Consider the following 122,503-nt stretch of genomic DNA (forward strand, 5'->3'; position numbering starts at 1 on the left):
CAAGGTGAATCTCCCGTAGGATATAATCTGCATCTGTTGGTCCCACGCATTTCAGCAATGGGGCTGAGAAGGACTTTTTCAGAAGTTCCCCCCTGAAGACAATGAACCTAGAGTTGGTTCTCTTCATCTTGGAGGCCAAAGCTTTATCTTCGGGAGTTTCTCCCCGAAGCTTGAAAGCTAGGATGGGGTCCATCCAACTAGGCTCTGGGTCAGCGCAGCACACTTCAGGTGCTTCGTCGACACTTCTCTCTCGACGCACTTCTACATATACAGATCTGTTCAGCTCGGTAAGAGATGAACTGGCAAGTTTGGAGAGTGCATCGGCTTGAGTATTCTGACCCCTTGGGATCAGCTGAACCTCAAAAGTTTTCAGCTCTGCAATGACTGATTTGATCTTGGCAAGATAAGCTATCATGGAGGGCTCTTTGGCCTCGTAGCTGCCACTGATCTGATATGCAACTAGCTGAGAGTCTGTTTTTAGGCAGACATGATCGGCTTCCAGGGAGATGCACAATTCTAGGCCGACGATTGCTGCCTCATACTCGGCTTCATTGTTCGAGGCCTTAAAAGAAAACTTTAGTGCATACTCAAAGGATTTGCCTTCGGGAGAAGTTATAACTACTCCTGCCCCCAAACCGTTTTCGGTGGAAGATCCATCCGTAAGCACGGTCCAGACTTTCTTTTCACTGTCTAGCGCTTCTTGGTATGAGCATTCGGCCAAGAAATCCGCTAGAGCTTGAGCCTTAATGGCAGCCCTCGGACGGTAGTTGATGCTGAATTCGGTGAGCTCAAAAGCCCACTTGGCTAGCCTACCAGATTTTTCAACCTTGCCAAGAACTTTTTCCAATGGCTGATCAGTTAAGACCACTATCTGATGGCAATCAAAATAGGGCCTCAGCTTCCGAGCAGCTACTACTACCGCGAAAGCAACTTTCTCGAGTAGAGGATAGCGAGTCTCGGCATCCGTCAGTGTATGACTGACGAAGTAGATCGGTTGCTGACTTTTACTTTCTTCCTTCAGCAATACTGCGCTGATGGTGGCTGGGCTAACGGCCACATATAGGTACAAAGTTTCTTCTTCAGCTGGGCTAGCCAGCGTTGGGAGTTGAGCCAGATGCTCCCGAAGCTGTTTAAAGGCGTCTTTTTGCTCTTCCTCCCAAACGAGCTCTTTTGTTTTCGGGAGTTTCAGGGCTTTGAAGAAAGGTAACCCCTTATCCGAAGCTCTGGAAATGAACCTCGAGAGGGCTGCCATTCTTCCGGTGAGCCGCTGAACATCCCGCTTCGTTTTCGGCTCAGGAAGGTCGAGCGCCGCTTTGACTTTAGAGGGATTGGCATCAATCCCCCTTTTGCTGACTATGAACCCAAGGAATTTCCCTGACTTCACGCTGAAGACACACTTCTTCGGATTCAGCTTCATTTGATGCTTTCTCAAGGTGGCGAAAGTTTCAGCCAGGTCATTTACATGGTCCTCTGGTTTTTTGCTTTTGACGATCGAATCGTCAACATAGACTTCCATGTTTCGGCCCTTTTGATCGGCGAAAACTTGATCCACCAGCCTTTGATAGGTTGCCCCCGCATTTTTCAATCCGAAGGGCATCATTTTGTAATTGTACACCCCAGCGTTCGTGACGAATGCTGTCTTTGCTCGATCGTCGGGGTGCATAAAGATTTGATGATACCCCGAGAATGCGTCCATGAAACTAAGCAAGGCATGGCCACTTGTCGAATCGACTAGCTGATCGATCCTCGACAAGGGATAGAAATCCTTTGGACAAGCCTTATTTAGGTCCGTGAAGTCAACGCACATCCTCCAGGTACCATTGGGCTTCTGAACCATCACCACATTTGCCAGCCATTCTGGATATTGGCAAGGTTCGATGAATCCTGCCTCCAACAATTTTTTGACCTCGGCTGCGATGTCTCGGTTCTTATTGGCGGAGTAATTCCGCTTCTTTTGCTTAACTGGTCGACACGTCGGGTCAACATTAAGCTTATGGGAGATGAGGTCTGAACTTATCCCGGGCATATCAGCTGTCGAGAAAGCAAACACATCTCTGTTGTCCCGAAGGAGCTGAATAAGTTCACAACGGGTGTTCGGATCAAGGTCCATCCCGATTGTTACACATTTCTCAACGTCTCCTTCGGCCAACTCAACTATTTCAGTCTGTTGGTCCATGTCCATTGCTGATGGACTGGACTCTTCATAATCTGGCCTGTTGCCAATGTCGGCAGGTGTCCCAGTCTTTTTGTTCTTCGGCTGGCTCTCTGAGTCTTGCGGCTCAGCTGAAGAGCTAGCCTTTTCCCTTTCGGGCCCTTTACCTCTGGGTACAGATCCTTGGGCCGAAGCACTTAGGCCTTTCGGCTTTTTTGTGCTCGGCTCTCTTTCTTTTTCTTTCTCCTCCTCATCCTTGTCATCTGGGCGACTATTGGATGGTTTGAGGTAGTTGCACCTTCGGGCGTCCTTTTGGTTGCCCTGTATCCTTTCGGGGAAGCCGGCGTCTGAGACGTAAATCATCAGCTGATGATAAGTTGAGACGACCCCTTGGATCTCATGAATTATGGGTCTCCCCAAAATCACGTTGTACACTGAAGGAGCGTCAATTACCAAAAATTCAATCATGACGTTCCTGGCTGCCTCATCGCAGCCGATGGTGACAGGAAGTGTCACCTTCCCATCTGGATAAGTTGAAGCCCCGTTGAACCCGGATACCGGGTAGGGTACCGGCGTAAGATGCTTGGGCTTCAGCTTGATTTGATTGTAGGCCTTTCGGAACAGAATGTTTGCTCCGCTGCCACCGTCAATAAGGACCTTACTGACGTCGTGGTTGGCCACCGTGGCGATGATCACCAACGGATCCTCGTGAGGGAACGCTATCCCCTGGCAGTCGGCGGCTGTGAACGTCATGTTCGGCACCGGCGACTGGGGAGATTGAATGTCAGCGTTATTCACCTGGTGAGTCAAAGCTCTAAGGTGTCACTTGTGCTCCCTCCGAGAGTATATTCCTCCCGAGATAACATTGATCGGAGGGAATTTCCCCTCCGGCTTTTTACTGTTCTTCCGGGGGAAGTCGAGGTCTTGCCGAGAGTCCTTTGCTGACTTCTCGGATTCTTTTTTCTCGCGGTGATCCGCGATGTATTTTTTCAAGTATCCCTTCCGGACCATGTCCTCTATCTGGTCCTTCAGTTGGATACACTCCTCAGTGTTGTGTCCCGAAGACTCGTGGAACTCGCACCACTGATTTTTATTTTTTCGCTGATACCACTCTGGGAGTGGTCTCGGCTTTCGGTAACTCTGCTCCTCCTTCGTCACGCTGTAAATTTTGGCGCGTGGAAGAGAGAGCGGAGTGTAGGACTCGTATCTGCATGTGTATGAGGCAAATCTTTCCTTCTTTGGGTCGCTGGCCAAAGATTGCTCCGAGGCCTTTGACTTTCCCTTTGCCTTATGGCCTTGGCCTTCAGACAAGGGTATTTGTCTTTGTTTCCCTCCCCCAAATTGAGGTTGGGTTTTCGCTTTGTTCCATTCTTCGGCTCGGATGAACTTGTCCGAGGCATTCAGAGCTTCCTCCAAGGTCTGCGGGGTATGCATGACCATGAAATCTAGGAACTTTCCGGGCTGAAGGCCATTCTGCATTGCAAAAACGGCTAGCCCCTGGTCCAGCTGAGAGACGCTGGATGACTCGTTACTGAAACGGGTCAGATAGTCTCGGAGGCTTTCGGTTTCCCCCTGTTGTAGACTCATGAGCTCTGCAGTAGTCTTCTCTCGGCGGTTTGCCGTGGAAAACTTGCTCCTGAACTTGGAGGACAGATCATCCCACCCTGTTATGGAGCCTTGCCTTACTCCCTTGGAGATCCACGCTTGCGCGACCCCCTTGAGAGTGGTTGGGAAATATTTGCACCAAGTCGCTTCGGATCTGGGGCAAAGATGCATATGAGTCTCATACGAGGCCACGTGATCCTTCGGATCCGAGGTCCCGTCATATGTGATGTGCGACGGTATTTTAACCGTGGGTACGCGCTCTTCCAGTATCCATTGCTCGAATGGTGAACTGGCGGGTAGCATAACGGCCTTGCCCTTGTTCCTGGCCGAAGGGACCGCGCTCCGCCCTCTTAGAGAGGTAGGAGTGGTTTTCTTCCCTGGCTGGGAAGTCTGGGCCTCGGCTGCAGGGAACGAGAGGCGACTGCGCACGCTCGGTTCCTTGCCGCCGAGTCGGTCAAGGACGCTTCGGCAAACAGTCTCAGGTTCTCGGTGAGTAGATTCTGGCCGAGAAGCTGAGCTGCTGCTCTTATGCGTTTCTGGTCTTGAGGATGAGGATCCTTTTAAAAATTGAGGGTTCTTTTTCCTCTCTTTTTCATTTTTCCAGGAATCCTCTTCCCACTCTTCCAGTTCCCGAAAGGAAGGAAGCTTCCCACCATCATGGTCTAACTTCCTCCGCTGATGCTGGGTATGCGGAGGAGTTCGATCACGAGGTGGTGGCATATTTTGTGCCCTCATCGCCTCCATGAGCACTGCCAGTGCTCTTGCCACCTCTTCCGAGCTGGGCCCCGTCAAAGGGGTCCTCGGCCGAGTATGGGAATGAGGGCGCACAGCCGATGGTTGGCTTTGGGGCACTGAATGTGTCCTATGATCGGACTCACCCCTGCTAGACCGAGAGTGACTCGGCCTATAATGAGAGTCACGAATTACGGGAGAAAGGGAATCCTCCTTGTATGATCCTCCCCCCGAGCTGGCACCCTTGGGAGAGTTCCGGTCCGGCGAGGGTGATGGTGTGGGGGTTTTAGGCTTTTCGCCCGCTCTTTGACGGAGGCTTTTGCTCTTGCGGTTCTTAGCCATTGATACTAAGATAATTGCAAGATGATCTTGGTTAGAAATTTGGCTTAAAGATTTTTGAAAGTCCTCCCCACAGACGGCGCCAAATTGTTTCGGGTGAAAACAATGGGACCTTGCCGAAGGTCCGCTGAAACGGAGAAGACTGGATTCGGTCCAAGTTATGTTGGGCCGAAGGTTTCCTGCACAGTAAACACCCGTAAACTAGCCTCGGGGGTGTTGCCGAGGAAGGCCCCTCCGATGCTAAAGTCAGTACAATGTGTAGAAAGAGAACACTATGCAAGAGAATTAGTTGCTTGAGGCTTTGCTTGAATATATGAGAATGTATGGGAATCTATGAGAATATGTGAATCTGTGAATCAATATCTGAATGTATGAATATTGATGGCTTTTATACCTCTTCATACATGAAGAGGTTGGGCCTTAGCCCAATTGGCTTGCTTTGAGGGCTGACCTTTGACTTTAGCACAATTGGAGAGTTGAACCTTGACCTTGGGCTTTTAATTGGATCATTTAATGCCTAGGCTCAATTGGACTAAATTGGACCCAAACATGTAGTATTAAAAAAAATTCTATTGATACATAGTAAAAAAAATTCTATTTTGATACGTAGTATAAAATAGAACATAGTCACCGTGGAATCTAATAATACAAGTATATAATACTCTCAGCTATGTTCAATTGATTGCTACTATTAATTAATTAATTAACTAACTAACCCTCCAGATTTGTTGTGATGTTGTCATCAAAAAGTCAAGATTAGAAGAGTTTGCTTATTATATACTTGTAGTTTGTTTCTAACTAAATACTGCTAACAGCGTAATAGAATTATTGTTTCTCTTTTATGTCCTCTACCGAATATGAGTTGTGCTCTTTGTCGATTAATCATTAAATAATATTCGAGTCATTTCCATCATATTGGCCATGCCTCTTTTCAAACAAAACAAAATAAAATACACGGAGTAAACCATAAGGAGTATTTTTTTTTTCTTTTTTTTTTTATAATTTTTTCTAACCCGTAAGATAAAATTAAAATCAAGGTCATGAAATCATATGTTTACACAAGGTTGTGATGTCCCCAACTATTTTAGGTGTAAAGAGAGCTACAGGGTTTGATATTTAATTATAAGTACCACCTCTTAAAACTTAATCAATTAACCTAATTAGTCATCTACATGTCCCTATCTGTTTGGCCTTTGAACAAATAATTTTATATATAGTTTATATATGTATAAGTATATAATTGTTTTTAACTAGCAATTGGCCTCTCCAAAATGGCTAGCAACTTCTTGGGTATTTTCATGACTCATACCTCCTCCTTGTTTGTTAGCGTCACATGGGTCACTACTCACTAGTTACAGGGCAACATTGTAGCCTAAGGGGTGCCCGGCTCATGGGCTACCACCTATATGACAATGACATGCATAATAATGCGCCATTGAAAAACCAAGTAGTCTTTGAATGAAGTAAACCTTGGGGTCTATTGTTTTTGGGCCACAGAACACAATAGTGCAATAAGATTTTCAACATGGGACTCACTAATACAAACTCATGCACAAGTACACAATATAGTTAGGGATGTCTTGTGCATCTTTGTACATAAGTAGGATCCTAGAATTGTATGAGATATCCGAAAACTTGTTCATATGAGCTTGTATCCGTTTTGTATAGAAGTTTCTAGGGCATGTGTAAAATATATGATTGACCATTCAATAAGGTGAATCGGTCCCTCTATCAGATGGTGCGACCAGATGATACCTAACTCTGATACCAATTTGTTATAACGAATAAGAGATAACAGAAATGATGGAAGCCCGAAAGACTACAAATCAAAGCGCAAAGCGAGATCCATCATAAAACCAATTGGCAATAGGAGTAGCCCACTTGGGTAGTAAACTGAAAATATTTTGATTGTTTTTTCAATGTGGGACAAACATTACTCACACTTACATTTATGTATTCATTAGTTATATCCAATCTCTATCGTATTTTCTATATGGGGTCATTGATTAGGTAAGGTTGTGAATTTTTTTTTTCTGTTTTACAATCAAATAAGCAAAATAATACGGGAGATACAAACTAGTTGCCTTTCTTGCTGTAGGGCAAGGATATGGGTCTCTGCTACTTTACATCTCATTACTTATTTAATTAAAAAACAGTTAAAATTTATGATGTACGTCTTTATTTGCCCCACCACTTGTTTTATTTCTCTCTTCGCGTTGTATCCATTATCAATAAATTCGACAAAAAGTCACAAGAAAAAATACCATGAGGGTTTGAACCTAGGACCAAGAGAATAACCCTCACAATACAAGCCCAACCACCAAACCAAACTTATCTTTGATATATAATATATACAAGTATTATTTTTTTATTATAGCTTTTTTAAAAATATTTATAAAAAAAACTTATTTTTTTTGGAATTGGGGGGGCAGCTGTCCCCCCTGAGCCACTGATCAAAGCTTAAAGCATTCAAGGTCCCATTCAGCTCTTCCATGTCCTCTCACACTCCTAGCTCCGTCTTCTTAAATTTATTTCCGGGTCTGATGTGTCTCCCTTGAGCAGTTGAGCCCATCTTTTCTTCCATAGACAAAGCTGGTGATAAAATTGAGTCCGGTGTTGCTATTTTGTTCTTAAAAATAGCATTGTTTCTTGTGAGCCAAATGCTCCAAAGAATGCTAACGAAATTCATGATCGTATCTCTTGTGTATCATCATAGGAGAAGAGATAAGTGAGGAAGTTGGAGAGCCAGTGTTCTTTGTTAAGGGACAAACGAATTCAACCAACAAATAGGTGGTTTTTTGATATGATGGGTTCACAAATTAAAATTTGAACACGTGAATATTTTGTTACAATGACTCTTGATACGTACCATGAAAAACTGATGATTAGAGTATTAAATATAAGATGTCTATTGTTGGATTCATTTCAATTGTATACTTTTTGTATGTCAATGTATAAGTACCGTATTCCGTATTAATGATGAAAAATGAAAATTTTAGGTGTAAGTTGATAGGGGCTCTAGCGCCAATTTAAAATCCTTTGCTAGGGCCTAGAACAGTACTATATATAAGAATCGGTACTGAACATCCCCCTATACGTGGTAAAGAATTCAAATGCGCCAACGGTCAGGACATACGGGCCAAGGGACAGTCTCAGGTAGATAGTTTCTATGGGGCGTTGGCCTCCCACCTGGTCAGGAGAAAAGACACAGAAATATGATTTGGGGGTCTATTTTCTCTGACTTGCCTCGGTGCTTATAAAAGTGTTAGTTAAACTATTATAATTTAAGTAACAGATGGAAGCTAAGCTAAGTATAAAAAGCCTAAGCCTTAGATATCTTAATCACCAAACCTCTGCTATCAACCACACATAAAGAATTAACAATCCTAATTGATCATTAAGCTTACTATTCATAGCCAAAGTACAACAAACTGATCGATCATTCGTTGTTACTCAAATAGACAAACATATATTACACAAAACTAGTCAAAACAAAGTATAACAAGAACTTTTTTTTTTTTTTTTTTGACAATAGCAAATAACACAAACAATTATTATTACACTCTATGCTTAACTAAAGTGCTTGCTTGATTATTCTTAACAAACAATTGAAGCAAAGCCACCAATTTGTCATGAGAAGGGGTGTTTCCTTGTACCACAGGCAAGTTCATAAGTGCACTCACCCATGAATAAATGAGAGGATGTTTTTCTTGGTCTAATACCGTCTTGCTGAGCACTTCTTCTTGAGCTTTGTATGCGCCGAATATTGCTATCAGTTGAATGTCTAGAAGTCCTAGGCATTCTTGCTTGATTGAAGATGCATCTTTTGGGAAGAAATTGATCATTTCTTTCTCCATTAATGTCATGTATTCATGCAATTCACTAAGGGCCTTTTCACGTGCTTCTTCATTGCATATGAACAGATTTCTTAGACTTTCCAGCATCTACAAAATATCAAATGTTGATATGTGATTTATAATTTTGTAAGATCACGGTAGAATTTTTACGCAAACTTTAACAATTATTTAAATGACTTGCTATATTATTCAAATATAGTCCCAAATATAGTGGTATGATACTAAGACTGGTAACACTAACACATACCTGGTTATGCAGGTAATTGGCCCAAAATCGAACCATAGCTCGTTCATACGGGTCAACAGGCAGAAGCCTCGGGGCATGATTTGGCCATGCCTCGTCGATGTACTCTAGTATGACGAGAGATTCAGCAAGAGGCTTACCATTGTGAACAAGAACGGGAACCTTTTTATGTACCGGGTTGTACTCAAGCAAGGCCTGACTTTTATTTTGGAGATCCTCTTCAACATACTCATAAGAGATGCCTTTAATTTTAAGGCTAATTCCACCCTTTTTGAGAATGTACTAGCCCACATTCCATATACCTTTACTTGGTTTTCTCCCTCCATTTTTGTCCTTTTTTCTTAGTAAAATGTGTTTTTTCTGAGCTTAACAATGGGAATTAATGGTTTTTTTTTTTTTTTTTTTTTTTTTTTTTTTGTTGTTGTTGTTGTTGTGTCAACGACCATAATCACACCTAGTATTTGATTCGGTATATATTATAGTATATCCTTTAACCAACCATTAAATTAAACCATAAGTCATGTTCATCGTATCATGTAATCAATGACCTCATGAGCTTGATTATCCAATTTTCTTTTTCATCTATATATCTATCCATTTTTGTCCCTTTTTCTTAGTAAAATGTGTTTTTTCTGACCTTAACAACGGGATTTTTTTTTTTTTTTTTTTTTTTTTTTTTTTTTTTTTTTTTTTTTTTTTGTCAACGACCATAATCACACCTAGTATTTGATTCGGTATATATTATAGTAAATCCTTTAACTAACCATTAAATTAAACCATAAGTCATGTTCATCGTATCATGTAACCAATGACCTCATGAGCTTGATTATCCAATCTTCTTTTTAATCATCTATCTATCTATTATATAAAGAGAAAGGAGCTCTTGGTTGATAAATTTTGCTTTTCCCAAAATACCCTTTTACATGTTAAAAAATACAATTTTTTATCCCACAATTTAAAATTAAGTGTAATAAAAAAAAATCTATCCCATCGTAGCTACCCACAAAAATAAACTATTATTAAAAAAAATTGTCGTTTCATAACTACCCACAATAAAATAAAAGATATTAAATCATTTATTTATCATTAAAAAAAAAGACAAACTGCCCACAAATTAAACCATGTTTAAATTTGTTAACTGTACATTTTTTTTTTATTTTTTTTTAAAAAATTAATAGCCACAATGTACGTTCTACGTATTTTGTTAAAAAATTATAACAAATGTACATCTAGCAATTAAAAAATAATAATAATACCCTAAATGTACCACGTTCTTCTCTATTTCAAAAAAAAAAAAAAAAAAAAAAAAAAAAAAAAAACAAAAAACATTGTACATATCTATCTATCTATATATTACAAGTAGGTGTTTACTCCAATTTTTAATTAAAATCTTTTATGCAAAAAAATTCAACTACCATATTTTAAGGTTTTTTTTTTTTTTTTTTTGACAAGAGCAAATGCATTCATAAAATCAGAGTTTACAACCTACAGGATAAGAACTATAACTTAAAATATGGCTTTTATTAATTAAGCCGTTACAACAACTTTTGAGGCTACAAACGAAAATAAACTACCATATTTTAAGGTTAAAGGTACAAGATGTCTAATTCAATGCTCTATTTTATGTATTTACATCCATATGCTCGAAAGTGAAATGTGAAAGCTTGCCTTATCCCAAAAAAAATTCTACAATATAATATCCATGCATGGTGTAAATTCTTGAAAAATATTGAAAATGTTATAAAATAAGGAAAAAAAATATGAGAGATTAAGAGAGAATACATCAGTTTTATTATTCCATAGAATGTGGATATATATACATACAATATAACTAGGGTTTGCTTAGATAACAATAAACCCTAAATCTAGAATATTCCGGAATGATACAGGGAGGATAATGGATATCCACAAATATTTCATAACACTCCCCCTTGGATGTCCATTATCGAAGAGTGTGCCTCATTAAAACCTTATTAGGAAAAACCCTGTGGGATAAAAAAAAAACCTAATGAAGGAAAAAGAGTACAACATTCTTCGTAATACGCTCGAGATGCTGCCTCATTAAAAACCTTACCAGGAAAACCCAATGTGGGACAAAACCATGGTCAAGGGAAAAAGAGTGCAGCGCGTATTTTCTCCCCCTGATGAATACATAACCTGAGATCTTCTAGTGCCGCAACCATGAATCCAATATATATGGATATCTTCTAATATGTAGTAAAATATCATTCATTGGTCTTCGATCCTCCTAAACTGAAATTGCATCTTCAAGTCTTCAAGTGAACATGTGAAGTGTCTTCATTTCACCATACATGTATTTATCTCTACATCATTCCAAACCTCTGTTTGAATAAAGTTATTTTAAAAGTTAAACTTATGCGGTTAGGCCTTCTTCTGGAGGTCGTGAATAATAGAAATCGATGATCATTATTTGATCAAACATTCATTAATAATAATTTGATGACAAAACTTGATATTATTAATGTCGTTCTTCAATCTCATCTGAATTATAATATAACACATGTAATTAGATACGCTAATCATGGTTCTTCTGGACCATAAGAAAACATTCTCACGCATAAGTATTCCATTGATATTCCTTAGACGTTTCATAATTGACACGATAGCTCTCTTGCAAATACAAAAGCAAATCTCACTAACTTTCATATGCTCAAACTTCAGGTTGAGAAGTCAATGATGTAGTCACATAGACTTTTCAAGAGTTTGATAATAATTGCAATATTCAAGATATAAAATTTGTAGGGCTATAAATACGTTGCATATACGTTCTTCGGGAACTTCTCTTACATGATTCATAAATAATATTAGATCAACGTCATATTTAATTTCATCATATTATAAGCCCGTTGGAATATAAATATGTCTTTCTAATTTTCCATCAAAGTTGTAAATATGCCTTACTATACTTTGAATGAACATGCACATACACCACAAATATTGTATAGAAACTAATGCATGCAATATGAGATATATAAAACATGATAACATATTAAGCAAAATATACAATAAGTAATGCATCTAACAACTACTAACATATGTAATGAACAATCCGTTAACCTATGAATTATGCATATAAACATGCATAGGACTCAAAATAATGCAAGACACTGTACAGTGTGGATTTAAAAATCCATATTACATTGGACTTCTAGTCCATGATAAACTTTTGATCATTATCATTATGTCGACATCAAAATGGACATATATATTTCAGATCCCTTATTCACTAGTCCATTCTATCATACATATGCATATTATTTATCGGTTCCCTTGTATACCGGTATCATAATATTCCTTTAACGTACATTTCGCATGCTATTTTACTATGATATCTAAATACTTTTCTTATTGGTACCATCATAACTTTCTTACATCATAGGCAATCTATTGTAATAATTCAGATATCTATACCACTTTTAGGGTATTTCATACTCTATGGTATTTATATATTATTACGCTATTAGTGTTAACTGCACTATCTTGCCATATATCATATCCATTAAAGATATTTTTATTTTGGAACCGATCATACAACTTACACTTCAGGTGTAGTGATTCAAGTATAATTGGCAAGATTTTATCTCAATGTATACACATAATATGACCAAAAAAGTATCTTCAACGCTATGCAACATGAGTCATAACTAAATACAAATCAAATCATAAATGTGCAACATATCTTGATAATATATAGACAAAAGTTGGCATATAACTTTTCAAACTACCTTATCGGGATCATCAATTATATTTTCCGATTTTTCCAACTTTTGCTAATTCTTCTCCCCCTAAGTTGGTAAAATATCTCATTTATAGGGGCGTCTAATTCTATACCAACTTAGTATATAAATTAAAATTCTTTTCATCGGGAGGATCACAATCAAAATAATTATCTCAGAAGATTTGTATTAAACAAGTTTTATCTCTTCTAGAGAACAATTTCAATGAAGAATCATTTCTTCATTAACTTTACACTGCATGTGTATTTATTGTTACACTTTCTATAATATGTTCTCTTCTGGAGATCAATGTCAATGGGGAGACATGTGTCGTGCAGTTGTACGTTTTTCTTTCTTTTCCAACTTCTTATGTGCTGACATATAATATCCCCAATCAAAAGAATTATTATACAAATATAAACTTGATTGTAATTCTACTAGGTGATGATCTTCTAGATCACTAGAAACCTTGATAGTATGATACTAATTAAATATTCAGAATTTTCTCATACAACTTGTATTTGGTGAGCTTTTGGTCACCAACATGTGATAACATATAAGTTATTCTGGTGAACTTCTAGTCACCTATTATTCGTATGAAAATTTATTCAGAACGAATATATTATCTCTTGAAATTTTCTTCAACACAAATTATTGAAAATCAGAATCCAAATATAGTTCAATCTCAATGTTATGTCTTGCCATTCAATTCACTTCATATATCTAACATTGAGAGAGTGTCAGCACATTATCAAATGAAACTTCAGGTTTCTATAACGGGTATTTATTGAACCCGGATGGCCTAATTTAATTATCACATCCAATCATTTATCTAAATTTATATTACGGTTAGTTTTCCAGGTGATCACTTTATGAGACATAATATGATGTGATATTAGAACACCAAAATGTGTTTCTTTATATAATTGGCAAGACAATCAACTAATACTTGATCCAAAATTTTATACTCTGCTAGAGCTTTGACTATAATCTTGATACATGCTAAGCTTGTTGGATAATTCTATACTCTTCTATAGTACTCTATATAATCATGGTACATATCCATTTTACTAAATTTAATCTCTTATAAAGGTCTATCAAAACGTATTACTTCCTCAAATTTACTATTGTCAATAATTGCTCTTTTCCTGTTTGAATATTCTTATCTTTGGAATCTATTGGGCTCGGCTACGGATACCACGCTTCAGGCGTGCTTTAGGTTCATTAGCAACTTATAAAGGTATATAGCTAATGACATCTATTCATATCCATCTTCAGGATGGTATCATTTTGAAATATATTAATTAACATGTGACCACTTTTATTAATTAAAACATTAATATTTAAGTTAATGTATGTACCAAACTGACCATCAATATATTTTATTATTTATGTGCAAGGATTACATAAAATAATGATATAAATACTATCTCCCCCTAATCCTTGCATGTGGGGGCATTAAATTAATCCAACTACCTTTAAATCTCTTGCACCTTTTAAGTCACAAATTCTTTTATCAATGTATGTATAGCAAAGTAAAATAATTCTTATAAGACTCATATTCGTTCCTCTTGCCCAATTATATGAACCTTTATACTAAAAATTCTCAAATTAATATTCTAATAGAATTAAAGGAACTAAAATAAGATTCACTAAACCAAATAACTTAAATTAATAAATGACTGATAATAATAATAATGAAATATCCGAAACATAAAAATATCCAAAAACAAATGTCCCATAAAGCATAAAATCACAGTACTACGATAAAATTCTAAAATAAATGCAAGCTAATTAATAGTGTTTATTCGCCAATGTATCATAATTTATTCAATTATTTTCTTCAGAATTAGGAAAGAAATCAGCTGCTTCCAGGTGAGTTTTATCACCGTAATCAAAATCACCTTCGCCATCCTCATACACCAAATTTGTTTCTACTTTCTTTCCTTTCTGTTTAATTGATTGTTGATAAAGGTCTACTAGATGTTTTGGTGTGCGACACACACGAGACCAATGGCCTTTTCCTCCACAACGGTAGCATATGTTTTCATATTTATCCTTCTCATTCTTATTTCCATCTTTATTGTCCCACTTCTGGTGAGAGTATGAGTTTCTAAAATGACCACCTCGACCACGATCATGTCCACGTCCGCGGCCGCGACCACGACCTCGTCCACGACCTCGACCACGACTGATGGCGTGATCTCTAGCCTTTTCTCTTTCCCACTATGGGATGTCGCATTCGCTTCAGGGAATGGAGTAGAGCCAGTTGGGCGTGATTCATGATTTTTCATTAATAGTTCATTATTTTGCTCGGCCACAAGGAGACAAGATATCAATTCAGAATATTTTGTAAAACCCTTTTCACGGTATTGTGTCTGCAGGACAACATTGTTTGCATGAAAAGTAGAGTATGTTTTTTCTAACATTTCTGCATCCGTGATTTTCTCTCCACATAATTTCAATTGTGATGTAATTCTAAACATGGCTGAGTTGTATTCACTCACAGACTTAAAGTCTTGTAATCTTAAATGTAACCAGTCATAACGAGCCTTTGGTAATATCACAGTTTTCTGGTGGTCATACCTGTCCTTTAAATTACTCCAAAGGACTTGTGGGTCTTTCATAGTCAAGTATTCAGTCTTAAGGCCTTCATGAAGGTGATGGCGAAGGAATATCATATCTTTAGCCTTATCTTGGCTTGTTGCAGTATTGTTTTCTTTAATAGTATCACCAAGTCCCTTTGCATCTAAGTGTATTTCAGCATCTAACACCCAAGACAGATAGTTGTTTCCAGTAAAATCAAGAGCAACAAATTTGAGTTTTGCAAGGTTTGACATGATTCACTGATATATAAAACAATATTATAAATTAGGAACTAAGATGGTATAATAAATATATATACTCCAAGTTTCAATTAAGATAACTAATTTCAAGTAAGTAATGTTTCGGGGTTTTCTGATGTCCTGCGGGAGAGTTACAATTCCGAGACTGGAACCGGACGCCTGTACCTGCAAAACAAACGGATGCTCCGGATGATCGGAGATCCGCCTCCGACGGTCAAGTTAGTACTTGATTAAGGAGTAATTAATGCGGAAATTAAAGTGATTGGGTCTCTCTAGGTGAGAGTGTTTAATGTGCGTAATCCCCCTTAATGAGGATTAAGGGAGGTATTTATAACCTTGGGAAACGTGACAATCCTAGGTTTAGGTTAACCTTGGGCTGATTGGGCTCCCCTCGGAAGTTGGGCCTGGGTGGCCGGTTTCTCCATTAGGCATGGGGTACGCCACGTGTCATGACATAATAGGTCCAGGGTGGACGAATAAGCGTGTGCCACGTGGAAAGCCCTGACAGTTCCAACTGGGGGACACTTGGCAGGACCTGATTGGCCCACGTGGCGCATTCCGATTGGTGGGAGCAAAATCCCCTAATCATTTGCCCCTCACAGGTGGCACGTGACTGGTCACGTGTTACCTGTGACAGGTGTTGCACTGTAACAGGCGACGGCCTGCTACAGGTGTCACTCGGCGAAAGGCCGAGAGATTCTCCCGCCCAAATTTTGAATTTTGGAAGTGACCCTTCGCCTTCTCACTTCGCCTATATAAGGGAGTGTTGACTTTAGTCATTTTCACACTTGAGAACTTTTTGAGAGAACATTCGGACCCCTGAACTTGCTCTGACACTTTGGACCCTTTCTGCCTACCGCCTGCTCTGACAAGCCGACTGCAAAGGATTTTCAGAACTCCATCAACGTCACTCGTTCAGGTAACCGTCGGTTCTCTTACTCTTAATTTTCTCTTTATTTTATTCTTTTTTGAAATGGCACCACGGAAGCACACGTCACGACCTAGGTTAGTGATCAGCCGGTCACCGGGGACGGCTGAATCTAGGACTAGGAGTGTCGCCTGCCCTTTTCCGGACCCATCTTTGCCCTTCATACAAAGTCCGACTGTCTCTGTGTCTATGCAGAACATGATGGCCAGAACAAAAAGAACTGCTAGGATTTCGAACTCAGACGGCTCCTCCCACAGGGTGCCGATTAGTGAAACATCTGACCAGGCGCCAGATGTGGAAGTGAACCAGAGCGGCTTGAAAGCCGACAGTTCTGAGGGAGGAGTCAAAGTGACCCTTTCCAATTTTACAGTTGACAAGTCTACATTCTCTCCTGCTCCTTTTAAAGGAGAGGAGGCGGGCCCCTCTAGGAGAGGGGAGGAGTCGTCCTCTTCGGACTCGTCAGAGGACGAATCCGAGTCTAGCTCTTCTGGCCATGCTTCTCTGGACACAGAAGAGAAAAATAGTCGCCTACAAGAGGCGAGGCTTTCTCACGCAGTTGAGAAGGGGGACAATTGGGCGGAGCCATCCGCCTCTTACCGAGAGCAAAATACCCCCTACTACTGCACTGTCCCTCGGGGCCGGATCACGGCCATGCAAGAGAAAGTGGGGAGATTTATTGCAAACCACACAATGGGCCCCGGATTTTTAGTGTTCGTGCCGGATCCAGAAGACACAGTCGTCTGGCCGGCTGGTACTAGCTATGATGGCGCCTGCTTTGGCTGCTACGAGGCGGCAATCAAGGCTGGGCTGCGCTTCCCACTACATCCGGCTGTTCAGCGGATCTTGGATGGGTATGAGTTGGGGTTATGGCAGTTAGCCCCGAACTCCTAGGTCAACGTACTCGGCTATGTGGCCGAGTGCGAACTGCACGGGGTGGAGCCAAACTTCGAGGCTTTCGCCCACATGAATTACCTCAGTCGGACCCCTAAGGCAGGCGGTACCGGCTGGTATCAATTGACAAGCCACAGAGGCTACCTCATGACAAGAGGTAAAGCAAACAAGTGGAAGGACTGGCGAAGCACCTTCCTTATCATTGAGAGTTCAGACACAGAGCTGAACAAGCGCTTCAACAGGTGGAATAGGAATCCGCCTCTTCTTGCAGGCGGCCGCAGCATGCCGCCTGTTCCCTCCAAAGCTAAGAAAGAGATCCTAGATAAAGGACTCTTTAAAGTAGAGTCTAGGGTTGACTCTACTTCAGGGGTACGAGAGCAAGTACCCCTGCACTGCGTCCCGAGCTTCAAATGGCTCTACGACGAGTACATTTTGGCCGCATGTGGCCTCAGCAGTCGGTGCTCAAGAGGTAGCCGGCCTGTCGAATACTCTGTTTTTCCATGCAATACTGTTATGACTTTTTATTAACTTTGCTATTTGTTTTTGCAGCGGACGCCATGAGCAAAATTACCGCCTCCAAGACTGCGGCGGCCATGTTGCGGGCCTCCATCATGCAACAGTCTTCAACCGACTCCCCCAACAAGGGGGCACCCTTGGTGAGCTTCGAACCTTTCACTCTCTTTTTGGAGTTGGGTTTATGCATATACTGACCGAGTGTTTTTTTTTTTTTTTTTTTTTTTTAGACGGGCGCTCCTAGAGCTTCTTCTTCCCAACAGTCGGACTCCAAGACCCGGAGGACGACTGTTGCGAGCTCTCCTGGTTCTGCCAGGAAACATGCGGCGGCTGAGAAACAGCCGACCACTCCTTCTAAAACTCCAATTGGGCCGCCTAGAAGTATGAAGCTGTCTTTGTGAATTTAGACTTGCTCCCTTCTTTACTAGGTCTAACTCGTTTGTTTATGGTTGATGCATCCGGCCCTCAGGAGCCTGACTTGGTCGAGGTGGCCAAGTCTATGATCAAGGTCGTTCCTCCAGCTGAAAGGGAGGCGGTCAGGGGTGTCGACACCCTTGACCTATACGGGATTGCAGGGGTCCTTGCTGAGGTATACTTAGCATATTTTTGAGTATTTGAATTCCAGGACGCCTGTTTTTTGTTTGGAAACTGACGCCTGTTCCCTTTTTACTTAGGCCCTGCTCCGAGTGAACGGCCTCCGTAAGCCGCTTGACAGGAAGAACAAAGAGGTAAAGGCTGCAAAATCTATGGCCGCCTCTGAATGTGATAAGGCAATGTTTCAAATTGCCCAAAATGAGGTTCTAAAAATTGACATTCTTTATTATCAGGCGCAGGCTGCTTCTGCCATCCGGGCTCAGTTAGAGGCGGCCCAGAAGAGAAATAGCGAGCTGGAGGCGACCATCAACAATCTCAAGGCCGAGCTGAGACCTCTTCGCCAAAAGATGTCCTCATACGACACCTTGGAGAAATCCTTGGCGCACGTTAAGGAACTCCTGGTGACCCAGGAGAAGAGTCTTACTTAGGAACTCTCGGAAAAGGCCGAGCAAGAAAAGAAAGAGCTGGTCCGGGAGATGATGGAAGACTCTACTCAAATCCAGCGCATGACCTGGGGCTGCCTCTTCCCCAATGCCGATTATTCCTCCTGGGAAAAAACGTACCGCCAGTGTTCTGATAGATATAATCAAGAGATCCTGGCGGCTGCTGAGGACGAGGCGTTGGAGGAGGAGGAGCCGGTAGTGGCACTTGTGCCGCTTGGGGGTAATGCATCGAAGAAGGATGCAGCTGAAGCCGAGTCCAACAAAAAGAGTGCTGACCAGGCGGCAGCTGCTAATATTGAAGATCTGCCCCCTTCTTAAGCTTTATGTCTTCTTTTCACGGCCTGCGTGCCGTTTGTTTCTATTTACCCGGCCAGGGGGCCGGGGTTCTGAATATTTGGCCGGTCTTTAATGACCGGCTTCTTTTTATGCCAAAATATTTCATTTTTGTTTTGCTTCAAATTTGTTTAAGTATCGAATATTCTGATATCCAATTGCACACTATACCGACTGTTTTGCATGGCCGATAGTTGCGGACAGGTACGAGATAGTTAGTCACGCCACCTATGCCCCTGGATGACTGGTTGTCTATTTCCAGGCTAAGCAATCAGTCGGCCACTTTAAAGAATGTATTTCCTTCAACCAAGTAGGAAGGTGGTTTCCTACCTGCCTTTGTTTTTTAAGCTAGAGACTCTAGTCGGTCCAGGTCGACTGTTCCTCACCTCTTTTAATCTAGTGTGAACAGGCACTGTATGAACACCTTTTTAGCTTCATAGTAAAATTTTTTAAGGAGTGACCATGGAAACATAATTGTTACCTAGTCACCAAGTGACTAAGTAGTAGAGGTATCAAGCGGTGGGTACCGGTTGTTCCCCTTTATTCGCCAATGTTTGTTGGCTATTAACTCATAAGATACCAACTGTTCTTATCCCAAGTAGTTCAGTCGGTCGGTTGACACGGATGGTTACTGCGAACACTTGTTTGACCTGATTAGTCAGTTAAGTGAGAGGTATCCTTGTCCGGGAAATGACTACGTGGTTGTCTTGGTTAGACAGTCGTATAGGTGCCGTGTAATGATTTTATAGAACAATGTTCCACCCAAAAGGGAGCTGCTCTCTGCGACGAATTTCATCCGGATGGATGTCGTCGGACGCCTGCTATAATGTTGGGACAGGTCGAATTGAATTTATATTTGGATCAGTTGGCTTGGCTCCTGGTCTGATCATTTTAGCCATGAGCCTTTGATAGTTCTTGGTGAACTGTGTTCTGGGAGAGTAACTGGTTGTGTGGAACAAGCGGCGTGCCACTCTTAAGTAAAAATTAAACATGGAGAGTAGCCGACTGTTTGTCAGTAGGCATGCCCCTCTTAGGTAAAAAATGAAAATTAAACATGGAGAGTAGCCGACTGTTTGTCAGTAGGCATGCCCCTCTTAGTACAGAATTGAATGAAACATCAAACTTTTATTAAGTAGCCCTCGACTATTTACATCATTCAAAAGAAATATTTCTTAATATTATCTACATTCCAGGTTCGAGGCAACGCTTGGCCGTTGGGTGTTTCTAGACGGTAGGTACCGTCCCTGACCTCTTCATAGATTCGGTAGGGTCCTTCCCAGTTGGGAGTTAGTTTGCCAGACTCATTAGCCCTACCAACTGCTTCCATTTTTCTAAGTACAAAGTCCCCCACTTTGAGTGGACGCCTGTGTACTTTTTTGTTGTATGATCTAGTCATTCTCAAGCGGTAAATTTCATGGCGCAAGACAGCATTGCCCCTCCTTTCTGGGAGTCAGTCTAATGCCAGGCGCATGGCTTCCCAGTTTGCCTCTTCGTCATATAGCATTACTCGAAGAGTCGGCTCGTAGTGTTCTATTGGAAGAACAGCTTCCGCACCATAAGTTAGGAGGAATGGAGTTTCTCCAGTCGCCTCTTTTTCAGTCGTCCTAACGGCCAAGAGGACATGTGGCAATTCATCCGCCCGTAGGCCGCCTGCTCGTTCAATCTTTTTCTTGAGACCGTCTGAGATGATTTTATTAAAAGCTTCTACCTGGTCGTTTGCTTGTGGACGGCCGACTGATGCAAAGTAGTGTGCAATTCCTTGGTCACCCAACCAGCTTTTGAGAACAGGCGTCTCAAATTGGGACCATTATCAAAGACCATAGACATGGGAACCCCGAACCGAGTGATGACATTTTTCCAGATGAATGAAATTACATCCTTCGTCTTGATTCCCTTTACAGCCTCCGCCTCCACCCATTTAGTGAAGTAGTCGACTGCAACAAGTATGTACCTCCTTCCGCCTGTAGCAGGTGTATAGGGACCCAGAATATCCATGCCCCACTTAGCAAACGGTAGTGGGCTATGAATGGTAGTGAGTTCAGTAGCCGGACGGTGAATTAGTTTGCCAAACCTTTGGCACTTGTCACATTTTTTCACCATCTCCATTGCATCTGCTTCTAAAGTAGGCCAAAAGTAGCCCTGCCGCCTTGCCCGTTGAGCAAGCGTCCTACCGCCTATATGGGAAGCACAGTAACCAGAGTCAAGATCGTCTAGTATCTCTCGCCCCTTTTCTGGAGTAACACACTTTAAGTAGGGTTGAAGGTACCCTCTTTTGTAAAGTTCTCCCTTTATCATCAGAAAACTGGCTGCCCGTTTTTTCAACGCTGCCGCCTGGTGATGATCATCCGGCAGGGTACCGTCTGTCAGATATGCCCTGATTGGATCCATCCAGGTTGAGCTTCTGTCTAGGATTCCAATAGGGTCTTCCTCGATGCTTCTCTTCTCCATTACTTCCCAAAAAACAGTTCGAGGAGTATCACAAGAGGCGGACGATGCTAATTTTGAAAGTGCATCCGCCTGGTTGTTTTCTGATCTCGGCACTTGAGTCAGATGGAAATCTTCAAGGGAACCGACTGCCTGTCGTACCGCCTGTAAATACTTGATCATGGCCGGATGGGTTGCTTCGTATTCGCCATTATACTGACTCACTATCAATTGTGAATCGAAAAAGGCGTTTATCTTTCGTGCCCCTGCCGCCTTGCACATGCGGATTCCGGCTAGTAAAGCTTCATATTCTGCCTCATTGTTTGAAGCCTGAAAACTGAAGCGTAGAGCATATTCGTACCTGTCGCCTTCTGGCGACTGACATATAACGCCTGCTCCACAACCATTTGAAGTAGAGTTTCCGTCCACATATACCTTCCAGACTTGGTCTGGATCTCGAGAATCAGGGGGACGAGTCATCTCAACAATAAAGTCAGCAAAGGCTTGCCCCTTCACTGCTTTTCTAGGCCCGAAAGTAACTTCGAGACTCTGTATTTCTATCGCCCATTTGATCATCCGGCCTGACAACTCCATGCTGGTCAGTGGCCGCTTGATAGGTTGATCTGTATACACGACGACTGCATGTGCCAAAAAGTAGGGCTTCAATTTTTTAACAGCCATGAAGAGTGCAAGACCAAATTTCTCCACTAAGGGATACCTCAACTCGGCATTTTTCAATACATGACTGACAAAGAAGACCGGGAGCTGACAGCCGTCTCTTTCAGCAAGAAGAACAGCGCTTAACGCATGATCAGAGACGGCCAGGTACATGTAGAGTTCTTCTTTGGGCAAAGGGCTGACCAGCCTTTGCAAGGAATGCAAGTGAACTTTCAATTTCTGGAAGGCCGCCTCAGCATCCGGCCCCCATTCAAACCTTGCCTTCTTCTTAATGGCCTGGAAGAAGTATAAGCATTTGTCGCCTGATCGGCTTAGAAATCTTCCCAAGGCCGCCAGACAACCTGTTAACTTCTGAACCTCTCGGACGGTACGAGGCGACTGCATGTCGATGACCGCCTGCACCTTCTCAGGGTTCGCCTCTATTCCTCTCTGATTGATAAGGAATCCGAGAAATTTCCCAGACTCAACTCCAAATACACATTTCTTGGGATTGAGCATGACATGGTGCCGCCTGAGTGTGGCGAAAGTTTCTCGGAGGTCCGACAGATGATCTGTCTGAAGCTTAGACTTGACAATCATATCATCAATGTATGCCTCGACGTTTCTCCCGATTTGGTCAAAGAACACAGTGTTTATCATTCGCTGGAAGGTGGCCGGGGCATTCTTAAGACCGAACGGCATAACCGTGTAACAGTACAACCCTTGATCAGTGACGAAGGCCGTCTTCTCCTGATATTTCTTCCATAAAGGAATTTGATGGAAACCAGAGTAGGCGTCCATAAAGCTCATTAAAGCATGGCCGGCTGTTAAGTCGACCAGGTTATCAATTTTAGGCAGAGGGTAACTGTCTTTGGGGCACGCCTTGTTTAAGTCTGTGTAGTCTACACACATTCGCCAGGTGCCATTCGGCTTTTTAACAAGCACCACATTTGCAACCCAGTCTGGGAAGTGACATTGCCGAATGAACCCTCCATCAAGTAGTTTTTTGACTTCGGCGGCTGCCGCCTGACTTCTTTCTTCGCCATGGTTCCGCTTTTTCTGCCTTACCGGCTTCTTTTTCGGATCCACAGCCAGTTTATGTACCGCCAGGTCAGGACTAATGCCTGGCATTTCGTGGAATTCGAATGCAAAGATGTCCTTGTATTCTTTCAATAGTTTGTGCAAATCGTCACCCAGGACTTTCAGAGCAGTCGTCCCAACTTTGACTGTTCGGTCAGGACGTGAGTCGTCTAAGATCAGGTCCGTATGCTCACCAGCCGGCTGAGGGCGGAATTCGTCCGACCGCTCTTCGGCCAATGTTTGCTATTTTCTATCTTTTCTTGCGGCCCCCGTCTGGGCTGCCTTTCTCTTCTTGCCGCCTGCTTCTTGAACAGGCGCACTCTCCTTGACATTGTCAAGGTCTGTTTTTCCACCACTTGATCCAGCGGTCATAACAGTGGGCTTGATATCCGAGAGATAGCACTCTCGGGCCATCCTCTGATCTCCCCTTAGGGACCCGACTGTTCCATTATCCCTCTCAAACTTGAGCAACATAAGAGATGGGATTATAACAGCCTTGGAATTATTCAGGGTTGGTCGTCCCAGAATCATGTTGTAGGCCGAGAGTTCTTCTACTACCAGGAACCGGACTACCATGTGTCGTCCCTCCCCTTTTTCACCCAGGCGGATGGGTAAATCCACTCGTCCCACCGGGTGGACGACTCCTCCTCCAAACCCTACTAAAGGGTGGGATGCCGGATGTATGCAATCAGTCTGATATTTTAATTTTGACAGACATTTGCTACTGATAAGATCTGAGGAGCTTCCAGTATCTATAAGGATTCGGCCAACTTTCTGGTTGGCCACTTTACACTCAATAACGATAGGGTCGTCATGCGGCCCCCTTACCCCTCCTAGATCTTCTTCAGTGATGACAATCTCAGGAAATGAATATTTGGAGGGCCGTTCTTGGTGAACGGAATTTACATCTAGCCGCCTGATATTGTCTTTGTTGCCCCTAATAGTGGGACCGCCTCCTGCGAAGCCGCCTGCAATGGTGTAGACGACTGCATCATCTGTATTAGAGCTGTCGGCCTGTTGACTCTTTTTGGCCGACTGCTTTTTCGAGGAAGTGTTCCCCGTAGATTTCTTGACATAAGTGTCAAGATCGCCCTGCTCAGCCAGGCGGTCCAGATACCGCATGAGACTGATGCATTCGTTGGTTTGATGACCAACATCTTTATGGTAATCACAGAATTTTTCTTGGTTCCGGTTGCTTGCAGAACCCTTCATGGGGACCGGCTTCTCAATTGAGATTCGTCCCTTGATTTCCTTTAGGGTAGCTTGGCTATCCTTGTTAAACGCATACTTTGGGGAGTATGGTTTAAATTCTTTTTCTTCTTCTGGGCCGGCTGTTTAGAGGAATCAGCCGCCCAGACCTCTTTTCTTTTCTTCTCATCTTTGTTCGACAACTGTTTCTGTCGCCCTTCTTTTTTGTCGAACCTTTTCCCGTCCGACTGTTTTGTACTACAAAGATCAGTCGCCTGTATATAGGCTTCCGCTTCAATCAAGGCCTCTTGAAGAGTCGCCACCCTCTTTCGGACCAAAGATCCGTCTTTGAGGCCTCTGAAAAAGTCAGTATAGGCTACCTCATCCGGTAACCCTTGAATCTGTATTCTCATCAGGTTAAACCGCCTGATGTAAGAACGAAGCCCCTCCTTCTCGCCCTGCTGAATCGTTCCTAAATCAAGAGTCGTCTTCTTCGCAGGTATGTTCATGGCAAAGTTGGAGGTGAATAAGTAAGCAAGCGTCCTGAAATTATTCACACAACCAGTTGGCAGGTTGCCGAACCATTGTTGTGCGATTCCTTTGAGAGTCGCTGGGAAACACTTGCACCAAGTGGGATCATCCAACCCTTGAAGGTACATCAGGTTGGTGAATGCCATCAAATGGTCTTCTGGGTTAGTAGTGCCGTCATAGGCGCCTACTAATACATTTTTCACTTTAGCCGGCTGAGCGGCTTCAGCAATTTCCTTGGAGAAGGCCGACGGCTGTTCCCCAAGTCTAAGCAACCGTAGCTGCCAGTCCATAGGTTGGACATTCTTTGCTGCATGCCCACCAAACAGAGGTGGCTGCAAAAAATATTGTTGTTGCGGTACAAATGTTAAGTTTGGTACTACCTGGTCACTATGAAAGCCGGACTGACAGGAGGTACCGCCTGACTGACTCTCATGATGCGACTGAGTATGCCTCATCGAGGTATTGCGCAGACTGTCTTGGAAGTTTGAAGTAGAGGCCGACTCTGACAATCGGTCATTCTTCTTCTGTTCTAGCAATAACCGAGCATCTGTGTATGTTTTCTTCGACCCGTCCGCCTGAATATGACGAACAGGTTTCCTCTTTCCTGGAGTAGGAAAGCGGTACTTTGTGAAATCAAGGGCGGGCGGCTCCCACTTCCTAGAGTTAGGATGAGGGGTCGCCTCTCGCCCTTGAAATGGCTTCCTCTTCCCTGAAGTGGAAGGTTTCTTAGCCGACTGCTCCTTGGCCAGAGCAGGCTTCTTGTTGAGCAACTCTTGAATCTCTCCCTTGAAGCCCCTCATGAAGGTCATGAGTTCGTTTCTTGTAATGGGAGCAGACCCATCAGCCGGCTGCTGCTGAACAGGCGGTGCGTCGGCTGGATCACTGGGTCCAGTTTGAAGATGTTCCCGTTCCCTCCTTTCGGTATGACGGGTGCGTCGAGCCCTTAGGGTCCCGTCTGAAGTTGTGTGAGCTTCAACTTCAAATTCATTCTCAGTATCGTGGTCCAACTGAACTTGAGGGTCGTCTAGGGGACGCCTCTCTTCAGGAGTCGGTACAGACGTGGATGCCATCTCAGAAGTACTCTCCCCACAGACGGCGCCAAAATGTTTCGGGGTTTTCTGATGTCCTGTGGGAGAGTTACAATTCCGAGACTGGAACCGGACGCCTGTACCTACAAAACAAACGGATGCTCCGGATGATCGGAGATTCTCCTCCGACGGTCAAGTTAGTACTTGATTAAGGAGTAATTAATGCGGAAATTAAAATGATTGGGTCTCTCTAGGTGAGAGTGTTTAATGTGCGTAATCCCCCTTAATGAGGATTAAGGGAGGTATTTATAACCTTGGGAAACGTGCCAATCCTAGGTTTAGGTTAACCTTGGGCTGATTGGGCTCCCCTCGGAAGTTGGGCCTGGGTGGCCGGTTTCTCCATTAGGCATGGGGTATGCCACGTATCATGACATAATAGGTCCAGGGTGGACGAATAAGCGTGTGCCACGTGGCAAGCCCTGACAGTTCCAACTGGGGACACTTGGCAGGACCTGATTGGCCCACGTGGCGCATTCCGATTGGTGGGAGCAAAATACCCTAATCAAGTAATTATAACAAGATTTGCGTATTGAACTTTGAGAAGGTTATTGTTCATGAGACCATAATTAAGTCTACTAATCAATTATCATAACAAAACATGAACCTTAATTTACCATAATAAACACAAACCTTAAAAAAAAAAACAAAAACGTTATTTTGGGACAAGTAAGTTGTGGAAATACGTATGTAATCGGATTATAAAAAGTAATGTATCAATAAGGTCTTTGCACGCAATGATTGATTCAAAGCATTTCAATGACAAGCTTGCTTATTAATTAATACACTGTAAAGATACATCCACTTCTCAAAAAATTCTATAAAAAAAATTTTTGTTAACCGTATTATTCTCGATAATGTATAAAAACTCCCAATAAAACATACAATATTTTCTCATTACTAATATCCCGCAAATATTAGACCGATCAATCCAAAAGAAGCAGTAACAATCAACAAAGAAAACGATCAAAAACCCCAAAATCATCAAACCAATTGAATGGATTAAACAGGATCCCGATCCCAATCACAAATTATGCAAGACGATTAACGCAAAACCAGCGACATAGGATAAGCGAAGAAAGACGAAAGCAGAAGACGAAGCAAATTACAGAGCATTAATGATTAAAACTTCTTGGATATAATAAATTCTTGGATGAGTACCATATTATAACAAAAAAAAAATTAATGATCAAAACTTCGTTATCAATTCTTTACAAATATTCCACCTCAGATAAACTATAATCAATCAACCACTCGTTTCTTAGCTCGAATTTCCGGACTAAAACTAACACAATATGCCAAGAACAACACTTCACTCTAGTTGAACAATTAAAATAACGATTTCACACATGAAACAACAACAATTAAAGAGCAACTAGCAACATTAAGTGGGTGTTAAAATCAAAAGGGCAACATCATAAATTTAAAACAAACAAATTAAACAGCACAGAGAATGGGTAATGCTAGAAATTGCTTAAAATCAAAACTTAATATTGTCGAACTCTGACCTCAGATAAACCCAGAAACTAATCGATTGAGCACAGAGAACGGAGCATGGAGGCCACGACCTGATTACGCGTCACGCCGTCACGGACTGCGGGACTGTTAATCTATGAGTGAAAGTGAGTTAGGGTGTCGAAGGAGAGGAGAGTTGTTTTGGAGTTTGGGTAGTTTTGAGAAGCAGTAATGCTCTTGATCATATGAATCAATAATATTGTTTCAGATCCAAGAGCAATGGTGCTGATAACGTGTTATAAAATAAGGAAAAAAAATATGAGAGATTAAGAGAGAATAGATCAGTTTTATTATTCCATAGAATGTGGATATATATACATACAATATAACTAGGGTTTGCTTAGATAACAATAAACCCTAGATCTAGAATATTCCGGAATGATACAGGGAGGATAATGGATATCCACAAATATTTCATAACAGAAAATAATTTAATAGGTGTTTTATTCTACATTTCTACTTATTTTCTTCCTATTTTATACTAACTTATGGGTTTGTTATTTATAATTCTATGTAAATATGATTTTTGAAAAAGTATATAGTTATAATATTATGAGTAAAATAATAAAATTCTTATACAGTACAACGCGTAGCGTGTGCCTTTTAGCTTGTCAAGGTAAAGTCACAACCTATCTATATACATTAAAACTCAATGGAAAGACATGAGTCTGAATTGTTAGCATTAATATTTGAACTCATGACCACATACTCATTATACTTTAACGTCAACCACTACTCTAATGACCCATCATATATATGTCTATAATGTTCTGTAAAAAAGTGTTAATCATATTCGTGAACTTGAAGATAACATTTAATTGAAGAACGAAGTAAACTAATAATTAAATGTTAGGATACTTAGATATTGGATAATATATCTTGATGTTTAATAACATATTTTAAGTGATACAAGTACTAAAGTAAATGTAACTAATATAATCTATATTTATATTTCATCACATAATTTTCATTATAAAAGTTCATGTTCAATATACATATTATAACCCATGGGCATTGCCCGGGCCAAAAATTAGTTTTTATTTATTTTTTAAATTGAAGGTAAGAAGAGTTGTGTAATCGGGTTAAAACCCGACCCTACAGTGGGTAAACTCAGCCCGAATTATCTAGCCCTAAATTTCTCTTCTTTCCAGGATCAAAACACAATTTTCATTAATCAATGCTCTCACTTTCTTCTTCTGTTGATTTCGAGTTTATGACGAAGAGGTTACATCAACTTTCAAAACTAAATTTTCACTTCCCACCAATTAATGTTTTCCCTCTTTCTAAGTATTTGATTGGTGAAAATTTTAGCTGTATAATAGCTTAAGGTATATGGTAATTTTTTTTTTTTTTTTTTTGAAGAAAAGGTATATGGTATATGATATACGAAGATTTATGAAAACAAAAGGGACTTTTGGGTATGTTAAGCATATGAATATTATTTTATTAGTGCCAGACCTGCGAGTTAAATATGATACGGAATAACCCATGTAATAGCATCAAGAGTTGGTCTAAGGCGCCAGTTTCAGGTACTGGTCCGAAAGGGCATGGGTTCCAATCCCATTCCTGACAATATTGTTTATTTTTCCAGTTCCTATAATATGATTTGTGAACAATTTGCCAAAAGGCCCAAAACACACCATCAATCATCAAGGGGTATATGTGTGTGTGCGCACGAGGTGGGTGGGTGGTGGCGAGAGGGGAGGGGTATTGCTGGTTTTTCCAGTTCCTACAATATGATTAGTGAACCATTTGCCAGAAGGCCCAAAACACACCATCAATCATCAAGGAGTACGTGTGTGTGTGCTCGGGGTGGGTAGGTGGTGCCGTGGTGGCGAGAGGGGAGGGGGGGGGGGAGTGTTCGGTGTGACCGTGTGAGAGTAATGGTTTATCCTGGCTTTCTGCATTCCTTGTGATCATTCCCCACTCCTCACTCTCCAACTACATGTTTCTCGGTTTCTTGACAATTCTACTCTCATAATCTGCAATTAGCTCTGACAACACAAGCAATTAAGGATTCTGGGAATTCATGATTCCTCAACATTTTCATACGTGCACACCTGGGGTTGAGTGAGCATTTCTGAATATCAGAGGGTCATGCATGAAAATAATTAGATGTGAGATGAAGTATGTTCCTAAATGAGATTGTTATAGCCTGTATTGCCTGTGGCATGTGGCATATTTTCGTTATTTATTTATACTCAACTTAGAAACCGATTGATGCCTAAGATAGTCTTTGAGTCAGCTCCTGTATATTTGTTCAATTTATTCAGCAATAGCAAAGGTCCAAAATCAGATTTTTCTTCAACGAGCAGTCAAACATCTTCTTTTCAGCAGCGTGTTTTCATTATTTATGCAGACCTACAAATAAATGAAGAATGTCAGTCTTACAGCTCATGTACCTGCACAGAAATGTATAGAAGACCTAATGAACTTTTGTACACTTAAATTTCCTTGGAAAAAAAAAAAATAATAATAAAAAAAAAAAATTATCAGTTTTTTAGCACCTGAAGATAAAGTGCCTTATTCGAAACTCGAAAGGAAGTCAGTTGCACCAGCTCAAAGTTAAAAAATTTATTTGAAACGAAACCAAATAGCTACTGAACAGATATTGATCAACTGTGCTAAATTATAAGTTAAGTACATGACAACCTTCAGTGCGACAGCAGCAATCATATTACTATTTACAAGCACTAAAGCTCCCATTAAGACTCTAAAACCCGACACCGGAAAAGCTCATCATTAACTCCCACACCTAAAATTTCTAATCCAAATGGCTTAATCTAATAACAGAAAATTATCGCGTCCCTCGATTACATAAAATATTATTTTGTCAGATTCAATTATTGGGATCAAGATTACCAATAAAACACAAAACGATCCCAGTTAAACTTGGTTGAACGTGACTACTGGTTCATGTTTAGACTGACAACCAAAGTGCATTAAAGATGTTACTCTGAGTGTAGATGAGTAGATCAACAGATGAATAAACGCAATTATCCGTTCTCAACTTTAAACGATAACTTCCCATTACAGCTCACACAACATACAAAAATCAAGCCATACATAATTAAAGAGCTCCTACCAAAAACAAACAAAACAAAACCACACACTACAATATAACAGCATACAAACAGTCTCCAATTCACAGCAACATCCGATTTTCAGATGCCTACATAATTGGTACACAGATAATTTCTTTGACAACAAAGCAATAAACACAGAATGAGCAGTTTTTGAGTTAATTCGTCTCATACTCTCATGTAGGATGCAAAATTGGAGCTTATAGAATTATGTTATCCCCACTTCTTTTGGTGCCAGGAAATCAGGAATTAGCAATACAGTACAATAATTAGTTTGAGAGAAGAAAGGTAATTCAAGGCTTATGTATAAAGGGATATGCAAATGTGCTTTCTGCTCTAATACCGCTACTTTGTACTTCAGAAGAGGTCTTATATGGACAAGGAGTGTTGAATTGACCACCTTATATTTTGATGATTGACTTACATAAAACAAACTTTGACTAACGACGTTTATGAGTCTTGGTTAATACAGAAGATTCAAGTTTGAAGTAATATGTTCCGGAGTAGGAACAACAAAGTTTGGAAGACTTGATGATGAATGCAAGCTTTCAAGATGTCCTCACAACTCTATATTCTTAGTTACTCAATGTACGAGATTAAGAAACAAAAGTGTTGGAAGGAATTAAGAAGAAACTCGAAGTTCCTGAAGGAACCTGAAGTTCCTGAAGGAACTTGACGAATGACTCAGAAAGTTTTAAACGAAAGTTTTAAAACGGTTTTCAAAAACCCTTAATTTAAGGAAGTGATAAAAATCAGTTTTGAAAAAGATTTAAAAAGATTTTATAAATAAATAAATAATTCAATAATTTAAAAAGATAAGTCTTAAATTAATTAATTATTTATGTTTTAATTAATAAATAAATAATTATCTTTTTTTAATAAATAATAATTATCTTTTGAATAAGTCTTTAACTGATTTTTAACTTGGTAAATATTGGCTGCTTAAATTAAGGAGCATGTTGAATTTAGGAGTCAAGCTAGGGAAATCATGTTCCTAAATTTCCTCTGCCTACATCCCAACTTCTCAGTCAAAGAGAACGTGGGATTAAGGGGGAAGTGGGAACTTGATGGAAGCTTGGTTTAACTCCTTATAAAAATAGATCAACGTGGCTTTTTGAAAGTGTGGAAAAACAATCTTAAGTATTCTGAGCATAGAGTTTCAAAGTGTTTAAAAGAGATGTTCCTTCCATCCTTAGTCTCTTAAGTTCTTTAGGAAATACTTGTAATCATTGTGTAATTGGGTTTGGGTTGTGAGAGTTGTAAAGTGTGAGACTTGAGAGAGTTGTTTACACTGTACAAGTGATTCGGAGTAGAATCACAAAGTGTGAGAAACTGTGATTAAGGGCACAGTTGGGTAACTTGAGTTCCTCACGGAACTTGAGTCTAGGCAACGTATTAGTGATTGTAAATCATTTTTATATAGTGAATTTATTCATTGCCTATCTCAGTGTCTTTTCTCTTAGTAGTAGATTTAATTCCGCAAAATTTACCATAGTCTACATACACTACAATTCACCCCCCCTCTTGTAGTATACATTGTTCTATCAATTGGTATCAGAGCAAGGAACTCGGAAAAGCAGGAAGTCCTGTCGAGTCAAGTTCCTGGAGGAACAATGTCTAAGGACGAGAGACTAGCTGAAGGTTATTCTACACAAAGACCTCCACTCTTCAATGGGAAGCACTACGCCTATTGGAAAACAAGGATGGAGATGTTCATACAGTCCGGGAATTATCAAGTCTGGCGAGCTATCGAAGTAGGAGATTACGAGGTAACAAAGACCAATGCAGAAAACGAGGTAATTCCTAAACCTATTTCTGAATACGATAGAAGCGACTTTGAAAAGAAGGAGATTAATGCTACTGCTAAAAAACTCCTAGTTTGGGGATTAGGACCAGATGAGCATACCCGAGTCATGGGATGCAAAACTGCTAAAGAAATTTGGGATTTGCTAGAAATAACCCACGAAGGAACTCATGAAGTAAAACGTTCTAAAATAGATATACTGCTTTCAAAATATGAACGTTTTGAAATGGGTTCAAAAGAAACTATTCAAGAAATGTTTACTCGTTTTAAAAATATTACTAATGAATTAGTTTCTCTTGGTAGAGTTATTCCTATGGATGAACAGGTACGCAAAATTCTAAGGAGTCTTCCTGAAGATGAACGGTAGAGATCCAAAGTGGCAGCTTTGCAGGAATCAAAGGACTTTACAACTTTCAACCTTGAACAAATTGCAGGTTCCTTAATAACTCATGAGCTTCACCTATCAAACAAAAGCCAAGAAAGTTCAAAGAGCCGAGGAATTGCTCTAAAGGTTGTCCAACCAAGTGAAGAGGATTCCGAATCTGGAGAGGAAGAAGCTGCCATGCTAGTCAGGAAGCTAAAAAAGTTGTACCGCAACAAAAGGTTTGGTGACCAAAAGAAAAGGAATTTCAAGAAAAACCAATATTCCAAGGAAACTGGAGGATGCCACAAATGTGGGAACACAGATCACTTCATCAAGGAATGCCCTCTCTGGAATCAGAAAAAGGAAAAGGCAAAATGAAGGAGCACGGAAAATCTAATACTCCAAACTTTTCAAAATCTGATTACAGGAAAGCCATGATAGCTGCGTGGGGAGACACAAGTTCCGAGGATGAATAAGAATCCACGGAAGAAGAGACGGCAAACCTGTGTTTGCAGTGAGTCTGCTAAAAAGTCAGAGGAGGTAAATCTCGAACCTAAATTTCTGAAATCCCTGTCAAAAGACAAATTAATTTCTTTGCTCATAGAAACTTTGGATGAATATAAAGAAATATGTCTTAAACTTGGACAAAATGAAAAAGCTCTAGAAATCTATAAGGATCATATGAAAATATTTGAATAGTTCAAGAACAGATGTTCAGGGAAGATTCTTTGATTTGCTAGATAGAAACTCTATGCTAAAGGAAACATTGGAAAGAGTCAAAAATGAAAATATCATGTTAAATGTTGAATTGACTCAGTATAAATTGTTATGCACTAACATTGATTCTAATAATGCTCTTCAATTGCCTTTAGTAACCTTTAATGATGATCTTGAAAATTTGAAAAAAGAATTGCAGGTTACTAAAGACAAAAATGAATCCCTTGAAAAGGATTTAGAAAGAGCTAGAAACAACAAAAGTGCAATCCACATGGGAGTTCCAAAGTGGATATCTGAAGCTCAAACCAGAAGGACAGAGGGTTTGGGTTTCAACCACAAAAAGAAGAACAGTGGTAAAAAGAAAAAGTACGTGGAACTCCCTAGTGAGACTGTGTGTTCCTTCTGTGGCAAGTCAGGACACAAAGACACTGAATGTAAAAGGAAGGAACTCAAGTCTGCTAAAAACATGAACTATGTATGGCAAAAGAAAGTTGAGTCTACTGTGTCAACGCAAGAACCCATGAAAGATGGGGTTCCTGAATCTAACCCTTAGTTTCTTTTGCAGGTCGTAGTGAGGGGGAACAACCAATGGTACCTCGATAGTGGTTGTTCCAAGCACATGACAGGAGATAAATCAAGATTTCTCTCACTGACGGCCTATACAGGAGGAACAGTGACCTTTGGTGATAACAAGAAAGGCAGCATTGTTGCCGTAGGAAAAGTTGGAAGGTCAAGTTCCCAAGCTATTGATAATGTTTTTTTAGTCGAGGGCCTCAAACACAGCTTATTAAGCATATCACAATTTTGTGATAAAGGAAACTCTGTAAGTTTTGATTCTGAAAAATGTAGCATCATTCAGAATGACACTGGGAAAGTTTTGCTGGAAGGAACTCGGAAAGGAAACACTTATACAGTGAATCTCAATACAGTTCCGAGGAACAACTTAACTTGCCTCAGTGTCATTGAGGATGATCCTTTACTGTGGCATAAACGTTTTGGTCATGCAAGTTTCTCTTTGATTGATAAGTTAAGAACAAGGAACTTGGTAGAGGGACTTCCTTCAATCAAGTTCCTATGTGACAAAATTTGTGACGCTTGTGTGAAAGGAAAGCACGTCAGGACATCCTTTAAATCCAAGAAGATGGTGAGTTCCACGAAACCTTAGAGTTAATTCATATGGATTTATGTGGTCCTATGAGAATTCAAAGTAGAAGTGGAAAGAAGTACGTCTTAGTAATTGTTGATGATTATTCTAGATTTACATGGGTTATTTTTATGTCTAGTAAGGATGAGACTTTTGACGAGTTTGTTACATTTTCCAGGAGAATTCAAAAGTCCACAGGTCATCAACTGATACACCTTAGATCCGATCATGGCACTGAATTTGAGAATTTTAAATTTGATGACTTATGCAGGGAACAAGGCTTAAGTCATAATTTCTCAGCTCCAAGAACTCCACAGCAAAATGGAGTTGTGGAAAGGAAGAACAGAACCTTAGAAGACATGGCTCGAACCATGTTAATAGCCAGCGATCTTCCAAGGAACTTCAAGCCGTGAATACAGCCTGTTATATTATAAATCGTGTCATGCTAAGGCCTATATTAATTAAGACACCCTATGAACTGATGAAAGGCAGAAAACCGAACATATCTCATCTTAGAGCATTCGGTTGTAAATGTTTTGTGCATAATAATGGTAAAAGAAACATAGGGAAATTTGATGAAAGAAGTGATGAAGCCGTATTTCTTGGATATGCTACTAACAGTAAAGCGTATAGAGTTTACAATAAACGTACTATGTGTGTTGAGGAAAGTGTGCATGTTATATTTGATGAAACTAATCCACTTCCATGTACACAGGAACATGAGGACTATGACTTTGAAATTGGTCTAGTACGTTCTCAAGAACAAGAAGAAGATGCAATAATTCCAAATAAGCAGCCAACTCGAGTAAATGAAAATCATGAAAATCCGGAGAAGGAACTCGACATACTGACTGAAGTTCCTTCGACAGAACAGTCTCAGATTGAAGAACCTGCCGAGGAACCAATAACACAAGAGGAAATCACTGAAGAAGAAGCAACTGGCTCAGAAAATCAGAATAGTCGAGTTACTATCCAAACCTTCCAGCCCAAACCTTGGAAGCACCAAAAGTCACACCCACTGGACAAAATTATCAGTGACTTATGCAAAGGAACTCAGACTAGATCGCAAATGAGGAACTTCTGTGCCTTCAATGCTTTTCTATCTACTTTGGAACCTCGCAACCATAAAGAAGCCTTAGAAGACCCTGACTGGATTATAGCCATGCAAGAGGAACTTAATGAATTCAAAAGAAATCAGGTATGGCATCTTGAACCTAAGCCACTAGATAAAAAGGTCATAGGTTTAAAATGGGTCTTTCGAAACAAACTTGATGAATATGGTACAATTGTAAGAAATAAGGCTAGGTTGGTTGTAAAGGGATATAACCAACAGGAAGGTATTGATTTTGAGGAAACATTTGCCCCTGTTGCTAGACTTGAGGCTATTAGAATTTTAATATCTTTTGCTGCTTTTATGGGTTTTAAACTGTATCAGATGGACATAAAGTGTGCGTTTTTGAATGGTTTATTAAAAGAAACAGTTTACGTCGATCAACCCCCTGGATTCGAGAATCCAAACTTTCCAAACCATGTTTTTAAACTTGATAAGGCTCTCTACGGGCTAAAACAGGCTCCAAGAGCATGGTACGAAAGATTGTCCAAGTTCCTTTTGGAAAATGATTTTAAACGAGGAAAAATTGATAAAACTTTGTTTTTAAAATCTAAAGGAACTCATCTCTTAGTTGTGCAGATCTATGTTGATGATATTATATTTGGTGCAACTAACGAATCTTTGTGCAAGTACTTTGCTGACTTGATGTGCAGTGAGTTCCAAATGAGCATGATGGGGGAACTCAATTTCTTTTTAGGACTGCAGATCAAACAAACAGAATTAGGAATATTTATACATCAGCAAAAATATGTCAAAAAGTATAACCTTGACAGCGCAAAGACTAACCACACTCCTATGGAAACTAACTCTAGGTTAGACGAAGATCCCTCTTGTGTACAGAGGTTCCAATCAAACCCCAAAGAATCGCATCTAACAGCCGTCAAGAGAATACTGAGATATCTCAAAGGAACTGACGACTTGAGTTTATTCTACCCAAGAAGTGACACATATGATCTTACTGGATTTGCCGATGCCGACTATGCTGGGGATTTGGTGAATAGAAAAAGTACATCAGGTATGGTCCAATTCCTAGGATCTTGTTTAGTTTCTTGGAGTTCCAAGAAACAGAATACAGTTGCTCTATCCACAGCAGAAGCAGAATACGTAGCAGCTGCTCCATGTTGCTCACAACTGTGGTGGATAAAACAACAATTACGTGATTTTGGCATAGTTCTTGAATGTGTTCCAATATACTGTGATAATACAAGTGCTATTTGCATATCAAAAGATCCAGTACATCATTCACGTGTAAAGCATATTCATGTTAGGCATCATTTTCTAAAAGACAATGTGGAAAAAGGCTCTATTAAACTAGAATTTGTACAAACTGAATATCAAATTGCTGACATTCTAACAAAGCCTTTGAGTAGAGAAAAATTCGAAAAGATGCGATTGGAACTCGGAATGATAAAGCTGAATTGAGCAGTTCTTCTTAGAACCCCAAGGTATGTCTTAGTGAAACGACTGAGCATTGCTATATATAACCTTGGTGTGAAAAACATAATCTCGAATCTTGCAATGAAAGAGTGTGTAATTCTAATGAGTATGTGATCATGTGATTATGTTGATGAAGAAGACAAATTAAGCCATATTATTTTCCAAGTTCCTTCTTGTAAAGCTCTGTACATGTTAACCAGTATTTTACTTTGAAGTAACTTACTGGAAGTTTTTTTTCTTTCGTAATTTTTATTTTTTAAAATTTTATTTTTATCTTTTTAATTTTTTTTGTTATCTTATAATTTTAAAAACAACAAAAAGATTTTTTTTCTCAATTAGATTCTATCTTATTTTTAATTTTATCTTTAATTTTTATTATTGTAAGTAAATCACAAAATCCTTTATCTTACCCCACTAAACTTTCAACCATCATTCATCTCTGACTTGAAGAAGGAGAAGTATCAGACTTGCTACATCTAAACCCAGAACCCTGCGATCTGAGCCTGTTATTGTTGAGTTGGATGATGATTCAACCAAAGTTTCTGAAGGAACTTCCATCCAAGTTCCTTAGGGTCCCTCCTCATCTGTTCCAGAAGAAACTCCATCACCACCTCCAATTCCATCCCCTGCTCACCAAACCACACCTTCTCCACCTGCTTCACAGCCTCGTACTTCTGGTCTCGGCTTCAGTGCTTTTAGCTCTGGTCCAAGTTTCTTGCAAATCCAGGAGGAACTTAAGCTTTTGTCCACTACACTTACACAGAGTATAACTAACCTTTCTTCTAAAGTGGATAACCTGGCTACTAAAGTTGAGGGGCTGCAAACTCAGATGCTTTCTCTGGAAGATAAAGTAAATGCTCATATGGACTCCTCGGCTCAGGAACTCAAAGCTAAAGTGAAGCAAAGTTGTTACAAGACCATTCTCGATGCGATCAAGGATGTTACCTTACCATGAAGCTGCTACCATTTCCTAGCCCTTTGCAAAACAAACCTACCCCACTCTTTCTTGTGATTTATCAAACAATGATATTGTCCTTCAATTTTATTTTGTTTGGCTTGTTTTGAACACTTTATTTTGTTTTATTTCGGTTTGTATTAAACTGGCTAAGTTTGTCTTTGAATTTGATGTTTTCATTTTGGTTGCATATGAACTGTGCGCGCATGCTTAATCGTTCATGAATTCAGATTTACTACTCCCTCCGTAGTTTAGTACTATATATAGCATGCTCTTTCTATCATTTTGATAATGTCAAAAGGGGGAAGAGAAGAACAAACTCAGAAAGCTGGACTCAAACCGATTCCCTTCAAGTCTTCATCATTTAAGTAAAGGTATAAATTTCACAATTTATTAATTTCATGAATGATGCAGACTTCTTTATCCTTAGTTTATTTTATTGCTTTAAATAATTTAATTGTTTTATTTAAGTATTGGTTACTCTGATTGCTTGGATGTTTGTTTTGTTTAACCGAGTTTGTTTTTGTTTGTCATCATCAAAAAGGGGGAATATTGTTGAATTGACTACCTTAATATTTTGATGATTGACTTACATAAAACAAACTCTGACTAATGATGTTTATGAGTCTTGGTTGAACATAAAGATTCAGGTACACAAATACATGTTCCGGAGTGTTGGAAGGAATTAAGAAGAAACTCGAAGTGTTGGAAGGAATTAAGAAGAAACTCGAAGTTCCTGAAGGAACTTGACGAATGACTCAGAAAGTTTTAAACGAAATTTTTAAAACGGTTTTCAAAAACCCTTAATTTAAGGAAGTGATAAAAATCAGTTTTGAAAAAGATTTAAAAAGATTTTATAAATAAATAAATAATTCATTAATTTAAAAAGATAAGTTTTAAATTAATTAATTATTTATGTTTTAATTAATAAATAAATAATTATCTTTTTTTAATAAATAATAATTATCTTTTGAATAAGTCTTTAACTGATTTTTAACTTGGTAAATATTGGCTGCTTAAATTAAGGAGCACGTTGAATTTAGGAGTCAAGCTAGGGAAATCATGTTCCTAAATTTCCTCTGCCTACATCCCAACTTCTCAGTCAAAGAGAACGTGGGATTAAGGGGGAAGTGGGAACTTGATGGAAGCTTGGTTTAACTCCTTATAAAAATAGATCAACGTGGCTTTTTGAAAGTGTGGAAAAACAATCTTAAGTATTCTGAGCATAGAGTTTCAAAGTGTTTAAAAGAGATGTTCCTTCCATCCTTAGTCTCTTAAGTTCTTTAGGAAATACTTGTAATCATTGTGTAATTGGGTTTGGGTTGTGAGAGTTGTAAAGTGTGAGACTTGAGAGAGTTGTTTACACTGTACAAGTGATTCGGAGTAGAATCACAAAGTGTGAGAAACTGTGATTAAGGGCACAGTTGGGTAACTTGAGTTCCTCACGGAACTTGAGTCTAGGCAACGTATTAGTGATTGTAAATCATTTTTATATAGTGAATTTATTCATTGCCTATCTCAGTGTCTTTTCTCTTAGTAGTAGATTTAATTCCGCAAAATTTACCATAATCTACATACACTACAATTCACCCCCCTCTTGTAGTATACATTGTTCTATCAAGGAGATATAATTCCAGCTGGGCTAAGGGAACTTTGTAAAGCTCTGGTGTGCTACTCCTGCAGTTGATAACTCTAGACTGTTTACATAGATCAAACAGAGTAGATTGTCACCCTATAGGCCTATAAGAAGAAAGTCGCTCTAGCTGTCATTGTAGCTGCGGTGTATCAAGTATGATTATATCGAAAGGATAGAAAAGGCTTAGTGGGATGTGAAGGTTATTATGACTGACTAGTTGTAGAGGAATTAATGAATATTGTCAAGAGCAAAAACAGAGGCATCATGGAGAGAAAGGATACAGAGGATTAGAGGAATGCTATACAAAAGATAGCTCGCCCCCCCCCCCTCTCTCCTGATAAAAAAAATAAAAAAATAAAAATAAAAAAACTCATCAATGTATACTACATTATTTTTCTTTGCTTAGATTGGTATATGGTTCTTCTATATGGACCTATCTGTGTGCTGTAACCTAGTTTCAATTGATCTCAATTACCTGTTTGAACATATCTTTTATTCTTCTAGCCAAGTGGCTTACAATGTTGTTTGACGAGCCTGTACGTGGTGGTTCTTTTGTTTAGAATAGTCTTATTACAGACTTAATGTAGGATAAGAAAACATATCCACAAAAAAAAAAAGGTTGCATTGGATGGATGTGATATGTAGTTCATAGTCCTTAAAACACACAAGTGTACATGACTTGCCAAATTGCAGTGCATCGAGGTTGAACTATGAGACTTTGCTGCATATTGAATAAAAAAAGGTAATAGCAATAAAAATAAGACTTACCAGAGTCTATGAGACTTGGCATCAATGAATATGCCATTTTCAGCTGGATGATCTCTCTGCTAGGCCACTGCGAGGGTAGGCTCAGGAGTAAGTGTTATATACCATTTTATTTAGCCAACATATTGCAAGCAAATAATCTTACCATATTCCATGTCCGTTACCTTGCAGATATGGAACTCTGACAGTAAAGCAACCTTCATTTGGCCCAAGTAATTTTGCTTGAACATTTTTATCTCTTTGATATTAGAATCTTCCCTTTTTATTAGGCTCCATTTGGTTTGATGTAAAAGTGTAAAACATTTTCAATGAAAAATTCATGGGAAACATATTTTCAAGAAAACCACATTTGCAAGATAATTTTCCTTTGTTTGGTTCTTACAAGAAAAGTTAAAGAGAAATTAAAAATAGGAGTGGAAATGTGGAGATAGATGAGAGGAAAGTAAAAAGGAGATAAGGAGAAGGGAGGAAAATGTGATTTCCCTTGTTTTGTAAAGGAAAATGTTTTCCAGCATTATGGATGCAAATTTCCACCATTGGGAATATTATTTCCACCCCTTCACAAACCAATCAAAGGAAAATGGGAAATAATGGAAAAATCATTTTCCATGAAAACATTTTACATCAAACCAACGGGGCCTAAGTGCAGCAAAAATGCTTGGAGCACACAGATTGTACCTTACACTTCTCATCTTTTCCAATCGAAGTCACCTCTTCACATATGTTCCCATTCTAATCTGACACCATTAGCTACAGAAGCATCCCAATTCTCAAGAGAACGCTTTCTACAAAGTGAAGACAAAATCAAGTAATGCAGTCATGGCTGGTATATGCATTCAAAAAATCCATGACAATCAATGCACACAAAAGAACATCATCTCAAATAAACAAGCAATAGTCCAAAATTAAAGCAAAAAGAAATTGATTCTAATACTGTCCCAACAATAGAATGTTCCAGCGCTGACGGTGTACAAATGCAGACCTTCTCCCTATACACATATCTTTCATCAGCTACAATTTAATCACTATGTCCAATTATCAAGATTCCAGGAAACTGGTATACATAAGTAGGGAGCTAAGGACTTATAGATCCCCTGAAGTAACTTCCAAATTTGTATTGGTTGCTATATATAATTCTACCAAAGAAAAGACAGAAGGACTGGAAGTGAACAACCTTTGCATCCAACTATATCAGGTAGGCCCAATCAGTAAGTTTTTGTCTCTGGTGCCAGTAAATAATGAATTGGATCACTATATACAGCATTAGTGATTACAAATTTACAATCATGTACCAGATTCTTGAAAATAATGTTATAGAGGTGTCCTCATGAGAAGAGACGTTCTAAGGATCCAAATATCTTGCATTAGGAAAAAATGATAACAGAATATAAAGGTGGGAAGCCAGGAGCTATGTAAATTAACAATTTTAACAATATGAAACTAGTCAGATACCTATTGTCCCATGTAAATACCATTATTCTAAGTTTGGGCTATGTCATAATAATGTATATACTAGTATACTACCCTTTCAAATAGAAATCATTTTTTTTAATTCCTTTATGCCATCATTTCTTTTAGGCGTCATATAAGTGACTTAATTTGGAAAGGTGACAAATAGACAAATCAGTATTATTTTTTCCACATAGAAAAACTGACAGGTCATTCAACCGGGACAAAACTTCGTAAAAATTAAGATGTTTAAAATTACATACCTCATTGATTTGGAATTGTACTGAAGTCAAGCCTTTGTATGTGGTATTGGAAAAATTGGAGACAAGAATAAGAAACCAAGAAAAGGATCACCAGCTAAGTTCAACTGAAGCGATACAGAAACCAGAACAGTGAGTCACACAAGGCTCCACCCAGGTTCCTTGCTTAACCTAGTTCTTTTCATTAGATTTCTAATATCTTCCACCTCATCCCATTGCCCAATATCAGCACACATGTTTGATAATGATACATAAGCCCCATAATTAGATGGCTGCAATTCAATAACCTTTTTGGCTGCTAGCCTTCCAATATCAACATCGCCATGTAGTTTGCAGGCAGCCAACAGTGTTGCCCAAATCAGGGCATCAGGTTTTATTGGCATGCTATGAATAAAACTTTCAGCTTCCTTTAGTCTTCCAGAGCGACCAAGAAGATCAACCATGCATGAATAATGACGAAGGTGAGGTTCAATCCCATAGTCTTTGGACATAGAGCTCAGATGAGAATAACCCTCTTCCACCAAACCAGCATGACTACAAGCAGATAAAACTCCAACAAATGTCACAGCATCAGGTTCCAAGCCCTCACGTGTCATAGCTTCATAAAGTTTTAAGGCCTCTGTAGATCTTCCTTGTTGTGCATAGCTTACTATCATAGTTGTCCAGCTAATCAAGTCGGGTTTTATTATCTGGTCAAAAGCTTTACGACAATCATTGACAACTCCACATTTTGAGTACATTGTAATTAGTGAACTACCAACAGAAACATCAGACTCCAAGCCTATTTTTAAAATGAGGGCATGCAACTGAATCCCAATGTCGGTCATTTTTAAAAGAGCATCAGACCCAAGAATAGATGAAATCGTATATGAGTCAGCTTGGAGATTAGCTACAAGCATTCCATGGAGAACAGACAATGCTTCTTGAATGTCTCCGGCTTGGGCATACCCTGAAACTAAAACAGAGCACATAACTTGATCTTTTTGAGGAATCATGTCAAACACCCTCCTTGCTAAATCTTGAGCGCCACATTTTGAATACATATTTACAAGCGCACCTCCAATGAAGCTCTCTCTGCTAAGACCTGCACGGAAAACGTAGCCATGAACTTCCTTACCAATTAAAGGAGTAACAAGGGAGGAGCAAGCAGTCAGAACTCCCATGAAAGTCACTTGATCTGGCTTGCTCCCTGCTAACAGCATCTCTCTGAACAACTGGATGGCTTTATGAGGATATCCATGCTCAGCAAAACCAGAAATCATTGAAGCCCATGAAACGATGTCTCTATCAGGAAGCTGTAGGAAAACTTCATAAGATTCAAGCAAACGACCACATTTTGAGTACATGGTAAAGAGTGAGCTACCTACGCAAAGATCAAATACCAATCCACTTTTAAGCATGTAGGAATGAATCTGCCTCCCTGTGTATAGACAGTCTATGATGCTCAACATACTACCAATGGCAAAGTTGTCTGGTTTAGAACCATTCAACAACATTCTGCAAAATAAGTTTATTGCTTCCTCGATTTTCTTATTTTGAACAAAAGAAGATATCATAACATTCCACAAACATTCATCATCACAGTTATCCTGCTCTAGATACAGCAATTCAGATAAATGTACTTCTCCAGCTTTGGAATATGTACTGATCATAGAAGCGATCACAGCTGAATCAGCAGCCAAACCAGATTTAATTATCCATGAGTGCATTTGCATAGCTACATCTACCACGTATGACTTGGCACATGCACTGAGTATGCTAGTGATAGTATATTTGTTCACCTCAACACCAACTTTTCTCATTTCCCCAAATAACTTAATAGCAGAAACGACATCACCTTTTTGCACATAGCCAGAAATCATAGCTGTCCACGAGACTACATTTTGAACAGGCATTCTGAAGAAGTTTTTAATAGCCTCATCCATAAGTCCACATTTTGAATATAAATCACTAATGCCAGTTCCTACAAACACGTCTTGCCCTGCACCATGTTTAATCACCAAAGCATGAATATTCTTCCCCATATCATCATTTTCAAGTGCATTACAAGCACCTAAAGCACCAGAGAATGTAATATTATTAGGAATTACAGCAAACCAACGCATTTGATGAAAGAGCTTTATAGCCCTTCCATGATCCCCACTTTTCACAGCCCCATTTATCATGTTATTCCAACAAACCACATTCTGTTCATAAGGCCAATCATCAAACAACCGAAGTGCATCATCAAAACGACTATTCTTCGAAAAGAGTTCAATCATTCCAGAACGAACATACCCATTAGAAAAATACCCATCTTTCAGAGTCAATGCATAAACCATTTTACCATACAACAAAGACCCTAAGCCACTACAAGCAGAAATAACACTCCCATAAGTATACTCATTGCTCCCATTACCCATCGACCTCATACGACAGAAATATCTCCAAGCATAATCATAAAATAAATCATTATTACAGCCCGAAATCATAACATTCCAGGAGATAAAATTTGGGCTAGGCATTTCATCAAACAGTTGGAATGCATCATCAATAGCAGAGAGTCTCATATACCAATTAAGCAAAGAATTTGAAAGAAACATATCTGAATGTAAAAAAGCTGATTTTATTAAATGGGTATGTAAAATTCTTACATCCCAGATTGTATTCATCTTTGATTTGCCCCATGAAGCAAAAATCTGATAAGGGTCGATATAATTTCTGGGAAAAACATCAAAATTTGCAGAAAAATTTGATGGGTTTTCAAATGCAGCTATAGAGGTAATAAATTTGGCAGAAAAAATTCGTGTTTTGGGTTTTTTGGAAATTTGACGAAGGAGGGAATTCATGGTTAAAGCAACCTGTGCTCATATTTTCAATTCTTCATAGTGTTCATAAATCATAATCATAAAATAAACTTGATTTTTGTAGTTATTTGGTAAAAATAATAAATTTTGACTATTAAGGCATCATAGTCAGGATGGCCGAGTTGGTCTAAGGCGCCAGTTTCAGGTACTGGTCCGAAAGGGCATGGGTTCGAATCCCATTCCTGACAATATAATGATATTTTAATTTTAGTTTTAAAAATTGTCTAAATTATTTTCCTAAGTAACTCATCGAATTGTCATTTTTTTTTCCATATAAATAAATACCAAAGTAAAATGAAAGAGTTATGTAGAGCATTATACATGCAATTTAAACACCAATACCTTACACCTCGCTCCTTTCCTCCTTCGATCACTCATCACTTACAAAATAGAGATATTTTTCATAGTACCATCTAAAGAACTAGTGTTGTTTTATTGTAAAAGGTGCACATAATATACTAATATTTGAATATTCAACTCAACTATACAAATAGTAGGAATGTAATTTAATTTCTCTAAAAGTTTGGAAGGGAAACTTCAAACTCTAGAAAGCTCACTACAACATAAACACCATTGTTGTGGTAATTACAATAATTACATGATAAATTACAATAATTACAAGATCTGATTATCACCAAGAAAAACACAGTACCCTGATGTAGAACGGCGAGTGTCCGGACACCCACCTCAATCGGCATCCGTGTATGAAATGATAGAAGAAACGGATGACTTATACAAATGCAAACCAAATTCAGGCGTACCTTGGATGCAACGAAATATGCATTTTAACGCATCCATGTGCTCTACACAGGGGGCGTGCATAAACAAGCAAACTTGTTGCACCACATATGATATATTAGGACGAGTGAAAGTCAAATACTGCAAAGCACCACATAGTCGACGATAAGAAGTCGAATCATCATATGGAGCACCGGAAGTAGTACTTAACTTCCTTTTGGAGTCAACAGGAGTAGAAAAAGGTTTGCAATTAGCCATGCTTGCTTTTTCAATTATTTCTAGAGCATATTTCTTTTGAGACAAAAATAAATCATTTTTGTCCCGGGAGACAACAATACCCAAAAAATAGCTCAATGCACCCAAATCTTTCATTGCAAATTCATAGCTAAGCTGTGAAATAATATGATGGTGAAGAGACTCTGAAGAAGCAGTAAGGACAATATCATTAACATAGAGAAGAATGTAGGCAGTAGCATTACCATGGTTATAGATGAAAAGTGAATTATCGGACTTGTTGTGAGTAAATCCGATAGTAGCAACAAAATCTGCAAAACGTTGATACCAAGCTTTGGGTGCCTGTTTTAGACCATATAGAGATTTTCGAAGAAGGCAGACATGATCAGGACGAGTAGGATTCTTGAATCCTAGAGGTTGATACATGTACACGGTTTCATTCAAATTACCATGTAAGAAAGCATTTTTAACATCCAATTAATGAATTGGCCAAGACTTGGATAATGCAATACTAAGAACCACCTGAATAGTAGTCGATTCAACAACCTAACTAAAAGTCTCATCACAATCAATTCATTCCCTTTGAGTCTTACCATCACCAACGATACGAGCCTTATGTCTCTCAAAAGAGCCATCAGAGTTCGTTTTATGCCAACAAATCCACAATGAATGAATAATATTCACATTAGATGGTCGCAGAACTAACTCCCAAGTTCCATTATCAATGAGAGCATCATATTCTTCCTGCATAGCAAATTTCCAATTATGGTCACGAAGGGCATGAACCAGTTCTTTAGAATAGGTGAGATGGAAGTAGAAGTGTGATGTGCTCGATCTTAATATTTAGATTTGTCTTAACAATCCCATGTTTACTACGAGTAGTCATGGAATGAGATGGTGTGGGGGTCGAATAGGAATGAGAGGTGGATGAGAAAGGTGGAAAGAAATCACAATGGTCGGCCTCGCCAGGATGGACATCTCCCACACTAGCACCCGCTTGTGACCTTGCGGGGTGGCAGGAGGTGGCAAAGAGCCACGCTGCCGAGTGCTAGGGAGAGTGTCACGGGCTGGTGAGGGTGGACTGTGAGTGTGATGCTGCAAAGAGGGGATAGAGGTGCGAGAGGGCTGCTGGGAGTGCAGCTGGGCCGAGGGATCTAGTGCACTCCGCAAGTGAGTTACGACAGCCTACGAAGTGTGCTAGCTGTGCGAGGATTGCCGAGCAGAAGAGGAGGGTGCGAAGCGAGCTAGCTGAGCAGAAGCATCCACTTGATGTACCCTCCCCCCACCAGCGTGCGCTGGCTGTGCTGTGGGTGTGGTAGGTGCGTGCGGCTAGCCTTGCGATGCTATGAGCTGCTGCAACATAGGGCTATCAAGAGGAGCAATAGCATCACCCAAGAAATCATAAGTGTGAGTTTGTGGGGAATGAATTTTAGAAAATGGAAAAACCGACTCATCAAACCACACATGTCTTGCTACAAATATTTTCCGACTTGATATATCATAACACTTATACCCCCCCTATGGTTGGAAGGAAATCCTAAGAAAACACAAGGAGTTGACGAGCTTGAAGTTTGTGTATTTAGAAGAGGGAAAAAGAGGATAACACAAACAATCAATGACTCTAAGATGAGAATAGACGGGATTCTTTTGATAAAGAATTTGAGTCGGTGATTTGTAGCTAAGAATTTTTGTGGGCAAAATATTATGAAGGTAAGTAGCCATTTCTAAAGCATAATGCCAAAACGATGGTGGCAAAGATGCATGACATAGAAGAGTACGAACAATGTTGTTGATCGTTTTTTATTTTTCTTTCGGCCTGCCCATTTTGAGGAGAAGTGTATGGACAAGAAAGACGAAAATTTATGCCATTTTGGTGACAAAACTTTGTGAAGGAGTCATTGTCGAATTCACGGCCATTGTCACATTGGAATGATTTAATTTCTCTCTCAAATTGGGTTTTGATATATGTTCGTACACGATTAAACAAATTATAGACTTGAGACGTAGATGAGATCGGAAAAGTCCATAAAAAAATTCGTGTAATTGTCAAACATAATATTTGTGGCCAAGAGAACTGAGAACAGGAGATGTCCATATATCACTATGAATAAAATCAAATGGCATAGTAGTATGAGACTCGGAATCATAAAAAGGCAATTTTAATAATTTTTCCAATGGGCAAGAATGGCAAACATGTTTAATAGCCTTATTACAATTGATAAGATTACTACTACGCAAAGAACTTAGAATCACATTTCCCGGATGACCTAAACGGTAATGCCACACACTAGGAGAGATAACTGCAAAAGCTGACGGAATAGAAGTTGAAAATAGTTGACGATCAGTGAAGAAAGGGTAGAGATCGCCACTGCTATTTGATAAGTCAAATTTATATATATTTTTTATTCCCAGTCCCACGGTCATATTTGTGCTAATTGAGCCCTGCGGAGCTATTTTTATTACTAATATACGTTTTCTAGTGTTAGAGTTGATATTATTTTGTAGGAATTTACATAATTATGGTAATTTCCTAGCTTATTAAACCACTACGAAGATATTAGAGTCGGATCATATTTTATGACTGATTATTTTAAGCTCAAGACCATGCTAAATAAATTTAGTTCGGTGATTAAGGGCTCGATTTGGCTAAAAATTAACTCTACAAGCTACCAATTAAAGTGCTAGTCCAAATAGAGTAATCAAAGATAAGGCTCAAGCTTGGGCCCCAAGTAAAAAGAAGCCCAGAACCAAGAGAAGTCAGCTGCTTGGCGGTATAAAATAGCAGGTCCGATCGGGCGGCCCAATGCCCGATCGGGAGAATGTGCTGCAAGCCTTATCTTAGTCGGTCATGCCATGTTATTAGACCTATAAAAATACTGCGATTTGGGCAGCTTTTGGAGGGGGGTTGATGTCATGTTATTATTCTTTTAGCTTAATTTTTTAGGAGCAGCTTTTGTTTGTTTGCAAATTGACTTAGTTTTAGTTTTATTAGTTTTTGAGTTCTTTATTTGCAGCTTTTCTTTAATTACGATACTTTTAGATTTCATTAGTTAGGTATTAGCTTTAGAATTATTTTCGTTCAGCTTCATAATTTTGTAGTTTCATTGCTATTACTTTTATTAATACCTTTGTTTTTGCTTTTGTTTAATTTTATTGTTTCGTTATTATTGTCTTTATTATGCTTAATTTAATTGCTTTAGTTAGTTTAGTTTTAATTATTGATAGATTGTCGTACACCTTTCAAAGATAAATTCCTAACAAAACCAACTAACAATGTAGTAGGGTAAGTAGGGTCGAATCCACAGGGAGATGGTATTCAATCTAGCTTTCAAGGTATGGAGAAACTAAATTATGTCACGAAATTTGGATAAAAATAAAGTCTAAATTAAAATAAGAATAAAACAATTAATAAAAAGACTTAGGGTTATGGTTCACCATGTTTATAGCTCTAAATCTATCAAATATCAAAAACAATTCAATCAATCAATTATCTAGAGCAATTGCTAGGCCTACGATCAGGTCTTAACGATCTCAATTCAACATATGTAATTCGGCCGCTAATATACTCAAAATTGCTAATTGTAGGTAAGTCCAAAGTAAGATCTTTCGATTCAAACTCTTATTAACAATAATTTAATCAAACAATTGATCAAGTTGCAAGATTAACAATAAAACACTATCAATTAGATAAATAAATAATCAAAATATTAATAACATCAATCAAGATTCATTATATAAACATGGATTCCCAAACCCTAGAAATTAAACTGTTCAAACATGAAATAAATAATAAAAACTAGATTTAAGGAATAAAACATAATTAAAAGCAAGAACTAGAAATAAAATACCTCAATGAACTGAAATAATAAACCCAAGAATCATTCATGTAAGAATCCAGAAGATGCCATGAGAAACTAGGGTTCATGAGAAAACTACAACGAATGTAAAATAATAAAACGCATTAAAGGCATGAGGGAAAAATAATATCTCTTAAGTATTTATATTAACCTAAAACTAATAAAAAAAAAATTAAATAAGAAAAGAAAATAAAAATAATAAAAGTGGTTTAACGATTGGTCGATTGAAAAAGTTATAATCAATGTAAGATTCCTCATCGTTTGCGTGCACACCCCACCCATCGGGCGATGGGTGGGCGATGGTCAGACTTCATGGCTAACGACGACACTCGGGCATCGGGCAATGGAAAACCAACGCCCAAGTAGCAGCCTATAACTAAGTAATATTAACATGTTATGAGAAAGAATGAGGTGATTTGATAAGAAATGTAGGAAATAGGCATCCTAGTAGTTATATCGGCCTTATTTGGGCCATTTTGGATGAAAATGCATCCTCAAACACTTGAATTGTTCTTTTCATGTGATTTCAAGCCTTAGCCGCCTATAACTAAGTAATAATGACATATTATGAGTAACAATGAGTTGATTTGATAAGAAATGCAGGAAATAGGCATCCTAGTAGTCATGTAGGCCTTATTTGGGCCATTTTGGATAAAAATGCGTCCTAAAACACTTGAATTGCTCAATTCATGTAATTTCAAGCCTTATCCATCTATATCTAAGTAATATTGAAGTAATATTGACATGTTATGAGAAAGAACGAGGTGATTTGATAAGAAATGTAGGAAATAAGCATCCTAGTAGTCATATAGGCCTTATTTGGGCCATTTTTAATCAAAATGCGTCCTAAAACCCATGAATTGTTCTTTTCATGTGATTTCAAGCCTAAGCCGCCTATAACTAAGTAATATTGACATGTTATGAGAAAGAACGAGTTATTTTGATAAGAAATGTAGAAAATAGGTGAAGTAGTAGTCATATTATAGGCCTAACTAAGTAGTTTTTGCCTGAGTGAACTTGTAAATGTATTTTTAAATGCATAACCTAAGTAATCACTTAAAACATAATTTTTGTTTGTTCCAAGTTTTTCAAGGTACAAAAGGGAGGTCCGTTGACAAGCAAGGAACTTAATGAAGTTCGAGACATGTAGGCGTCTTTCATCACCTTTAGTTTGTAAATGTCATTTCTATTGGAATTTATATTTTGTGAACTTTTTAACTACATTATTGATTAGTATTGTTTGTAAATATGACACTTTTTTTTTTTGAGGAATTGTATTATATATGACCCTTCATTGTATTGCATTTGGGATTATTAATTAATATCTATGTATTATTTTTATTATTTCAATTTATTATTATTATTATTATTATTATTATTTTAATATTAAATAATAATAATAATAAATATAATTATTATTGTTATTATAATAATGGTAGAATTATTAATGCAGGATGTACAGTTTTTTTTTTTTTTTTTTATTATTATTATTAGTATTAATATTATTATTTATTGCCGAAAAAAACCACAGTTAAAGGCAGCGGTTAAGGCTTCAAACCGGTGCCAATTGTATTGAAAAAAAAAGCGCGCCATGACCTTTTAGCACCGGTTAACCGGTGCCAAAGAGTGTATTTCGCACCGGTTAACCGGTGCTATATCTTTGAATTGCCACCGGTTTTGAACCACTGCGAAATCTTAAGAGATTTGGTATCCGTCAAATCTGGACCGGTTCAAAATTGATGCGCAATGGGGGGTTTGAACCGGTGCTAAAAACTATTTTTTGCCTAGTGAAAACACCTCATTCTCATATTTTGGAAAATAAAAAATAGTCATTAAAATAAATCCACAAAAGAGCAAGAGAACTTGCAAACACAAGAATAAGTAGAGAAAAAAAAGGGAAAAAAATATATACAAATTAGTCTCACCAAATAAGAAGCTAAATAAAATTAAGCCGTCTCCCCGGCAACGACACCAAAATTTGATAGGTTGTCGTACACCTTTCAAAGATAAATTCCTAATAAAACCAACTAACAATGTAGTAGGGTAAGAAGGATCGAATCCACAGGGAGATGGTATTAAATCTAGCTTTCAAGGTATGGAGAAACTAAATTATGTCACGAAATTTGGATAAAAATAAAGTCTAAATTAAAATAAGAATAAAATAATTAATAAAAAGACCTAGGGTTATGGTTCACCATGTTTATAGTTCTAAATCTATTAAATATCAATAAAAATTCAATCAATCAATTATCTAGAGCAATTTTTAGGCCTACAGTCGGGTCTTAACGCTCTCAATTCAACATATGTAGTTCGGTCGCTAACATACTCATAATTGCTAATTGTAGGTAAGCCTCTAAAAGTAAGATCTTTCGATTCAAACTCTTATTAACAATAATTAATCAAACAATTGATCAGGTTGCAAGATTAACAATAAAACACTATCAATTAGATAAATAAATAATCAAAATATTAATAACATCAATCAAGATTCATTATATAAACATGGATTCCCAAACCCTAGAAATTAAACTACTCAAACATGAAACAAATAATAAAAACTAGATTTAAGGAATAAAACATAATTAAAAGCAAGAACTAGGAATAAAATACCTCAATGAATCGAAATAATAAACCCAAGAATCATCCATGGAAGAATCCATGGAGATGCCATAAGAAACTAGGGTTCAAGAGAAAACTACAACGAACGTAAAATAATAAAAGGCATCAAAGGCATGAGGGAAAAATAATATTTCTTAAGTGTTTATATTAACCTAAAACTAATCTTAAAATATAAAGATAAATAAGATAAGAAAATAAAAATAATAAAAGTGGTTTAACGATTGGTCGATTGAAAAAGTTATAATCGATGTAGGATTCCTCATCGTTTGCGCGTACACCCCACCCATCGGGCGATGGGTGGGCGATGGTCGGACTCCACCGCTAACGACGACACTCGACCATCGGGCGAAGGAAAGCCAGTGCCCCAAGCAGCAGCTCACGCATGAGCGCACATCACGGTCATTGCCCGATGGCTGGGCGATGGGTTGGCAGCTTCGTAGGGTCAAATTTCAAGGGCCGTATCTAAAGAAATAAGAATTTTATATGGGCGTGTGACCTATAAATGGAAGGCTCTTTAAGTCTACTTTCCAACGCAATTTAAATCGCTACAATCCAATTTGTAGAACTCAAGTTATGATCAAAAGAGTGACCAAAGGTCTGTTTTGACACTTTGTAAACCATCGTTTTTCTCCGTTTCTAACTCAAATTCATCTTCGAAAGGTGCATAGCGATCCTTGTGAATGCTATATTCATTCCTCATGCACATAAATCTCAAAATCAACATCCACGAACATGGGACCTTCGATAAATAAACTCAATTCATCGGCTTCCATCTAAATATCATCCGAATCAACTCCAAACACTTCGAAAGCATCCAAATGACTATGAAATCACCTGAAACATTAACAAAAACACAAACGGAGCCCAATAGAGTACAAAATAAACAAATTATGCATTTGCGACCTAAAAAGCGACATAAAGACCTAAAAAAGCAACTATAAAACTAGCATAAACATGCCTATAAATCCTATATAAATGTGATTCATCAATTATGCACGAGTAGTTTAATTCTAGGGTTCTTAGGGATTTATGAATAATGAAGGGATGATTTATTATTGTTGATTGTTAATGTTGTGGTTAATTTCCTATTGATTATTATAATGATATGCAATTGGATTTGCACAGGTTTAATTATATGAGTAATGCAATATTGATTCGAGATTTGACAGATGAGAATTAATATTAAGGCCTAGTTTCAATAGGTAGAATTAATTTATAAATGGTTAAGTCAAGATTCGAGAGATGCAAGTTAATACCGCTAAGTTAATTCTGTGATTGTAATACGTAGCGAAAGCCCTTTATAATCTGGTTAATTAATGCATTGATAATTGATTGTTGTCTTTCATCCCGGAGTATTATTTATTGGTGAACCTATGACCCTAGGTATTTTTATTATTGCTTATTCCCTTAGTTTAATTATTGTCATAGTATAATTCTCACAAAAACACTCGTTTCTTGATAATTTAGATTTTAATAATTTATTAGGAATAAAAGAACATTGTTTCCCTGTGGATTCGACCCTACTTCCCTATCTAATTTAGTTAGTGGTTTTATGAATTACTTTTGATTAGGTGATACGACTTTAGCCTGTCACTATTACATCTCACTATTTTGCTCCCCGTCTGCAAGTCCTTCACAGAAAACCCAAAAGGATCAAACTCAATAGACACATTATTATCAACAGTGAATTTTCTAATTGAGATGAGATTTTTGACAAGTTTGGGAACATGTAGGACATTTTTGAGTTGGAGTGTGTATTTGAATTTTTCTACCATCATCAACAATAATAGAAATATTATTATTTTTGCTTAAAGGAAAATGTGACAATAAATTACCTTGAGAGTTCGTCATATGCGATGTAGCACCGGTATCCATATAGTAATTTGGGTCGGCAAGAGACATAGTATGCATTGCTTGGTCAATGTTGGTCGACATATAACCCGAAGTAGAAGACAGATTGGTCATGAAGTATGCTTGAGGAGGTCGAGGCCCAAGAAGGCCGGGCTGCTAATGGCTTGCCTGACTCGGCCTGGCTGCCACCCACTGTGCTAGACCCAGACCTTATGCTGGGTACGGGCAGGGGGGTGTAGGCCATGGCCCCTGCTTCCAGTAGGCCCACGATGGTGGGAACATCCACCCCGCCTGCTGGTGCTGTTGAGATGCGGTGGTCGAACCCCGCTGCTGGTGCTGCTGTTGCGGCTGGGTGTTCCGGCCATCAGAACCACCGCCTTTTCCCTTGCCGCCACCACCCTTGCCTTTGTTAGGTTTCCGGCCACTATTTCCTGCATTATTCCCACGAGAACTACCAGAAATTTGGGAATTTTCAGCATGATTTTACGAAGCCGGAGTTGAGGACTGAGCATATGCGCCTCCTCATGAGACTCGGATTGAAGGTCAGCAACATTGCCTTGCTCTTCCAATTCAAGAATCGAACGCAAGGCGTCAAAAAGGGGCAAAGGATTTAGATGACGGATAGAAGTTCGAAAGGGTTTGTAATCCTCTGATAGACCTTTTCAAAAGCTGTAATGCCATTCGATTATCGGAGACTTTATCTCCAACATTCTTCAAACAATCAGCAAGAGGTTTGAGACGGGTGAAATAGGGCTTCACACCATCAAAATGTTCAAGTGAATTGGGCATCCAGTTGCAATGCCCTAGCCGACTTATTATTGTGGAAAATTTTTTCCAATCGATTCCATGCATCAACCGCTTTATCATCCGAATCAATGATGGAATTGAGAAGGTCATTTGAAATTGTCCCATAAATCCATTAACGCACAATATCGTCAAGTCGTTGCCAGAGAGCCATGTCAACGGGTGCGGCATCCTTAGCAGCCGGATCAACAACAATTTTAGGTTTGGGTTTAATATGGTCGATGACCCAATTTACGTGGCAATGAAGTTGGAATAGGGTAGACCAGTTGTTGTATTGAGTACATACCATCGTAATCAAGAACAATAGGGATGCAAGTCTTGATGTTTTTGACCAAGGTCGTAGGATGGATCTTGGAGGAGTCGGCCATGGTGGATGGAGAAGAAAAGAGAAAAGGAGGAAAAAGAAGAGCGAAAGAGAATTAGGTATGATCGTATCCTAGACTCGTGATACCATGAGAGAATATGAGAAATATTTGTCGTGGCCTTTTCATTGATTGCAAAGCAATATATATACAAAATACAATCGGCTAAACTAGGTAAACTTGATAAATACAAGGCTAATTAATATACAAATATATTATATGCATAATTAGATTCTTTCCATAATCTAACAATAACCTCTATAATGATTCGTGTATTCCGTTTGTAACAACTAACAATCAAAATTTCTCCAAGAGTTTGACATACATTAAACCCTCATTTTGGTTTATCATACACTACTTGTAAATCATTCTTCGGTTCTTGTTGAACTACTAAAACCGAGAACCCAAAATCCGGGGTAGCTAATAAGTCACCAAGAATCCCTAACTCCGGATATTCACAAAACCCATCAAAAGAAAGTCCATATAATGGTGCACATTCAAAGTCATGGTGTCTTCCTACCACCACTAAATCAATAACACCATTCATTGAGAGCAAAACATTAGTGGTGTCAGCGCCATCATTAACAATCACCTCCTTCAATGTCATTAGTCTCTCGTTCTCCATTCTACCGGAAGCTTGGAAGTTCTTTATCATCTCATGATTTAAGGCGTTATATTTATCTTGTTTTGGAGATTTTAACCAAAGGACAATTACCTTAACATTTGGATGATTACCAAATAGTCTAGTAAACGCGAGAGCTTCCAAGTCATCTACCCCTCCTATGAAGATAATTGCTACTTGATAAATATTTGTATCGATTATACCTAAGTGAGGATCGGCCCTATCTAGCAACAAGGCAACCGAGCATGGTGCCTTTTCGAGCACCATCTTATTAACTTCCCTCAGAGATAACGAAGAGTCTTCGATTATTTTCCCTACCTTAGTCCATTGTACTTGCAAGTGAAATGGTAAAATAAGTAGGCTTGCATCTTTCTCATAAGCAAGGCTACATATATCATTGTGCATGGTTTCATAGGAAGAAATGGATATGTAGTGCTTTAGGCGGGTGTAGCCTTTAGACTCACGTTCGAGGTTTAAGAAAGATTCAACTATACGATTTGAAAATGCAATCTTTGTACGGAACATAGGCAATGACTTGACTTGATCCAAGGGTGCCATGATAGGCATGGTGCAACGACCGGTTAGTGGCATGAGTTGGAGCAAAATCACGGGGATTGGCCTTGTTCGTGTAGGATGAAACGCCTCGATGAGACGTATAATTCCAGGCAAATTATCTTCCTTGTAAAGACATGTTAATGTTTGAAATGTATTGTTGTTGGTTGAATCTGTCACACTCGGCCTAAAAATTGAAGTGTATTGACTTAATGGTTCGTAGAAAAGTTTAACTAGTGGCAATAATGCTCCAGTTAAGATCAAATAATGAAACATTGCTAATGTGTACTCTTCTACGTTCAACCACTGCAAAAATCAAATGAAATGAGTTAGCAAATCAATCATCAATCTAAAACATTGAACATACTAATTTAAGGGGGCGCTTGGATTGAGAGTATTAAATTAAGGGGTAATAAAAGTCAAACCAAGCAAAATTAAAGTAAACATAGGAGAGGGAGAGCTAGTGGTGATGTGATTGTAAGAAGATTTATATAGTGATGGTGTGGTGATAGGTGAAGAAAGGGAACTATTACCCTTATTTTGGGGGTAATAGGTTACACTAGGGGGAGGGTAGGTAACCTATTACCCTCATTTTGAGGGTAATGATTCCTCCACCCTTCTCTTTTCCTTATGACACTACAACCTTAATTCATTCATAAACACCTTGTCTTTCTACAATAATACCTCTAAAACTATAATTTACCTATTTTGACTTTTATTACCTTCTTTAATTTATTACCCCCATTCCAAGTGCCCCCTTATAAATAATATTTGAGCCTAATATGTTAACTATATTAAACTTCTTGTTAACTATATTAAACTTTTTCATTTCAAAAATCTATTTTAACAGGTAACCAATGTGTATATTCACATACTAATTAAGGCATTTTAGGAAAAATAAGATGTAAAGAACATGATATCATCACTAACAAATGAAAGAGAAATTAGAGATTGATTTACGTACGCCTTTGTCTCTCATAATCCCAATTGCAGCTACATCCAATAACCCTTTTGAAGATATGATGAGAGAAAGGGCCAAAGAGTTCCGAAAAGGTACCCCATATAGCCTTGAAGTAAAGCTAGTTCCCAAAAACTTGCCAATATAACCAACAATCAACAAAAATTCTAACTCATAAGCTCTTTTGGTCAAAGAGAAAAAATCGGTTTTAAACCCTTGCATTGCACAATACAAAGGGAAGAAAACACAAGAAGTAATAGCTTCCAATTTCGCTGAGAAAACCGACGACAAAGGGTGTTCCGGTAGGGTTAAAGAAAATAAAAAAACCGGTAGCAATTCATCGAGCACTTCACCAATCCAAGCTACAATAAGAACAATCAAAAAAATGTACATGAAGTGGGAATTCCTCATATTCCTTCCTTCAGGTGTTTGACTTATAATGTACAAAACAATTGGCCTAAAAACCAAGAATACTAGAATATAGTATCCTAGAGTGATGAACGCCTTCCTCGTTTCAAGTTTAGACCCGTTAAAAAAAGGCGGTATAATAAAAGTCATGACTAAGTTTGTCACCATTAGGACAAGGTCCGGGATCAAGGCTATCGATGAAGCCATACGACCGATATCAGAATTACTTATGCCAAGATCGTTTAGGTTGTGACATATAACCATGAAGAAGGTTTGTGCATTAAGAGCCACCAAAATGAGGAGACTTATGGAAGGTTTTTCGAGTAGTCGAATGGCTTTGAACTCGTTGGTTGCAAGGATTGCAAGAGCACTGAATACATAAGCAAGCGCTAAGCCAGATAAACTTATGACAATAGATTTCAATTGTAATCTTCTTATAATCACACTCATGTTTGTTTCTAATCCCACCATGAATAATTGTAAAACGAAGCCTACTGATGACATTGTTTGTAGTACGTATACAACTGTTGGTGGTAGCAATTTGTGGTAATCGAATAATCGATTCGAAAATAATAGTCCCATTACAAGCACACCACCCTGCCAAAATCACAATATATATAGAATTAATATCATATCAGATCAAGAATTAATATAGAAAATGTTTACAAGAAAATTCAACTTATATCTTCAATTCAAATCACGTGCTAATTTTTAAAAGATGGACTTTTTGTCAAAAACTATCTAATAAAACCCAGATTTTGTGAGAAACTACCTAATAAAATAGTTGTTGTAATAAACTACCTAATAAAGGTAAAATGCTGTAAAAAAAACTACCTAAGAAAAGGTAAAATGTTATAAAATACTACCTATACTGGATTTCCACCGTTGACTAACCTCAAAACACTCGAAACCACTGCTTTCATTCCCATAACTAACACAACTTGCTTGAAATTGCCTCCACCACACCTAAACCACCTTTCAACCCCAAAACCACCACCTCTAACCCCAAAAACCACCATCCCGAGCACTAATCTACCCTCACCAACTCAGAATATCCTCCAATCACCCTAAAAATAACCTTACCACCTTGAAAACCAACCCTCACGGTGGTTTTAGGGGTGTTTTAAGGTGAATCAACGCCGTAAAATTAAGTCAACGGTGAAAATTCAGTCATAGGTAGTATCTTACAACATTTTACTTTTTATTAGGTAGTTTCTTACAACATTTTTTTTATTAGCTAGTTTCTCACAAAATTTAGGTTTTATTACCTAGTTTCTCACAAAAAGTCCTTACAAGATTAAATGTTATTGCATCACCATCACCATCGACATTGACCTAATACTTTTCTAACAAAAATATGTAAAATCAATATTATCATTTTAGCTACATTAATAACCGCATGCTAAGCAAGCTAATTATTAAAGGTTAAGACATTACATTTTGCAAAATTCAATAAACAGAAGAGTGTACATAATTGATCAGATTAACATTCTTTTCTTTTTTTTTTTTTTTCGTCCATTTCCTAAGAAATTTAAATCAATGTATTTGAGGTGACAAAAAATGCCAAAAAACCTACAAATTAAACAACATTTAGAAGCTTTTAGATTCAAATCATTCAATTCTTTTGCTGGTTATACAACACCAAATTCTTATATAAGACGGTTTCATGTTATGAGACTGCACAAATTGCTATTTCAAAACAAAAGTAACCCTTATCTTACCTACGACTTAATTATGCAAGCCAAGCTACCATTATACATAGTATACATACCATTATTTAAAGAGGATTAGGAGGCAAAGTACGTAAAAACAACTTAGAAGTTCAAAGACAGCAACAACATTATCATCAATTGAGATAAACATATACATAAATATAATTGAAAAGAAAGCTTTAATAGAAGAAGCTCGAATTTGAAAACGAAAACATACAATCATTTGAGACGTTAATGGCGTTTGAAGAGGCTTAAGCAAGTACCAAGTGAAGGTAGTTAAACCCAAGATTATAGAAAGATTACACAATATAGTCGATGTATAAGTATCTCTAAGATATAATTCATTTTCCCAAAACCCTTTGTAAACTTTATGTGGTTCAACTTGTTCACATAAAATTGTTGTGTCATTCCATTTACCTTGACTCCACCATTGTTCTGTACTCTCAGCCATAATTGTAAATTACATTAATTTTTGTAAAATTTTAACTCCAAATTTCTGTTCCAATTCCAAATTAACTTAGGCATAAATTGAATAGTTATTTTAGTAGGAGAAAAAAGAGAAAATGTTTCAGAAATTCTGCAGCCAAGAAATATATTTTTTGAGGTTACAAAAAAGAAATGGTTTTGAAAAAAAAACAATGATTAAATTGCTAAACTTGGGACATGCTATTAGATATTTATATATATGATGGTTATTACGAGATCTTTGTTATAGCCGTCCAAGTTTTCTAAAGAAAGAAAATTATATTATGGTCGATCATGTGCCATAATTGGGTTAGGATATTTTGGACATAGTAAAATCATAATTGGAAGTAAGTAATTCATTATTAAATTAAAATTGCATCTTTACATACTTCGTACATGTGTTTTACTCATATGTTCCTTCAATTTGCTCAATTTCCATATACTATTTTACCAACGTTAAGATCTTTAAATAAATAAATACCAATGTTAAGATGTTAAAAAAAAAAAAAATGTTCCAACGTAAGATTGGTGGTTGAAACTCATTAAATGATTCTCCGTCCTAAAATAATACACTGTTGTAAATGGAACTGCAGGAAGAAAAATAATAAGAACAATGTTACCAAGAATGAGACTGAGTCACGGACGATGTCGTTCTCTTTAGAACATTCACGGTACTGCCTCTAATTTGTGCAAGCAGATCGAACCACAACCGGATGTCCCCCAGGATAAAACAGTCTCTCGAAATAAAAATATACTGATGGATTTGCACAGAACCACCGTTCAAACTAAACATTAAAACTACAAGAAAACTGCTCGAATTTTATGTTTTAGGAGGAAGAAGATTAGAAAATATGCTTTCTGTATTTTAAAAATGGTGAGCAAAGTCTCTTTTTATAGCCACAGCAGTAGCATAACAGTAGCCAAAAATCAGCCAAAACAGTTACCAAAAATCCAGGAAAAGAAGTAACAAAGTATTCTGAATTAAAATTAAAAACGGTAATGTTGAATCAGAATTGGAATAAAACGGTTATGAAGGGAATTAGTAAAAAAAATGTTTAGCAAAAATCAAGGCACTAACTACGTAATTAAGCCTTGTTAAAAAACTGTGCAAAAATTAAGTTTGTTTAATAAACCCGACCCGACCCAGCCCAGCCCGGCTCGGTTCGCTTCAGCGCGCGTGTGTGTGTGATAGGTTGGCTTGGTAGGTAAGTCTTCCTTCTCCACAAAATGTGGGTAGCCCTTGAGCCACACCCAAGTACTCCACTCTATACATTATAAAGGAGGAAAAACTCTCATTTCCCACCAATGTGGGACTTTGTGATTCACAAAATTTACACCCATACACACTTTGTTCCAACAATCCCCCACTTGAATTTTTGAAAACATTTTTGAGCAGAATCCTTACACAATTAGGTTGTGCATAAACTTGAACTTCTGCGTAGTAAATACGATTCAGATTTAACAAGGGTAACTTGAAGTTTTGAACCCTATCTCTAACAACGTACCACACATGACCTATTCTTGGTGTTGTTATAGACCCGTGCTATTACGACCATGCACGTCTATCCCAATATAGTGAACGCTCTAGAAATGTTGCCACACATTTCATAGGAAATGGCCTAACTTCCACATTCACATAGGTGAATCTATCAAGAGTACTCCTGTAGTTAGGTACTTCACTCCAAAATGGAGTATAGATTTCATTAAGAGTTCTTATTAACTCATCCTTGATCGCTTCAAGAATTTATGTCTTTTGAACATAATCAACTCATATCACTCCATAACTTGTTATTACCCATTGAACCTATTTTTTGGGATCTCCAGTCCATAGGTTGGGTTACCATTATGTGTGACTCATTTTAATGGCAATAGTCCCATTCTCTTAGAAGAATAATGGACTTTGTCTCTAGCCAATCCTTTCGTCAAAGGATCAACCAAATTATTCTCAGTGCGTACACGATCCACTCTAACAGCTCCGATTGAAAGATATTCTCTTACAGTGATGTGCTTACGACGTATTTGTCGTCTCTTACTGTTAATGGTTTTTCCCATAAGGGAATTTCACCTAACAGGTCTCTTAACCAACCTGCTTCTTCACTAGCTGTAGCTAGTGTTATCATTTCTGACTCCATGGTGGACTGAGCCAAAATAGTCTGTTTCTTAGACTTCCAAGATACAGCCCCACCAGCTATAGAGAAAATATATCCACTAGTAGCCTTAGAGTCATCTGATAAGGTGTTCCAGTCAGCATCACCATAGCCTTCTAGAACGGCTGGAAACCTCTCATAATGTAATCCTAGGTTCATGGTCCTCTTCAGGTATCTCATGACCCTTTCAATAGCATGTCAATGCTCATTACCAGGACAACTAGTAAACCTGCCTAATAATCCCACAACATAGGCAATGTCGGGTCTAGTACAATCAGTGGCATACCGAAGGCTGCCAATGACGCTCGCATAATCAGATTGCCTTACGGCATCACCAGTGTTCTTAAATAATTTTACACTAGGATCATAAGGTGTACTAGCAGGTTTACAGTCAAAGTAACCATATTTCTTTAGGATTTTCTCAACGTAATGAGGTTGATCTAAAGAAACTCCATTTTCTGTCCTAGTAATCTTAATTCCAAGGATTACATGCCTCTCCTAGATCTTTCATATCAAACTCAACATTCAAAATAGCTTTACATTATTCACAACATGAATATTCGAGCCAAAAATTAACAAGTCATCCACATATAGACAAATTATAGTGCAAATGTCATACTCAAATTTTACATATATGCATTTGTCACTACCATTTATCTTAAAACCATGTGAGATGACTAAGTTATCAAACTTTTCATGCCATTGTTTAGGTGCTTGTTTGAGACCATAAAGAGACTTATCTAATTTACATACCAAATGCTCTTTCCTGGGATGACAAAGCCCTCCGGTTGGTCCATGTAGATTTCTTCTTCCAATTCACCGTTCAAGAATGCAGTCTTTACATCCATTTGATGCACTACTAGATTATAAACGGAAGCAAGAGACATTAGCACTCTAATAGATGTTATTCTAGTTACAGGTGAATATGTATCAAAGAAATCAACATTCTCCCTTTGTCTGTAGCCTTTAGCTACCAAACGAGCTTTATACTTATCAACGGTGCCATCAACTTTCAGCTTTCTTTTTAGGACCCATTTGCAGCCAATTGTCTTGAAACCTGGTGGCAACTTAGTTAAGTGCCAAGTTTGACAAGTAAGTCCATTTCGTCATTTACGGCTTCTTGCCATAAGTCTGCATCAACTGAGGCTAGGGCTTCTTGGAGGGTAGATGGATCCTCCTCTACATTGAGAACTTCAAAGTCCGTGCCAAAGTCTTTTGCTACTCTAGCCCGTTTGCTCCTTCTTAGTTCGGGTTCAGCATCCAAGTCTTGTGAGTTAGACCTGACTTCAGGAATAATAGAGGAGGACAAACCCCCACTATTTCTAAATTTAAAAGGAAACCTGTCCTCATAAAAATCAGCATCATTAGATTCAATAATTACACGCGCATTTAAATCAAAGAATCTATATGATTTACTATTAATAGCATAACCAATGAATACACATTCATAATCTCTACTAGCTAACTTAACTCTATTAGGATCAGGAATCCTAACATATGCTAGACAACCCCAAGTTCTGAAATAAGAAATATTAGGTTGTTTATTACGAAGTATTTCATAAGGAAAAACCTTACACTTAGTCTTTGGAACACGGTTCAAGACATAACAAACGATGAGAAGGATTTCACCCCACCAATGATCAGCAGCACCAGAATTTAAGGAAATAGCAACTACTAACTCAGTAAAAGTTCTATTTTTCCTTTCAGCCTTACCATTCATTTATGGAGAATAAGGGGCTGACCTTTCATGTATGATACCATGTAAATTATAAAATTCTACAAAAGCATCAGTATCATACTCAGTTCCACGATCACTTCGCAACCTTTTTATTTTCTTGTTGAACTGATTCTCAAACTCTATCACAAACAACTTAAACATTTCAAAAACATCACTTTTATTTTTCATCAAATAAACACAAGTATAATCAGAACAATCATCAATAAAGGTGATAAAATATCGTTGTCCATTTCTAGTCAACGTTCCATTAAATTCACAAATATTCGAATGAGTTAAGTCTAATGGTTCTGAATTTCTAATAACTGACTTATGAGGTGTTTTGGTAATCTTAGCCTGACTACAAAAATCAAATTTGTCAAAGTCATTAAGAGAAATATTAGGAATAAGGCCTAAATTGCTCATATTTTTTATGAGTCTTTTGTTCACATGACAAAGTCTAGCATGCTAAACATTAATAATAGAACACAACATATAAGCATAATCGGAAATTTTACTAATCTCAACATTTAGTTTAAACATACCATCAGTAGCATATCCTTTTCCTACAAACATTCCATTCTTAGTCAAAGTAAACAAATCAGAACCTATGGTTTGTGTAAAACTAGCCTTGTTAAGAAGAAAACCAGAAACTAAATTCTTTCTCATTTCCGGAGTGTATAGTATTTCGGGGTTTTCTGTGTCCTTCGGTAGAGTTATAACACCAAGACTGGAATCCGGACGTCTGTACCTATAAAACAACAAAGACTCCGGTTGGGGGAGTTCCGCCTCCAACGATCAAGTTAGAACCGGAGTGGAGTTTGTAATAAATGCGAAAGTTAAGAATCTTCTCGAATTACGAGGTCGGGAGTAAATGATCTGCAATTAATATGCTCAGTTGGTTGGTATTGAATGTGAATGGTTTCCAATGGGGAAACATCTCCCTATTTATGGGGTCTAGAAGTATGTGCCACGTGTCCAGAGGGGATTGGTTCTTATGAACCACTCTGAAGGTGACACGTGTCACGCACTGATTGGTCCACGTGGCATAGGGTATTTTTACCCCAAACATTTGCCCCTCACAGATGTGACGTGGCAGACCACGTGGCATCTGTGACACTTGTTACTCAATCATTGGCTGACGGCAATAACCGTTCGCCTTCTAGGGGAGTTTGCTGGGATTACCCTTCACATTACCCTCCTTTATATAGCCGTTCACCCCCCTCATTTCGTCATTTTCCAAAGTTTAGAAAGAGAGATAGTCAGCCGGCTACCAGAGAGAATCATAGTGAAAAACCCGCCTGCTCCCGCCTTTAACCACATCCAGTAATACATCTGTGATTGTCACACGGCACATCTTCTTAAAAACCGTCTGAGGGGTTTGCAAGAAATCTCTTTCATTTCCAAAGGCACATACAGGTATACCATCTATGCATTAATTAGCTCAAGCTTCAAAAACCGCTTGGGTACCCCCGAGCAAATACAACTGCTTTCACAGAGGGTACATCCGGTCAAGCGCATGTGCCCCTTGCAAGCCATCATCTGATTTTCGCCTGCTAATTCGGGCGGTCAACACTTTGTTTTTTAACTTATTTTTGAGGTACCGTCTCTACCCCCCTCTGCTCTTTCATGTATTTTCGTTTGTGTCTTTTTCTACTTTTCTTTTATAAAAATAAATGGATTCAACAAATATACACACAACACACCACGATTTAGAGGGCAACCGATCCCCTGGTACGGCTGAGTCTAGGACTAGGGGAGCCGCCTCTGGGTACTGGGATTCCCCTTGTCCATCTCCCAATCCGACCATCTTCGTGTCTGTGCTAGACACTATGGCTCGAACTAGAAAGACGGCTGTAGACCCGGAGTATATAGGAGAAAGCTCCGAAGAAGATCCGCCTGAGATGGATTAGGCTAAAATGACAAGGGGATCTCCTGGAGGTACCCCAAGCACCCCTAGCGATGGAATTTTGGGGTCTGATAGCGGAGGCGGTGAAGATGCCGCCTCTATCTCCGAAGCTGAAAAGGGAGAGCCCTCCGATGAGGGAGACAATAGTGAGGCCGCCTCTAGGTCAAGGTCTGAGAAAAATAGTAACATCAGCTATCTTACACCGGTTGTAGATAGCGAGTAGGAGGAAACACCCACTTGGAATAATAAAGGTGGTCCCCTCCAAATTAAGGTCTCAGCAAGAGACAGGGCCAATATGGAAAGACACCTGGAAACCTTTATCCGCAAACGACCTCTAGGACCAGGGTATACCATCCGGGTCCCGCCTGAGCTGAGTATAATTGCTTGGGAAGACAATCAACGTAATGCAAACGGGTATTTCGGCTGCTTTGAGGCAGCCTTTATAGCCGGTCTCCGCTTCCCTTTGCACAACACAATAAAGGCCTTTTTAAGAGGATATGGCTTGGGCGTGTGGCAGTTAACCCCAAACTCTTTGGGTTAACATCTTAGTCTACATAGCCGCTTGCGAAATGCAAGGTCTCCATCCCGGCTGGGAGGCCTTTGACCACATGCATTACCTAAGTCGAAGTCCAGGCAGGTGGAGGGCATGGTATACTCTGACCACTTACCCCAAATACTTGATCACCTTTGACAAACCGTCTAAGTGGTCATATTGGAAGAACCGCTTTTACCTGGTCTCTGCCCCCACAAAGAAAGAGAACTTCGAGCTTAGGACCTACAACCGGAAGCCAAGTTTGCTAGGGCAGAAGTGTAAGTTGCCCCAGGTGCCGGATGAGGACTATAAGAGGATAATAGAGGCGGGGCTCTTTGAACTTACTACCAGCACCCTCTCAACTGGTGAATTAATAAGCGTACCCAAGAATTAGGTACCCAAACACGAGTTTTTGAGGGATGAGGCTTTCTTATCCGCCTGCGGGTTGAGCACCCAGTATACTAAACGTATGTTGCGGATGCATCCGACACCTTTTATGCCGCCTTTGCTACTTTTTACTTGTGGAATTTTTGCATAATTGTCTAATTAGAGGGTTTATTTTTTTGCAGTAAACGCTTTAAGGATGCTGCATGAGAGCAAGACTCCTGCATGGTTCACATCAGACATCCGCAAAGAGAATGCGGAAAAGAAGAAAGCTGCGCAAGTAGCTAAAAGCCAGGTACAAACGCCTGTCTCTTCCTTTCTTGCATTAGTCAATATTAATTTACGCCAGCTGACCATAAAGACCTCCAATTTTTATTCAAGATGGAAGCAAGGTGCCTCGATCTCTTACCAAGCTGATCAAGCCAAGACCAGGGGGTGAGGTTGCTGCCCCTAGCAAGTCTCAAAAGACTTCTGGCTAGACAGTCCCAGGTCGTGTGACTGTTGGGGGCAAAAGCGTTAAAAACACCGGCGTGGGATTCGATCTCACAGCTAGACAACCGGATGCCAATGAGGCATTGAAAGGTGGGGAGCCACCTAAAACTATAGGCGGCCCTGTAGTTATTGTATCCCAAGGTACAGTCGATCCCTTCAACCCTCTTATGCTTGGCAAACCCATGTGGGTCATGTCACACTCTCAACTCCAGGCAATCTATAGGAGGAGCGTATGTAGCTTTCTCACCGTCTCTTTCTGGTGCAGATCTCTCCCTCGGTGGCCGGATGTACAACAGTCTTCCAGGCCATGCTGAAGTCCATCCCCAAGGAGGAGAAGGAGGCAATCTCGGGGATCAATGCCTTCAATGTCGACCGGGTCTTGGCTAGCCTGGCTGAGGTATGAGTTTGTTTTGCCTTTTTTTTTCTTTCTTTTTTTATCTTATAACCCCGGTTGTGTTCATATAGTCAATGTTGCGCGTGGAGGGGCTAAAAAAGGCCTATGCCAGGAAGCAGGAGGAGGTAAGACGGGTTAAAAGAGAGGCGTCTGAGACCCATAACGTTGCTCAATATTCCATGATAGTGCATGAACTAGAAACTAAAAGTCAAATCATGCAACAGGCGGACTCCATCAAATTAAACGACTTCAAAAATCCCTCGATGAAGCCAATACCAAACTTTTCAATCTTCGGGAGGCGTATAAAAATTCTGAAGATGAGCTTAAGAAGACGGAGGAGGCTCTCGAATCTTTGAAGGGTGCCAAGAAAGAGAACTCCTCCCTAAAAGCTGAAAATGAACGCCTGAAGAAGGAGGTGGCTGCTGCCAGCAAAAACTTTAAAAATACTCTTCATGCTAAGCAGAGCTAGCTCATCGAGGAGAATGAGCAAGATTGCGAAAACTGCATGAAAATGGCTTGATCCCTTGTGCATCCGGGTACGGAGTACGCCGTCTGGGAACTGGCCTATAGATACGCAGATCTTGCCATTCTTGCCAAGGAGGAGAACAAGCCGGAGCCCGAGCCTTATGAGGACTGGGCAAAGAAGAAGATTGAGGCCATGTAGGCTGAGGTGGGCTTTGATGGAGAGGAGGAGGACCAAGAAGAAGATCAGGAGACTCCTACTCCAGAATCAGCCGCCAAAGACACGCCTCCCCCGGCTCATCAGGCTTAAGCTTTCTTATTTTTATTCCCTTCTTCGGCCTGCGTGCCGTGTATCCTGTTGTAATTTTAACAATATTCTTATTTCCCGGATGTGCATCCGGTCAACAATTTGCTCCCGGCCTTCTGGTCGGGTTTGATTAATGATCATTTGCCAACTGTGTCGGTTTTGCAAGTTTGATTTCGATTTTTTACAATTTCGTTAAATTTTCGCATGTTGCATTTTTTGCTAATTTTTGCTAAGTAGTTGTTTCCATGCGGTCATCCGGATGTCCTAGATATATTTTCCCCTGGACGGATGTATGCTTGGTTTATTAGTGTCGAATTTTCAACTGAGCAGACATCCGGGATAATTATGAAAAATACCGGCTGTGATTTGCTTTGTAAATCAGTTTTGGCCAGTTAGATATGTCATCACAACTAGCAAACGGTTATTATCTGCATATTGCCCATACTCTAGCAGATAGTTCAATGTTAAACAGACGGGCATAGACCGTGTGTAGGTACTTTAGCCGCTAAGGTTAGGCTTAAGTCTTTAAATTAGCCGTTTGTGGTGCCTTTGAGCAACAAACGATTTTATCCAACCAAAACAGTCTCTGGCTGCATTAGAGCAGGCGGGAGACAAGTTATCAAGGCTTCAATTAATCTTTCAAACGGTTGATCAGTTATGTTAATCTAGACACTCTGTTAGGCCGTTCGTATTTTCGTTTATAGAGCAATGTACCACCCAAATGGGAGATGCTCTCTTCGACGAATTCACCCGTATGGGGTGTCGCCGGGTGCCTATTGTTGGAGTAGGCACTTAGCTGTAATATCTGGCCATTGGCTTCCTGAGGTTGTTCATAAAAGAACGACCAAGCCGCTTGGTCCTTGGACTTAGCTTAATGCTGCTCATGTGGGAGAGGTCGTAAAAAATTAAGCACACCCGTTTGTGCATTGCACAAACGGTTTACATATACAGAGAAAATAAAATGTTTTGCAAACAAAGTTACTTTCATTGATATACTATATTTACAAACATTTACACGAATCTCATAACTAGTACTTTTTCAAGTTATCCACATTCCAAGTTCTGGCTAGCTGCCTGCCGTTTGGAGTTTCCAGGCGGTAGGTGCCGCCTCTTACTTCTTCAAAAATCCGGTAGGGGCCTCCCAATTAGGGGTTAACTTTCCTTGCTCATTAGCCCTACCGGTTGCCTCCATTTTCCGTAACACAAAGTCCCCCACTTTCAGGGGCCGTTTGTGTACTCTTCTATTGTAGGCTCTCGTCATTCTCAGACGGTATATCTCGTGACGTAAGACGGCATTGCCCCTGCGCTTCGGGAGTGAATCCAATGCTAGACGTATGGCCTCCCAAATAGCCTCTTCATCATAGAGCATGATTCGAAGTGTTGGCTTGTAATGTTCAATAGGTAGGACGGCTTCAGTGCCGTATGTCATGAGAAACAGGGTTTCACCGGCTGCCCCTTTTTCAATTATTCTGATGGCCCATAGGACATGAGGCAACTCATCTGCCCATAGACCATCAGCCCTTTCAATTTTCTTCTTGATGCCGTCTGAGATGAGTTTGTTGAAGGCTTCTACTTGGTCATTTGCTTGGGGTCGGCCGACTGATGCAAAACAATGTGAGATCCCTTGATCTCCCAACCAGCTCTTGAGGGTAGGCGTTTCAAACTGAGGGCCATTGTTAAAGACCATAGACATAGGTACCCCAAATCGGGTGATGATGTTTCTCCAGATGAAAGAGATGACATCCTTTGTCTTAATGCCCTTGACTGCCTCTGCTTCAACCCATTTGGTGAAGTAATCTAAGCCACCAAAATATACCTCCGTCCGCCTGTAGCAGGCATATATGGACCCAGGATGTCCATGCCCCATTTTGCAAATGGAACCAGGCTGTAGATAGCCGTCAAATCAGTAGTCGGACGGTGTATGAGCCGGCCAAATCTTTGACACTTATTGCACTTTTCACCATTTCCATAGCGTCTGCCTCAATAGTGGGCCAAAAGTAGCCTTGCCGCCTGGCCCTTTCGCTAGAGTTCTGCCGCCTATATGTGATGCACAAAAGCCCGAGTGCAGATCCTCTAGTACTTCCTTCCCCCTTTCTGGGGTGACACATTTCAGAAGCGGCTAGAGATAACCCTTCCTGAAGAGTTCTCCCTTATGAATCTCAAAACTTGTGGCTCGCTTCTTCAATGCAGCCGCCTCTGAAGGGGCATCCGGCACGGTGCCGTCTGTCAGGTAAGCCCGGATGACATCCATCCAGGTCAAGCTTCGGTCAAGAACTCCAATGGGATCATGTTCAATGCTTCTTTTTTCCATGACTTCCCTAAAGACTGACCTAGGCGTATCACAGGAGGCGGATGATGCCAGCTTAGATAACGCATCCGCCTGATTATTTTCTGACCCGGGCACCTGACTTAGATGAAATTCATCAAGTGTCCCGGCCTCGTCTTTGACCACCTGCAGATATTTGATCATAGCCGAATGGGTGGCCTCATAGTCACCATGGTATTGGCTGACGATCAACTGGGAATCAAAGCAGGCGTCAACTTTCCTTGCTCCTACTGCCTTACACATACGGATTCCGGCTAGCAGAGCCTTATACTCCGCCTCATTGTTTGAGGCCTGGAACTGGAACCGTAGCACATATTCATATTTATCCCCTTTCGGAGACTGACATATTATGGTGCACCACAGTCGTTCATGGTAGAGCTCCCATCTACATACACTTTCCAAACCTGATCAAGATTCTCCGGCTCAGCCGGCCTTGTCATTTCGACGATGAAGTCGGCAAACGCCTGACCTTTCACCGCCTTCCTAGGTTCGAAAATGATTTCCAGACTTTGCATTTCAATAGCCCATTTGAGCATTCTACCGGATGACTCCAGGGTTGTCATGGGCCGCTTGAGGGGTTGATCTGACCTGTGTAGATCACCACCGGATGTGCTAAGAAGTATGGTTTTAACTTCCTGACTGCCATGAAAAGAACAAGCCCAAATTTTTCAACCATGGGGTACCGAAGCTCAGCATTTCGAAGAACGTGGTTAATGAAATATACCGGAAGCTAATTTCGTCTCTCTCAGCAAGGAGAACAACACTGAGGGCATGATCCGAGATGGCTAAGTACATGTAGAGAACCTCTTGAGGCAGAAGGCTCACTAGCCTTGGTAACAAATGCAAGTGCTCTTTCAATTTCTGAAGTGCCGCCTCAGCATCATCACCCCATTCAAATCTTGGCTTCTTCTTGATTGCCTTGAAGAAGTAGAGACACTTGTCACCTGACCGGTTGAGGAATCTCCCCAATGCCGCCAGGCAACCGGTTAATTTCTGAACTTCCCTTACAGTGCGGGGCGACTTCACATTAGGTGAAAATACGAATTCCCCAACGGTTCAAACCCCTTATTTCGCACCGGTTTTGAACCAGACCGGATTTGGGGGGTGCTAAAACCCCATAGATTTCGCACCGGTTCAAAACCGGTGGGAAAAATGACTTTTCGCACTGGTTCTAGAGGAGAACCGGTGCCAAAAACTGAACTTTTCGCACCGGTTATAACTTAGATTTGGTGCCAAAAGTCCCCAAAATTATTTTTTTTAAAAACTTTTAGCACCGGTTATTTGCAAAACCGGTGCCAAAAATGCCCAAAAAAAGTGCCAAAAATGCCCAAATAATATTTTTTTTTTTTTTTTTTTTGCATTTTTTTCACTTAAATTGTACCAAATACTTATATATAATCATAATATACATAAAACACATATATTTTCTTCAATAACTTGTAATATTACACTTTAAAAAACTAAAGAGAAAAAAAATACAAAATCAAGGTCTGGAGAAGCTGTTGCTGGCTACTGCTTTCTGTTTCTGGCTGCTTAGGTCTGGTTTAGGCTGCTGGTTTTGTTTCCTGCTCTTTCACCTGTTGTGATGCTGTTGTTTGGTTGCTGGCCTGGTTTTGCAAAGCTTGTTGGCTATCTGTTGGCTGTTAGCAAGGTATGACATTTGAACACGAAGTAGCTTAATGCAAGCTACATAAAAATAAAATTCCTTACCCAAGAAAACCAGAAGGCAAAAGTAATGATATAGAAAAGACCATTATGTTTTGTTTATAGCATTTTGAGTACTAAAAGATAAACACCTTAATTTCTATTTGGCGCCTCTTTAGGTCGTCATCAGACAGGCGCTGCACAGATTTTGCACCTTCCTTTGACTTTGATGGATCAGAATGTCCTGTAACATCAATAAAAGGAGAAATAGAGATGTCACTCCACAAGAAAAACATGTTGCACACAGCATCCTGGAATATTACGTTCAGTGAGAAGTCTTGTGTAAACACTAATCATATGGAAATTTGGATTGCTGGAATATATGTCAAACTATTTCCTTAAAAATCTGTGCGGAAAAAGGATTATGTTTGGCAGCTAAAGGTGCACCAAAAGAATATATAAAAAGATATATCCTTTTTTGGAGTGCGGATGCATGAATAAACTCTTTGACAATGGAGATTCAAACAGGTGAGTAAATATGATTACACTGCCACAATGGGATATCTGACACGAAAAATTCAAAAAAATTAAAGATAGATAAGAACTCCCTTAATATGAACAATGAAAGACGAGTTCTAGCTACTACTCTCTCCTTTGAAGACAAAACCACTCAGCATTTAACAATCATATATCCAGAATTCTATCTGCCACTTCATGGCACACTACTCATAGAGTTATCTAGCTAATGACTAATCAAATTGAATACACCTGGCAACATCTAGGACTGGCTACTACTACAAACTACACTATATAGAACACATGCCGGAATGTAAAAAGCCTTGGCAAAAATTTTAAGGCCTCCCTCCCTCTAACACCAAGTGACAAACACAGATTTTGACTCTGTATCCTTAATTCCAATCAGGGTGCTCCACCATTAGTGACTTACTGCATATATAGCAGTCTAAATTTTATGATCCACCATATCATCTAGTGTATAGCCTTACATTCTAATATAGACAAGACAAGTCAGGGTCAGCAATATTAATATAGAGTATATAGTACAGTTAAGAGATATGCAGTGTAGCAGTGTCATGATGCTAGAATATACAGTGACACCTATATGACTTTCTTGCAAAATTGTACTCCTAGTCTAGCCTTTATAAAGTAAATAATCAAAATTTAGTAATCAGCAGCAGTGTCAATCATGTGGTTAAAAAATAAGAGTAGAGTATACCATATGTGAAGCTACTACAATAAGCTATGTCATAACCAGAGTGGCATAATTGGATGACCTCAAGAGACCAAAAGAATCAGAAGTGATGCAAAATCTGATGATATAATACTCAAAAGTTACATCACGGAATCCTCAAACATAATATTACTCTGTCCTCCAGCAGGCTACAAAAAGAGATTATGTTAATGATCAGGTTTGCAAGAAAACTTGTCAAATACTAAAATGGATGACAATACTTGAGACTTACAGCTACAAAACTTTTATCCTTTGAAAAAACTTTGTCAACTTTATCAGTATAGCAGTCACTAATCAGGCAATTCAATTAACACGCATATAAATTTCATATTCAACTGTTTTCTGTTACGGTCCTCTAGAGCCTACCTTTCTACAATCATTGTCCTATAAACACAGATAGCTAGCTCAAGACAATGCAAAATAAAGGCTATATTTAAACAGGTGATCCCGAATTCTGACCACACAAACAGAACAACATAAGGGGGAAACCAACTTAGTATAGCCAGAAAATAGAAAAGATTGAGTCACTCTCTTAAAAACTTAGTATACTCACGTTGGAAGATTTCTTGGTGCTGGCTCACCCATGTCCTTTTCTTTTGACTCCAATGAACGTGCAACAACCAATGATCGAGGAAGATTTTCCAGAGGTGGGCCAAAAATGTTATTTCCACTGAGTTCCTTACACTTGGCATATGACAGTCCCTTTTTGATCTTTAAGTCTGCCTCAGCTTCTAGAGTGCCACTCAATTCACGTTGCTTTGCTACCTCTAGCAGAGAGGTAGGCTTCTTGGGTGTCACACTTTCGTCGACACTAAAAGAAATCTGGCAATTGGCAGTTACAAGAGAAAGGGTCAAGAGTTGATCCGGTGTGTTATTACAAAAAAATATACTTTGTATGAAGTATATTAATGAAAATAAACCTGATAAACTCTCCTTTGTTTGGTAGCATACCAGAAAAGTTATGGAGAAAAGTAAATGGGAGAGGATGGATGGGAGGAGAGAATAAGAAAGACAAGGAGCAGAGTGGAAAATGTGTTAATTACTTACAAAAGGAAATTGATTTCCACCCTTGGGAAAATTGCTTTCCATCCCTTTAGATACAAAATAAAAGAAAATGGTTAACACCCAACCAAACACTATATGTTTCTAACAAGATACTTGTATAGTGAAATTAAAAAAGTGGTTGCCGTGGCAGGCATAGTGGACACTAGGAAGACATCATGATTGGGAATATGCACAATAAAAGCTTATAGAAAAGATAATATACCAAATCAAAACATCAATGGACAACAAAAACAGGTATTTTTAGAAATTTATGACTTTTACTAAGGTTATTTTCTCCTCTAATTTATTTATATAAGTATTAGCAAAGATAATTTCAAGGTTTTACTAGCTGTAAATTAGATTTACCCCAGCCTTATGCATCAAACACATGCTGCTTAATTGAGAGAATGAGAAATGTATTTTATTTTTACTCAAGGTTCCTTAAACTCCTGACCCATACTGATTGCATAAGATGGAATCATAATCATTATAATTTAGACATGTTCTTCAATTCGAAGTCATTACATTTATGCTCTTGACCCTTACCAAAAATTAGCAACTAAAAATCAGAAGTCTACAACGAAATCAAACATCGATGTATTGAATTCACAAGTCTAAAACCTGAAAAAAAAAATTAGGGTTAAACAACACTAATAGCAGAAATACATGAATCAAAAATCAAAAAAAGTAAAACCTAGGTTTAGATAAAGGGAGAAAAATACCAGCGAGAGAAACCCTAATAACAAAACCCAGCAAAATAATTTCGCAGTATTCTACAATATCATCCCCAAAACAATTTCGGAGATTCAGAGTCAAATTAGAAACCCTAATAACAAAACCCAGCAAAAATTATCAAAAAAATTGAAGAAAGAGAAACGAACCAGGAGACGTTGAGGAACATTGAAGGAGCAGAGAATACGACCATGTTCGATTTGATTAAGGCAAAGCTCCTTCAATGGAGAATTTCGAGTACGCTTCAATGGAGGAGAGAGAGGCAGATGACAGAGGAGGAAAGATCGAGAAAATGGAAGAAAAAGAAATAACATTGACCGGGTTTTTTTTTATTTAACAATAGATTTAGCACCGGTTTGAACCGAACCGGTGCAATTGACTCATTTTTCGCACCGGTTTGGTTAGAACCGGTGCGAAAACTCATTCCCTCAATTCCGCTTATTTTTTTTCGCACCGATTTTTAAAAACCGGTGCGCATTTGGCGGTGCTTATTTAAGTTTTTCTACTAGGGTCATGTCAATAACCGCTTGTATCTTTTCTGGATTAGCCTCTATTCTCCTTTGATCAATCAAGAATCCAAGAAACTTCCTAGACTCAACACCAAAGACACACTTCTTGGGATTAGGCATGACCTTGTGCCGCCTGAGGGTGGTGAAGGTTTCTCGAAGATCAGCAAGGTGATCCGTTTGTAGCTTGGATTTGACTATCATGTCATCAATATACGCCTCTACATTCCTCCCAATTTGATTAATGTAGACTGTATTAATCATACGTTGGAATATAGCAGCCGCCTAGCTTCTTTCCTCCCCGTGGTTCCTTTTCTTTTGCCTAACTGGCTTCTTTTTAGGATCCACGGCGAGTTTATGCACAGCTAGATCCGGGCTGACGCCTGGCATCTCCTCAACTTCAAAGGCAAAAATGTCTTTGAATTCCCTTAGAAGGGTGTGCAATTCTTCACCTTACTTAGCAAAAGCAGTCGTCCCCACCTTAATAGTTTGATCTGGGCGAGTTTCATCCAGGACGATGTCAATGTGATCACCAGCCGGCTGGGGACGTAGCTCGTCTGACCTCTCCCTGGTCAGTAATTGCTATTGCTTCTCTTTCTTGATGGTTACCAAGTGGTCCGCCTTTCTCTTCTTACCGGCTGCTCTTAGAGCAGGCGCAGCTTCTTTGACCTCATCAAGGTCTACAGGCTCCTTATCCTGACCGGCTGCAGCCACGGTCGATCTGACGTCTAAGAGATAGCATTCTCTCGTCGTCTTCTGATCTCCGTTCAAGGAGCCTACAAACCCATCATCTTTTTCAAATTTTAGGAGCATGAGGGAGGGAATGATGACCGCTTTAGACTCATTCAGCATTGGACTGCCTAGTGCCAGGTTATAGGCGGTCAACTCCTCCACAACAAGGAACCGGATCACCATGTGGCATCATTCCCCTTTCTCTCCCAACCGAATGGGTAGGTCGATTCTTCCCACCGGATGCACAACCCCTCCCCCAAATCCAACCAAAGGGTGAGAAACTTGGGTCATGTTACTGGGCTTGTACTTGAGCTTAGCCAAGCACTTGTGACTGATCAGGTCGGATGAGCTCCCAGTGTCGATTAGGATCCGGCCAACCTTCTGATTGGCTATCTTGCACTCGATCACTATGGAGTCATCATGTGGCCGCCTGACCTTGCCCCTATCTTTCTCAGTGATGAGGACGTCAGGAAAGGTGTCTTTTGATGACGTCAGGCCCTCATCCACTGTGCTGACATCCAGCCTCCGGACGTAGTCCTTGGTGCCCTGAATGGTAGGACCCCCATCGGCAAAGCCGCCTGCTATAGTATAGATCGTTTCATCATCGGTGTCTGAACTATTAGCAGATTGGGGTGCCTTCTTGGACGGCTGTCCATTGTTTTCTTTGAGGGTTGATAGGCCGTCGTCGAGCCTACCAAAGATAAAAACCTAACTTGGTCTCTCTAGTGGGTAGAAAGGGTAAGTAAGGGTCGATCCCACAAGGACTAAGGGGAGCACTAACAAATATCGATTTGTGAAAGCTAAGTCAAGTATTTTGGGGTTATGAGTTATGAAGAAAAACTACAAACAATAATAAAAAAGATCTTGGGAAGGTATCCACCAATTAAGTCATTCACAAACTACAATTTAACATACAAGACATAGCAATTTGGGGATAAATTAGGGAAAGTCATCTAAGGCACCTAACTACTCTCTCAAGCTAGAGGGATTACTTCAGTCATGAATATAACCTACTCTCGTGGTTACAAAGCATAAAACAAGTGGTAAAGCATAATCACGATGACATAAACATTCCCTTGACTAGAAATTCCTATTCTCATGGCATTTTAACTCAATTAAGCATAAGGGAGCTAACTCAAGTTCATTTCTCGATCCTTCATTGAGAAAGCTTAGATAAATAGTTCTAACAATGGCCACTTACAAGAACTAACAATGAAGCCATTTAAGCTCAACTAATTAACATCCCACATTAGCTAAATCTACATATACAGACAACTATTTGTGAATTCATCAATGGTTTCAACCATCCCAAGTAAAAGAACTACTCACAAATCATAATAATTACAAAACTAAAGGAATTAACAACTAAGAACATGAATTCAAACACTAATCTAACATAAACAAGCAATTAAGGATAAAAAGGTACAAAAATAAGTAAATAATAGATTAACAAAATAGGAGAGAGAGTAAGAAATTCTCATTGATATTGCAAGGAGTATCCAAATCTTCAAGTCTCTTTCCTTCAATTCTTCATATTCCAAGCTTTCAACAAGCTTTTCTCACTTTCTCTCTCTAGAAAATGAGAGTTTCTCTATCTAAAAATCCTAACCTAAGCTAAAACTAAACTAAGAAGATCCCCCCCCCCCTTTTACAAATGAAGCTAAAGGGATATTATATAACCTCCAAGTAAAAGGGCGGAGAAAACAAGAATCGGCCCATCTACAGGTCTGCACAGACGTGCCAAAGGTTGCACGGACGTGCAGACCTATTAAAATGAGAGCAATAGCTACTTCCTGGTATTGCACGGACGTGCAACGTTTTTTGGCGAAACAGCTTTGTTTCGGAAGGTCATAACTTCTTCATTACTCATTGGAATAAGGCATGTAACCAGTCGTTGGAAATCTCTTGAGATGAACTTTAATCTCCAATTTGAATCACTTCAAAAGATTGAGTAGAAAAAAAGTTATGGTCATTTGAAGTTGACCTTAGTACTAAAACCCTTCCAAAACCTTTCCAAATGCTCTTATTTCACTCTTGTACACTTTTCCTTGCTTCTTTAATTCTTCCATAGCTCCCTTATTTCCTCTTCTTGTCTCCAACTTCTTTTCTTCTTTGTCAAAAAGCTTCAAAGTGTCATATTTATACCTAAATATGCACCAAAACACTAGCAAACCCGTGAAGCATATGATACACAAAAAATGCATAAAAATAGAGTAATTAGTGAACTAAGCATTGATTTCTCACAATTCTAGGGCTCAAAATCACTCTAAAATCATACAAAATAACAAGTTATCAAGGATCGCCTTGGGCTTCAAGATATAGGACTTTAGTACTCCTTTATCAGCCAGATATTTCAATAACCATTTGAGGCTGTAACAATCATTGGTGTCGTGGCCAATGTCCTCATGGAAGTGACAATATTTATTCTTGTTCCGATTTCTGACAGAACCCTTCATGGCAGCCGGTTTATTGATAGTTACCCGGTCTTTGATCTCCATGAGGATGGAGCAACTATCCTTGTTGAACTCGTACTTGGGGGTGTACGGTTTCAACTCCTTCTTCTTTTTCTGGGATGGCTGACCAGAATTGTCCGCCACCCAGACTTCTTTTCTTTTCTTACTCTCTTCCTTTTTTGCCGATTGAGCAGACCGGCTTTCTTTTTTGTCGGACTTTTTAGAGTCCGACGGCTGCTTGATGGCGCACAGCTCAGTAGCCTGTATGTAGGCTTCTGCTTCCATCAAAGCATCCTGGAGGGTAGCGACCCTTTTTTGGACGAGATCAAACTTGAAGGTTGATCCGTCTTTCAGACCCTTAAAGAAGTCTGTGTAAGCCACTTTGTCAGACAGTCCTTGAATATGAATTCTCATCAGATTGAACCGCCTAACGTAGGACCTAAGCCCTTCTCTGCCTCCCTGCTGTATGGCACTCAAGTCCAGAATTGTTTTCTTTGCAGGGATTCATAGAGAAGTTGGAGGCGAACAAGTACGCAAGCATCTTGAAGCCGTTTATGCACCCGGCTGGCAAGTTGCCAAACCATCGTTGGGCAATGCCCTTCAATGTAGCTGGAAAGCATCTGCAATAGGTGGCATCATCCAACCCCTGTAAGTACATGAGATTGGTGTATGCCATCAGGTGGTCTTCTGGGTTGGTGGTACCATCATAGGCACCCACCAACACATTCTTAACCTTACCAAGGTTGTTCCCTAAGATTTAGCAGCCGAAGCTGCCAGTCCATTGGCTGGACATTCTGTGCCGCCTGACCTCCAAAGAAGGCCGGCTTCATGTATGGCGATCCATACGGCATGTATGGTTATTGGGGCACATACGTAGTCGGTTGGATAATCTGAGGGCCAGTACGCGCGGACAGGCCGCGTGACTAACTCTCTCGGTTTTTTTATGAACACCTCACCGAGGTATTCAAGAAACTATCTGGGTAGGTCGACGTTGAAACCGACTCAAAAAATTATTGACTTCCCTTCTACTGGATTAACATCCGGGCATCCTCTTACCTGATTCAGGGAATCGGATCTTAGTTAGGTCGCCAAAGGGCTGGTTCCCATCCTTTGGCTTGGGATGAGGAGTAGGGACACGGTCCTGAACTGGCTTCTTCTTCCCCATGGGAGAAGAATTTTTAGCTGTCTGACCCCTGCTAGAGCCACCAGTCCTCTTGTTTAAGAGGTCCTTGATCTCCCCTTTGAAACTCATCATGAATTTCATAAGCTCGACTCTAGTGACGGGAGTGGCACCCTCCGCCGGCTGGGGTTGTCCAGCAGGTACACCGGCTGGATTTCTTGGACCATCCTTGTCTTCTCCCCGTTCCCTTGTTTCCTTGGAACGGGTGCGTCTTGTTCTGAATGACCCGTCTGGGGCCACATAGGTGTCGACCCCAAGGTCGTCACCACTATCTGGGTTCGTTTGGACCTCAACTTTGACCATAGCCCGCTTGCCTTCGACAGGCGGTATAGACTCTTTGGATGCCATCTTAGAAGTACTCTCCCCACAGACGGCGCCAAATGTTTCGAAGTTTTCTGTTTCCTTCGGGATAGTTACAACACCAAGACTGGAATCCAAACGTCTGTACCTGCAAAACAATGAAGAATCCGGTTGGGGGAGTTCCGCCTCCAACGATCAAGTTAGAACCGGAGTGGAGTCTATAATAAATGCGGAAGTTAAGAATCTTCTCGAATTACGAGATCGGGAGTAAATGATCTGCAATTAATATGCTCGGTTGGTTGGTATTGAATGTGAACGGTTTCCAATGGGGAAACATCTCTCTATTTATAGGGTCCGGAAGTATGCGCCACGTGTCCAGAAGGGATTGGTTCTTATGAACCACTCTGAAGGTGACATGTGTCACGCACTGATTGTTCCACGTGGCATAGGGTATTTTTACCCCAAACATGTAGTACATCCTTCAAAATGAGAGTCCTGCCAGAAGTAAACTTCAACTCAACATTTCCAATACCAGCAACATTAGTGGAATGGGAATCACCCAACAACACTTTCTTATCATCAGTCTTTTCAGTGTATGTTTTAAACATCCGACGATCATAGCAGACATGGCGTGTAGCACCAATGTCTATCCACCACCCATCAGATCCACCAATAAGGTTGATCTCAGTAATCATAGCCACAAGAGGCTCTTCAATCATGCTTGCCTGCGGTGCAAGGTTAGGCATGTTCCTGCACTTTCGTGCCATATGGCCTGGTTTTCCACACCTATAACATAGAAATTAACCAAAACCATTCTTAGGGGGATAAGACTTTTGTTGTCCATTGTTCTTCTAAACATTCTGTTTGTTTTTGTTGGAGTTATTCTTCCGGTTCTGAGGCTTGAAATTCTTACCAGCAGGCTTGAGTACCGTAGCAGATCGCTTAAGAGCATTGATCGCAGTGACCTGTAAGATTTCTTCCTTATGGTCCTGTTTCCTGGATTCTTCTTCTATACGGAGCCGAGTGATCAAACTCTCTAAGAAGAATTCCTTAGTCTTGTGCCTGAGATTATTTTGAAATCTTTCCAAGAAGAAGGCAGTTTGTCAATAATAACAGCAATTTGAAATTGTTCATCATGGGCCATACCTTCGGAAATTATCTCATGGGCAATTTTCTGAAGTTCGTGGGATTGCACTTCCACGGACTTTTCATCAGTCCTCTGAAACTTCAGGTACCCACTGACAGCATATTTTGGCACCAGCTTCTTCAGTATCATATTTCTTTTGCAGGGCATCCCACAAATCCTTAGCAGAATTTTCCATATTGTAATAGTCATACAAGTTATCAGACAAACCATTAAGAATATAATTTTTGCACATAAAGTCAGTTTCATTCCAGGTTTCGATTTCACTATTCAGATAAACTATTTCATTTTCATCAGCATTATTAAAAAAATATCAGGCTTAGGAACAGTCAATACGGAATGAACCTTTTTAATAGTTAAGAAAAATTGCATTTTTTTGTTTCCACCTTTTAAAGTGAGCACCTTCAAGACGGAAGGGCTTGTTAAGGTCGTTGGGCACAGTCATATCATCGGCAGACATAATATTGACGAAGGCAGAAAAGAAGTGTTCTAAAATTGTTGTAAATGATACTGCAGGAACAAAAATAATAAGAATAATGTTACCGGGAATGAGACTGAGTCGCGGACGATGTCGCTCTCTTTAGAACATTCACGGTACTGCCTCTGATTTGTGCAAGCAGATCGAACCACAACCGGACGTACCTCGGGATAAAACAGTCTCTTGAAATAAAAATATACCGATGGATTTGCATAGAACCACCGGACAAACTAAACACCAAAACTACAAGAAAACTGCTCGATATGTTTTAGGAGGAAGAAGATTAGGAAATATGTTTTCTATATTTTAAAAACGGTGAGCAAAATCTCTTTTTATAGCCACAGCAGTAGCATAACGGTAGCCAAAAATCAGCCAAAACGGTTACCAAAAATCCAGGAAAAGCAGTAACAAAGTATTTTGAATTAAAATAAAAAACGGTAATGTTGAATGAGAATTGGAATAAAACGGTTATGAAGGGAATCAGTCAAAAACATTTAGCGAAAATCAAGGCACTAATTACGTAATTAAGCTTTATTCAAAACTGTGCAAAAATTAAGTTTGTTTAATAAACCCGACCCGACCCGACCCAGCTCGGCCCGGCTCGGCGTGCGTAAGATAGGTTGGCTTGGAAGGTAAGTCTTCTCTCTCCACAAAATATGGGTAGCCCTTGGGCCACACCCAAGTACTCCACTCTATACATTATAAAGGAGGAAAAACTCTCATTTTCCACCAATGTGGACTTTGTGATTTTCACAAAATTCACACCCATACACACTCTGTTCCAACATACACAAAATAAAGCCTCACTCAACTATTGGTGCAATGGCCTTCACTTTCACATATTTTGGTCCTTCACCCAAAATATCTCGTCCCTCTCAATTTGTGTTTCTCTCACTATTTTCCTTCCATTTTCTTTCTCTTTCCTCAACTTCTTTTTTCTATAAATTCAACTAGTATTTAGCCCCTGCGATGCACAGAATAATCATTTTCTCTAAAAATATGTATTTAGATTTTTTTTAATCAATTTTTTTTTTTTTGGAAAGAAAATCAAAAACATTTGTAGATACAAATCACACTTTTTGGTAAATTAAAATGTAATACTACTTGCGTAAATGCAAAGCAATATATTCTTAGCAGGAAAAGAAATACATCATATGATATGAAACATTAAGTAATACAAATTACATCAAGCAAAAAAAAAAAGATTACCCCACCAATAAATAAAATTTTGTTTTGCCAATTTATTTCAAATTTTAGCAAAAATAATGTTAAAAAACACACAAAAAAATCGACACGTGTGGGACATAGAGGAAAACCAAGAGGTGAAGAGACAAAAATGAAAATTGGTCATTTTTTTAGGGGAATGAAAACGTTTGGGAGGTTTTTTTTTTGGGTTTTTTAAATTAAAATTTTAAATTGCAAAAACAGAATAGATTTGACCAACTTCTATATATATGAAGTAGTATTTAGGAGTCTGGCTATATACGAAGTAGGATTTAGGAATTTTCCAAAAAAAGAAAATAATGCACATGATTGATTTTGCAAAAATAATATTCACTGATTTTAAAGACCCAACAAATATTCAATTTTTATAAAACAATAACATTATTTAGTCATAAATGTTGAATACTCCATACAATAATTTAATTTATTACAATATTATAATTGAAATTAAAATTGTAAAATTGCAAATTGATAAAAAAAAAAAAGGTGGGAGTTAAACATAGAGGAAACAAACCTTTCTATGACAAATTTGATGAAAGTATGAAACTGATCAATGCAAAATTTTGGCCAAATTGTCTTACAAACTTATGAAATCGACTCAATTGCGATGTAAGGTTGTATTATTCAAATTAGAGAAATACTTCGTAGGAAGGAAGGAAATCAACTCAATTGCGATGTAAGGTCGTATAATTCAAATTAGAAAAATAGAAAGGAAAATAAATTTTAGACATGAAAATAAAATGGAGAAAAGGAAGAGAATTTCTAATTTATATATAATGATTATCATTTGGGATGAGAGTTGGAAACTGAAGGTTTCCGTAACTCTTATTGGAGGCTATTCAGAATCATAATAAGCATTGAAAGAGTACATTTATCCAAGGAAATGGGAAACTATATGATGAAAAGGCATGAATGAAAAGGTTTCATTTAAAGTAATAAAAAAATATAAAAATATGATGGATATTAGAGAAATGCCACGTGGCACTTTGTATGACTTACAAAAGTTCTTGTTTTAAAATACTAGAGTGTACCCGTGCAAAATACACGGGATAAATATTTTACAAAATGATATTAAAAATAAATCTAATAACAAAAATTGTTTTTCAAATACGGGAAGTTGATAAGCGTTACTCCGTCTGTGTTATAGGAGTGACTTTGTTCTTTTGCAACCAGCCATACTGATGCCTTGTCACACGAAAAAGGTTTTTTTTTTGTGTTGATAATAAGGTAGTTTACTGAACGATTGTTTGATATATTAGTCAATGTTATAAACGTTACTTTGTTCTTTTGCAAGTAGTCACACATTGTTGCTAGTCGCATAGAAAACATGATGTATACATTTTATTTTTCACAAAGTTTCATATGTGGTTGGCCACATCGTGTGGCCGGGTTATTTGTTTAGGGGTTACTCAGTTGGTCAGGGGTTACTTGATCTGTCAAAGGTTACTCGACCAAGAGTTACTCGGTTAGGGTTACTCGGTTAGTCAAGAGTTAATCGGTCAGGAGATACTCAGTTGATTAAGGGTTACTTGGTCGACAGGGATTAATCAGTCAAAAGTTACTCCGACATAGTGTTATTTTTGTTTTAATACTTATTAGATTAATAAAAAGGTGGTTATTGAGTGATTTTTAAAAATATAAAAGAAAAACAATTGTGATTGAAAATAGTGGACCTTATGGTGGTTATATTTTATTTTTTAAAAAAAATTGAAGTACACATAATTTAAAGATTGATTTCAAAATTCCTCAAAAAAAAAAATATTAAGAAATGATTTTCAAGTGTTGTGCGGAAAAGTTAGGAAAAAAATGTGCAATAATAATATAGATTCCTTGTATTATTGGGGTTTCTAAAAAGAATTTTTTGGATGATATAATAAAGGAAAATGCTATATGTAACCCTAAGGGCTATGTATAAGAAGCTAAAAGAAAAAAGTATTATTAAATAGGTAATTTTTTGTGTTTTTTATTTTATTTTATTTTATTTTATTTTTGTAATATTAATAAAAATGGATAGTATGTGTGTTGTTAAGAAAAAAATAACAAAAAATAGAAGTGGAAGTTATTTGGAGGATTATTTTTGTTTTTTTTTTTTTAAAAAAAAAGAAGATGGAAGTTATTTGGAGGATAGTGTGAGGAGAAAAAAAAAGGGAGTGCATGAGAATTGAGGATTGAGGTTTTGGAGAACCTCATTAACTTACTCTACAATTATATTATAGACTAGATGGAAGCCCGTGCGATGCACGATTTTTTCATCTAAGATTTCTAATTATTTGATTTATTGTATTTAATAATTTCAGACAAAATTAAAAAAAATTTAATATATTTTTTTTACTATAATTTATAATGAATTTATTAAATATAAATAAATTGTAAATATGATTTTTTTCGTTATATAAAATCTTTAATGTGAAATGATAAATTTTTAATAATTTAAATCCTAAATCATTATTCATTGTTTTACCATATCTTTTATTTCGATAGAATCACCAACCTTGTCCACAACCAACCTACTACATCAATGGATAAATTGAACCGTGAAATGTTAGCCAAACTGTAATAATTATAAATTAAATCTTTACATTTATATGAAATAAATTAATATATTTACCAATAAATGAAAAATTGTTGCAATATAAAATCAAATCTATGCATTGAAATTTTTTTCATCATCTCCAAAAATGACCAAAGTCATCCATATATTAAGTATACAACATCTAACCTTATGTCATTACATAAACAAATAATCGTTAAGTAAATAAATACAATGTAACTAATAATTACAAATATAAATTTAAACATAAGATTTTAAAAATTACCCGGACATTGATGATCTTAAACTAACACAAAATTCGCTTGATGGGGTTTTGTATTGATACGAAATTTTATTTGTGTCGTATGATGTGTTAGATCTGCATGTAAAAAAACATTTAGTAAATAAAACATAAACATATAATCGTTGAGTATCCCAAATTAATACAATGTAAGTAATAATTAGAAATACTAATTTAAACATAAGATTTTAAAAATTAAGCTAAAAATTACCTGACCATTGATGACCAAAAATTAACACAAAATTACTAACACAAAATTCGCTTGATGGGGTTTTTTATTAATACGAAATTTGTTTGTGTCGTATGATGTGTCAATTTATAGTGGTAGGTATCACAAATTTTAATTTAATTATAGTTAACGAACAATTTGTATTTCTTATCATAAATACTATCAAAATTTATCCTATAATGATAGGTATCAAACTTTATTATAAGCGTTTATCATTTAAATATTTTTTAGTATATTTTTTTGGGATTTCTTATAGTCATAGTATTGAATTAATAAATTTATTTTTTCCTATATTTTTACTTTGTTTTTTTTTCATTAAAATAATTTAATTCGTAGATTATAATCTACGTGGCATTAAAATTTTAGATATATAAAAAATTTTAGATTATCTAGGTGGCGACATAATTTTTTAATTCAAAAATAAAATACAAATCTTTCTTTTTGTTGGTCGAAATAAGTATATTTTTTACGTGGTGCTCCAAATGCTCTCCAAAAATGCCTACTTTATATATATATATATATATATATATATATATATATATATATATATATATATATATATATATATATATATATATTAGATTAGTATAGATATCATTGATGTGTGCGCTTTCTTCAAACCTCTAATGCAATAGAAGTTAGGGTTTCCTCCATTAATAAACCTTATAAAAAGCTTCGTGTACATAAACGGTTGAATCTTTGTCTGAGATGAAATCCTTTGGCACTACTACTTCGTGTACGCTTCGAGTTGAATTTCGTCACTTTGTGCTTGGTAATTAAATTATGAGTTTTGGCAACTATGATGACCAACTGCAAATTTTGTTTTATTTAATTAAAAGACTAATAAAAAAAATTACTTGTCTAAACTCTTTGTTTTGGTAATTTATGATGAAATCCTTGGACCATAGAAATAAATCTTGTTTCCAAATATTATTTTTTGTTTTTCTTACTTTTTACTATGTTGGATTTGGATGATATTAGTAACTATTTTTGAATGATATTCTTTAAGTGTTTAGGCTGTATGATATGATTAACTGGTTAGATATATGATATCATTCATTATTTAGATGATATCTTTCGGTGTTTGGATGATATGATTAATTGTTTGGATGGTATCTTTTAGTGGTTGGATGATATCATACATTGTTTGGATGATATGATTAATTATTTGGATGATATCTTTAACTGCCTAGGCTAGATGACATGATTGATTGGTTGAATGATATGGTTAATTGTTTGTATGATATCTAAGACTACTTAGATGATATTATTAATTGTTTGGATAATATCAGTAACTACTTGGATGATGTGGAGGATATGATTAATTGGTTGGATAATATTGGTAATATTATACTTAATTTAACAGTTTTAAAGGTTGAGCTTTCCTTATTTTGTGTTGGTCTCACGAAGTTATTAGTGAGGCAAGTCTCATCCAATAGCTTCTCAAATAATATATCTCTAATTTGGTTTTGCAAGATTTTAAAGATGTCCTTTGACTTTTGATTTTTTAAATTATGTATTAACATAATTTTATTAAAAAAGATATTATAAAACTATAAATTTAGACAATTGTAAACTTTATTTTTTTATACAAAATATATATATTAATGAGAATTTTAAGTCTAAGTGATAATAGTTTGATCATTCAAAACAGGAACATCATTTTGAAACACCGAAAGTTCTTAGATTAAGCTACTAAGTTTTCACACCTTATATAGGCAACACGCAATAGGTATTTAAATCTAGATAGCTTAAGGTCTAGGTCTGGTTTAACTCTTTTTAGTTTGAACTTTTTTTTTTTTTTTTTGTGTAATTCGATCCCTGATTTGGAGTTACCTGCATTGATCTGGTTTGGCCTTCATTTTTATTTAATATAATTTAGTGTGGTTTGATTCTAATAAGATTGAGTAATGTTGCCTATAATATCCTACATACCTTATACCCCATTTTGTCTAAAACCCTATCTCAGCTACATGGCCTCACAATTATCTTTTTGGTTATTTTGCATACTCAAACAACTTTAAATAATCAACTGTTTATTAAACACTTTTATACAATCAGTTAGTAAATTATAAAACAAAAATCAAATAGTAAGATTAATAAGTTAATACAAGCATACAATCAATTAACCAAAATCAGCTAACACGCTACATGCAAAATCAACTTAGGCTTTCATCCTTTCACCAAACATGGCGGCCTATATATGTTTATGAGGGTATTGTAACATAACCGCGTACAGAGTAGATTTTAATTAAGCAAATAAAGTCAATATATACGGAGTAAAAGAAAAAAAGTTAATAGTTCAATTTGATACTTCTCTTTTTTTACTTGTTCCTTAGCTTATTGATTTGATGCATATGTCTAAAAATAATACGGAGTAGATGATGTGATGAATAGTACAATAAAAAAAATAAAAAAATAAAGTTCTATAATATTTTTCACGTGCTTAGTGAATGTATGGTCATTGTAAGAAAGTGAATGTATGGTCGTTGTGTGACAGGTACAATATATGTTCACGAAACAAACAAAATATGATGAATGCACATACTCTCAAGTAAGAAAATTTGTGAACTAAATTTTCTAATCCTGATTACAACAAATTTAGGTGTTATTAATTAATTCTGATGTTGTCACCAAATATGGCCGGTTAGGGTTGTACATGACATTATGAAAGGGAATTCACTTACAATTTTATCAGATATAGGAAGTTTTCATTTCAAAATTATATACAATGTTATGGTAAAAAGAAATTAAAGGTAGTCCATTGACCTTATAAAATATTTTAACTATCTTTTTTTTTAATCAATACTTCGTATAAAATACTTATTTTGTTTGATAATAGTATATAACACCGACTTGAACAAATAAAAATAAATGGTTGGTACATATAATTAAATGAGGTTTTCTCTGATTCCAAATACCACTATTATTATGCGTGGTTCTTAAGCGGACTAAGTGAAACCTTACTAAAATACACACATGCATTATTACAATGGATGGTTCACTTATAAGTTATGACCCAATAATATTTAAAGCAAATGCGTGACCCCATTACATTTTACTATTCCTATTATATTGATCATCAAAGTACAGTAAAATATGTGTGGTCGTCTATAATTCATTCAGATTTTCTCAGGAGTTTTCGGCGCTATTAGGTAAAGGTAGATTAGTTCTCTATTCTCACTTGATCTCTTAGTGTGATACGAAGTACAATACTTCAATTCAAGTAGGTATTGATAAATTGAAAACTTTTAGCGAATTGGAAAAAGAAAGGGATGGAAGATGAAAAGAAGGTGGTATTCCTTGGTTTTTTTGCAAGCCCTTACGCTAGATGGGTGAAGATTGCCCTTAAAATCAAGGGCATAACCTATGAATATGTTGAAGAGAACTTGAAAAAGAAGAGCCAAATGCTACTTCAGTACAATCCTATACACAAGAAAGTTCCCGTACTTATTCATAAAGGGAACCCTGTTTCCGAGTCATTGGTGATCCTACAATACATTGATGAAACATGGAAAAATTCTCCTCATCTCTTGCCATCCGATCCCTATTCAAGGTCTGTGGTGCAGTTTTGGGCAGATTATATGGTTAATCAGGTACGTACTTCATAATTTCACATTATTTGAATTTTGGTGTAAACTTTACCTATGTTTTTGTTATATCGGAAATTTCACCATATACCACTGAGTTTAAGCATAATTCACCGTATACCACCAAAAACTTTCTAATACACCATATACCACTCAGTTATTGTATATTAACACAAAATGCCCTTTTTGCTAACTGCCGTGAGTCTGCCGTTTGGGGGACTTTACCATTATGCCCTTATACATCTAACTGGCGCCATTGATAGGGTTGACTCCATTGACCCCCCATTTCCCCTTTCCATTGAAGCTTCTCTCTGTTCTTCTCCATTAAAATCGAACCCCAAAATCAATCAAAAAGCTTCAAACTTTCATCGATCCCCCTGGCGGCAACAATTGCGATCCCAGCCACTTCCTAGATGGCTGGCGACTGCCCTCCCCTGGCCCCTTCCCCCGCCGGCGACATTCTCGACCCCTTCCCCCTGCGCCGGCGACCATCCCACTCCTACTCCCCTTCCCCGAAAATCATCCCCCACCTGTAACCCAATTCCCGATTTCCTCGCCGGACTCCCCTTCCCCGATTCCCGATCTCTCTAACCCTAAAAAAATCCTCAATTTTCCTCTTGCAAATCCCAATTGGAATATCGACGGCAAAGAAACCACCCATCAAATCTTGACGAAGAGAGAGAAGGTCGAATTAGAAGCGAATTTGTTCGAAAAAAATGCTGATAAGTCGAATGCTGATAAGTTGAATTGATGTTGTTGTATGGTTGCAGATTTTGAGTGTTGTCGGTTGGGAGAGGGAGGCCGACGCGCTGGCAAGAGAAAGGCTGGGCGCCGGCGTGGGTGGGGGCGGGATAGGGCGGTGGCTGGGGGTTCTAGTCATATTTCGTGCAAGCAGGGGATGTTAGGATAGGGTGGTGGTTGGCTGGGAGACATTGGTGGTTTGGGAGGAGGACGGGAAGGGGAGATGGCAGGGGTAGGGGGAGCTCTGGAAGGCCGGCGAGGGAGGAGGCTAGGCAAGGCCGCCGGCGAGGGAGGAGGCTGGGCAAGGCCGCCGGCAGAGAGGGGGAGCTAGGCTGGTGGGGGAAGGGGGTGTCGGGGTTGGTGGAGTGAGGAGGTGGTGGCTGTTTTTTTTTTTAATTCTTTATTTAACTAATTAATTTGATAATATTAATAAGAGCCAATATGTGACAGCCACATGGTATAATTAACCTTAATTACTAACGGCGTTAACGACAGACTAACGACAGTTAACAAAAAGGGCATTCTGTGTTAATATACAATAACTGAGTGGTATATGGTGTATTAGAAAGTTTTTGGTGGTATACGGTGAATTATGCTTAAACTCAGTGGTATATGGTGGAATTTCCGTTGTTATATATTGTTGAAGCAAATTAAAGATGTAGAGATTGATAAAATAATTAAAAGATAGATAATGGCAAGACATGTAGTAAAATGGACCCACATTTAACGTGGGAAAAATTATAAAAAAAAAAAAAACTCACGACGACGAGCACCTAAAATTATCCACTAAAGGAATAGGAGAGTACAAGAACCCTTGAAAGGGTGAGTATTACAAGAAACTCTCACTATAGGAACTCACAAAAGAGTAGTGCAAAATAAGGATTAGTGGATTAGGGAGATCGTGTATATGTAGAAACTCCGATCATGATATCTTAGAGAGCGTACATTTGTAGGTAAATTCTCTCTAAGCATAAATAATGTATGGAAGGACACCCAATCACTCATAGAGTGGATAATATGTATCGAAGTATTGGAAGATAATGTAGGTGGATCCATGCTCCCAAATGACGCCCAACACCTTATAATTATAGGTGATGTATGGAGGTGGAAGAAGTGTGTGGAATCTTCTATACACATTTTCTTAAATTCTCCACATAAATTTAGAATATTCATGATCTTCAACATTTTTAGATTCTTCCACAATTCTCCATCAAAATCTCAATGTAGTGAAATTTTCTAGAAACGTTGAGATGTAATAAATTGGGCTTATAGAATTTGTGCCACAATAACCCAACATATATAGTTTCATTACCACTCAATATCACTTTTATCTTTTTTGTTTGTTGTGATATGCACGTGAATATACATTCAAAAGGTTACGTTCATTTGGTTTATGAAACCTTACAAACTTTTAATAGTAAATTAAATTTAGCAATCTGGAAAAACAAAAAAAAAAATGCAACCACCATGTTTTTTTGGATAATTGGTATATATTCCGTATAATGGTTAATTGTTGTTACAAACATGTAGTCAGCTGCGGCAAGGCAATCGGTAATCAAAACAAGAACGGTATGTTTGGATTGGGAGAGATGTATTACTAGGGTAATAAAAGTCAAACTAAGCAAAATGAAAGTGAATATAGGGAAGGAGGAGATAGTGATGGTGTAATTGTAAGGAAACTTATATAGTGATGGTGTAGTATGAGGTGAAGAAAGAGGAACTAATACCCTCATTTTGGGGGTAATAGGCACTAGGGGAAGGGTAGATAACTATTACTCTCATTATGAGGATAATAATTCCTCCATCTCTCTCTTTTCCTTATGGCACAACTACTTTTTTTTCATTTGTAAACACCTTGTCTCCAACAACAACCCCTCTAATTACTTATGTTTTTTCAAGTTTGATTTTTATTACCCCCTTAATACATTACCTCCAATCCAAGCATGCCCTAATTATAATTGATTACAAGCAATAACTCCTAAGCTAGTAGGTACTAATAATCAATCAATTTCTTGTAATTGATACTACGTTACTAAAAAAAAATGCATGACGCATTTTGACTTTATTTTTACTACTCATATATTAACTTTGATCATATATCTCTGAAACATTACCATGTAAGATGTGTCACTTGAAGTTATTTTTGTGTTATGAATTGGGTGCACTTGCTAGCAATTTGAGCTAATTATTTTATATACCTAACTATTACATGCATGTAAAACGTACAACAGCTTGACATGTCTTTGAAGAAGGTTATAGCAAGTAGTCAAGGGATTGAAGAAGAAAAGAGCATAAGAGAAGTCCAAATGAAGTTTAATATTCTAGAGGAAAACATGAAGGTTATATTTCCATATGATGCACCTTCTTGTAATGAAGATATGGGGATGCTAGACATGTTGTTATGCGCTTTCCCAAGCATTATCAAAGGCATAGAAGATGCCTTCAATTTGAAGTTAATGGAACCACAAAAATATCCATTGACAACCTCAAGAATGGCATCTCTTTGGGGCCTCAATGTGGTAAGAGACACTGCCCCACCTCATGAGAGGTTGGTCAAATTTTACCGAGCTTATAGGAACTTGTGTTCCAATTTCTAAGTGCAATCTTTTTTTTTTTTTTTTTTAAGGGAAATCTAAGTGCAATTCCTCATTGCATGGTGTATTGTGTATTTGTGAGTAATAACAATAGACTACTGTGTCCTTAATTATTGTGGTCGCGGTAAGTTAATTAATAAGGCTTGTACTAAAAGTCAGTCTCGATCACAATAACTCTTTGTGATTACTGTGTACTATAAACTAATCTCACAATAACTCGTTGTAAGATCAATCGTATGTACTCCCTCCGTTTTTAAAAGTTCGACTCACTTTGTATTTGCGCGTTCTCCAATGAATATCTTTGACTATGAATATTTTCGACTATGTATAAGTGAAAATTATAAAAAGTTGATATTTGAAAATTTTATAATAAAGGGAATCTAATAAGATTCCTCATATTAATTTATTTCTATGTATAAATCATAATATGTGGTCAAACTTATTTTATTTTAACCAGATGAATAATAAGTGAGTCAAACTTTCAGAAACGGAAGTGGTATGAATTATTTCAAATTCAAAGGTAATTGTTTTATCAGTATCCCCTTTCGTTTTTAATAATAAGTGCTTCATTGACACTTTTTGCGCTATTTGATTGACCTAGTTTGACTAATGTTTGTTATTTATACTACCTCCGTTTCATATTATTTGTAACGATTCAACATTTCTACTCACACTTATGTCAAATAGTTGCAAATAATATGAAATGAAGGTAGTATATCAGATAAAAATATAGTTTTGTGAATACTTGTTGAAATCATTACAATAAATGAATAGATTATTAATTTTCAATTGTTATGATTTATAGTTTTTGATAATTAATAAAGATACAATTGGTCAAATATTTTCACCGGCATATGCGTCCAAATAAATTGAGCATTTATTTTAAAACGAAGGGAGTACAAATTAAGTAAAATTTTGATTTCTATTGATACGTCTTTGGTGTTATTGATTTCTATTGGTCAAATATTGATATGTCTTTGGTTGTTATTGATTTCTATTGTAGATGTCGTATGACTTCTAATTAATGAATTAACTTTTCCCCAAAAAATTAAGTAAAATTTTGGAGTCTGATATATTAAGTAAAAGTTTGAAAAAACCTCATTTATTGATTTTGCCAATAAAAGTTGGATAATGCTTGCTTGATTATATTTGATTTCATACTCCATTAATTGAGTACTTAAATAATTAATGGAATAATAATAATTTTCGTGTATATTTGGGTAATAATAATATTAGCGTACATCGAGCAGGTTCCAAGTAATTGATATTATCATACACCTGTCAATAATATAATATCTAGTAAAACCTCCTAACAATGTGTGTATACATTTATATGTCATGTCCAATCAATCAATCTTATTAACAAGAATTATTGATCATATTGCAAGATTAACAATAAAAACGCTATTAATTAGAGAAATCAATTAATAATCAATATATATATATAACATCAATCAAAATTCATCGTATAAACATGGATTCCCAAATCCTAGAAATAAACTTCTCAAACATGAAATAAATTATTAAACCTAAACCTAATTTAAGAAAGAAACCATAATTGAAAGCAATAAATAAAAGAAACGGTAATAAAAATACCTCAATGAATTGAAATAATAAACTCAAGAATCATCCATGAAAGAATCCATGGACATATCAAGAGAAACTATGGTTCGAGAGAAAAACTAAAACGAACGTTGTATGAAAGTAATAAAAGGCATTCGGAAAATAATAATCCCTTAAAATATTTCAATTCATATTATCTTAAAAATAATCTAAAGATGAATAATTAATTAAATAAATAAAGAAACGACAAATGAATAAATAAATAAATAGATAAATAAATAAATAAATAAAAATAAGAATAGTCGTTTGATGATTGGTTGATTAAAGGTGACAAGTAAAATCGTAGTAGTCGACGAAGCTTGCGATGGTGAGAAGACCAGATCCATAACGAGCTTCTTGCACGCCCAAATCAGCGGCTCCTTTGCGGGCTACTATGTCAAGCTGTGGGCGCTGGTCCATAGGGTCGTCTTTTAGGAGCTTTATCTCGAGTTCTAGGAAGCTATCGAGAAATGCAATCTAACATTACAAAGCACTTCAAGTCTAGTTTCCAACCTATAACTTGAATCGCTTTAATCCAATCTGTAGAATTCAATTAATTTATGATCAAAGAGTGCATAAGGGTTCGTTTTGACACATGGTTCACCAATGTCGTCGCGTTTTGCTACGTTTCCAACTCAAATTCAATTCTGAAAGACACATAGTGACCCTTGTGGGTGCCACCTTCATTTATATCATGCATAAAATTCTCAACATCAACACTCACGAACATAAACTCTTCGATCAACAAACTTGATCCGTAGACTCTATGTCAAAATACTGGCTAGATCAACTTTAAACACTTCGAATCATTCAAATGATTATGAAATCACCTTAAACTAACATTAAGAAAAACTCAAACAGAGCATAATAGAGCGATATATGATAACTATGACCCTAAAAATGACCAAAAAGATCATAGACTAAGAACGAACAAGCCGTAAAACTAGCATAAACATGCTATAATGGTCATCATTTTTTAGTCAATTTAGGCTAACTTTAATTACCATACTTTGGGGTAACTTAAACTAATATGATTTTAATGTAAATATGCCATGAGATAAGTTATATAATAAGGGTGTAAATAGGTCATTTGATAAGTTAGTTATACATGTATAATGGTCATATAATTACCTTCATATAATCTAATATTTGGTTTCTAGTCCTTTAAAGAGAGTAACTTTATTAGATGATGTCTCCGAAGAGACAAAGAAAGTAGCTTTATCAATATATAAGATGTAGGTAACTTTAAGTTTATTCATAACATAAGTAATCTATTGATCACTTTAGGGTAATCCTTCAACAGATATAGAATATTTATGTACACCACTACACCCAATTTATTAATTGTTTGTGATTTATAATAGATTACTTCATCTGATAATTTTATTTTTTGTCTTACGATTTTTATAAAATGAGGTTAAAGAGTTGTCATATCTGAAATCCAGATTGTATTAGAAAACTTTAGATCAAAATTATATCCGATTTACTAACATAACCTAATTAGTATTCCCTCTATTCATGACTATATATATCAAAATCTGATCAATAAGAATTTAAGAAACATTGGAGTGTGCAATTAGAGAATATATGAATATGGGAAAATGATTTTGACACACCTTTTATGTGAGAGCACAGTTTTTTATGCTCTCTCACATAGGGGTAGGGGTGTGCAAAAAAGGACCGAGACCGGAAACCGGATCGGGACCGGACCGGAATTGGACCGGACCGGATCGTTGGATTCCGGGTCGGTCTTCGGTCCTCACAAATTGGTGATTGCAAGTATCCGGTTCGGTTAAAAACCGGAATATTCCGGTCCGGATCGGAAAATGTATTTTTTATTTTTCAGGTGAAAATTTTAAATTTTATGTTTAAATTTCTAAAAAAATTAGGTACAAAACTTGTAATTTATATATTCTAGGTGCAAAATAAAAAAGCACGCAAACAAATAAATAATACGTTAAAAAAATAATATATATATATATATAACCTTAAGCTGAAAATTAAATACATGACATCTTAACCGTAGATTGTTGATCCATCAAATCTTACGGTCGAGATTTTTTCCCCCAATTTTCATGCAAAATGTCTACAATTTCTCTCTCCTCCTTCATTTGCACGTTATTTTCTTCCTCCTCTACCTTCTCTCTCCTACTTTATCTCTCCTAATTTCTGCCAATTTCATGCTACTTCTTCAAATCCAGCTTCAATTACTTTGATTTTCAGCAATTTCTTAGCTCTACGATCTACTATCAATTGAGTTATCCGTATTAATTTGTTTTTTTTTTTTTTTGAGTAATTTCGCTATTTTTGCTTGATTATGCTTTCTAAAATTTTGTGATTTGATTTTTGCGATTTGATTTATGTTGTTTTCGGATTTGATTTCATGAAATTCAATGTAAATTGTTTATAAACTTGAATAAAAACAAGTCAAATTGAGCGATTTGAGTATAAATTTGGCAAATATAAAACCTAGATTGATCAAGAACAAATCAAAGAAAAATATCCTTCAAATTCACGCTCGATTCTCCGACCTCAATTGCCCGAAATAATTTCCGATGAAGTCTTCATCGCAATGCTTGAAGGTCTTTATCTCAATCTTCCTCTCTCTAATAACTTATTTCAAATAATATTCTTGAGATTTTTTGTAATAGATATTTTGCTGAATTTTTTTTATTAGAATGTTTATTAATATCAATGAAGCACTAGAATTGTATATATGAATCGTGTAAGCCACTTGATTGATTCAATTAGAAGCTTATTTTTAGGTTTTTGTTGATATTTTGTGCTAAATTTTGAACATTAGTTGATGTTGATTGTTATGTTCGATTTGTGTAAGTAGCTAGATTAATAATCAGGTGAGAGCACTAGAACTGAAGTACCCTGTGATGCTTGATAGATTTCTGCTTGAAGTGAATGAATAGGTTTATGATTGTTTTTGCTGGTCAAATATTCAGGTGAGAGCACTGCATTACTTGCATTCCAACCGAATTATTCACAGGGACATGAAGCCGCAAAATATTCTTTTTGTATGATATTTACTTTTGGCTCTTTGGCTATCCATAATTTCCACCCTCATTTTCTTTTGGTAATAGTTATATTTATTGTTGAAGAATCGTTATTTTCTGAGCTTTTCATAGTTTATATATATTTTCATAGTCTAATGGATATGACTATAACTCCATAGTTGTCCAATTTGGAGACAAAGTTACTATTTGCTCATAATGTACTTGTTTGGAATGTCTCAGTAATTTTTTGTGCCTTTTATTGTCATTGCATTTCATGTTAAAGGTCAATTGAAAACAATTCATAATTTTATTAGCTGTAAGCATAGGGGTAAGGCTTCAGACATCTAGTCCCTTTACCTTGCTGGGGGTGATCACCTTTGTTTAGGCGATTGGGTAACATTTGATGTTCAGTAATGATTGTATTGCCAATTTCCTTTATGAACTTTGCATTATCTTATATTTTTTCATCTTTACTCCAGCTTTGTGATTTTGGATTTGCTCGTGTCATGTCAATGAACACTGTTGTACTTCGCTCCATCAAAGGTCAGCTTTGTGATTTGTTTGCTTTGCTAGTAATCTAATTTCCAAGTTCATTATGGTTCATGCAAATACTTTTTTCTTGTATTTCTGTGGACTTAATTTCTGTTTATGCTCTTCAGATGTTTTTCTCTTACATTGTCAAAACCCTTATTAACTCTCCATCAGGTCCAAAGAATGCAAAAGGAAAAGGAGTTATAGAAGTTGGTCTTTTATTCACAAATTATTTTATTGTTAACACTTTTGCTCACTTTATGCATCTGACTGTTTCAGGTACTCCATTGTACATGGCTCCTGAGCTTGTTCGCGAACAGCCATATTATCACACAGCTGACTTGTTGTCAAAATTGATATAATTACCTTATATTTATATATAGTGGCCTTCGTTATTTTTATATATAGTGGCTTTTGTATAAATGTGGTCAAAATTGTTATAGTTACCTTATTTTTATATATAGTGACCTTTATGTAAATGTGGTCAAAATTGATATAATTACCCTATTTTTGTATATAGTGACATCTAAGTAAATATTGTAAAAATTGATATAGTTACCTTATTTCTATATATAGTGACCTCGGTGTAAATGTCATCAAATTTAATATAATTTGATATAATTACCTTATTTTTGTATATAATGACCTCTGGGTTGTTTCACACCATCAGATTATCTAGTGAACTTTCAATGGCTAAGATTGCTTGTTTTTAGTTTTCACCATTCCGGTCCAAAACCGGACCGGACCGGAATAAACAGGTCTAGACCGAAACCCTAACCAGTTGATTACGGTCCGATCTCCGGTCCGCAAAAACAGGTGATTCCGGGTTCCGGTCCCGGTCCGATTTTGGACCGATGCACTGCCCTACATTAGGGTGTGCCAAAATTCATTAATGGTGTGCTAAAATCAATTTCCATGAATGTATCTAACAACCGTTCACCATAATAACCAATCATTCATTAAGCATATTTAAAATAATTATTGCTCATCCAATCAACTATAAGTAGTGAATTAAATTCTTTATAATGACTATATATACAGACCTTTTAAGGTATCAACCGTATCATTAATACAAAAGCTAATTAAGCAGCTAACAACTTGACATGTACGTAACGTACCATTACATAGTCTATTTGGCCCTAAGTCATAATAATGCTCTTGTTAAAGATTTGATTCTGAAGCACTAGTTCGTTTGTTAGGAGAGGAAGAAGCTCCTAACTCCCCTTATATTCACATAATACGACAGTGCAAGGCACTTATTTTGGGTTGAGATTGGGAAGTGAACATAGGGAAGCCAACAAAGCGGCTGACTGACTTGCGAACTATAGGGCGCTTTCTTACCAGAAGTTGGTGTTGTTAGAGGCAGTCCCGAAGGACCTTCGTGATATTTTATTGGAGGATATAAGTGATGTTGTGTGGGCTCGTAAAGTACCAGTTGCTTCTTGAGGTGGGCTGGAGCTTTGGAGTGCTGCTGGGGTTTCTTCTTAGTTGTCCTTGCTGTTTTGTTTTTGTTTTGTAATCTGCTTTTTATTGGGTGTTGATAAACGTCGCTCGCAAATTACATAGCGGCGCTCGCATTTTTTGCTTGAATTTTCTAATTTGCCCCTCGTATATAAATATTCGCGAAACTAACTTACGAAACTTACAAGTCATTTCACTACCAACATTCTCTCTCTCTAAAATTTTCTCACTCTAAAAAAAATCAGAAATTAAAAAAAAAAAATTAGAAATTTTTTTTTAAAAAAAAATCCCAACATTTGAAAATCACCCAAACACCAACGAACACCACCCATCCAAGGTTGAATTCGGCTATGGCGGACCGGCAACGCATAAGGTTGATATACGTTGGTCGTGGGGGCGGCGTCAGTGGCGGCGAGCAAGTATGGTTGTGGTTTAATTTTTTTTTTCAATTTGAAAAAAAAAAAAAAAATTTGTGGAGACTTGTGCCTGAAAAATCCGGAAGTCTGGGTTTCCGACTTTTTTTTTTATTTTTTTTTGTGTGTCGTGTTTATTTTTTTTCTTTGTTTGTCGTGATTTTTTTTTTGAGTAATATAATTTTTTTTATTGTTATTGTTATGTATTATTGTTATGTATATGCTTTTTATTAATTTTGGAATTTTTTTTTCCTCGTGATTATTGATATGTAATTTTTTTTTATTGGTATTGTTTGTATAATTGTTATTTATTATGTTTTTTATTAATTTTGGATTTTTTTTTCCTCGTGATTATTGGTATGTATTTTTTTTTTACTAATATAATTTTAATTTTTTTAGTGTTATTGTTATGTATTGTTGTTATGTAATTTTTTCGTGATTAAAATTTTATAAAAAAATTGATTGAAATTATTATTGTTATTGTTATTACCATTGTTATTATTGTTGTTGTTGTTGTTGTGTTGTAATGTTGCCGATTTTGTGGTTTATTATTGTTTTGATTTGGTTTATTATTGTTTTCAAATTATTAGTAGTTATTATTGATCCCTGGTAATGTTGTTATTATTGTTTATTTGATTTGGTTTATTATTGTTTTCAAATTATTAGTAGTTATTATTGATCCCTGGTAATGTTGTTATTATTGTTTATTTGATTTGGATTATTATTGTTTTGAAATTATTTTTTGAATTTGAATATTAGTTGTTCAACTTTAATATCATAGTTATATTTGTAATTATTACTGATATTTGATTTTGTATTTATTTAATGTAGATTGAGGGTTCGGGTCCTCGTCATGAAGTATCAAGACGTTTGAATGCGTCTATTAGGAGGGAGTCTGGTCGTTCGGTAAATACGGGGGCACCGTATCATCATGAGCAGCAATATGGGTCTGCAGGTACTTCGTCGGGGGAGCATCAATCGCAAGGGAGCCCCCCATGTACTCGTCGGGCCAAGTGCCGACATCTGACGAGGAGGACGATGAGCGGGCAAGTCAGGCTGATCGAGATGAAGAGTACGACCCAGTTGATTATCATACAGTGCATAGGGGTCAACAAGGGAGATTTGTGAGTAGCAGTCAAGCGAGTCAGCCTTCCACCAGCTCAGCAGAGACATGGGTAGTGCAGCAGCTGATGCCAGGTGGTCCTAAGGATGGTACTGTTATCCCCAGTTTTGGTGGTCACGTGGCTGCATATATTTAAGGCGGGCAGGAGCGCAATGTTTTGCACTGTTTGAGCAGGACACAGTTGTGTTCTGCATTGGTTACCTGGCGAGGTCATCTTGCACAGGAGCATCTGGAGCTGATTCACGGTAGTGGTGTGTCTCACTTACCAGGGATCATGTTTAGGCGTTTTGATTGGCTGTTGATTTCTGCGTTTGTTGAGAGATGGCAGCCAGATACGAACACCTTTCATATGCCATTTGGGGAGATCACGATCATGATGCACGATGTGTACCATATTCTTGGGCTTCGTGTTGATGGTTCCATGGTTTCCACTACTCCTAGCACGGACGTAATACAGGACGCGAGTACGAACTGGGGAAGAGATGAACGAGAAGTGCGGTACGAAGACCATTTGGCAGGGTAGTGGGGTGCTGACCGAGAGGATTATGGACTCGACCTTGGAGGAGCGAGCAGAGGCCCTTCAGTGTCCATTACAGTGCCTACATGTGGTTAGTATTGGGCGGATGTCTGTTTTTGGACAAGAGTGGTAACAACACTTATCCTTCCTTCCTCAACGAGCTTGTTGTTGATGAGCTGCAGATTAGTGACTACTCTGGGGTTCAGTTTCTCTGGCATATCTGTATCGCCAGTTGGGTTCGACATCAAGAAAAGATGTCGATTCAATCGCTGGTTGTCTCACGCTTCTACAGGCGTGGATCTACGAGTACTTTCCGTGCTTCCGGCCTCAGCAGGGTACCTTGACGAGGGATCTTAGTATTCCTCGTGCGTGTGCTTGGGATGTGGGATCGGGATGCCCGAACAAGAGCACGGAGCGCCTCCTTGCTTTTCGTGCTCGATTGGATCAGCTGACCGACAATGAGGTTAACTGGCTACCGTACGGAGTTCATCCCGCTCGACGCGTGCCAACCACTCTATTCATTGGCTGCATCTAGTACCAGAACATCATTGAGCCATACATGCCTAATTGAGTGGTCCGACAGCTTAGATTCGTGCAGGAGATTCCGCGGACCATTATCAGGCCTGAGAAGGCCAAGAGACCGACAAACTTGAAGATGTATCGGGTTGACTTTCCGACCGAGATGACATTTGCGATGTGGACTCGGTTTGTCCCTGGCTTGTCTTTCAGTATTGTTTTAGGTGCCCTCACCAGACTCGGTGGTGGAGGTACTACGGTTGCTCTAGGTTACATGCAGTGGCTGTACCGATTTTCTCCTGGTGGGTCATCAGATGGGAGTAGCATACTTCCCGAGAGGACTAACACGAACTACGTAAGTAGTTGTCTTTTATTATACTGTAAATACCACTTAAACAAATTGTAATTTCTGTAACTAATATGTTGTTCAGTTACTTGCAGTGGATGGGTCGGTCCTTGGAGATTCACCAGAGATCACTGAATGAGTATCCCAGCATGACGCGTGAAACAAGGGAAATGAATGAGCAGCTGATAGCTGACTGGAAGGCGATGATGGGGTTGTGAAGTACTTGTCTATTAGTTTTATATTAGCAAACAGTGATTCACCAACCTGCAATCGGGGGAAGTGGTGAATCTGGTGCAAGATCAATATGGATAAAATGTGAGCCCCCAACTGTAGCAATCACAAACTCTCGGGCAGGTGTCGTGACCGTCCTTCGTGACCGCAACGACAAGATCGTGAGGCATGGGTAGTAGCAGGTTGGTACTTGGCCTACACCAAGAATAATAACCATTGCGTTGAACCAAGTAGCAATAGGAAATAAATCTTGAATTGCAACCATCCAATGACGAGAATCAACCGCCCCACCGTCTCATCGAATACGCTCCACATTCATCCCAAGCCTTCCAAGCCCGTAAATCCTTTCGTACAGGACTTGATAACCGAGGACCTCGTTAGCTATTGTTTCTCGAGCGTCATACCATTGCCCTTGGTCACCGAAGAAGCAGTCAGCCACACAACGAAAGCCGCAGTTACCATCGCCAATGACATCCTTCCATCCTGTGATGTAAGGCAATATCGGTTCTGGAAGCAAGTGTCGATACCGGCTTTAGCTGATGTCACATGGATCTTCTGCACGAAATTATTGTTCAGCTATTAGTACAGTAAATGATGAAATACGTGAAAATCAAAATAGCCAATCTTAACTGTTTGCTGCGGACCACGTTGAGTGTTTCGACGGTTGACATGTTCGAAATAACAAGGATCACTTCTTGCATCATTGTTCCTTCGTCGACCACGAACGTTGTGGTTTTCAGCAGGATCTCCAAGGTTTGAATGATCCAGATGCAGCTCCTCCTCAATGATGCGAGATACATTTCGAAGAACAGCAGGATCACTACCGATTACCTCATCCACCAGAGAACGAAAATGTGTGGCGTCCTCGGTCGAGTCATTACCGAACACCGGTACATCATCACCATCACTGATAACCAAGGTCTTCCAGAACGGGTAAATTTGCCTGGTATACAAGCCTGTCTCGGCAACTAGAGAATCATGTATCTGGCAAGCACACGGCAAACCGTGGGTCACACGCATTGCACATCCACATCGCTCATACACCTGATAACTCATCACCCTCATCCTTTTCGTCTCGTCGTCGAGAACCTTCAAACAATGCTGAGACACCTTGCCGTTAATACGTGACAGTGGCAATTGTTGGTACTTCTGACCAATCTTCGACCTAGACGCCTCCAAACCATTACGAATGGCGATGATCTGATTACCAATGTGGCAATAAACTTGGGCCCATACGATGTCCAAAGAACCTGCACATTACAAAAAAACTGTTAGGAGTGACAACAACAACAACAACAACAATAATAATCATAATCACAATAATAATAATAATAATAATAATAATAATAATAATAATAATAATAATAATAATAATAGTAATAATAATAATAAGGATTTTTTGTAAATTACCACCCAAAAAACAGTCCACTTTTGATATAACCACCCAAATATTTATTTTTAAATTACCACCCAATAAATTAAAAAAAAGCTCAGATTACCACCCATTTTGTTTTTCCGGTGAATTTCCGTCAGTGGGCCCCACTTTTTTAATTTTTTTCCTTTTTTTTCTTCTATTTTCTGACTTTCTCACACTCTCTCCCAGATTTTTTCACTGTTCTTCTTCCTACCTTCTTCCTTTCTTCTTCCTACCTTCTTCCTTTCTTCTTCCCAACCACCACCACCACCATTGCTCCACCTTTTCCAGCCAATCGCCTATCCCCTTTTCCAGCAACACCGAAAACCACCCCTCCCCTTCCCTCCAACCCCCTGAAAAACCATCCCTTCCGTTCGCCAGCCCCCCTTGGTTCCGCCACTGCCTCCTTCGTTCCAAATCGCCACCACCGCACCAAATCACCACCACCGTTCCACTTTCAGCCCGCAATTGAGCCACCAAGCGCCAAAAATCGCCACCAAATCCGTGCAAAACTCAATTACACCTAAGCTAACTAACAATCAATCATAGAAACCCCAATTGAATAATACCAGGTACCCTAATTGTTGAAATAGCACAAATAATTCATGCTTCGAACAAGAACCCTAACTAACTTAGCCCCAATTTTCCCCAATTACAGGGAAACAAGAACCCTAATTTACGATTCCCCAATTTCACCATAACAGGAACCCTAATTTAACAAAGAAATTAACATGCCTGGTGCGCAAATTAGTTGTAGTCTGTCTTGGAGTGCGTCTAGTGCGTCTGCAATTAGGAGAAGCGTTTTTGGTGAAATTCTGAGAAAATTGAAGAAGAAAATGGTTTATAATTTAGGGGATGAGTTTTATTGGAAAAAATCAGAGAAGAAGTGATTTTCAAAGCAAAAACTAGCCGTTACTAGTCGTTGGGTGGGGTCCACAAACGTAAATTTAACCGGAATTGCTAAATGGGTGGTAATCTGAGCAATATTTTACGAATGTTGGCTCTCAACTTTACAAGTGCAGGTGTTGCCAAAATGCAGAACTTGGTTTGTCCAAAATGTCACAAACTTGGTTTTATGACAAAGCCATGTTCTCTCTACATATTATATCACCGCTGGATAACTTGCCCACCGATCTTTCATTGTTTGTACAGCAGCATTATAATCCTCCTCGGTTGCAGCATCCATGATACGTTTCCATTTCCCCTTTTTGAAACTCGCACCGATCTTCTTGTTTTTGAACATATCAGTGACCCGAGCCTCCACATCTTTGTTAATGTGCCATCGACATAATAAGTGCGAGATCCCTGGAAACACTTCTCTCAATGCCGCACATAGCCCAAGCTCACGGTCTGTCAAAAAAACCGACGGTTCAATTCCCTATCATACCCAATCAAGTCTCTCAGTCTCTGCAAAACCCATCGATAGCTTGCCGTGCACTCGTTGCGCATGAACACGTAACCGACGAGGAAATTCTGATTTGTCGGTGTCACACCTACTATCTCAAAGAACGGCACCCCGTATTGGTTGGTCTTGTAAGTGGAATCCATACCGATCATATATAGGTACGTTCGTAGTATGTCTACCGTGACTGGGTGCACCATAAAGGCGTGCTGTAAAACGCCTAGATCATCAGACATGACCCAGTAAAGATACTGACTTTGTCTCGCCAAATGTAGAAACTGCTGAACTACTCCTCTCCCATCAGACATCTCCGTTCTCAAGTCATTCCGGCAGTTGTAGATGTGTATGATGTTTGGATGATCATCAGGAAATTGCTCGGCAATAGTCGCCATGATGTTACGCGGTGCAACCTTAGACTTCGTCATGTCACGCACAACCTTCTTCGCATCCGGGCTCAACCCACTAATTTTACGATGCCCCTCCTAATACACAATCATTGGATGGTTATGGGTCCCAGTTGCATCATTTTTTGCCCGGATCTTCCAACTATCAGTGATGAACTCGTAATATCACAACCATTGGCTTTGGTTTTAGTGTCCTTACGAATTGCTTTCTCGATATCTCTCGGCTTGCTCGTACGTCCCCGATCACATCTCAAATATCGATACGGCCTACCATCCCTGGTTTTGTTGTAAGACGATTTGACCAAAATAAATCCCAGATTTATGGCAACAACATCCGCCCATTGAACTGCATCATCAAACATTAGAAAAAACGTATCTGTGACAAAATTCGCACTATAATTCACACCGTCACTGCCTTCTACAAACTCTGAATCCTTTAAAAATACAAGAAAACACAAAAAAATGCCAATATTAGCATTTTACTTATAATAATAATAACACCAATAAAAGAACAATAATAATAATAATAATAATAATAATAATAATAATAATAATAATAATAATAATAATAATAATAATATCATAACATTAACTAATATTAACTAACATCAACTAACACTAACAATAACAATAATAACAACATTAATAACAATTACATAAACTAATACTAACAAAAATAACTAATAATAACAATAACAATAATAACAACAACAACAACAACAACAACAATAATAATAATAATAATAATAATAATAATAATAATAATAATAATAATCATAACAAAAAAAATAATAAAAATACTAATAAAAATAATAATATTAAGCAGTAACATACAAATAAATAAATAAATAAATAAATTTAATTGAAAAAGGGATATACATCTGCCTGAAATTTCCGGATCTTCCATGGAGGATCCGAAAATCTTAGGCGGATCCTCCATGGTATTTCCGGATATTTTGGGCGGATCTCCCTTTTTCAAAAAAAAAATTAAAATTCTACGACTTACAGATTCTTCCGAAGATGCCTTCCGGCGTACGATCGTCGTCGTCGTTCATCGTCCAAAACCAGTTGCTAAACCTTGATAATTTTTTTTTAAAAAAATTTTAATATTTTTGGTGGTGGGCTCGGGAATTCTGGGGCTCGGGATTTTTTAAATGCTAGTGTTGAGTCAAAGTGCTCGGGAATAATATTAAACTGCTTGGTATACTATGTGACAAAGTGGTGGAGGCTTATATAGGTCAAATTAACACAAGGGCAAATCGGTAATTTCATATTTAAATGGTAGCGTCACCATGTAAATTGGGAGCTTCGAATTGCAGTTCACTTTTTTTATTCCTAGTTTAATTTGTGGCTTTATGTTTCTTTCTTTGGGGCTTGCACCTCTAGCTCACCCAAAAAAAAAAAAAATGTTCTTGTCTTAATTTTGCACGTATTCAAAATTACCTTTAGTTATCAATATCTTATTATACTAGGTTAATCTCGTACGATAGACTATATGAGCCCCACATACACAAAAACTTTCCTCAATTTCAAAATTTTCAATTGGCTAAAGAATTTGCCAAACCTTGACCCCACTTCAATATTCCTGAAATTTCACTTTGAACTTTGAATTTAAGTGTTTGTCACCGGTGAATGAGAGCCGTACGAATGAATACGAGCGAGAGGATTACGGCTAGAACACACCATCATACGTACGGTGCCGTTTAAGGACGAGAGTGATGAGCTGATTCAGAGAAGGGTCAGCAACGACAATGAGTTATGAGTGAAATTAGAGTCAAACTATGGTGGGGGTAAGCGACGACGGTGGACGAAATCAGAGCTAAACTATGATAGGGGTGAGCGTTAGAGATGATAGAGATCAGATGCTTCAGTGTAGAGGATCAAACCAACTGTTTCAGCAGAACAAATCTAGGTTAATTATTCATTTGTATTGTTTTAGCATAAAAAATGAAATTGAAAATGTTTAGTAATTCTTCATTTGTATTATTTGAACATCAAAAATGGATTTGTAAATGAAGTTTTACGAAAAAAAACTTGGTATCGAAATTTATGAATTTGTTATGGATTTTGAAGGAAAGTTTTTTTTAATTGTAAGTAGTATTTAACTCGTGTGATGCACGGGTCAAACTTTTAATGAACTTTTTTTGGTGAAAGATTGCTCTATCATATTAGAAGTGCTTTTGGATTGGATTCAAGGTATGTAGGTAAATACCAAATGTATTATAGTAGTGAAGTGAAGCACAGTGAACCTATAGTTGTAGTATAAATAAAATTTATAGCAGTACAATACAGCAGAGTTATGTAAAAGATCTAATATTTATACAATAAATTGAATTGCTACATTAAAGAGCAAGTAATGATACTTTTTCATTTTTACATATCTCATATACCCATGACTAGTAAAGATAATTTTATGTAAAATCATATGTTTAAGAATTTTTTAAAAAACCCTCTTATTATTGTTTCTATTCTCGAAGACTAATTGTTCTTGTAATACACACCTGCAATACATAATATAATAAATTTGAAGTAATATAGCGATTTTACAACAATTAAGAAGATCTAGGAAAAGAAAAAAAAAAAGCAATACCTCTAAAGTTTGAAGGCATGATATAGGACTGATATATACTCTGTATTGAGTTGCAAATAATAAAGATGTATCTCATGTAAGTCCTAAACTAAATTACGAGTAACTATAATGCATACTCCGTAATACATAAACAATATAGCAAACAGGCCAAACACAATGCCTTAAAACAAATGAAAACTCATCATGATGAATTAGCCTAATGAAACCCAAAAATGTAAAGACTTAGATATATAAGAATTAAGAAGTGTTTGCTTGTTTATCCATTGACATTAATCCCTGAAAAATCCACTCAATAAGTCTGACATTTAAGTTTTTTCCCACCATAGAAACTGTCATTTCAAGTTAAAATTTGTTTGAATTAGTCATCATGGATATGCACCGGAAATCTTGGTTCATTAATTTTTTATTTTTAATTTTTGAAACAAACGGTTCATTAATTTTAATTATTTTTTCTTTAACAAACAAATTACACCGCATACATGAAAAACTCTAAAACTGAAAAAAAAACGACTGAATATAAAACTAACGTTAAATTTTGTAATTAAATTAAATTAATTAATGATAAAAATAAAGAATTACCGGGACAAATAATGAGAGGGCTGCCGATAGGGAAGGAGAGAGAAAGATCACTTTCCGGCGACAAAACAGTACCAATTTGCGACGACAACGACAAAGACAACTTGTTGGACTTCAAAACGGATAAAAGAGAAATACAAAGGAAAATGAATGAAAAAAAAATAAATAAAAGGAGAACCCTTTGCAATACATTGTTCTTTAATGCTACATCACTCAATGCCAATAGTTTTACCAACAGAAACCTTATCAAAAATAAGTTAATAAACTAAAAAAATCACGAATTAGTGCTTTTGAAATTCAAAAGCCATAATTATAAGGACTTGTTACAAAATTAACCAGTGAGAATTAAAAAATTGTTTGATATACTATATTTAAAAAACCAGTGAGATTTATATAATTGACCATTTATGGAGCAGTTCGTGTTTTTTAATTCAATACATTGTTCTTCAATGTTGCATCACACAATGTCAATCAACCATCAAGCCAAATTTTCCTTTTATCAAATTTCCTAAATAAAAAAATCAAAACCAGAAAAATTAAGAAGACACAATCAAAATTAAATTTAAGGTAAAATTAGAAAACCTTAAAGGATACGGTTTTTTTTAAGACAAATGAATTGAGAATAATTTTACCAACGAAAACCTTACCAAAATTAAACTACTAAACAACAAAATAAGGAATTAGTGCTTATAAAATTTTAAACTGGTGAAAAGGATTATAATTTAAACCTTAAAATTTATAATTGGAGTAGGAAGAACATAAAAAAGATGAAACTCAGACCTTAAATTATAATGAAGAATAGAAAAGCTGAAATTGTTAAAGGGAGGAGATGTATATATAAACTGATGAAACGACATGTAAATGAATCTGAAAAAGATTGTTTCAAAAAAAAAAAAAAAAAATAGCTGCTTCCTAATATAAAAAAAAAAAAAAAAAAAAAAAAAAAAAAAAAAAAAAAAAAAAAAACAATTGATACTAAAAAAATTCATGTGAAACTAAAATAACTGCAACATGTTTTAAAAATACATAATTTGATAAGCTTATGTCAATCCTAATATAACCCACCATCATCAAGTGACACTTAGTAAATCCTTATCTTGAACTATTGTGCATTCGATTTCATTTTGCGATCACCATTAACCGTTAACTAAAATCAAATTCAATTCATTGCAAAGCCCTAATTCATCAATTATGTCAAATTCCAAAACTGATTACAATTAATTTCTCATTACAACCATGTGAATTAAGGTAAACAAGTAATTCAAGTTGATCATTTGCCATTTTAATTTTATATTATCTCCAATTTCAATCACCTCTATTATGCCTAAATTAAGAAGATGATTGTTGTCTGCTTTTGATTCTTAATACTTTGGAATATCTTAATGCACCTTTAATTGCCATTAATGGCCGCTCAAAAGATTAACATACTAGATTGCTAAGGAGTAATTATTTTCATGAATTTTCAGTGCCAAAGTTTTCTCTGCAATTGAACGCTAAATTTCCCTCTCTTTTCTCTACAAAAGCGAGTTTTACTAGCAAATTATAACGCCATAGACTCCCGCTCCCGCTCTTCTAGTAATTTTTTTTTTATCAATAACTTGTTGTCATCATTTTAATGGTTTTCTATGTGGGGATACATAGACTGACGTGTTGTCATCATTTTAATGCCTTTCTATGTGGGGATACATAGACTAAGTCTATGTATATAACCTCCTATCAACTTAGGCTCTATTCTTTTCACCTTACAAATATCATTAAAAATAATTTCAATTCAGTACAAATAAATTTAGTTAGGTAATAATAATTTTAATTTAGTAAATTAAAAATAAATTAATTTTTGATTAGCAAAAATTAGCAATTTTTTTACAGGAAGAAAAAAAGATTTCATTAATAAGAGATAGCCAAACGTCACTTATAAACAATAATTCCTAAGAAATCTTAATACCCTGTACAAGTACATAACGCCTTAGAATATAAATTACATTGCAGGTTCGATCAACAATCACCTTACTAAAAAAACTTCATCCGAAGCTAAATAATCTATTAGTTATTGCTAACTTGGCTTGACATTAATCGTTTGGGTGAAAATATGCAGGTCGTTCTCTGGACACTTACAAAAATTTGTAGTGTACAAGTCTAGTAAGAAAAATACTCTCGCATATGAAACCCATTCCATACACTAGCTAGCTACATTTATAGCAGACTAGCAAGTAGGTGGGATATGAGTAATTACTAGGAGTATGTTTGTAATGGTTCTATCCACATAATATTAAAACTCTGGCGAAACTTGATTTGAATTAATAAATGCTCATGCTACATTTTTTCTAGGAAAAAAAAAGAAATAAATAAATAAATAAATAAAATAAAAAATAAAAAAGGAGATTATAATGTCTGATAAGAAGTTGGTGCGTAATAAGGAGATTATAATGTCTGATAAGAAGTTGGTGCGTAATGCGTTAGCCTCATGTGGAGGATTGTGGACAACAGATGGTTACTCAAATGCAAATTTTGTGGACAACAGATAGCCAAGATTACATGCATGTTGTCAGTTGCAATTCAATTTATGGATGAAAATAAAACCTAATTATTTATCGACCCAACCATATCATAATTGTCACGTTTATAAAGCATCAAGCATATATCATAGTTTAACAATCAAATTATAATTACCATTTTTTTTTTTTTTGGTTACAGAAATAATTAAACCACAAAATTATGGCAGAGACAAAGAAGGAGGTGAATTTGCATGGAATGTGGGCAAGTCCTTGGGTTAGAAGGGTAACAATTGCCCTTAAAATTAAGGGTATACCCTATGAATACTTTGAGGAAGACTTGAAAAATAAGTCTCAATTGCTCCTTAAGTATAATCCAGTTAAGAAGTTGGTTCCAGTGCTTGTTCATCAAGGGAGACCTATTCCTGAATCATTGATAATTCTTGAATATGTTGATGAGACTTGGACAAATTCACCAAAACTCTTCCCTTTTGATCCTTATCAACGAGCTAAAGTTCAGTTTTGGGCCAATATTATCGATCTTCAGGTAGTTATTTATATGTTAGCAATTCTTTTTTGTATAGCACTATTAGTACATTGTTGCATTTTAGCCTAAGTTTATTGTGTTACTCCGTATCTTGTTAAAATCCATTCCACATTAAAGTATTACATTAACTAAGATGCCTTAGCTTACGGAGTTACCCTTGATATTGTCAATTAATTTTATATGAAATAATTTTGGATTTTATAAAAAAAATCACAGTTCAAAATCATGGTGCATGTAACTGATCCCATTATATACCATTAATAATTAAGTCCTCAATGGTGTATGTGTGTGTACAAATATTTGAGAAACTTCGGGATGTTGTCAAAGCCCCCAACGATGATGAAGAGGACAAAATCATCAAAGAAATCCAAGAAAACATGAACAAATTGGAAGCAAATGTGAAGGATTTATATTCAGGAGGTACTCATGTTAATGGTGAAAGTATGGAAATCCTAGACGTTTTGATGATCACTTTGTTGCCAATAATTAATGGTGTTGAAGAAGCTATTTCTATCAAATTCATAATCCCTGAAAATTTTCCCTTGGCTTTTTCATGGATGAAATCCAGTGATGGACTTTCAATTGTTCAAGAATCTGCTCCAAATCATGAAAATTTGGTTAAGTTTCTAAGAAAACTAAGACAAATATTTAGAAGAGTGTAATTTTCTCTAACTTTATGACATCAATTGTATGTTCTACTTTGTCTTTTTGATCGAGGAAAGAATTTTGATAAGATGTTCATTAATTGCGTACTAATTATATTTTTGTTGTATATATGTAACAGTTTGTCACGTGTTTAAGGAAAATTATGCCTAGTCCGGGAATAGAAGAAGAAAAGAACAAGAACGTCAATTTGAACATTCTAGGAGAAAACATGAAGGTTTATTATTTTTCCATGTAACTCACCTTCCTGTGAATATATATGGGGATGCTAGACATATTGATTAGTCCTTCACACTTCGTCCCAAGAATAGAGGGCAACCTCGACACGAAGTTAATGGAATTTGGTATATAACCATTGATACCAAGGATCGCTGGCACCTATTTGTGGCCTTGCAATGGTAGAAGGCGCCACCCCATCTCACGGGAAAATGATTGAATTTTTTTCGAGCCTATAGACATATTAATTCCAATATACGGAGTGCATTGTAACATTGTAATTTCAGTTCTTTTAAGAAGAACGACTATTTCACCAAATGCCACTGAGTACTTATGAAATTCACCAAATGCCATCGCGTTTTTCAGAATTCACCAAATGCCACTGAGTTTTACAAAAATTCACCGAGTGCCATTAATGACCGACGGCCGTTAGTTGACCCCACCACTTGCCACGTGTCACCTTCTGATTGGCCCGTTTTTAAAAAAAATTAAAAAAAAAACCAAAAATATTTAAAAAAATTAAAAAAAAAACCACCTAATTGCTGCCACTAGCCCACCACCAGGCAGCACCGCCATCCCCCTTGCCGCCGAAGCCAGCACCAAAAGGCACACTGGCGGCCGGCGGAACCCCTACCCTTCCCCTCCCCTTTCCCCGTCGCCAACAAGGTGAACAAGAGTGCCGCTAGTGAAGTTTGCCGACGAAGATGAATCAGCCCAAAAGCTACATAGTCAAGAATAGTCTCGATACCGTGAACGGAAGACGCAGAGCTTTGAAAGAGATCGGGATGGGTAAGTAGGGCACCATTGACGGAGAAATCGCCGGCGACATTGTTGGTAATGAGGAGGGTTTTTCCGGGGAGAAGAGTCGGAAGGCGAATCCCAATTGAGAACTGCCGGAGCTCCGTGAAAGTAAAGCGGCGGGGAACAGTACAAGTGCCACGAGCAGGGTTGCTCTAAGAGGGAAAATGGAGGGGTCAGCCTAAGAAAGAAGGTTAGCCCAGTTGTTGAAATCTCCAGCTCCGACGATTGCGTCGATGATCGAGTTGAATTGCAGTTGTTGCGGTGTTTCTTGGAGGTGCGTCGGCGGTGGTCGTGCGATGACCGAGAGCAACGAAAGAGGCGGTGGTGACGGTGATGCGGTTGGGGCGATGCTGAAGGTGGTGAAGTTGATTTCAATGGAGGAAAGGGGGTGGGGTTTCGAGGTGGTGGAAGAAGGGGGGGTGGGGTTTCGCGGGTTTGGGGTTTGGGCTAGGGTGGGTGGCGCGACAGGGAAAGGGGTGGGGGTCCGCCGGCTGCCAGCGTGCCTTCCTGTGCTGGCTTCGGCGGCAAGGGGGATGGCGGTGCTGCCTGGTGGCAGCAATTTGGTGGTTTTTTTTTTTTTAAAAATATTTTTGGTTTTTTTTTAAATTTTTTTTTAAAAAACGGATCAATCAGAAGGTGACACGTGGCAAGTGGTGAGGTAAACTAACGGCCGCCAGTCAGTAATGGCACTCAGTGAATTTTTGTAAAACTCAGTGGCATTTGGTGAATTCTGAAAAGCGCGATGGCATTTGGTGAATTTCGTAAGTACTTAGTGGCATTTGGTGAAATAGTCGTAAGAAGAATCTAGGAAACAATGGATATAACAAAAGTCCCCCAAAGTCTAGCTAATTCCTCGATTTATCATTGATTTAACTTTTTACACTAGAATATTAAAAATAAAAGTGTCACTATGCTTTTCCTAAATGGCTTAATCGAAGTGAATATATGAAATATTATATGGTTGATTATTGATTGGACAATGGACACACTTATTGGCGAGGAGTGGAATAGAGATAGAGAGCAAATGGGGTTTCACATGAAAAATTAAATCTAACAAATAAGATTATCTTTTAATACTAGTATATGAGACGGTCTTTTAGAGACAAAATACTTTGAAGGCAGTTATATCAAATGAAGGGAGAAGTTGGTGCAGTACAATATATTTCACTAAATTGATTGGTTGCTCAAATAATATTTTGTGGACAGCAGATGGCCAAGGTTTTATCTTGTCAGATACAATATCATGCTCATGGCCATTTAGGTACGCCTCCCTTTAGCCTCTACCTAACTAGTCATATCTACCAATATTAAAATTGTCACGTTCATAAAACATCAAGCATATATCCTATAGTTTCATATATCAAGTAAAAAAATATTAGCAAAAAAATTATGGCAGAGACAAAAGAGGAGGTGAAGTTACATGGAATGTGGGCAAGTCCTTGGGTTAGAAGGGTAACAATTGCCCTTAAAATTAAGGGTATACCCTATCAATACTTTGAGGAAGACTTGAAAAACAAGAGTCAATTGCTCCTTAAGTATAATCCAGTTAAGAAGTTGGTTCCAGTTCTTGTTCATCAAGGTAGGCCTATTCCTGAATCTTTGATCATTCTTGAATATATTGATGAGACTTGGACAAGTTCACCAAAACTCTTACCTTTTGATCCTTATCGACGAGCCAAAGTTCGGTTTTGGGCCAATTTTATCGATCTTCAGGTAGTTATACTTAATATGTTTGTTGTTTAAATTATTGTGTAGCACTATTAGTACAATGTTGCATTTTTAACCTAGATTGATTGTGTTATTTTGTTGAACCACCCTCAATATTATAGAGCTCATTTCTTGATACATTAAACTAAACTTTCATGTTGATCAATGCCTAATGTTGACTAATGACAATCAATATCTCTAATTATACATTGATGAAAAATTTAGAATCACATAAGCTTATAAACCTCGCTAATCCTTCTATTGTCAATTGGATTTTATGATGGAATCTTTAAAATCTTGGTTCATGTAACAGATTCCATGATCTAAAATTGGCGAGCCACTAATTATGTATTTGTGTGTATAGATATTTGAGAAACTTCGGGATGTTGTCAAAGCCCCTGACGATGATGAAGAGGACAAAATCATCAAACAAATCCAAGAAAATATGAACAAATTGGAAGCAAATGTCAAGGATTTATATTCAGAAGGTACACATGTTAGTGGTGAAACCATGGATATCTTAGACATTTTAATGATCACTTTGTTGCCAATAATTAATGGTGTTGAAGAAGCTATTTCTATCAAGTTCATACACCCTGAAAATTTTCCCTTGGCTTTTTCATGGATGAAATCCGGTGATGGAGTTCCACTTGTTCAAGAGTCTGCTCCAAATCATGAAAATCTGGTCAAGTTTCTAAGAAAACTTAGACAGCTTTTTAGAACTATGTAATTTTCTCCAATTCCCACATCAATTTTATGTTCTACTTCATCTTTATGATCCAAGAAAGAAATTTGACAAGGTGTATGTCAATTACGTATTAAGTGCATTATCAACTAGATAGGGTAAAGAAGAAGAAGAAGAAGAAGAAGAAGAAGAAGAAGAAGAAGAAGAAGAAGAAGAAAACTAGATAGGCTAAGCTGCTTTGGTAAAAAAAAAAAAACATTAAACTAAATGGTTGTTCGGATTGAATTTGATTGTGTTATTTAAATTGATTTGAATCAGTTCAGCTCCATTCATTTAAGTTATATTTGTGTCTATTGTTACTTGGTTAATATGAAATATTATTTAATATTAGACACTCGTGATAAAGGTCAGGTTACTTAATGATAGGTACAATCCGGATTTTATTTGGAAAATCCAGATATTAGATTGATACTTGGGTATGAAAACAATTCTACCAGGTCTATGTATGTATGAGCATATTTCCTTGTGGTGAGGAAACAGATGATTTATTAAGGCCATAGTATATTAAATTCATTAAGATAGTACTACTACTTTATAATGCATTAGCATATTACTATAGTCTTACTACGGGAAAAATCATATGAAAATGATTGTTATCACAATCCAATGATGAAAACCTAAGCCATATTCTGATATTCATCATCAGAAACAATGATTAGCAGTTCAGTATACCAAAACATATTTAATAATGAATTCATGATTGTCAAGATCTTGTTCATAATGTTCTTATAATACTCCGTATTACTTAAACTATATACTAAGAAATAGTAACGTATGCATCAATCGAGTTATCGACATAAAACTAAAGAACTGCATTTTATAAGCAGATACAGAGCATGCTGTGGCCCTGATATCTTTGAAGTTGTGGCTTAAGATATTAAATCGTAATAAGAGCCGGTGTTCCACACAAAAAACTTGATTTCATTAGCAAACACAACATTCATACAAAAATTGCAAGCCCTCAACAACGTATACGTGCTTATGCACAATATTGCACAAGACTAATCACACTAAATGACTAGTACAAACAAAACAGCTACCAGTTTTTTTGTTATTAGAAATACACATCACTTGTTCTCAACATCAGAGATTAAATTAGTTACTATAAGACTCGAGACTATGATTGTAAAGCTTAATTTTCGCTAACTAGCACCCCTTCCCCTTGTGATGCTTCCCAAGCTTATGATAGTGAAATTTTTTACCCTTTTTTGTTTTCCTATTGGGCGACGAAAGTGGAGGAATACTCTGCTCATGCCTAAAGAAGTTCTCTGGATCGAATTTCGTCTTGATTTTCACCAACCTATCAAAGTTGTTCTTGTAATATTTCAAACCCCAAGCGCGAGCCTCATTAACATTAGTGTTACCATCCTTGTTCATCCCCAAATCGAGATCCCTATAATTAACATAAGCTTCCCTAGGGTTCTTAGACACATAAGGCTCCATAAATTGATACAAGTCCCTAATCCAAGCCATGCTTGATTTCGCGCTAACCTCACCATCCATCCAAGTTGCAACATACTGGATCTTGTAGATAGTCCCCTTCCTATGAGGGAACGGGGTGTCAGACTCCGGTACCCTACTCATCATCCCACCGTAAGGATTCCATATCATGATGTAGCTTTCTGCCTCCATCAACTTCTTCCATAGTCCTTCAAGCCCGGCCTCAGGGATTGGTTCCCTAACAAAATCTGACTTGGCCTTAAAGTAGTTCCTAAACAAAGGTTTCGCTTGGAGCAAAACATCAATGCTAGTCCCTGTAGGGTACCCTCCAATATAGACAACTGACTCGATCCAACTCATTTCGTTGCAGTCTTTTTTAGTCAGGCCTAACTCAGGGAAAGTTTGAGCCATGGACCTAAGCAATTGATTCGCGCTGCCTAAATACAGCGCGTTAAATAAGGCTTGTACAGTCTTCTGAGTGGTGTTAGGGACTGTACCAGGCATGATTTCTACCCTGATGAAAAGATTTTCATCAAGTTTATCAGCTGCCACTTGCTGCCACTTAGTCAAGAGCTTTGTCAAACCTTGGTTTAACGTTTTTACGACTGTAAATGTTGTTACAGTCTCAGGAACAGGTACAAGTTTAACCTTCCATGCTAGAATTACCCCAAAACTACCACCACCAGCACCTCTGACAGCCCAAAACAGGTCCTCCCCCATCGATGCTCGGTCAAGGATCTTCCCGTTAGGATCCACCAACCGAACATCGATCACATTATCAACTCCTAGACCATATTTTCTCATCATAGAGCCATAAGCTCCACCAGTAATATGACCACCTATACCCAAACTGGTGCACAGTCCTGCAGGAAATCCGTGCACCTTACTCTGCTCAGATATCCTATAGTAAAGCTCCCCAGTCGTAGCCCCGGCCTCAGCCCACGCACTGTTATCGTCGATATCAACTATAACAGACCGCAGTTTCGACATGTCAATAACAACAAATGGATCACCCATCTCAGAGGCATAAGAAACACCCTCATAATCGTGCCCCCCGCTACGTACCCTGAGCTGAATCCCAAGTTTTTTGGCACATACAACAGCAGCTTGTACATGGGATTCATCTAAGGGCATGTAGATCAGCTGTGGTTTTTCAACTGAAGGTAACAAGTACCTTAAGTTATTCGCGGTCGAATTTAGTATAGCAGTGAAGGAATTATTGTTAGGAGTGAAACATGATGTAGGAAATGGGTTGGGTGGACTAATGTTCTTAGAAAGACAATGAAGAAAATTAGCTTGGACATCATTGGAATATGCTAAAGATGAACAAAGTGAGAAAATTAGGAGCAATGTTAGTGGAATAACACTACTATAATAACCCATAATTTTATTCTATGATATGATCTTAGCTTATGTATTTTTTGAGGGAGAAGTTGTGAATAAAATTGGTTATGGTAAGGTAGTATTTATACGAGTTTTATGATGACTTTTAATTGAGGTAATGCAATCGTCATGCTTTGATTATTATTACATTGGTGTTTAAATTTGTGATTTTTAGTCAAAGTTATGAAAAAGTTGTAAAAATGGAAGAAATGGATGGAGTTGCATGTATGTCCACTTTAAAGTGGGGATTGTGGGATTAAATTTGGTCAATAGTTTATACAGTGGTAAAGAGTGATTGTAATCATGGTTTTGTTATAATATTGTGATTAATAAGATAAGAAGATTTGGAGTGCAAATTTTCCTACAATTTAGGCCACAATCTTGAAGCCTCCAATCCAACTTTATATTGAGTTTCCAATTATGATGTCAAATTGTTAAGTATTGTCGACTAATTATTCTGTTTATTTAGACGGAGGCAGTATAATTTTGGTTTTTTTGCCTCGATAATTCTCATTTTATGTTGTTTTCTCTTGATTTTAAAATAAATTTGTCTCATTTGTCAATGTTATTATGCTCACAGCGGAATAGCAATATTATGTACCCAAGTTTACTCGATTAATTATTATATTATTACAATACTTTTATATTTGTTATTCTTTTCCAACTTTGCAACAATTATCAATTCTTTGAGTAGTGTCAAAGAAATCAGATAAGCTTTCATTACACAAGTTCATGTGAGTTATTCAAACCTCTTTGATGAATGATCATAGTCATCATACTACAAGACTATAAAAGTCATGCAGAAGTGTGTTAGATTTTATGATGTAAATTTGTTATATTAAATTCATAATTGATCAAATTTTATGTTTATTGTAGTAATCATATAAAAATCATTGGACGTCAAAGAAAAGATTTAGATAAAATTTAGAATATAATATGGTGAGTGTAAATCCACATCTAAATTATTTAATGGCGTAATAAATAATTTTATACACTTGCTAGTATTATATGTGTTGATCCCATGCGTTGAAGAAAAGAGATTATGGCATAATTAACCTTTGAGGTTTCTTGGGGTTGTAATTTTGTAATTTCTTATCTATAAAACATTATCATAATTTGATGCTGCTAATTAAACTAGATAAAGTTGTAATTAGTGGAAGGTGGTTTAAGAGATTCCTCAATTCTTAATTATTTCCAAGCATTCATTAATTTAGATTATAGTATCTACCTTAATTTTGGACCATTGTCATGTGCACAAACTCCACTTATTATTCTCCCTTTACAAGTTCACGCTAATCACCCAAAAAGTTACACCAATACTATTGTTAATGCAAAATTATCTATGTGGTGTTTCTTGCTAATTATGTTGTTGGTTGATTGATGAACTAATTAAAAAGTTACGTGCACCAAAAAATATTACAAACAGTTAGCTAATTAAGGAAGTTATTATAGTTTATTAAGCACATCGTTGTTTGATGGTAATACGTACAAATGAATGTAGCTTTTTGTAGGGTTAATATACATGGTCATATGATTAATTATTTGATTTTCAATTATATGAAGTGGAAATGTGGAATTACATGATAAGACCAGGACCCTCCCCGTGAATCCCCCAATTAACTTTCAAAGAGATAATTCTAGACAAATTCAGGTGTCATATTGATGACATTTTGATTTCAAGTTTTGAATACCACTCAAATCTAGAGGTGCTAATTGAGTTGAGCAGCTCGCGAGCAACTTGAACTCGATCGATTAACAATCGGTCAAAATCTCGGCTCGAGTTAGCTCGACTCGAATTTGACTCGACTCGAGATGTTAATGAGCACGAGTTGAGCAAACTCTAACTCGACTCGATAAGATCGTGAGCAACTCGATAATATATTTTATTAATATAGAATTTACAAATAAAGTTACCATGTTTAAACAAATTTGACACTTAATAAGTGTTAATTTATATTATCAAAAAAGAAAGAGTAAATCTTTAATAATATATATATATATATATATATATATATATACATATATATATATATATAAGAAAACAATATAAACTGAACAAAAAAAATAAAGGCATATAATTATAGAAGGGCCAAAACTTTAACGAGTAGATCGTGAGCTACTTGACTCGACTCGAAACTTTAACGAGCACGAGTTAAACATGTTTTATTAGCTCGAAACTTTAGCGAGCACGAGTTAAGCACATGTAAAAAGTTTTCGTGTCGAGTTGACCCCTTAGCTCGTGATCGACTCGCTCGATAAGCACCCCTGCAAACCTTTAATCAAGTAATTAAATTAATTAGTAGCATATACATATATAATATAGATGATACATTAACTTGCTCTATTTTATAAATGTTAACTAGCTTAATTAGTTAAAGTTTTAAAAGTGAAATCTAAAACTTGAGATTAACTCTTATCTACATCAATACTTCTTTTTTAGCTCTTTCTACACCAAAAATTTATGTTTCTCCCTTTTTTACATGATCCCGACTTATCTTATGTTATTTGTCAAATTGGGGTCGAGTGTATACACTTGCTATGCAATTGAATGGCCAAAAAGATTACCTATTTATGTGGCCCCCCTATGTCGTAA

The 122,503-nt window shown here is 37.6% G+C and overlaps 8 protein-coding genes, 1 non-coding gene and 1 pseudogene across 11 annotated transcripts; 5 read left to right on the forward strand and 5 right to left on the reverse strand.

Moving 5' to 3' along the window:
* Nucleotides 1–7,846: 7,846 nt before the first annotated feature.
* LOC110726463 lies at nucleotides 7,847–9,920 on the reverse strand (annotated as a pseudogene).
* An 18,803-nt stretch (nucleotides 9,921–28,723) lies between these two features.
* LOC110726464 (pentatricopeptide repeat-containing protein At1g74600, chloroplastic-like) lies at nucleotides 28,724–45,275 on the reverse strand. Of its 2 annotated transcripts, none has more exons than XM_021905941.1 (4): nucleotides 42,423–45,275; nucleotides 40,875–41,495; nucleotides 40,714–40,780; nucleotides 28,724–30,055 (listed from the first exon to the last, which is right to left on the reverse strand). In XM_021905941.1, exon 1 carries the CDS (start codon nucleotides 45,245–45,247, stop codon nucleotides 42,557–42,559), a length of 2,691 nt encoding a protein of 896 aa, XP_021761633.1. In that variant the 5' UTR covers nucleotides 45,248–45,275; the 3' UTR covers nucleotides 28,724–30,055; nucleotides 40,714–40,780; nucleotides 40,875–41,495; nucleotides 42,423–42,556. The 2 variants fall into 2 exon arrangements, with proteins under 2 accessions (XP_021761633.1, XP_021761634.1); XM_021905942.1 differs by having other exon boundaries at nucleotides 40,856–41,495.
* A 97-nt stretch (nucleotides 45,276–45,372) lies between these two features.
* TRNAL-CAG lies at nucleotides 45,373–45,453 on the forward strand. Its single transcript has one exon. It is a non-coding gene; the product is annotated as a tRNA-Leu (tRNA).
* A 499-nt stretch (nucleotides 45,454–45,952) lies between these two features.
* On the reverse strand, nucleotides 45,953–60,433 carry LOC110726300 (cation/H(+) antiporter 15-like). Its single transcript, XM_021905752.1, has 5 exons — nucleotides 60,200–60,433; nucleotides 57,869–58,867; nucleotides 56,089–57,210; nucleotides 46,831–46,981; nucleotides 45,953–46,647 (listed from the first exon to the last, which is right to left on the reverse strand). Exons 1-5 carry the CDS (start codon nucleotides 60,431–60,433, stop codon nucleotides 45,953–45,955), a joined length of 3,201 nt encoding a protein of 1,066 aa, XP_021761444.1.
* Nucleotides 60,434–74,113: 13,680 nt separating this feature from the next.
* On the reverse strand, nucleotides 74,114–75,096 carry LOC110726301. Its single transcript, XM_021905753.1, has 3 exons — nucleotides 75,055–75,096; nucleotides 74,561–74,829; nucleotides 74,114–74,156 (listed from the first exon to the last, which is right to left on the reverse strand). The coding sequence occupies exons 1-3, from the start codon at nucleotides 75,094–75,096 to the stop codon at nucleotides 74,114–74,116; spliced, it is 354 nt and encodes a 117-aa protein (XP_021761445.1).
* A 14,846-nt stretch (nucleotides 75,097–89,942) lies between these two features.
* Nucleotides 89,943–94,044, forward strand: LOC110726465 (glutathione S-transferase U9-like). The gene is made up of 2 exons (XM_021905943.1): nucleotides 89,943–90,456; nucleotides 93,423–94,044. The coding sequence occupies exons 1-2, from the start codon at nucleotides 90,136–90,138 to the stop codon at nucleotides 93,786–93,788; spliced, it is 687 nt and encodes a 228-aa protein (XP_021761635.1). The 5' UTR covers nucleotides 89,943–90,135; the 3' UTR covers nucleotides 93,789–94,044.
* A 3,637-nt stretch (nucleotides 94,045–97,681) lies between these two features.
* On the forward strand, nucleotides 97,682–99,345 carry LOC110726466 (serine/threonine-protein kinase ATG1-like). 2 transcript variants are annotated; one of them, XM_021905944.1, is made up of 4 exons: nucleotides 97,682–97,969; nucleotides 98,342–98,472; nucleotides 98,872–98,935; nucleotides 99,203–99,345. In XM_021905944.1, the coding sequence occupies exons 1-4, from the start codon at nucleotides 97,960–97,962 to the stop codon at nucleotides 99,283–99,285; spliced, it is 288 nt and encodes a 95-aa protein (XP_021761636.1). In that variant the 5' UTR covers nucleotides 97,682–97,959; the 3' UTR covers nucleotides 99,286–99,345. The 2 variants fall into 2 exon arrangements, 1 of the variants encoding a protein (XP_021761636.1); XR_002512372.1 differs by lacking the exon at nucleotides 98,342–98,472 and having other exon boundaries at nucleotides 97,688–97,969.
* Nucleotides 99,346–112,190: 12,845 nt separating this feature from the next.
* LOC110726239 (glutathione S-transferase U9-like) lies at nucleotides 112,191–113,627 on the forward strand. Its single transcript, XM_021905698.1, has 2 exons — nucleotides 112,191–112,955; nucleotides 113,225–113,627. Exons 1-2 carry the CDS (start codon nucleotides 112,632–112,634, stop codon nucleotides 113,615–113,617), a joined length of 717 nt encoding a protein of 238 aa, XP_021761390.1. The 5' UTR covers nucleotides 112,191–112,631; the 3' UTR covers nucleotides 113,618–113,627.
* A 2,199-nt stretch (nucleotides 113,628–115,826) lies between these two features.
* LOC110726469 (glutathione S-transferase U9-like) lies at nucleotides 115,827–117,560 on the forward strand. The gene is made up of 2 exons (XM_021905946.1): nucleotides 115,827–116,348; nucleotides 116,707–117,560. The coding sequence occupies exons 1-2, from the start codon at nucleotides 116,025–116,027 to the stop codon at nucleotides 117,070–117,072; spliced, it is 690 nt and encodes a 229-aa protein (XP_021761638.1). The 5' UTR covers nucleotides 115,827–116,024; the 3' UTR covers nucleotides 117,073–117,560.
* A 427-nt stretch (nucleotides 117,561–117,987) lies between these two features.
* LOC110726468 (berberine bridge enzyme-like 15) lies at nucleotides 117,988–119,974 on the reverse strand. The gene has a single exon (XM_021905945.1). The coding sequence runs from the start codon at nucleotides 119,908–119,910 to the stop codon at nucleotides 118,234–118,236; it is 1,677 nt and encodes a 558-aa protein (XP_021761637.1). The 5' UTR covers nucleotides 119,911–119,974; the 3' UTR covers nucleotides 117,988–118,233.
* Nucleotides 119,975–122,503: the final 2,529 nt, after the last annotated feature.

Source organism: Chenopodium quinoa, unplaced genomic scaffold (genome assembly GCF_001683475.1).
Source record: "Chenopodium quinoa cultivar QQ74 unplaced genomic scaffold, ASM168347v1, whole genome shotgun sequence".
In the NCBI taxonomy this organism is placed as follows: Eukaryota; Viridiplantae; Streptophyta; class Magnoliopsida; order Caryophyllales; family Amaranthaceae; genus Chenopodium; species Chenopodium quinoa.

What these genes read in the sequence shown, in the direction of transcription:
- LOC110726464 (XM_021905941.1), bottom strand. Translation starts at nt 45,247, where the DNA reads ATGAATTCCCTCCTTCGTCAAATTTCCAAAAAACCCAAAACACGAATT.
- LOC110726300 (XM_021905752.1), bottom strand. Translation starts at nt 60,433, where the DNA reads ATGGCTGAGAGTACAGAACAATGGTGGAGTCAAGGTAAATGGAATGAC. An exon ending in GGATTATGAGAGACAAAGGC is followed by an intron (nt 57,211 to 57,868) that starts GTACGTAAATCA and finishes TGATTTTTGCAG; the next exon opens with TGGTTGAACGTAGAAGAGTA. An exon ending in AACCGAAGAATGATTTACAA is followed by an intron (nt 46,982 to 56,088) that starts GTAGTGTATGAT and finishes TTTGCTATGCAG; the next exon opens with GAAGAATATGATGCTCTCAT.
- LOC110726301 (XM_021905753.1), bottom strand. Translation starts at nt 75,096, where the DNA reads ATGGAAAGCAATTTTCCCAAGGGTGGAAATCAATTTCCTTTT. An exon ending in GTGGAAATCAATTTCCTTTT is followed by an intron (nt 74,830 to 75,054) that starts GTAAGTAATTAA and finishes GCCAATTGCCAG; the next exon opens with ATTTCTTTTAGTGTCGACGA. An exon ending in GCACCAAGAAATCTTCCAAC is followed by an intron (nt 74,157 to 74,560) that starts GTGAGTATACTA and finishes CTCTTTTTGTAG; the next exon opens with CCTGCTGGAGGACAGAGTAA.
- LOC110726465 (XM_021905943.1), top strand. Translation starts at nt 90,136, where the DNA reads ATGGAAGATGAAAAGAAGGTGGTATTCCTTGGTTTTTTTGCAAGCCCT. An exon ending in CAGATTATATGGTTAATCAG is followed by an intron (nt 90,457 to 93,422) that starts GTACGTACTTCA and finishes AACGTACAACAG; the next exon opens with CTTGACATGTCTTTGAAGAA.
- LOC110726466 (XM_021905944.1), top strand. An exon ending in TCCACCCTCATTTTCTTTTG is followed by an intron (nt 98,473 to 98,871) that starts GTAATAGTTATA and finishes TCTTTACTCCAG; the next exon opens with CTTTGTGATTTTGGATTTGC. An exon ending in TGTACTTCGCTCCATCAAAG is followed by an intron (nt 98,936 to 99,202) that starts GTCAGCTTTGTG and finishes TGACTGTTTCAG; the next exon opens with GTACTCCATTGTACATGGCT.
- LOC110726239 (XM_021905698.1), top strand. Translation starts at nt 112,632, where the DNA reads ATGGCAGAGACAAAGAAGGAGGTGAATTTGCATGGAATGTGGGCAAGT. An exon ending in CCAATATTATCGATCTTCAG is followed by an intron (nt 112,956 to 113,224) that starts GTAGTTATTTAT and finishes TTAATAATTAAG; the next exon opens with TCCTCAATGGTGTATGTGTG.
- LOC110726469 (XM_021905946.1), top strand. Translation starts at nt 116,025, where the DNA reads ATGGCAGAGACAAAAGAGGAGGTGAAGTTACATGGAATGTGGGCAAGT. An exon ending in CCAATTTTATCGATCTTCAG is followed by an intron (nt 116,349 to 116,706) that starts GTAGTTATACTT and finishes TTGTGTGTATAG; the next exon opens with ATATTTGAGAAACTTCGGGA.
- LOC110726468 (XM_021905945.1), bottom strand. Translation starts at nt 119,910, where the DNA reads ATGGGTTATTATAGTAGTGTTATTCCACTAACATTGCTCCTAATTTTC.